At 26.3% G+C, this 121,341-nt stretch overlaps 21 protein-coding genes across 21 annotated transcripts in view; 11 read left to right on the forward strand and 10 right to left on the reverse strand.

The window, feature by feature from the left end:
* Positions 1-1,325: 1,325 nt before the first annotated feature.
* On the reverse strand, positions 1,326-2,968 carry MKS88_004139 (aspartate carbamoyltransferase; the record flags this gene model as incomplete). Its single annotated transcript, XM_067217290.1, has 3 exons — positions 1,326-1,457; positions 1,670-2,167; positions 2,480-2,968. 3 exons carry the CDS (start codon positions 2,966-2,968, stop codon positions 1,326-1,328), a joined length of 1,119 nt encoding a protein of 372 aa, XP_067071733.1.
* A 1,619-nt stretch (positions 2,969-4,587) lies between these two features.
* Positions 4,588-8,001, forward strand: MKS88_004140 (uncharacterized protein; the record flags this gene model as incomplete). Its single annotated transcript, XM_067217291.1, has 1 exon — positions 4,588-8,001. One exon carries the CDS (start codon positions 4,588-4,590, stop codon positions 7,999-8,001), a length of 3,414 nt encoding a protein of 1,137 aa, XP_067071734.1.
* Positions 8,002-8,458: 457 nt separating this feature from the next.
* MKS88_004141 (lipoyl synthase) lies at positions 8,459-10,321 on the reverse strand (the record flags this gene model as incomplete). The annotated part of the gene is made up of 2 exons (XM_067217292.1): positions 8,459-10,046; positions 10,230-10,321. The coding sequence occupies 2 exons, from the start codon at positions 10,319-10,321 to the stop codon at positions 8,459-8,461; spliced, it is 1,680 nt and encodes a 559-aa protein (XP_067071735.1).
* A 537-nt stretch (positions 10,322-10,858) lies between these two features.
* Positions 10,859-12,141, forward strand: MKS88_004142 (U6 snRNA phosphodiesterase; the record flags this gene model as incomplete). Its single annotated transcript, XM_067217293.1, has 3 exons — positions 10,859-10,901; positions 11,050-11,383; positions 11,652-12,141. 3 exons carry the CDS (start codon positions 10,859-10,861, stop codon positions 12,139-12,141), a joined length of 867 nt encoding a protein of 288 aa, XP_067071736.1.
* Positions 12,142-14,143: 2,002 nt separating this feature from the next.
* On the forward strand, positions 14,144-15,583 carry MKS88_004143 (uncharacterized protein; the record flags this gene model as incomplete). The annotated part of the gene is made up of 1 exon (XM_067217294.1): positions 14,144-15,583. One exon carries the CDS (start codon positions 14,144-14,146, stop codon positions 15,581-15,583), a length of 1,440 nt encoding a protein of 479 aa, XP_067071737.1.
* A 5,246-nt stretch (positions 15,584-20,829) lies between these two features.
* MKS88_004144 (zinc finger protein) lies at positions 20,830-27,601 on the forward strand (the record flags this gene model as incomplete). The annotated part of the gene is made up of 3 exons (XM_067217295.1): positions 20,830-20,840; positions 21,829-22,034; positions 22,617-27,601. 3 exons carry the CDS (start codon positions 20,830-20,832, stop codon positions 27,599-27,601), a joined length of 5,202 nt encoding a protein of 1,733 aa, XP_067071738.1.
* Positions 27,602-30,121: 2,520 nt separating this feature from the next.
* MKS88_004145 (endoplasmic reticulum chaperone GRP170) lies at positions 30,122-32,989 on the reverse strand (the record flags this gene model as incomplete). The annotated part of the gene is made up of 1 exon (XM_067217297.1): positions 30,122-32,989. One exon carries the CDS (start codon positions 32,987-32,989, stop codon positions 30,122-30,124), a length of 2,868 nt encoding a protein of 955 aa, XP_067071739.1.
* Positions 32,990-35,275: 2,286 nt separating this feature from the next.
* Positions 35,276-37,843, reverse strand: MKS88_004146 (TLD domain-containing protein; the record flags this gene model as incomplete). Its single annotated transcript, XM_067217298.1, has 1 exon — positions 35,276-37,843. One exon carries the CDS (start codon positions 37,841-37,843, stop codon positions 35,276-35,278), a length of 2,568 nt encoding a protein of 855 aa, XP_067071740.1.
* Positions 37,844-39,543: 1,700 nt separating this feature from the next.
* MKS88_004147 (aminomethyltransferase) lies at positions 39,544-42,129 on the reverse strand (the record flags this gene model as incomplete). The annotated part of the gene is made up of 1 exon (XM_067217299.1): positions 39,544-42,129. One exon carries the CDS (start codon positions 42,127-42,129, stop codon positions 39,544-39,546), a length of 2,586 nt encoding a protein of 861 aa, XP_067071741.1.
* Positions 42,130-43,943: 1,814 nt separating this feature from the next.
* Positions 43,944-45,860, reverse strand: MKS88_004148 (U4/U6 small nuclear ribonucleoprotein PRP4; the record flags this gene model as incomplete). The annotated part of the gene is made up of 1 exon (XM_067217300.1): positions 43,944-45,860. One exon carries the CDS (start codon positions 45,858-45,860, stop codon positions 43,944-43,946), a length of 1,917 nt encoding a protein of 638 aa, XP_067071742.1.
* Positions 45,861-49,102: 3,242 nt separating this feature from the next.
* MKS88_004149 (uncharacterized protein) lies at positions 49,103-49,921 on the forward strand (the record flags this gene model as incomplete). Its single annotated transcript, XM_067217301.1, has 1 exon — positions 49,103-49,921. The coding sequence occupies one exon, from the start codon at positions 49,103-49,105 to the stop codon at positions 49,919-49,921; it is 819 nt and encodes a 272-aa protein (XP_067071743.1).
* Positions 49,922-50,037: 116 nt separating this feature from the next.
* Positions 50,038-70,835, forward strand: MKS88_004150 (uncharacterized protein; the record flags this gene model as incomplete). Its single annotated transcript, XM_067217302.1, has 2 exons — positions 50,038-60,886; positions 60,967-70,835. The coding sequence occupies 2 exons, from the start codon at positions 50,038-50,040 to the stop codon at positions 70,833-70,835; spliced, it is 20,718 nt and encodes a 6,905-aa protein (XP_067071744.1).
* A 3,569-nt stretch (positions 70,836-74,404) lies between these two features.
* MKS88_004151 (kelch protein K13) lies at positions 74,405-76,549 on the forward strand (the record flags this gene model as incomplete). The annotated part of the gene is made up of 1 exon (XM_067217303.1): positions 74,405-76,549. One exon carries the CDS (start codon positions 74,405-74,407, stop codon positions 76,547-76,549), a length of 2,145 nt encoding a protein of 714 aa, XP_067071745.1.
* A 1,239-nt stretch (positions 76,550-77,788) lies between these two features.
* On the forward strand, positions 77,789-79,603 carry MKS88_004152 (UDP-N-acetylglucosamine pyrophosphorylase; the record flags this gene model as incomplete). Its single annotated transcript, XM_067217304.1, has 1 exon — positions 77,789-79,603. One exon carries the CDS (start codon positions 77,789-77,791, stop codon positions 79,601-79,603), a length of 1,815 nt encoding a protein of 604 aa, XP_067071746.1.
* A 333-nt stretch (positions 79,604-79,936) lies between these two features.
* On the reverse strand, positions 79,937-81,553 carry MKS88_004153 (uncharacterized protein; the record flags this gene model as incomplete). The annotated part of the gene is made up of 4 exons (XM_067217305.1): positions 79,937-80,059; positions 80,294-80,323; positions 80,504-80,581; positions 80,858-81,553. 4 exons carry the CDS (start codon positions 81,551-81,553, stop codon positions 79,937-79,939), a joined length of 927 nt encoding a protein of 308 aa, XP_067071747.1.
* Positions 81,554-82,684: 1,131 nt separating this feature from the next.
* MKS88_004154 (DNA repair protein RAD5) lies at positions 82,685-88,005 on the reverse strand (the record flags this gene model as incomplete). The annotated part of the gene is made up of 3 exons (XM_067217306.1): positions 82,685-86,160; positions 86,389-87,399; positions 87,795-88,005. 3 exons carry the CDS (start codon positions 88,003-88,005, stop codon positions 82,685-82,687), a joined length of 4,698 nt encoding a protein of 1,565 aa, XP_067071748.1.
* A 3,385-nt stretch (positions 88,006-91,390) lies between these two features.
* MKS88_004155 (CDT1-like protein) lies at positions 91,391-94,117 on the forward strand (the record flags this gene model as incomplete). The annotated part of the gene is made up of 1 exon (XM_067217308.1): positions 91,391-94,117. One exon carries the CDS (start codon positions 91,391-91,393, stop codon positions 94,115-94,117), a length of 2,727 nt encoding a protein of 908 aa, XP_067071749.1.
* Positions 94,118-96,480: 2,363 nt separating this feature from the next.
* Positions 96,481-98,166, reverse strand: MKS88_004156 (tRNA guanosine-2'-O-methyltransferase; the record flags this gene model as incomplete). Its single annotated transcript, XM_067217309.1, has 1 exon — positions 96,481-98,166. One exon carries the CDS (start codon positions 98,164-98,166, stop codon positions 96,481-96,483), a length of 1,686 nt encoding a protein of 561 aa, XP_067071750.1.
* A 4,479-nt stretch (positions 98,167-102,645) lies between these two features.
* MKS88_004157 (uncharacterized protein) lies at positions 102,646-103,746 on the forward strand (the record flags this gene model as incomplete). The annotated part of the gene is made up of 1 exon (XM_067217310.1): positions 102,646-103,746. One exon carries the CDS (start codon positions 102,646-102,648, stop codon positions 103,744-103,746), a length of 1,101 nt encoding a protein of 366 aa, XP_067071751.1.
* A 2,055-nt stretch (positions 103,747-105,801) lies between these two features.
* Positions 105,802-107,305, reverse strand: MKS88_004158 (uncharacterized protein; the record flags this gene model as incomplete). The annotated part of the gene is made up of 4 exons (XM_067217311.1): positions 105,802-106,421; positions 106,806-106,888; positions 107,062-107,092; positions 107,248-107,305. The coding sequence occupies 4 exons, from the start codon at positions 107,303-107,305 to the stop codon at positions 105,802-105,804; spliced, it is 792 nt and encodes a 263-aa protein (XP_067071752.1).
* A 2,936-nt stretch (positions 107,306-110,241) lies between these two features.
* The window catches only part of MKS88_004159 (AP2 domain transcription factor), a gene marked incomplete at both ends in the record, with an annotated part of 13,578 nt that continues 2,478 nt past the window's right edge, over positions 110,242-121,341 (forward strand). The window contains one exon of the mRNA XM_067217312.1: positions 110,242-121,341. This exon is cut by the window's right edge and continues 2,478 nt beyond it. Within this exon, the coding sequence (XP_067071753.1) occupies positions 110,242-121,341 (11,100 nt within the window).

Here is a 121,341-nt window from a genome sequence, read left to right on the forward strand (position 1 = left end):
TAATATATATTATATATATATATATACATATGAGTAACAAACATCTAAAGTGTTCTCAAATTTGTAGTACCTTTTTTCATAATTTTATTATGGAACAAAGTGTTCTGGTAATATACGACCCCTAAATACTTTTTCTCTCAAATTTACAACGTAGCTCTAAATGAAAAATTTTACAGTCATAAATAAAATATCAATTGGCGTTGTTTATTCTTATGAATAATTTATTCGTACGAGGAAAGTATATGTATGTATATATGTATATAAAAAAAAGGGATTGTTTTGATTTTTCATATATTTCAACTTTTTCTTTATTTTTTGAGTGTATTTCACACAATAATGTGAGTATATTTTGTCAGTGTATCAACATTTTTTCAAAATTACTACATATTAATTTGCAAAAATTTTTTTTACACAACAATGTAACGATAGAAAAATAAATAGATAAATAAGGAAAATTCTTTAAAATAATATGTTTATCCGTTCAATCATGTTGCTAGACAAAGGATATAAATTATGAAGAAATCTTCAGGGTTTTCTATATATTAGCGTCCTTTTTTAGAAATGAAAATTAAATATAGAATTACAATTAACATTAAAATGTAGCAGGAAGTACATTTTTTAATATCATTATAATAGCATTATCATACATGCTTACTTTTTAGTATAACTGTTACAACGAAATTAATTTTCAAAATATGTTTCTATTTTTCTCCATTTTTCCGAATAAAATGAAAACCAAATATCGTGTCACTGATGGAATTAAGCAAAGCACAAATTTAAAATTTAATAATATAAATGGTAAATTATTTTTCACATGCACATACACATACGCATATGTATATATATATATATGTACAAACTGAGACATATTAAAAAAAATAACAATGCGTAAAATGAAAAGAATTTTCCTTTTTTTCAAACAACTTTTGTCATCTGTAATAAAATATTTGCTCCAAAAAATTATAAAAATATTTTTATGCTGTTAACAATAATTGCAGTATTTACAATAATAGGAATTTTTCTTTTTAAAAGCAAGTCTTAATCGTAAATAAAATATAGCCAATTAATTCAAAACACGTCTAAACAGACATAAGTTCAGTTACATATATAAAATCACAAGAAGCGATTCGTGAAATAAAAAAAAAGTCACATTAATAGAAATTAAAATAGTTCATATGAATTTTATAAAAAATTATTACTTTTAATAATAAAAAAAATAATATCAAAACTCCAACTAGCCAGTTAGCTAGCTTTTTTTTTTTTTTTTTTTTTCATGTATGTGTGTGTGTGTGTGTGTTTTTTTTTTTATATTTTATACAGCCATTTCATGAAAAGATAAGGTACAACAGAGCCATTCGTACATATAAACCATTCTCTGCCTGTAAAAAATACACACTTTTGGGATTTTCATCAACTTCTACTTTTATTTCGTTAACTCTTGGAAGCGGATGAAGTATCTATAAAAAGAATTAAATAAGAATATAAAACCAATAAGTATATTACAAAAAATTTAAAGTTTCGCAAATATAAAACTTAACAAAATATGCCCAAAATTTCGGGTGCGAGTGTGTAGAAAATATTAAATAAAAATCATGTAAATTATTTTTACTGTTGTTGAAAAATTATTTTAAAATAAGGAAATGAATATACACACTTATATGTTACCCACCTTTGCATCTTCTCTTATGTTCTTCAGAACATTATTGTCTAAAATGAAAGCATCTTTATAATTGTTATATTCTTGTAAATCAGAAAACCTTTCTTTTTGTATTCTTGTCATATATATGACGTGTGCATCTTTTAAACCATTTTCCAAATTATCATATTTTTTTATAGAATTTTCATTATAAAAATTGTTTCTTTTTAAATTATTGATTATAATATGCGTTATATATTCAGGAATATCTAAAGATTTACATGATACAAAATTAAAGTTAACATTATATCTACTAAGTAATTTACTAAGTGAATGAACAGTTCTTCCATTTTTTAAATCACCCACAAACGCAATATTAATTTTTTGGTTTTTATCTCTTTCCAAAATAAATGGAAAAAAATTATATATTGTATAAAAGTCTAAAAGTGACTGAGTTGGATGTTCCCCTGTTCCATTCCCTGCATTAATTATTGGTTTCTTTGATGATGCAACAGCAAGATCTACATTATTCTGTTAAAAAAAAATTGTTTTGCGAAAGATGAATCAATGTGTGTAACATTAAAGCGCCAATAATAAGTAGCAGTAGGGTAATATTAAAGTAACAGTAGGACGTCAATAATAAAATGATAACAGATATTATAAAATAATAATAATTTCAAAATAAGATATAAAAGAATGGAATAAGAAAGTGCGAACAGTTGTATACAAACACTATATATCTAAGTGTTCCTTAATTTTTTTGGAAATACATATAAACATATACACATATATATATATATATATATATATATAGACACATGTACATTTTTTTATTATTTTTACATTTGATGGATCCCTATAGATTATACCGTCCACATATTTTGACAAAATCGTAAAAGCATCTTGCACAGTTTCCCCTTTATAAAAAGATGTAGAATTCATATCAGTTATATTTATTACTTTCGAACCCAATCTTAAAATTGCAGAATCGAAGGAGCATCTAGTTCTTGTACTAGGTTCAAGAAATATACTACAAAAAACTTTATTATCTAAATATCTAGAATTTTCATTATTCTTTAGTATGGATTCAAACTTCTTAGCTGTGAATAAAATTGCTAGCAATTCCTCATCATTTATATCATCTATATTTATGACATTCTTATTTTTCATTTTTTCTATTATCATATCTAAATTTATTTTATATTTGTTGTTCAGGTAATTTTTTTCACCAATGATTAACTTGGCTTTTCTTTTGCCTGAAATCACATGTGCTAGTATTGCTGCCATTAAAAATGTAAATACTACAAATATAGAACTCAGTATTTCTATCATTTTTCGTGTATGCAATATAAATAAGAATGTGCTACTATAAATTTGTTAATAAAATACATTAAAATAAATAAATAAAAAAAAAAAAAATATATATATATATATAATAGATATATAGGAAAATAAAATAAATTATTTGCTTAATTCTTTAATTAAATTTTCAAAATTTAGACATATTTTCTTAAAAATTATATAAAACAAAATATACCAAATAATTTTATGTGTTATAAAAAAGATAAAATAAAATAACATATCTGTTATTTCGGCAAAATATGTTTTATTTTCTGCACAAATAAGTCGTCTATTAATAATTCACATTTAGAGCTTATTAACTACAAATAGAAATGTATAAAATTTAAAATTAAATGACAAAAAATAAAAATAAAAATTAAAAATAAAAATGAAAAATAAAAAATAAAAAATAAAATAAATAAATAAAATCATTATAATATAATAATACAATAAATCAATAATAATGTAATAATGCAATAATGCAATAATAATACGACAATAATGTAATATTAATATATAATAATAATAATAATGAATAAATTTGAAAGACCTGCTAAAACTTTATTTTCATATTACAAAATGAAACACAAATGCTTGTGTAAATGTGTATTAACAAGTAATGAATAGTGATATATAAACAACACAACTCCCAAACAACGTAGAAATACATTAACCATATAATTCATATTTTGCAGTACAAAAATGCGAAATGCGTGAAATGTGCCATCACATTTATTTCATTTATTTATTATAAGATAACAAATCAATTTTCTGATTTAAAGGAATCGTACATATTAATTTGGATTTTTCAATTTTCTTAGAAATAAAAAGAAAAGAGGATGAATGATGAAAGAGAAGAAATTTGTAGATACAAACAAAAATAACACATAAGTATATATACAAATACAATTACAAATACAAATACATATACATATACATATATATATATATAATATAATGTCCTCGTTTAACTAAGTTTTGATTGCCATTTATTTCACCAAGCATAATTTAAGTTAAAAATTAAAAGCCCTACTTTAAATATATAACATAATTAAGAGCCTTATTTTAAATATACTAACAAAAAGTAAAAGCCGTACTTTAAATATTCTAATAACGTACATAAGCTTGATATATAAAACGTAAAAGTTACTATCATATAGGAAAAACATATAAAATGTAAGCCATAAAAAGAAATCAAAATAATAGCTTGTATGCAACGAAGCATATATAAATTAAAATGTTTAACGTGTAGCTTTAAAAAAAAAAAAAAAAGTACACGTTTTTTTTTTTTTTTTCAAGTAGAGTTCAACAGGGAAAAATATGAATATGGATGTATAATTACATAATATATATGCATATAATAACTTATATAACATGTTTGCATTGTAATATAAGATCGTGAAACAGAAAAATACTTTGCAATGTAGCTTTAACTTCGTTCGCATATATAGAATGTAACGGACACCGCACATATATAAAGTTCCGGTTTTTTTTTTTAAAAAAGAAGGAAAAAGTTGTACATATAAAATATGAATAAATTAGTACATTTTCTCCGGAAAATGTCCATATAACGGATAGCATAAAAATTGTGAAGCGAAAAAATTGGTGAAATGTTTATAACCAGCTACTTTGATCGTAAATATAAATTAAGTGAAAAGAGAGAACAAAAAATTGAAAATGATGGATGCAAGAAAACAAATATAGAACAGGTTTTAAAAAATGCTTTAATTTCATATAAGGAGAAATTAAGTGTAGTAGATGAGGAAAATAAAAAAGAGAAAATAAAGGAAATTTTATCGCAATTGTTAAAAAAAAGGTTGAAAAGAAATGATAATGTAACTACTGGTATAAACCTTACTTACGATGATACTAATAATGACCGAACAACAAATGATGAAAATGAACCTTTCCATAATGATTTTTATTTAGATAATAGTGGTATACATATAAATAATAAAGAGGGCGGAATAGGGAGCATTTTAAAAGAGAACAAAAGTTTAAAATATTGTGCACAAAATATATTGTTACTAGGCACATATCTAGAACATGATAAATTAAAAAATATGAACATACAGGATATATATAATATTATTGATACATATATATCAAAAAATAAACACGAAATTGATGAAATTAAGGAGAAGTTAAAAGTAGAATCGGAAAAGGAATTAACAAGGGTAAAAAATGATTTATGTACAATTCATGCTATAAAGAAGGAATTAGCTAGTATTAAAATTATAGAAGAAGAGAACGGTTGTATAAATGCAGCGGAATATATGATAAGAGAAATGAAAAATATACAAAAACTAAAAAAACAAAAAGAATATATTATATGTTTAAAAAATTCGTTAATAAAACTAGAACAAGCCAAGAAATGTGCTGTTAGTGGGAAATATGATGAAACTCTTATCATCATATTAGATATTGTAAAAGTATTGCATGTATTTAAAAAAAATATGAAAGAACAAATTATAAAAGGAATTAAATTCTTTATTCCTCTGTTGTCAGAATATTATTTAAATAGAACAGAGTTATTATTGTCTAGTATTTATTGGGGAAATAATATAACCCATGTATCAACAAACGCGTTGGAAGAATTAACAAATAATATAGATCACAGTAGTGATGATGAATATTCCGCGTATTTAGATTACGAAGACTTTGGATTAAAAGATGTAAATAGTATTGGATACGGAGTTAATCTACATAGTAACAGGAAAGATAGTTTATCTAGGGATAGAGGTACAAATATGCTTAACTGTAGTATGTCCTATAAAGAAAAAGCATTCAAGGAAAAAATAAAAAATACTACTATTTTTGATAACACATACATTTCGCTGATAAAGAAAGAAAGTCCTGAGTTCATCAGCATTTTGATAAGCTGGAATATAATTGAAAAAATTGACAATCATATACGTGATGAAAAAAAACATTCGAAGAAATTCTTTCTTCATAAAAAGAATTCTCCAGTGGTGTATATTGATGAGCTTGCTAGTAGTATAATTAAATTTTTTAGATCCTTTTTTCAAGATGATAAGAGTCCGTTATTAAAATTTGATAAGCCTGAATGGGGGCTTAAATATTTATTCTACCAATCCATTATAAGTGGTTCAATTATAAAAATGCTTATGAGGTGTGTTAACAAGGAAGATCTACAAGACAATATGATATTGCATCGCGCACTGCAGGATATGATTTTATATAATAACAAGTACAAAAACGTTAAGGCGAAGGATAGCGATCAGACGGGTTACAACAGTAGTAGAATTGGTAGTAGTAGTAATATATATATGCCACATAACAGTCAGGCGAACATTAGTTTACCCAGTTCGGATAGTATGCCATGGGGAGGAAAAGACAGGATCGGAGAGAGCAGCATGGAAAAGAAATTAGAAAATATGATATTGGGAAATGAAGAAGATGATTTATATGGTATAGAGAAGGAAGAAGAGTTTAAGTTAGATTATAAGACATATTATGAAACATATAATAACATGAATAATGAAGAGAAGGAAGAGTACTTTTACTTAATAACGAATTGTGAGCAATTATTGGATAGACTTAATTACTGCATTATATCTGAATGCAGATTGTACATTTTGAGTAGGATTTCATATTTTGTTCATATGTATTATTCAGAAGAGGACAAAGAGGATGTAAAAAAATTATTTTTAAATTTCATGCATCATATTATTATGATATACGATAAATGGTCTTTATATGATAGTATTAATTGTAAATATTTACTGAACGACTTTTTTAACAACACATTTATTCATTTGACCTATGAGGAGAAGTCTTCACATCAGGAGGAAAACAAGGAGTATAATGACTACAATGAGCATAATGACCACAAGGACAGCAACGACATAGAGGATAATACAAATAATGAACAACGAATAAGAGACCTTCTTACATCAAAAACGTGTAACACAGATGAAATAAAAAGTGGTGTATATGTAAGGGATTTCTTCATATCACTAGAAAACGAATTTCTCACAGACATTCTTAAAGATATGTCGACTAACAACTGCTGTGTACAATTAAAGAACAGTATAATTTTAGAGGATGGTGATTGCATAAATGAGTACTGCCATATATTTATTGAACTTTTGAAAAAAATAGAAAAGAGGATAATATACTTTCAACAGAGTAAAGAATTTATAGAAGATTATATTAACAACGTTGTAAAGAAATTATTAATAATTGTAAAAGACGAATTTCGTAATCACTGGAACAGTATAAATGATTTGATAGGAAATTCTGAAATGACATGTTTATTATATGTATCTTTTTTTTCTATAAATAAATTTCTTACCAATTTTCAATTTAGAGATTATATGAAAGATATGATTTCTAGTTTTGATACCTTAGAAAAAAAAATGTTACACAACTTTTTAGATGCCTTTTATCATTTCATATCTATACGTATATATAATTTATTTTCTGTCAATAATGCATTTCATGAGTATATACTAAATAATGTATATAAGATTAAAAAATGTCTACCTTATTACATTTTCATAAATATGTGTAATAAAATTTTGCGCAAGTTGGATTACACTATTTTGAATTTCCTCATGAATCAGAATACTTCCTTTTTACATGATGAAAGTTTGTTCAACACATTTATTAGTAATTCTTTGTTAATTTTACAATACGTTCAAGACCTAAATGCTAGGAACGACATCTATATAATGCCCTCGTTACAAGAAATTGTAAAGTTACTGACTGATGATATAGATAACCTTAAAACAAAAATTAACGAAATTAAAAACAATTATATACTGTTGAATAATAAGAACAATTGGTTAGGTCTTGTTACTAAATTTACCAGTGCTTTGTTGAAGGAAGACTCTAGTGATGACATGAATTCTACTAATGAAAACCTTGAAGAGGAAAAAGACGAGACCAAAAATTCAAAAATTTCGTTAAAAAAAATTAAGCTTATTTTGTTGAGGAGACCGGATATAAAACATGTTGCAGAGAAATCCATTGTTATTCAGGAATTTGTTGAGTGGTGAACTTTTTTTTGTGTCACTACATGATATGTTGAGTCGTGTGTTAAATGTGTCAGATACTTTTTTTTTTTTTTTTTTCGTCTTTTCGAAAAGCTGCAAACGACAAATGGGCGCCATTATATATCCAAAATGTGCGAAAGTTATTTTCCAAACCGCGTGCAAGTTCTCGTTAGGCAAAGTTCAGGCTTAAAAAGTGGTAACCCCCCTTAGGGATGAACATAAACGACCATTAACAAATGTTGGAAAGTACAAATGAATATAAATAAATGTGCTTACCTTTGCATGCATGTGCATATACGTGTGTATATAAGTATGCATATACGTATGCATATACCTTTATATATATTTTTGCACAATACCCACGTTCATATTTGTGCCCATTTTTCTTTTTTGTCATAATATAACTTCAACTTTTACGTAAATAAATTTTAAAATTTCCTTTTTTTTTTACTATCTTGATTCATTTAGCACCTTGCAATTTCAAAGTGTTACTCTCTAAATTGTTCTTACTTTGCTCAACGAGATTTTTCATGAAATACTCGCCTGCTTTGTAGGAAGACCTGACTAGCGGTCCGCTAGCAATATATTTGAAGCCCATTTTTAGCCCCTCTTCTTTGTAATAATCAAATGATTGAGGAGAAATATATTCTACAACATTTAAATGATTTTTGGTTGGTCTTAAGTATTGACCGAATGTTATAACATCAATGTCGTTATCTCTTACATGATGCATAGCTTCGAGTACTTCTTCTTTTGTTTCTCCTAAGCCTAACATTATGCTTGTTTTTGTATACAATTTAGGGTTTATTTCTTTAGCTTTTTTCAAAACGAATAAGGATTGTTCATAATTTGCTCTCCTGTCTCGCACATATTTCTGCAATCGCTTAACCGTTTCAATGTTATGTGCATATACATCCATTCCACTTAAAGCTAGTCTCTTAACTGAATCAATGTTTCCTTGAAAGTCAGATACTAAGCATTCAATCAAAATATCTGGTCTTGAAAATTTAATTAATTCAACAGTTTTTGCAAAATGGTTTGCCCCTCCATCTGCTAAATCATCTCTGTCAACTGAGGTTAAAACAATATAGTTCATATTCCATTCGCATACAGCCTTAGCTGTGTTAAAAGGTTCATTAACATCTGGGGGTAAAGGTTTTGATGATGTCTTCACTGAACAAAATTTACATCCTCTTGTACATGTATCACCTAACAGCATAATGGTAGCTGTTCCTATATTCCAACATTCACCTATGTTGGGACATTGAGCTTCTTCACAAACCGTATGCAATTTTAATTTCTTTAAATCATTTTTTAATTTGTTATATTTTGTACCTGTTGGTGCAGGAACGTGAAACCAGTCGGGTTTTTTTTCTGGCATCTTGTTTCCCACCTTAGGTCTTTGTAATTCCATAGCTGGCCTTCTGCCATCGCTGCGGCTACTGTTATCACTACTGCTATTGTTACTGCCACTGCTATCACTACTGCTATTGTTACTGCTACTGTTATCACTACTGCTATTGTTACTGCCACTGCTATCACTACTGCTATTGTTACTGCTACTGTTATCACTACTGCTATTGTTACTGCCACTGCTATCACTACTGCTATTGTTACTGCTACTGTTATCACTACTGCTATTGTTACTGCCACTGCTATCACTACTGCTATTGTTACTGCTACTGTTATCACTACCGCTATTGCTACCGCTAGCAGTGCTATAGTCTTTATTACAAAATTTGATGCTCTCTGGATTGTCTTCCCAACTCCTGTTATCGTTTACACCATCTCTATTATCGACCACATTATCTTCCCCATTATCACTATCTCCTGACCACTCGTCCTCGGGGATTCCAGATGCTACATAACATTTACTAACAGTATTCCTCCGCATGTACTTCTTATCATTATCCATTCGTTTACTTAGATCTAAATTTCGACCCAATTTCAACCTCCACACGTGACATTTTTTACATTCTATCTTGTTATTTTTATATTTAAGATATTTTTTTTTTTTTAAAAAGTCCTTTATATATAGTATTTTATATCTAGTGTAATAAGAACGACGTTCAGATTTTGCATAAACTATTATGTTACCACTTTTTAATATTGCAGAAATGGAAAAAAGTACATGTGTGAAAAATAATAAAACGCAAAAATACATACTTATGAAATATAACGGGATATATATTTTACCAAAAGAACATATACTGGAGGGATGAAAAACATACAAAGCGGGACAGATATTGTAATTAACCTTAACAACTATTTTAAAAAGAAACAATATATTTTGGAACATTAAATTTTTTACCGATCTACTCATCGGTTAAGCGTTCATATTTGCACTTTTTAGGCAGTTCTCCAGGATACGTATTTTAATTTTTGAATATCTGAATATTTGTACATTGTCACATCTAAATATCTGCTTATTTGCTTATTTGCATATTTGTATATTTGCATATTTGCATATTTGCATACATGTATAAGTGTATGTATTCACTTAAGTATGTATGCTGTACGTGTGTATGCATGAATACAAGCACATATACATGCATATAGGCATGGGTACATTGGCAAAAACAAAGGAATACATGTATTATACCCCAGTGAAACTCACATATATATATATAATACATACATGCTGATACATGCAGAACAAATATTTGTGGAGAGGTCACCATATTTATTTTTTTGCCATTTTTTTCTAATTGGCTTTTTATATTTCGTGCATTTTTTCTTAACTTTCCCACAGTTTTTCTTATCATTTACGAGGCCTTGCTTTTTTCTGGTAAACATAAAGGAGTACAAAATTTATGCGTGACTTAAAACATATGTTAGGCCAAAAAAAAAGAAAAAAAAAATGCTGAATAAGGGCAACTTCAGTTCTTATATATACATCCCAGGTAGGTTAAATGAAATTAGGGAAATGAGTTTGTAAGAACTGGTTTTTACGCGGGCTTATATATACATGCATACATATATATATATATATATATATATATATATATATATATATATATATATTTTTATACACGCTTCTCCCACCTGCAGTGAAATGTAACAAAAGTGTCAAAAAAAAATGCGAGCTCTGTTATGAGGTTTTGTGCAAACTAGTAGAAAAGCAATTTAGCTTATGTAATGATAAGAGGAAGAATGCAAATTTTTATAACGGTAAAAATAATAGCTTAAATAAAGAAGAAATATCAAAGCATGTTTTTTACCAGCTAGATAATTTAAATCTAGGAAAAAACAAACAGAATGGACTGGAGGAAACAGATTTTAACGAACCTTTACATATAACTATAGCAGGTTCTGTGCATATAAAAAAACATATGATTGTGCCGTTTATAGAGAAAATAAAGGAAGAGTTGCAAAATCAGAGCTGGTAATAATTGGAATATAAGCAATCGAACAAGCGTCAATTTAATATTTCTGTTATTGTATTATTGTGTGAGTGTATGGGTGTATGCCTGTGTACATATATGTGCAATTGTGCACGACTGTGCTTTTTTTTTCCCCATTTGTCAGCACCGTTATTGGGAACGTTTGAATGATTATTCATGTGTATGCATTACATATATACATGTATTTACATGCTTATGTTTGTATACCCACATCTATGCATTAATATGCCCTCTACATTTTACCTAAAGTTTTCACCTATTTTTTAAGGATAGCGTTGACTTATATAAAAGCCAAAAACACACGAAATATTTTTGCTGCTATTCTGTGAAGTGGGATCAACAAGAACTGCACTTAAACTCTTTAATAAATAAAATAAATGGAGTATTAGAGAAATTCGGATTATCTAACAATTATGCAAAAAGGATGTGTCATATATCATTAGCATATACTGATGTTAACTTGGAATTTATCTTAGAAAAAAACAAATTAAATACAAAAGGAAGCTTCTGGCCAGATATAAGCGAAATAATAGAAGAATATAACTCCGAGAAGCATACCAAGTCTGAGGTGCGTACCTCTACTGATGTGCATTCAGCAAGTAATAACGATGTTTTTTACATTTACGTTAGTCGTATTTGTGTTCGGGTTGGCAACAAATTATATGAAATTCCGTTTAAGAGTTTTCATGATGATTTAAACTTTCTCCCGTCTGACAGCTCCTACGCTAGTAGCACATAGGGGCAATGCATTAATATATATATATATATATATAATTAGAACAAGGGAATTTATAACCTTCCTATTACTATTCCATATTTAAATACAGCAAAAACTGTAATGTTTTTTTTTTATATACTACGACCTGTATTATGGTTAAACTTTGTTATGTACAATCATACATATCGAAAATGTACGTCTTCCATTGAAGCAAAATAGATAACCCATGTAAGGACTTTTTTTTTTTTTATCATAAATAACAAGAAATGTTATGAGTAAGTTTAAATGCCTAAATAAACATTTATATTCAGCCAAATATTTTTTTCTTAATCTTTTAGAAATAGAATGTACATTGTGTTGCGTACCTTAATATTTATTTTTTTTGTATTCATTACAGCAAAGTGCAGTTAAACTCTAATATTTTGCTGTTATGAAAAAATAAAATATACTATATTGTAATACCCCGTACACAGATATATAAATATTTAGTAAACCCAAAGGACGGCCAGCCGATAATTTTTACGTGTTCCCCTTCATAATGAGAATTATTATCATGCGATAGGGACAAAGTCAAGATACGCAAAAACTTTTTCGCAATCAACAGTTCCGTTCTTCCATAATGAAGTTATTTCATATATTATTTACTCCTGATATATATATATATATATATATGCATGTTATGCTCCTTTTTCGTAAGTACGATTTTTATGAACAGTGAAAAACAACGAAACCATAACGTCAATGACTATAATATCAGTGACCAGAATAAAGTGCATATAACCCAGAAAAATAAGGCCACTGTTTTGGCGTATTTTCTGATAAAAAAAAAAATATTATATATATATATATATGCTTTTGCGTTAAATCTCATGAAAATATTAACATGAAAAATTGGTTTTAAAATGCATAAATGTATATATTATTATGTTTTTTAATTTTTTTTTTTGGTGTAAATTAATAGGTATTAAATAGATTTTACGTTAAAGTAAAAATTTTACTTTTATTTTACTTTATTTTTTCATTTATTTTAGAATATTTTTACATTTATTTTACTTTAATTTTACATTTATTTTACTTTAATTTTACATTTATTTTACTTTAATTTTACATTTATTTTACTTTAATTTTACATTTATTTTACTTTAATTTTACATTTATTTTACTTTAATTTTACATTTATTTTACTTTAATTTTACATTTATTTTACTTTATTTTTACATTTATTTTACTTTATTTTTATAATTAATTTATTTTTACATTTATATTATTTATTTTTATTTGATTTTTATCTGTATATTTACTTTGTTTTATTTAATTTTTTCTTCGTCTGAGCTAAATGAAAACAAAACAAATTTTCAACAATGCATGCATTGCAGATATTGTTGCTAAGGAAAAAAGCGTCCATATTTAATGATATGCACATGTATATATAGTTATATGTATACATTTAAATATATACATACAAAAAAATTAATATGAATATATAAATACTTATGTAGTATATATGCAAATATATGCATGCAAATTTTATACATACAAATATATACATACAAATATATGCATACAAATATATACATACAAATATATACATACAAATATATACAAACAAATATATACAAACAAATATATACAAGCAAATATATACAAACAAATATACATTTCTATATATATAATATGTACATATATATATATATATATATATATTTGCATATAAATGCTTAATGCGCATGCTATGCATTTATAATACCCATTCGTAATTGCATATAGAGTCAAAACTCTCTTGCAGAACTTTTTTAACATTAAAAAAACATAATGACGTAGAACATAGTCAAAAAATTGAAAATTTATGCTTTTAAATTTATACTTGTATATGGAACACATGATCGTATGTGGTATATATTCACGTTAAACCATATGCAAGTATTATATATGTACATGAATGGGCATATGTATGTGCATACATGTATATACATTCATGCTAATGCAAACTTTAACTGAAGAAAAAAAAAAAATTAGGAAAATAATGAATATAAAAGATGACGAAAGTGAAAATGTAGTTAATAGCAAAAATTTGAAAAGAAATACAAAAAGAAATTTTGAAAATTTTAGAACATTCAATGATGTTGAATCGTTAAGCAGTGTTTGTGGACTGTCTTCGAATAAGAGAAGCAACGTTACCACATCGAAAGATAAGAAGTTACCTATATATGATAACAAACAATTTATAAATGACTTATGTCCGCAAAGAAACAAAAGAAAATTAGAAATAAATTTTGATGATATAACAAGAAAACAACAAAAAAAAAAATTAAGCGAAACTCCAAAAAATTATTCCTTGCCACATATTTTATTAAATAGTGGAAATGTCTTTGCCTCACATGAAATTAATGAACAAATCGTGAACAATTCCATCAATACGAATGGGGAAAGTCTGAATAACAATGCATTCACATCAGAAGAATTATTGTTAAAAAATGAATCAGAAGTAGGTAAAAATTATTCCAATGAGTTGTCAATTATTCCTTTTGAAGGAAATAATAATAATTATTATTATTACACTGCTAATAGTTTTCCCTATTATAAATGTGAAAATAATTCAGTTCTTAGCAGTAATATTAATAATAATAATACTGTGAAAAATATTTTAAGTATATTATCAAAAAAAGATATTTTTTATAAAAATGTGTTGAAGAATCAATTAAAAAACAATAAACCGTTAATGATAAAATGTGACCAATTAAATTTGTTACTAGGAAAATATAAGTGTGAAAATGAAAATTCAAACAATAACTTTTTTATGAATAAAAAAAATTCTGTAAGTGTTCAGGATGATAGTTACGAATTATGGAATGATATCTTAAATAATTCTGATGTGACATTTGCTGATAATAGTACATTAAATTTAAACCCCACAAATAATAAACAGAATATTCCCTTTTTCCTAAACAACAATGATAAATTGGGTAACAGCATTAATGATTCATATTTATATAGTATATCAAATGAAAGTTTAGCTAAAGATATGTTAGGTAGCACTATTACTAACCTGAACAGTAGTAGCACAAATGCAGAAAATAACTCCAGTTTGTATTTTGGAAAAATGAATAATTGCCACATTTCCTTCAACCAAGATATGAAAGAAATGAAAACATGTGAAATGTTGAACTTTTGTCCAGGTGAAAGTAGTAATGTAAACGATCCAAACACTGGTGTATACTATCCTAACACTATTTCTAGTTTTAATATAAGTGATCATGATAACACATTTAATAATGTAAGCAATGCTATTTTTGGTGTTTCAAATTTCGAGAATAATGGACACAATTTTTGCAGTAGTAATGGCCTTAGTAATTTAAATAGTATTCACTATTTCGGAAACAGTAGCAATACAGACAATTTAAATAATTCTAGTAACATAAATCGTCAAAAGGAAATAAACAACTGCAATAGCAAAAATAAATAAAACATTGATAAAAAATTATATATGACCCCAAAAAAAAAAAAAAAAAAAATGAGGTTCAGATTAAAAGGTAAATTAAGTATTAGAAGACATATCCTTGATAATGCTCTAAAGGGTTAGTGCTTCATTTTCTTTTAATCTACAGAAACGTAATTAATACCTCTCCCTGCGCACATATCTGATTAGCATTTGGTACACATCTGATAGTTATTTGATACATATCTGATATCATTTGGTACACATCTGATAGTTATTTGATACATATCTGATATCATTTGGTACACATCTGATAGTTATTTGATACATATCTGATATCGTTTGATACATATCTGATATCGTTTGATACATATCTAATACTTATTTGTTACACATTCGAAACTATTTACACGATTGGTGAGATTAATTTTATTACATGTGTAAGCTCATGAATTGCAAGTGCTAGTTGCTCCAACTAATTAAAAATAATTATAATACAAATTCAGTTACACCCGAAAGTTCGGAATTCATTATTTCAAACAAATAAAATGTATTTGAAGGGATGTAATGCGAAAATTATTTTTGTGTAAGTTGTTTTGAGCTGCTTTTAGCTGTTTTCCAATTTTTTAGTTATCATGTGGTTATGATGCAAATATTTAAAAATTTGTTAATTCGAAATTTTGAAAATATGAAAATTTGCAAATTTGTAAATTAGAAAATATGAAAATTTGCAAATTAAGTTACTAATGTCTTGGGAACATGTTTAACCTGCTCCAGTTTAATATAAAACAAATTTCATAACATCAGCGGAAACACAAATATTACCATGTCAAAGAGTAATATTTTTAATTAGCTGAAAATTTATAAGATGAAAAAAAATATAAATTATTATTATTTTTTTTTTTTTTTTATAAATGTAAAATATGTACGTGTTTATGTATGTATGTGTACATGAACCCATTCTGTGAATGGCTACTGTGTGAAAAACACGATTTGATTCTTTTTACAGGAATCCATGTATGAATAAGATTAATGCATTTGTGCCTTAAACAGTTAATGGTGAATTAAATTCACACCATATATCGTTATCAATTTTTTTTTTTTTTAAATAAAGTTGAAGTTACATTTAAATGATGAGCATTGATCATGCTGATTAATTAGAGAAAAAGTATTAAAAAATTTGCACCATCTTTAATTTTTTTGATTTGTTTTTTTAATTATTTAATTGTATATGTAAAAATATGTGTACTTCTATATATATTCGGACACTTGTGCATGTATTGCTATTTACTCATCCTTATTTTAATAAATTGATTCATTGTTGCGCATTCATTGTTAAGTTCATATATAATTCGTAGCAAGCTTTTTATATATTTATCTACGTTTTTGTCTTTTAATTTATTCTAAGCGCATTTTCTGATTCTCAATGTAAAAGACTTTCTTCTATTTATAATTAAAAGCTTTAATAAAATAAAAATCTTATATAAATCAGTTAATTCAAAAGAAAAAAAAAAAAAAAGAGATTGCTGCTTGTGTATATATTTTTAAACAAAAGAATTATTACAATTTTTTATTAAAAAAATCTTTTTTACGACATGTCTTCAATAATAAATTGTAAAAACATATCAATTTCGTTTATATTAATAAAACGATTAACTTTTTGTCTCCTTTTAAGTATACATAAAAAAAAAAAAAATTAAAAATTAAAACAAGGAACGTTATTGAACAAAAATAGAAAACGGTGTTTCACTTACTAGAAATAGCATATATGCATAATTATTCATATGAAGAGTAATTTTAAAAAAAGAAAAGCAGTTTTTTTATTTTTGGAAACTTATGCATATAGACGAATTTGGGAAAATGTAAAAATACGTGCACAATATATATATGTACACTATATGATATATATTATTGTAACGAATTAGCCCGTTTTCCATTATTGTGCTACCACATTTTTAGAAATTATTGTAGTGCAAATTAATAAGAATTTTCAAATATGAGACATATTTATTCTTATTTTTGTAATATTATAGCTACTTTTTCAATCTATTGTATACAATTTAAATTCACATGAAATCATTTTTTGAGGATTGAAGCTGACAAACGGTGCGAGCAATACAAATAGCCGTAAACATAGTTGTAGATGATCTTGGATATAATAGGGCATATAAAGCAAGCCACTATCTACATAAACGTATTAATACCTGGGAACAATCTTTACACTCTTTTCTATTTCTTTTTACCCTTTAGTAGTAAGCTCAATAAATATAAAATGTCACCAGTATAATTTCTTTGTCACACATACTTACATATTTACAATACAGAGCAGAAAAGCATATCATTTATTTTTAGCTGCTAGTTATATGGTAATTTATTATTTTTTTTTTTTTCCATCCTTTTTAATTTTTATATGAAAACATAATTCTGTAAAAGAGAAAGTGGATTTACTTTATAATAACGAAAGCTAAAAAATTGGTGTGTTAAACTTACTATATTTTACAGCTTCTAATTATATAAATTACAAAAAATATAAAAATTTACTTTTTCTGTGAAACTTATATTTTTATGGAATTTTTCGTAACTTTTTTGTATAAAGTTAAATTTATGCAAAATTTTCACTTAAGGAAAAGTAGTAGTAAAAGGTGGTAATTAACATTTATACTTTATTAAAGTGTGTTATAAATAAATAAATAAATATATATATATATTATATATATATAATAAAACAAAAAAAAAAAGAAAAGAAAAAAGAAAAAAAAATCACAAAAAAACACAATGCAACAATGAAAAAATTTCTTATAAGTGAAACTTTCTTCAAAATTCATTTAATAGAAGACGCTGAAAAATAGTTATAAAGCAAAAATAGAAAAAACATAAAGTACTATGTACTAGGTTAATACTAGTGGAGAACTGTGTAGAAATATTTTAAAAATAGTTATTTTTGTATTAATTTTACAATTTTTTTTAACATTTTAACTTTGTAAATAATTTGGACAATTTTTGCAATAATAAAAATTGACACAATTTTTACTTATAATGTGTATATATATGGTACATGTATATATTTACACAAATATATACACATTTTCCTTTTAACATACCTTTTCCCATATTTCTATAACAAAAAACGAGGGAAAAAAACGATTTCGTAAATAATATTTTCTGTTTATAAATTGCTGCATTTGCTAAATGTATGCATCTTGGACGTCTAATAAAAATTATTAGAAGGCAATAAAGAAAATAAAAAAAATAAAAAAAACAAAATCTACAAGTGATTTCTACAAAAAATATGAAAAATTATTCTATTCCATTTTTTATTTTAAATTTTAAACATAAGACTTCTGCACCTTCATATTCTGTTTATTTATTTTTTTTTTTAAATTATATTTATGTTAATAAATAAAATGTGTTAAAAAAACACGCATTTGCCATTTGCAAATAAGCAATAACGTGTGTATTAATTTAATTCTTTTTTTTTTCTAAAAAAATATTACATATTTATTTTCTATATATTAAATTATTTACAAAAAAAAAAAAAAAAAATTACGAAAATTTTCACTTTTGCAATTTAATTACACACATATATTTTTCTTTTTAACTATATAGAGAGTAATTGCAATAAACAAAATTTTTATGAAATTACACAAGTGCGTGCATAAAGATGGCGTAAAACAAAAGAAATAATATAATTAATTTAAAAAAAAAAACAAAAACTTTAATAATTAAAATAGTGGGGAAAAGAAAAACAAAAACTAAAATAAAAACAAAAACAATAAAAAAAATAAAATAATAAATAAAAATCTAAAGTGTTAGGTAGGCAAAAATATTAACATTTATATAGGAAAGAAAAAATATGAAGATGTCCTTTATGTATATATACATATACTCCTATTTACATATAATTGATGGATTATATAAAATTGAAAATATTAATGCATATATACATTATAACATTTGCATACACCTTAATTTGTTATATGAAACGTAACTTTGAAAATTTATATTTTTTAGATATTAATAGTTATAAACACACTGAAAAAATTTATAACACTAGTACGTTAATTTAGAGTTGCATATTAGGTAAATTAGCGAATCATTCATGTTGCGTTAAGAGCGTAAAATAATAAAATACTGTAAAGTTTTATACATAATTATATAAATACACATGTACGTATGTATTTACGTACATATATGTTTTTAAACTGAGTATATATATATATATATATATATATATAATATTTTTTTTTTTTCTTTTAAAAATAGAAGTTAATTGCGTAAAAGGAAAAATATGTACCAAATTGTTAAATTACCTGTCTGTAATTATACAAAGATATACATTTTAACACTATGTAGAAAGTAAAAAGTTTATTTCGTACTGTTTAGTTCCACGTAGTAAAATGTAATTCAGAATAATTCAGTACATTTTTAATTGTTTATTTTAAATTTTGCATCGTACATTTATATATATATATATATATAATATATACATATATATGTATATGGATGTATATATTATTTTTTCTTTCTTTTTTTCTTTTATGCACTTTCATTTAAAACATCTATAATTACTATTAATTATAATTAGAAACTAGTGTGAAGGCACATTTAATAGGGTGTACCCGTAAATAAGTACTTAAATATTTATATATATATATAATATTACTATTATTCTGTTCGCCTTTTTTTTTTTTATCTTTGTTTTCCACAATTTAGAGGGGTGCGTCTTATTTATATATATTATTTTTGTTAATTTTGGTACGTTTACATATTATGCAAAACTTCTATTATTTTTTCATATTTTTTTATTTTATTTATATATAGTTAAGTAATTTACATACATTTTTGTATTATTTGTATGCTATTTTTAGTAACATGATATATATATATATAAGAATACATACATACATATACATATAAGTATGTACATTTTATTTCAATCATAATTGCATGTTTAAGTAGAGAAAATAAGAAGCATATTTGTAAAAACGTGAAAAGTTATTATAGTGACAATCGTAATACTTTAAGTTGAAGTAACAAATACTTTTTATGTAAATTTAAAAATAGTATATTCTTTTTTTTAACATGACATATGCAATAAGATAAATGCAATATTTTCACAGAATTATTATAAGAATTATTTATTTATTTTATTTTTTATTTTTATGCTTTCTGTTTTTTCGTATTTCGTTCTTGATTATGTGTTTATGCATTTATTTTTTTTTTCAATTTTTTTTCTTTTCTTAAGATTTTTTCCTTTATTCACATAACACGTGATGCATAATATGTATATTCCATTTGCATAATGCTTTGTGTTCACAGAATATAATACAAATTTTTATTTTTATATATATATATATATATATATATACATACATATAATATTTGTAGAAATACGTACACTTTCATTTATTCTTTATATACCTTTTTTATTTCATTTAACATTTTTTTTTTTTTTTTTTGTTTATATTACTATGCGTCTAAGTATGATTTTACTTAAACAAATATTATTTTTTTTATTTTTTAATTGATGAATTTATATTAACGTGTAAAGGAAAATAGCATTTGCACATAAAGATATATACTGTACTAAGTAGTTATTTTTTCTTTTTTTTTTCAATATTTAAAATATAAAATCAGGGGGAAGAGAAGGAGTATTTAATTAAGTGATACTTTTATCGCATCATTTTTTATTGAATGAGGAATGAAAGTTTCTTAAATTAGAAGAAGTTGTAATTATTATTCTAACATACCGAGCAAAAAAGAAATAGAAATAAGAGTATATTTTTTGAAATAGTTATTTTCTATATATGGAACTTTAGGAAATTTTTTTTTTTTTTTTTTTTTTGGTCATCTTGATAATTCAAAACTAATCATTAAAATATACGGGAAAATGTAATATATTTATATACGTATTATAATACACACACAGTTTATTGTAATTAATGTTTAAAACTCTCAGCTATATATATAACCAAAAAGCATCCATATTTGATATTTAAATGTGCACATATATACATATATATATATGTATACACGTACATATGTATGCATAAAAAATGAGCGTTTATTTCTTATCATTTTACACTTCTTTCGTCTTATAGAACAAAATAAAAAAAAAAAAAGACGAATAAAATGGAATATGAATTGAATGCTTTAATGACAACAATTTGATTTTTACCTGAGCATGCAATATGTGCATATATAAATATATATATATACATATAAATAAATAGATAAAAGTAAACAATAATGTAAATTTTTTTTTTTTTTAGGTTAAGAGTTGAGACCAAAACATGGACGCGTGATAGCCATGATCTATTTGATTATGAAGCTCAACAAGTAAATAAAAAAAGTTTTTTAATTTCTACTCCTATAAAGCTTTTTCGCTCAAAAGCACAAGTTTCGTGTGTAGCTGATAATCCACAGTGCTTGCCTAATACAGCACAAGATTATCTTTTATCAGTACGACCAGAAGAAGGTAACAAGAAGAAGTTACGAACAAATTGTACATTTTAATTAATTATATTTTTTATGTATTTCACATGTACAAATCATAATAATTACATGTGAATGCAAATTTTTGCTGACGTGAAAGGGAACAACAACAGCAAAATAATAATAATAATATAATAAACAACGTACGCAGTGATTTATTTATCATCCTATATATATATATATATATATGCGCTTATGTATATCCATATATACAAGTCCGTGTCCATGTGACCTCTAATTAAATGAGGGGCGTTTATTGCAAAGAAAAAAATTAAACGAAACAAGTATATATATATTTTTTATATCTACATAAATTGCTTTTTTGTGTTATTTTAAAATACAAAATTTTCACGCAATGACATTTTGTATTTAATGGCGCATATTTTTTTTTTATGAATTTTTAATTTCATTTTACTATATTTCATTTTAACATATTTCATTTTACTATATTTCATTTTACTATATTTCATTTTACTATATTTCATTTTAACATATTTCATTTTAACATATTTCATTTTATTATATTTCATTTTATTATATTTTTTACTTCTTTTCATTATTAAAGATAAATATGTGATATCACCGGCTGAACATTCCCTAAGTAATCAGTACAACGTAAAAAAGCTTTGGATCATTGTGAAGGATTTACCTGAGAAATTTTATGCGTTACACGAAAATGATATTATAAAATTAGGAAGATTTCGTCTAAAAGTAAGGCAATTCATTGAATCAGTTGATACGTTAAATTCATTAAAATTAGATGATTGTCCATCCAAAAAATGTGAAGCAATATTAGACTCTTCGAATATACAATGTAGAATATGTTTAATAGAAGGTAATCAAGAAAATGATCCATTAATATGTCCATGTGATTGTAAAGGATCTATTAAATATGCTCATTTGATGTGTTTAAGAAAATGGATAAATGGACGATTGAATTTAAATGATCAACTGTTTTCAGGTTCAGTTTTTATAAAGGATATATGCTGTGAGTTATGTAAATCGAAATATCCGAAAAGTATAAAACAAAATGATGAATTAGTACAACTAGTAAAAATTCCAAATTTGAAAACCCCTTTAATAGTGTTAGATAATATTATAGGACAAACAAGTAAAGGAGTGCACTTAATTAGTTTTGCTGATAAAAAATATCTTAAATTAGGAAGAGGACATGAATCCGATGTTCGAATTCCAGATGTTTCTATTTCAAGATATCATGCTACTATAAAATATGAAAAAGGATTATTCAAATTAGAAGATCATAATTCAAAATTTGGTACATTAGTTGCTTTGAGAAAAGCTAGAGAAATATGTCCTAAAGATACCATGTCTCTACAAGTAGGTAGAAGTGTCGTAAATTTCAGAGTAGATGAAGAAATTCCATTCAAGAGTGGAACAATTGATATTATTGAAAATAAAGAGGTTATAGATTCATCTGAAATAGCTAATAACGAAAAGAGCAATACGAATATTACTCAAATAAATAATACCAATTTAGAAGAAAATAATAGAAATGCTTATGAAGGGAATCAGTTTGTTGATCTAACAAATACCACTAATACTATGCAGAATTCTTATGTTTCTTACAGAGTTGACAATTTTGTGTCCTTATTAAATTATCAAAATGAATATAGAATATTTGGTTTAAGAAATTGCTACAACCTTATGGAAAATGGTAATAACAATAACAATGAGCAAAATTTGGTCCAACTGAACTGCTCAGGAAACAATATGAACATTGAAGGTATTCAGGATGACCTTGATATGAATAGCAATGAAAATTGTAATGGAAATTGTAATGGAAACAGTAATAGCAATAACAATAATGTTAATAATGACATTAAGATTAATGATTCCATGAATGCACAAATAGTTGTACGAAATAATAATCAGAACATTCAAGAAAATAATGAGGAAGATGAAAACAACAACAACAATGACAATAATGATGAAAACAACAACGATGAAGAGGGAGATGACGATGACGAAAATAATGCCAGCGGAAATAATAACAATAATAATAATAATAATAGTAGCAATAATAATGGAAATAACGAAAGCAATGACAGTTGTAATAATGGTCATAATAACAACAGCGATCGTAATGATAATGATAATAATAGCAATGACAGCAGCAACCAGAACAACAGTACCTATAACAGCAATGGTAATAATGACACGTACAGCAATAGTAACGGTAATAAAAAGAATAACAGTAGTAGCTACAACAATAGTAGCAATAGCAGTAACGGAAGCAGTAGTTCTAATAATAGTTATAATAACAAAATATGCAGTAGTAATTATGACAGTCCTATTGAAAATAATAAATTTTTAAAGCATACGAACGAAAATTGTAGTAATATGTATCATAATGAGAATATAAGTAGATACAATAGAAATGATTCTGGAAATTATTGCAAGAACAATGATAAAGATACATCTTATAACGGTAGAAAGAATGAATATATACGCAACAGCTGTAATACTTTTTGTGACAAAGCTTTAAGTGCACTGAATAGTCATGATAACTTAAATTTTATTAATAGAAATAATTATATAAATTATGAAAAAATGAATATTGAAGACAATTTTTTTTTTCGTAATGAATGGAAAACTCCTCAATTAACAGATTTTTGCACAAATAATGATATTCTAAATAATAATTTTATATTTAATTGTAATACTAGTTTAGAAAAAATGTATGATTCTGTTAATAATAGTAGTTATCAAAAGGAATTTAATGAAAATGTCTTTCCATATTCTTATTATCATTTTAATAAAAATGAAGGAGAAACGATTAATGGTATTTTATATAACCAAGCAAATTATAATGACACTTATTACACTGGTGACATGAACTTAACTAACAATAAACATACCGCTTATAATGATCCTAGCAAAATGCGTAAGAAAATTGTAGGAATAGAATCTAATAGTCTAAAAGATATAAGCGATATAAATAACGAGGAAAATTTGAATGACTCCCTAACAAAAATTCAAAATTCTAGCAGTATGAATGGCTATTCATTAAACTATGAAAATTGCATGGTAAATAAATACAAATATAGTAAGTCGTTTATGTACTCTACAAAGGACAGCTTACACAATGCTGATGAAGTAAATGGGACCAAGCTGGACGGGTGTGACAGCAACGACCATAACAATAGTAGTAGTAGTAGTAGTAATAGCAGTAGTAACGAAAGAGAAAGTAATAGTAATAGAAGTAGGGAAAAAATGAGCGTCACTAAAAAATTGTCGATATCATGTGGTAACAACAATGCGCCATTAATAAACAATTATACTGTTGATGCATGCGAACTAAAAGAACAACATATGTTGAAAAACAAAACAAAAATGATTAATTCGAATAATAAGAATATTATGTTAGATTTATATGATAAAAAAAATGTACGTCATAAAAAATTAAAAAAATGTATGAATAATGACAATGCAGAAAGACCATTCATTGTAGAAAATATGTACCAGAATAATAATACTTTGAGTCTTTGTAAAGATGGAAATATGATGCCTAGTAGTATCATTAGTAAAGATCAGAATTATGTTTACAAAAATCAGCACAACGTATCGAAATATATAAAGGGAAATTTAATGAGAAATAAAGTATCATGTACAAATTTTTTTAACGTGCCTTTTCATAGGAATAATTTGAACGATGAATATTTGAATTATTATTTAAAAAAAAAATACTATAGTGAGGAGTCATTTTATAAAGAAAAGTTGTATTATGAAAGTCCACAGGAGTATAAATGCGATAGAGGTAGAAATAGTTATAGTAGGATGAAAAATATTAATGATAGTAGTGGTGGTGATAATAATAACGGTAGCAGTAATAGCAGCGATAAAATTAGTGCAAAGATTAGCGGTAACATCAACAGTAGCAGTAGCAGTAGCAGATATAAGTTTAACCATAAGTATTACTCACAAAGTGTAGAAACGCACAAACCATACAATGTCTTCAATTTTAATGATAAACTTAGTGTGAACCGAAACAATCCATACGTTCTTATTAACTCGGTTAGTTGTGTTGATAAAAAATTCAACTATAATTACAGGGGTGGTATTCCTAATTTTAATGTAGGTTCTGATTTTGTTTTAAATAGTTATTGCTCGAATGGTAATCTTGCTTATTTTGATGTGCCATGTTTGTTACATAACTCAAACTATGCGAATAAAAAGAACCAATCTTTTTTAAACCTACAAAAAGACAAAGATAATTACAATAACAATAGTAATACTGGTGGTAGCAGTAATTACAACCCAAAGTATAACGACAAATGTGGAAGCAGTAGTAATAATAACACTATTAGTAATAGTACTACCAATAACACGAGTACTTCCAATCATAATAATAGTAATAATGATATTAATAGTAATAGCTCTAATTATAGTAACAATAATAATGGTTACAGTAACAGTAACAGTAACACTAACAGTAACACTAACAGCAATATCGACAGTTGTAGTAGAAATTATGGTGAGTACATAACTGAGAGCAGTAAAAACGAAATTAATATATATGATTTCAAAGAACATAACGATATCGTAAAACAATATCATTGTGCAAATGATAACAACATGAAAGAATATAATTTACCTTTTGAAAAAAAACACAAAGATTATTTTCTTAGAAATAATAGAAGAAATAAATCATATTATGATGCATATACAAGTTACGCTACTAATGATATTAATGCGTTTATACACAATTACAGTTATTCAGATGAAAATTGCAATAATAATAATACCATAATAAATATCAAAAATATGGAATTAACAACAAAAAATAAGAAAAAATATTGTAACAATAATATTAATTTGGCAGATTTATGCAACTGTTCTGAATTAAATAAATCGTTTTATGATACTCAATTTTATAAAAAATTTACGTCAAGGATCAAAAAAAATGAGGACAATAGAAGTGGTAAAATCAATAAAGGGTATTGTGAAAGCATGAACATGAGTAATGATAGTAGTGACTATAATAGAAGGAAAAGAAATAGCACAAATAAGAAAAATAGTATAATCAATAGGGGCAGTGGGAATAGTAGAAGAAGCAGTAGGAATATTCATAAGATTAAAAATGACAAAATGTTAATAATTAAAAACGACAGGAGTTATAGGAGTGATGGAAGCATCAACTGCGATGATGGTAATAAAAGAGACAGTTGTGAAAACATTCTTAATATTAAACACAGTACATCGGGAAATGTAAACAGTGTTAGAAATAATAACAGTGAAGAAGAAATAAGCTTAAATGCAAATGGTACGTATGACGATTTAGGAAATATTTATGAAACTACTGGTAACAGCAACGATAGTGAAAGGGATGAGATCACGTTTGATAGTGTATTAGAGCATGCAGAAATACCTATTACACATAGAAATAAAGAAACACCAAATGGAATCATGTATTTTCATAAGTGTAATGGAAGTAATTTGTCGAGTCATTCGAATACCTCATTGAACGTTATGGGTAATAAAAAAAGCAATGCAAAATCGCACAAAATAAAACGAAACACAATAAGATGAATATTAATAGATTATGTCTTGCAATGTGGATGTCAGTAACAGCGAACGAATGTGTATTTGTATATATGTACGCATGTACGTATATATATATATATATATATATATATATATATATGTTTGTATGCTCCTGCACATTCATGCATCTACTTTTGCTCCCGATACACTTCTTCATAATTAACCTTTTTTCTTGTTAGGTAGTAAGTCTCTGAATGAGGAAAATATTTACCTTAAGGAGGGTAAGGTAATTTAAAAAAGGGTTATTAAATTCCTTGTCTTTTGAAGAAGCTAAAGGATGAAATTGTATGTATTAATGAATATATAATTAAGATGAGAGTAGGGATTACATTTTTTTTTTTTTTTTTTCTCCTTTCTTTTTTTTTAATGGTGCATTATATTTTTTTCCTTTCTTTTCTCAGCTTAGTATTTTTTATGTTTTTTTATATTTCACATATATTTTATATTTAATTGTTAAAATATTTTTCTTGTTAAATTAGAATAGTAGTTATAAATATGTTTCAAAAATTTAAGACAATTTTTTTAATAAATATTAAAAAATTCTTCAAGAAAAAAAAAACAAAAATTATTATTGGAATATATGAAGTGCCATTTCTTTTTTTTTTTTTTTTTTTTTTTTTTTATAAAATTAATGTAAAGCGTAATTATGAAAAGAGAGAAATGTTTATTTTATAGCTTAAATATAAAGAGATGACAAAATTTTTTTTTTTATAAATTGCATTTAGCTTTTATTTCATTTTAACAAATAGGTAGAATTATGTGAAAATATATATATTTTTATATGTACGTATGCATTTATGCATAAGTGTAATAACAGTAATTCATTGTTCTATCGATTGTACCTTTTATTTTTGCATTTTTCAACAGTTATTACGTCTTCTAAGACATCTTCTGAAGTGACAGCAGTTTTTCCCCCTTCATGATATGCATATAGTATATTTATTTTAAAAAAAGAAACAGAAAAATATATAAATACATTTATATATATATATATAGTTTGATATTTATTATAAATGTGTTTTAATTAATTTTTTTCCCTTGATATTTCCTTTTTGTTTTTTTTTTTTTTGTTTAAATAATTTTCGCATAAATATATATACATAAACAAATAATTATAAGGGTGTGTGCTTACACATTTTATTATATTGTATTATATTATTTCATGATATATATATATAATATATATTTATATATATATTTATATATTTATTTATTTATTTATATTTATGTTTAACATATATTTGTTAAAATTGAGCACATTTTTAAGTGTGATAAATACAAATTTAGAATTTTTTTTTTTTTTATCCTTTTCTACAAAACTGTTGTGCTATTTTTGAAATAGTAGTATAAATTGTAAAGTGATTATTAGGAATTCTTTAAATTTATTAGAACAAACCCTAAAATATAAATATGTAAATATATATATATATATATAACAATGAGTTAAGAGTTTATTCCTACTAATTTTATAATTTATAGTACGGACGTAGACTTATTCTTAGCATGAAACAATTGCTAGTTTCATTTTTCTTTTATAAGGATAAAAAAGAAACATGATCAGAAGTACATAAGTAAAGAATATGCATTTTCTTTAGTTATTACATAATGAGTAGTGAAAGGAGTTAAAAGGAAAGGACAAAAAGGATTTAGTACTGAAAGTCTTAATTTTGTATTGCCTAAATGTAAAAACTAATTTTATATGAAATACTCTAACTACAGAATTTGAGTGTTGTATTCGCCCAAATCACTTAGTTAAATGTTCATAGTAGCTTGTTCTATTCCATTCTATATTGTCTTATCTATTTATTTATTAATTTATTTTATTTATTATATTATTTTTTTGTTTTTTTTTTTTTGGTTGTGTTTTATTGTATATTAGCCTATTCAGCTAACTGTCAAATTATACGACACTCTAGCGTTTCTTATTGAGTTCTACTGACAGTGCTCATCATTTCAGCATTTTAAAAATTGAACATTGATGATTTCTCAAATTGCATATATATCCTCTTTCACTTTTGTGCGTACGTACATATATATGTATATATATACATATGCGTGCGTGTGCTTATGTAAGTATATTTATATGCTTCCGCTCATGTGCACATTAAAAGAATAAAATTTACGACATTTAAAATATAAGTCTTTCTTGGTTTAAGATTTAACTGGGGAATCGTGAAAAAGTGTATTTATTAATGCGAAAATATTCACATATATATGTATTATAAATATTGAGTAAAACAAATATACAATAAAAAAAAAATAATAAATTAATAAATGAAATGGAAAAAATTAAAATTGCTTTTGCATAATATTAAACAGTTTTGCTAAATCGTGGATAGCATGAAAACATGCGGCAAAAATGCGACACAAAAAAAAAAGAAGGGAAAAGAAAAAGTAAAGGGAATGGAAAAGGGGAACACAGAAAGAATAGAAAACGAGAACGCAAAAGGAATGGGAAAAAAAAATATATAAACGTACAAATCTAATTATTTGCTTCATTCCCTTTCAAAGCTCATCCTTCTTCTCCTGTGCATCATTTGTATTTTCCTGAGAATTATTTTGCTCCTCTGCCTCACTTCCTTTTTGCGTATTTGTGTCTGTTTTATTCACGTTGTCATTAACTGCATCTTCTTTATCTTTTTTCTCATTTAGAATTTCATTGTTATTTTCATTATTCTTATCGTTTTCTTTATTTTCTTGTGATGAATTTTGTGTCTTCGTTTCATCCGTATTTTTATTTTCCTCTTTTTTTTCCTTCTTTACTACAGGTTTTTTAATTTTTTCAAGGCTCTTCACTAATGAGTTAATTGATTTAAATTTTAGTTCTACTTCCTTAGCTTTATAATAAGGCGGAGAATAGTTATCTAATTTTTTTTGTTCTTCTTGAGCCTGAATCCACCACGTTATTTCTTTTTCTAATGAATCCCTTACCACATTAATTGTTTGTTCAGCCCATGGTTTTTTTTCATAATATTCCTTAATTTTTTCTTTCATTTCTTTTATTTTTGAATTCGTTTCTTCGATAAGTTTATCTCTTATCTGTAGTTCTTCTGCCCTTTCTTTAACGGGAATATAAATATCTTCTAACTCTCTAATTTTGTTACTTACATTTTCTAATGGTTCATCATTTTCTATATACAACCACTCTTCATATTCTTCCAATTTTTTTAAATATTCATTTCTGATTTCTTCCTTACAAACTTGTTTATACATGTCTTGTTTCATTTTACTTCTACTTTCATATATAAAGGATTCTAGATTATTTTTTTTTTCCGATTTCAAAAAAATATTGATATCATTCTGATCTAGTTTTTTTAAGAATTCCTTCTTTGTCTTTATTTCTTCATATGTTAGAGTCATTGGCTTTATATGCTTAATTTCGTATGTTAATGATACATTATGTTTTACTACTTGTGTTTTGTTCTTTTCTGTTTTATCTGTATCCTTATTTTCTTCACCACCTTGCCGCTGCTGCGACCCTTGCTCCTCGTTCTTTTCGAGGTTTTCTTCGATAATTTCTTCACTGCTGTCCTTATCGTCCTTCCTATCTTCATTTTTATCCTCCTTATCGTCCTTCTTATCTTCATTTTTATCCTCCTTGTCATCCTTCTTACCTTCTTTATTTTCTTTTCCCTCTTCGCTTCCTTCCATTTGCTTCTTCTCCTCGTACATAAGGTGCATGCTTTCCATATTCAGAACACCGAATTTATCAAGATGAAATTTTAGCTTTATTTTTGGAGGATCTAAATTTTCATATTTCTTCTTTGTCCCGTCGTCTAAAGGATTTACAGAATACTGCGTAATCATTTTCCCATTCTCAAAAACCGAAATCTTTAAATTATCTCTATATTTTAATATAACACTTTTTGTAACAGGGTACTTGGAATTGTAGCTAATTAATTCTTTCTGTATATTTTTCTCATCACTAGATTCATTATCCTTAGTTTTAGTACTGTCCTCAAATAATACATGATATTCATTCGAAATAATATCTGTATAGTCTAAATCTTTTAGTCGAAAATTTGCACTATTATAAGCAGCAATGTAAAGAGTACCCATAGTAACAGCTTCATCACTATTCAGATGCATACCTACTTTTAAAGGGTTAAAGAAATTGGTAATTTCATTTAGCACTTTAGGTACTCTCCATCCTGATCCTATTAATTCTAATGCTTCAATGTCTTTTAATTCAAAAGACGCTTTTTTAAGAGCATTATTAATAGGTAGTTTAAAATTCATAATTATGTCATGAATTAAATCTTCAAATTCTTGCCTACTAACACTATCTGTTAAACTTTTATTATTATATAAACTTTCAATAAATATATCAGCTGACTTCTTAGCACTCAATAATAATTTTGCCTTATTTGCAGATATTATTAATTTCCTCATTGCCTTTCTATCATTAATCATAGAAATATTATGTTTCTCTTCAAATCTTTTCCTTAAAAATTCTGCTAATAATACATCTATTTTATTTCCTGAACTATTTTCCAATACCTCACATGCATATACCTTAACACTTCTTGAACGAACTTTGTCCTTCTCCACATTACTAATCGTTGCGATACCTACATTTATATTCTTACTCCCAACATCTAAATACATAGTCAGCTTCGTCGTATTTAATGGCAAATCATGCACATTATGAATAGCTGCAGCTGTTATCCCATTAACTATACTCAACAATTCTAAACCAGCTATTTTTGATGCATTTACTATGGCTTCCTTTTTTCTTTGAGAAAAATTACAAGGTACTGATATAACACAACCAATATTTACATTTAAAGTTCTCTTTGTTTTATAATCTATATTTAAATGAGTGTATGCTAATTTTTTAATATAACCTAATATGTTTGCACTGACCTCTTCAGACGATAAAACCATGTCATTCTTTAATTTTAAGTTAATAGTTCCTCTTTTACTATCAACCACATAATCATATGCAAAATATTTTGAAGCAGGATCCCCATGTTCAAAATCGTAGTTGTTTATGTCACTATAAAACGCTTCATTATTTTCGTCGTAATTTTCAATATTCAAATTTTCTTTATTGTTTTTTAACCAATCAAATATATTATACCCCAAAAAGTTATTACTATTTATTAAGGTTAAATGAGGCTGTTTCGAGCTATAAACTTTTGCCTCTTCATCAAATGTTCTTACCTTGGTAGCAAAAGATATAGCATTTGATATTTTTCTCTTACTCTGATTATTTAATAATATATTAAACCCCTTACCTGGTGATACAATTGATACCTTAATATATTCATTACCAAAATCTATTCCTAATAATGAGGAACTTTTTACAATTATTACATTATTCAGAAATGTTATAACAGATAAACATAAAATAAGTGTACGTTTTATCATCTTTAACTCTTGTTTATAATTGAATTGCTCTCGCTATGCTGTCATATATTGGTCTTGCAAATTTTGTGTTTATTTCATGTAATGTGCATAAATCAAAATGGGAAAGCAAAAAGCATAGTGCTACCGTGTGAACATGTGTACAAAATGGAATAAATAGGCGCCCGCCTGCAGTATTTCGTTTTGACGTGTATACGTTGATTAGTATTCGTTGATGTGTAAACGTAAATGTGTGCGGACGATCTTTTATATGAGAACGAATGTTTATACTTTAAATTAAATTACGTTACAATTTTCTCATTTTTTCCCTCGTAATTTGTCAGCTGACTTTATGCATAATAAAGCTTACGTGTACGTATGTATATATATTTATATATATATATATTTATATATCACTTCAATATTCGGACTGCGCGAACTTGTTATCACAATCTGAAATGAAAAAAATCGTTGCTGTGAGATATTGTTATTCGTTAGAATTATTTGTACATAAATATATTTTTAATATTCTCTCCATTCAAAATTGCTGATTTGTTTATGCATTTTTCTCTCTAATTTTTTTATGAATTTTACTATATTATTTTTTTTTTTATTTTTATGGTTAATTTGGGGCTGTACTAGTTTGGCACTATCACTATATATATATGTACAAAAATACGTTTAGTGCTATATCTTTTTTTTTTTATGGTTAACTTTTAATTTTCTGGTCAAAATTTCTTTTTTTTCGAGGGGAATTTTTTTCAAAAAAACCCTATCTAATGACATTGACTAATTAAAAATTTTTAAATATTTTTTATACTACATATTATATACCCATGTAAACATATGAATATATAAACTCATATTTTTGTATGTATTTATATATGTATATATACTATCATATATAGTGGTTTATAAGTTCAGTAAAATCATGTAAAAAAGATTTTCAGAATAAAAATGAGAATTTATATTACTCCTCACAAAGGGCAATTGGAACACGTTTTAAGAACTTATTATTAGGGTGTTATATTAGAACGTTTTTAAGTTGCTAATCCAGAAATTACAGTTTTAGAGTAATTTTGCTACATTAAACGTCCATATATACATATATGTATATATATACACATTCATCCATGTACAAATTATATATACACACTTGCTAAATTTAGCGCACTTTTAACTGATTCACTGAACGTTATCGTGTTGGGTAAATTTTGAAAATTAAAAATAATAATACGATCAAAAAAAAAAAAAATTAAAATTAAAGCTAAAACTGACCTTATAATTAAAGCTATAAATAATGTTAAAATTAAAATTATAATTGACGTTAAAATTAAAACTAAATGAAGTTAAAATTAAAACTAAAATTGAAGTTTAAATTAAAGCTTAAATTAGAAGAATGAAGATGTACATAAAACAATAATAAAAATTAGATCAAATAAACATACGATGGTACAATTAAAAAAGACACAAGGATGTAAGAACATTCATTTTGTTGTTCAAATGAAAAAAGCTACAATAAAAAAAAAATATATTAAAAAGAGAATAGCATGTATGCCACAAAAAGGGGATTTTCGCCAATCATGTATTTTCCATACCGAAGTTACTGTTTACACGTTTATGCATTTAAGAATGAAATATATTATATATACACAGACACATATCTATTCATATATTCGTATATTCAACAAACACATGGACAAAACTCATACATACCCATACTCATATTCGTGTGAACAATATATACTAAGCAGCAAGGAACAAAAAAAAATGGTACGAAAAGTTACACAAAATGAGGGCCACTCTCAAAAGCGAAAAGGCACATTTTTCAACTGCAGAATAATTATAAAAACTAATTAATTAAGCAAAAACGAAATTTCTTACTATGTATTAATATAACTTGAATGGCAAATGGCACTATAAAATTTTATTCGAATTGCGCTACACAAATGCAAAACAAAAAAATAAAATAATATAAATAAATAATAATAAATGAATAGAAATATACTAATAAATAAATAAATAAATAAATAAATAATAATAAATGAATAGAAATATACTAATAAATAAATAAATAAATAAATAAATAATAATAAATGAACAGAAATATACTAATAAATAAATAATAATAAATGAATAGAAATATACTAATAAATAAATAAATAATAATAAATAAATATAAAAATAAAAAATTATAAAATAATTAAAAAAGAAAAAAAAAAAAAAAAAAGGGGCTTTATTTTACTTTTCCACGAATTATCGTTTAATGGCTCTAAAACAGCTTGGCACTCATATATGCACGTCGAGGCGCTATTTATCCTGAGTAAGTTTTTCATACTTACCTCCTACGAAAACCTTGGGCAACAAAAATTCCTTATCAAAACTATTTTGAACAATCTTGGATTTGTCTGTTGATCTTCTTTCTTGCTTACAAGCTTCTTCATTCTGCTGCATCAACCTTTGCTGCTCTAATGCTTTTTCATCACCACAACCCCATGCCTCCACTTCGTTTATGGAAAGTTTGTACAAAAAGGTGTCTTCATCGCCTTCATCATCATCATTTTCCTCATAATGGATATACTGATTATCATTCGAATTATTTTTGTTCTTGTGTTCTTTTACTTTATTATTATCCCTTTCATAATGTGGGAAATATAAGTGCCCGCTTTTATAAGTATAATCAGATTGAGTACAATAAGAGTCTTTAAATTCATCACTCAAAAATAGTCTGAAGCATTCAGTTCTTCCTCCAAAACCTAACCCCTTAGGGTAAAAGGAATTTTTACTATTCAAATAAACATAATTTGTTCCGAATTGATTTGTTCTTATTATTCTAAAAACTGGTGAAGCTGAAAATAAAAAGTCATTTGAGGATCCATGAAATAAATGAGAATCCTTTAGAGCAGTGGTACAAACTGCACCTAATATTTGATTGTCACTTGTTTTTATTACAATTATTATAGGGGCTTCATAATAAAAAAGGCAGCTCATAAATCTATTAAAACTTGTACCTTCTTTCCAAGAAGCATATAATCTATACCATTCATTATTCATAAAACATGGCGAACATTGTCTTAGGGTAAAAACTACTTCATCTGTTAATATTTTACTTGTTTTATTTAAAAATAATCCTCTCCATCCACTGGATGAATTCTGAATTTCGACAATTGAAGATGATTTTTCATATTTCTCTTCTATCTTTTTAGGGTTGTTCTTATTTTCTTGTTTTTTTATTTCATTCATTTTCATGTTAGTATATATCGTATGTATTAGATCTATACTGTTCATGCATAAGTCATTAATATTTTCCAAGCCGTTCTCTTCCTCCGACCTGTTTTCTTCACCAGTGTTAATGTAACTCTTACCATTACTGCTATTATTATTGTTATTACTATTACTAATACCACTGTTACTTTTTTTCTTTTTCTTTTTTTTTTCCTCTGTTATTATATTTTCGCAATTCATGAAATGCTTCAGTGTTGCGTTAGAATAATTACTACACAAACTTATAAATGTGGTATTAATATATTCAACCACTAGTGAATATATAGTATTTTTATTATTATCTATGGAATTTACAAATAATCTAAAACCCATAATTATATTTCTAAAATCTAAATTTGTTTCTAATGAACAAAAAAGTTCATTAAAAAAGTAGGCTAAGTCCCAACTATTTTTTCTATTATTTAAATTCGTAACATCATATGGACTAGTTGAGTATTTTTTTAATGGTATATTATTCTTTTCAGGTATTTGACTTTTATTAGCTAGTTTGAATAATATATTATTTGGATATAATAAATATAATTGTTCAATATACATATATGTAAAAAGATGATGTAAGGCTTCTTCTACTGATATTAAATCTTTCATAATATAATTTTTTGGATACTGATTTTTCAAAATATTTTTTTCTAAAAAGAAAATATTATCCTTTATAAATTTATAATTTCTTTCCTTTTTTTTATTTTTATTTATTACATTCACATTTGAATCGGAAAACACAAATTTAAAAGAATTGCGGTTTCTTCCTAATTCATCCTCATCTTCACTTGTAGTATTAATATTGTTATTATATTTATTACCCCTATCATTATCACCATTATTGCCATAATTATTATTACTGTAAATATTGTTAACATTATTGTCATTACTGTTATTATCATTGCAGTTGAGGAAGGAAGCATGTATGTCCTCTTTTTTATCACTCCCCTTTGTACGTTCCATGGTGCTTAAGTTTTCCGTGTTGCCCTCATTTTCCTCCTCCAATTTAAATTTGGTTAATGTGTTATTCGGGCAATCATCATTTGGATTACCATCATTTAGATTGGCATAATTCGGATTAGAATCACTCGGATTAGAATCACTCAGATTACCATCATTCGGGTTTCCATCATTAAGGTTACAATATATCTCTCTACCACCATTCATGTTACCACTATTCACGTTAGCATTATTCGGGTTACTACCATGTGATATACTATATCTTAAAAAGCTCATAAACAAAATTTTTATAAGTATCCGACTTTTTACACTGTTAATATATGACAATATATTAATTATGTCTTGAAGGGATATTTCATTATTCACTTTTTTACTACTTTTATTAAACAGAACATTTAAAGCATAATTAAACCCATAATGATTACTCTTTGTTTCCTTATGTCGACACTTTTTTCTTAGTACTTCATGAAATGAAGGCAATACTAGGGCAATATATGGTCTCAATATATAAGGATATACATATATAAAATCTAACGTGCTAATTTTTTCATTTGCTTCTTTTTTATTTAAATTAAATTTTTTTCTTATCATTTCTACATCCTCTTCCCTCAAATTTCCATAATTTAATGTATGTTTTGAGTGTCCTTCCCCCATCCTTTCAATGCTTTTTTTTTTTCAAAATAAAAAAATAATATTAATAAATTTCTTACATGTCAATATAAGTATGAAATAAATATGTACAGCATACGTACATACAGCCTAAATGTACAAGAAATATATCAATAAAAATGAAAACGTATAATTATACCTAAGTACATGTATATAAATACGTACAAATAAATAAATAAATATAAATATAAATATAAATATAAATATAAATATAAATATAAATATAAATATAAATATAAATATAAATATAAATATATAAATATATATAATATATAATATATATAATATATATATATATATATATATATATATATATATATATATATATATATATATATATATATATATATATATATATGTATGTAAATGTATATATTAATGAATATAAAAAAATATATATAAATATAAATGTATATATAGATATATACGTATATATAGATACATGTATATATATAAAAGTATATATAAATAATGTATATATATAAAAGTACATATAAATAATGTATATATATAAAAGTACATATAAATAATGTATATATATAAAAGTACATATAAATAATATATATATATATATATAAGTATATATAAATATTGTATATATAAAAGTATATATAAATATTGTATAAATATAAAAGTACATATAAATAATGCATACATACATTAACTTATTGTTCGTTAAGCCAATTTAATTCCTCTTTAAATATGTAGATGGAAAATTTTAATTGAAAATATAAGTCCTTTCGTTTAATAAAAAATATATACAGGGTTTTCCCTTCTGCATTTCATTAAAAACCCATATAACATTTTGTTTATTTGGATTTGTTTACATAATGTTAAAATTTTCTTCTTTTCTTCTTTAATGTTGCGGGTGCTGGCACGTATAAATTAATACATACTTGTTTGCATTTATATATATATATAATGCAATATTATGCTTCCCATCCATTTTTTTTTAATTTTGGAAAATAATATTACGAAAAAAATTTAACAATAACATAAGCATCGTAAGTTTTTGAAGAAAGTGTTTTCCTGTAGTAAACTGCAAAAAAGCACATATACCAGTATTAATGTATATATATATATTTTTCCGCCGTATTTTTTTTTTTTTTTTTTTTTTTGGTTAAAGGAAAGAAATAAATAGTTATGTGTTAATATTTGTATAATTTCAGCCCTTTTTTTTTTTTTTTTTTGCTTTTTTGTGAAAAAATGGAAAAATGATTCACGTTTTAAAAAAAATAAATGTACTTGGCACAACTGCGCGTGAAGCATCACTGTTAATTTTTCCCCTTTGAATTATATGGCAGTAAAAACATGTAAATTTAATATACACCTAAACATATATGTATATATATACGGGCATGTATTTTCTATAATTTAAAGATCTTTTACGTGTAGCATGGCATCACATTGTACGGGATTATAAGAGTTAAAAGAAGAGACGTACATATTGGTGGAAGTGTATATATATTAATATGTACGTATTCATATGTACATATTCATGCTTACGTATTCGTGCATACGTATTCTTTTGTACAAATTCATGCTTACATATTCGTGCGTACGTATTCATATGTACATATTCGTGCGTACATATTGATGTATAAATATACACCCATATACCGTACAAGTGTAACGCATGCTCCTTATGTACTGTAAAAAAAGGCTTAATACTCGCCGTTTACAGGTCAATATTTGTGGTCAACAAATGGAAGTGCGCAAACTTGGGCAAGTGCAAATTTATGCGCAGATCTACTTCTTAGTATTTTATATTTTTTCTTTTTCGAAAATTCTTGAGGAATGTCAGTAGGTATAGAAATAAGAATTTTTTCGTTGTTTTTTGCAAACTCTCTTTTAATATATCCCTGAGCTATTCGTTTTTTATATACTGGGCTCCAAGTGCAAGAGGTAATATGACCAATCGGTTCTTTATATGGATAAGAAAATATTTTGCATGTTTTAAAAATTAATTCGTTCGATATAATACCAACTCGTAAAAATTTTGATTTCCTACTGTACTCTTTCAATAAATTTTGAAACCCAAAAATGTTTCGTTCTTTTAATTTTTTATATTTTAATGTCCATGCTAAGGAGGCAGTAATAGGAGTAGTATTTTTAAAAATATCGATTCCATATAAGGGAAAACCGGATTCCATCCTTAATATATCTAAAGCATATGCACCAGCTAATTTTACCTTTGTATGATTTAAAAACAACTGTACATAGATATCACTTATATTATTATCTACAATAAATTCATATCCGTCTTCTCCTGTATCGCCTGTTCTAATACAAATAATTTCGTAGTTGTTAATAAGACCATCATCATTTGGATTGCATGTAGCATTATTCACTATAAGATTATTATTTTTCCTTACTTTAAATTTTTTAAAACTCATATATGGAATTTTAAAAAATTCAGTTTCATTCTGTTCCCTATTAAAGTAAAGGATATTATTATATTTGTTACTTCTATTCATTATAATAACATTTTTTAGGTATGCCAAAATTTTGTCTCTATTATTCCAATCATAATATTCTAAAACGTCATTGAAAACTAGAGTAGCTAAGGGACCTTGCAAAGATAATACTCTTTTATTATTATATACTTCTATATGTATATCCAAGCCACTATCTTTACAAAATAAAATATAATCACTTAAAAATTCGTATACCCCTTTTTTATAATACCCAGATGTAATTAATGTTATTTCATTTTCCCCTTTTAGTACATAGCCTATATCTATAATATACGCTTTATTGTCTAATATACATGTGTAACAAACATCGTCTTTTTTCATATCTTTTATTATATCGCAAGAAATGAAATGATTGCATATGTAAAAACAGTCATTACCTGTTAACTTTATTATAAGTTGATATGATTTATCAAATAAGCTACAATTATATCTAGTATGAAAATATTCGCTTATTGTTCCGTCACCAAATTTTGAAGGCACAATACAATTATTATATAAAATGAAACATGCATTCTTATTACAAAAAAATGAACCCAGTCTTCTATTCCTGTCTACAGTGTTTAATGTGCTGAACACGTCTAAACAACTAATGTCCAAATCATCTTCATCATTTGCATAGTTAAAAATGTCTTCAATGTGTACTTTTTTCATATCACATTCCATTGTGTTCTCTTCCATATTTTCCTTCACATGATTGAAGTCATTGTGTTTTACAATTGTGTCAAATGTGGGCATCGTTTTGTTCTCGCGTGCCTCTTTTTTTGCTCTATTGTTTTCAATACATTCATTGTATCTTTTCTCCGTAGCACTTGAAGTATTCCTCGTTTTGTTTGAACTACTTTGTATGTTATTGTTCGTCTTTTCATCCAGTGCATCGGAGGTTACATCTCTATATGCAGAATTGTTAATACACACCCCTGGAAATTGACTATTCCAAAAAAGTTCGTCTTCTTCATTTATTCCTTCCATCTGACTCAATTGACTCATTTTCCCCATTCTGCTGTCATTATTAAAGGTGGCACCTTTTTCGGCTTTTTTCTTCCTTTTATGCTGACCTTTTAAATAAGCAGGAGCCTTCGGGTAGCTATTCAAGTTATCGTTTTCATGCACGCTGTTTATGTTATTATACTCATTTGCCAAATAATTTATATGCGTATTGACAAAATGTTCTGGGTGTTCAATCTTATGAATTATTTCTTTTTTTTTATCAATGAAACCTTCACATATTGAAAAGAGGTTAAAACTGGGTGATATGTTTTCACTGAAAGAGTCGTCGTTACTTCTGACATTTCGAGGTATCCCCTCCACATCCGTTACACCACAGTAATCATTACTACTACTGCCGCTACTTCTATCACTACTCCTACTGTTGTTATCACTATAATTCCCTATGCGCAAATTTCCGCCACTAGTAAACTCTTTTCTTATTTTTATAAGTTGATTTATACAATCCCTTTCTTCTGCGCTCACTTCTTCTTTTATCTTTTCTTCATACATAAAATTACTTCCACTATTTTTTGTTACCTCCTTTAAGGGGTTATTGATCCACCCACCCCTACTTCCTCTTTTAATCTTCGAATATTTTGGTATAATATTCGGGTTGTGTTTATATCTTTCTTCATAAAACTTATCCCGCTGCTTTTGCCTTTTTCTTGTTACTGCTCCATATGTTCCGAACTTTTTTTTACTGTCCCAAGTTAATATTTTATTACATTGGATGACAAAAAAGCTCGAAAAACCTTTTATTTTGCAGTAGCATATTTCATTCGAAAAAAAAGATAAACCTTTTTGCATCTCAAAAAAAGTTCACAAAAATGGTATGAGAGGAGTATCAATGAGACTTATATCCGCGAAGGCATATTGAGTTAGAGTGGGCAAGCGTATGGGAATGTGTATACCTATATTTATATGCCTATGTATTCACCCGTTTATGTATGTACATAAATATGTATATGTATGTATGCATGAGACTATACATGTGCAGCTGAAGCTCACTAAGACTTCTCTATATATCTCTAGAGTTTATTCACACCTACATTGCACCTCTATCGCTTTACCACGTATTGATAAGAATTCTCATTTTTTTACTTTATAAAAACGTCGTATAATAATTCTTAATAAATTTTCTTGAATTGCTAATAATATCCCCCATTATAAAAGCCCATCTACCCAATTTTATGAAAAAGAAATATTTAAAGGTCCCCACTTAATCATTAAATCAGGGAAAAAAAAAAAATAATAAATAAATAAATAACTCTACAATGACGAAAAATTTTTTAAATGGTTATATAAAAAAACAGGCCTAATTTCTTATAACACAAGATGTTCATTTAATTGTAATTGTATCCATCCATTTGTCATATATATCTCATTATTACATATCCTTTTCTTTTCATAAGTAGAAAAACTATTTGACAAAGAGATGGGTTACATTTATCTATGAAAAAAATATAAGCGTATAAAAATTGTAGCAGGCGATATAGAATCTCGAAATTTCGCCAGTTACAATTTTGAATTATTTCTTTTCGTTTTAGCCTCTTCAATTTTTAAATTATAAAATCTGTTAAAAATATATTCATCCTATGAAGTAGTTGAATTTGTTAAAATGTTTTTAAATATATAAATTATTTCATACATATGGGAACAAAAAAAAAAAAAAAAAAAAAAAAAAAAAAAAAAAATACGCGCTTACATACATGCATATACACATACATGTGTACATATACACATACATACGTACATATACACATACATACGTACATATACACATACATACGTACATATACACATACATACGTACATATACACATACATATACACATACATACGTACATATACATACGTACATACACACATACATACGTACATATACACATACATACGTACATATACACATACATACGTACATATACACATACATACGTACATATACACATACATACGTACATATACACATACATACGTACATATACACATACATACGTACATATACACATACATACGTACATATACACATACATACGTACATATACACATACATACGTACATATACACATACATACGTACATATACACATACATACGTACATATACACATACATACGTACATATACACATACATACGTACATATACACATCTGTATATATATATATATATCTATATATGTGCGCACATTTTACAACCGTACACATGTGTCAAAATAATAAAGCGAAATGTAAAATTTAAAATAAATTTTCGCATGAATTATATTTTTCAGGGTTGTCTTATTGAAAAATTTTATCACTTATAATGGAAGCAAACAAACAAAAAAAAAAAAAAAAATATTAAGGAACAAAATGTAATAAGTTTATCTATGTATGTACATATGTGTTTTTATGTATGCGCACGCAAATGTGACACACAAAAGTAAAGGATACTCCCCGTTATGGGAGTTACTAAACGTTAAAGGGAAAACAAGTTGACTGAAAATATGCCCCCTGAATATCGATAAATCTTCAGGAGTAACCCACTTCGTAATCTTTGATGTTTCACATTAGACCTCTTTTATTCTGCAATTTCGCACCTTTTAACAGTGTTAAAAATATATGGTCATTTTTTTTTTTTTTTTTTCAAAATAAATGAGAAAGAATATTGTCCTGAACAAATTCTGTGTTTTTGTACAATTTCCATGTTCTGTCAAAAGAAGTGGAGGATATAAATTTACCATCAGGGGATATGTCAACATTTCTTACTTTATTTTCATTATTATATAAAATTTTAGTGCAATAAAAATTTACAGAGTCCCATATTTTAATAAAAGTGTCAAAAGAACATGATGTTATGTATCTACCATATGTTGGTTCAAAAATTGCATCTGTGACAATTTTGTTGTGCGCTAGTATATTACAAGAAATTTTAAAATTTCTCAAGTCAAATATTTTAATAGTGTTATCCGAAGAACACGTACAAAACATATTTGGCATAAATGGATTAAAATTAATATTCATAATACAGTTATTATGAACTGCTTGTTTTTTATCTATATTTCTTCCTGTTCTAATATCCCATAACATTAATCCGCCTTTTGAATCTCCTGATAAATATAAATTTCCATAAGGATTAAATGTAGCAGTATATACTATAGCATTGTGCCCTTCTTGATAAAATAATTCCTTTTGAGTTTCTATATCAAAAAATTTTATTGTTTCATCTTCTGAACATGTTAATACATATTTGTTCAAAGGATGAAAACATATCTTATTTATTCTGTCTTCATGAGCTTTTACTTTACATAGCAAATATTTGTTGCCTTTGGCATTTTTGTCATCCACCTCCTGTTCATTTTCATCTTCTATATTATATTCATCCTTATTCCCATTCTGTTTACTAGCCTGCTTCTTAAGCTCTCCACAATTCGTCTTCACTTCATGACCATTTTTTTCAAAAATTTTGGTGTGATCTCCTTTCCTTTCATCTGTATCATCTATTTCAGTGTTATTTTTTCTAATTCTTTTTTTATTTCCTTCAAAATAGCTTTTATGTGTAATATTATAATCGTTTATGTCTTCACCTGGAAAAGGCCTCCATATACAAAAGGTTTTATCTGATGAGCAGGAAGCTAGCAATAAATCTTTTTTCCTTATATCTGTATAATTTAATGTATTATAGTAAGAATAATTATTGGGGTAGTTCCACTCTATGCAGTTTATCTTATCATCATGACCTTTTTTAAGAGTTTTTACAATATTATAATTATCATTTTTGTAATTAAATATATTAATATATGTGTTATAACTACTTACTGCAAAAACGCTGTTATCAGGGGAAAATTTTCCCATGGTTAATGGTCTGTCATCACCTAACTGTGAAATATATAAATCGAATTCATTTTTCATATGTTCATTATAAGAAATAATATAATTTTCATAATCTTCTTTTTGATATTTGTTTTGAAAATTATTTATCATTTCTTTGTATAAAAATATTCTAGGTAATGTTTTTAGCGTTATATCTAGACGTGAGAATTTGAGCTCTTCTGAACTTTCTGTATAAAACTTCTCCTTTAATTTATCCCTAGAATCAATTCCCTTTCCTTCTATACTTTGTTCTTTTAATCTTTTTTTTACTAATTCATCTTCTAGTTGTTTTATTTTTATATATTCAGGAGAATCTACATCACATAAACTACTAAAATCAATATAATATTTTTTTAAGATATTCTTGAATTCTTCAACTTCTTCTTCATTTTCATTATTTTTTTTTATTATCAGTTTATCATATTTTGTGACTAAAACAGTTTTTAATCTTTTCCTCTTATCATAACTGTCCTCACCAAATAAACAAATAGGTTCCTTTAATAACCTTAAAACATTTTTTACATCTATATCTTTTGTTGGAATACCTAAGCTAACTTTTCTTATCTTATTTTTTATATCAAATTCTTCCAATATATTGTCCTTACTAATTTGACTGCTGTTCAACTCACTCTTTCTTAATTTTAGGCTTTCATGTAATTTTGAATCACTAAGGACATCGCTGATTTTCATTTTGTCGACTCCTCAGACGGGTAAACATGCGTTCGCCCAAGCGTACATGTACTTTTGCATATATATATGAATACTACGCATATAGATATGTGTACTACGAATATGGATATGTGTACTACGAATATGGATATGTGTACTACGAATATGGATATGTGTACTACGAATACGGATATGTGTACTACGAATATGGATATGTGTACTACGAATACAGTTACGTGTACTACGAATACAGTTACGTGTACTACGAATACAGTTACGTGTACTACGAATACAGTTACGTGTACTACGAATACAGTTACGTGTACTACGAATACAGTTACGTGTACTACGAATACAGTTACGTGTACTACGAATACAGTTACGTGTACTACGAATACAGTTACGTGTACTACAAATACAGTTACGTGTACTACAAATACAGTTACGTGTACTACGAATACAGTTACGTGTACTACGAATATAGATACGTATACTACGAATATGTATATATATATATATATGGAAAGTGCGTAAGTGTCAAAGTATATATATGCTCTGATACACAATATGCGTATGTACTTATTCATGTTCAAACATACTTGCGCACATATACATTCCAGGTAACAACAAAATTATGAAGAATTATGATTTGTCATGAGCTATCAAAAAGTATTATTAGGAATTCTAAATTTTCGTTTAAGTTAACATCTTTCTTCCTTTTTTTTATTCTTCTTGAGTTCATATTATAATATTATGAAATATATGTAATTCATAAGGAACTTCAGAACATTAATAAAACCAAAAAAAAAAAAAAAAAAATGATTCAAACAAATATGGGTAGTATTTCATTTAAAAAAAAAAATTTTTGTAGGTGGCGGGAAATAATTATTGCAAACAGTAAAATGAGTATTTTTCAAAATATATTACATTATTACTACATATACGTACATATACATATATACATAGGTATATGTATATATATGCCCGCTTAAACGTAAAATATCTAGCCCATATTTAAAAAAAAAAGAAAAAAGAGAAAAAAATAAATGAAAAACAAATATGATGAAGGTAAATTTTAAGTTAAATTGAAATTTTAAGTTGAAGTTGAAAAATGAAGTTGAAAATTGAAGTTGAAAATTGAAGTTGAAAAATGAAGTTGAAAATTGAAGTTGAAAATTGAAGTTGAAAATTGAAGTTGAAAATCGAAGTTGAAAATTGAAGTTGAAAATTGAAAGTGAGGGTAATGATGTAAATTTGTATAAATTGACACACAGCGTGAGGAAATAATATTTCGAAAGTTGACATAGTTTTAAAAAGTCATATTATACCGGCACAAGGATGTATTATTTATACTTCTGAAAAAGATCGTATTATGAATTCCATTTGTAATATATATATATAAGCTATATCTCCTAGTATAATTATTCAAAAAAAAGGAAAAATAGCTACTTTCCTTTTTTTTTTTTTTGTTTATGCTGTTTTTTAAATGTTTGTAATATATATTATTTTGTGGAATACTTATGTACATAATACATACATACATACAATTATAAGACATTATACAGGTATGATTTTAGAAAATGTTTTGGAGTTATTGTATTTATTGCAAAAATGCATACATATATACCTATTATCATGTATATGTATATATATATATATATGCAGAGGTGTCTATGATGCTCTTTTAAGTGTTATATATATTCCTACTAATTTCTTCGGCCATGTGTATACAAGTTACTTTAATTTTAAAATAATAAAATTTTAAGATTTTTTTTTTTTTATTTAAATTTCTGTATTAGGAATTTTTTTTTTTTTTTCCCTTTTAATAATATATCTTCTACAATATTGACGTAAAGGAAAAAAAAAAAAAAATGGAAAAGTGTCTGGAAAGATTATTAAAAAATAATTACTATAAAAAAGAGGAAGAAAACATTATGATAACAAAGCAGGTAAGATATTAACATTTCCTAAATGAATGATAACTATTTTTTCGCTATTTTAATCTTGTTTTTAATTGTTAGACGGGTTTTACGAATATTCATCTTAGTTATTATTATAACCCTTATTAATAGTAGTATTTTTTTTTTTTTTCTTTTTTTTTGTTGTTATACCAACAGTTATGTATTAATTTCACGAATACATTATGTATGAAATGATAAACAACATTTTTTTCAAAATACAAATGCTTGTTACAGTAACATTTGCATAATAAAAGGCGATCATCTATATGTGTTTATATATGCACACTCGTTTCCATTTATGTATGTATGTATGTTTCCATTTAAGTATGTGTGAATATACGTATAAGTGTAGCAAAGGAATACATTTCAACGAATATTTGTGCAGATGATTGATGTTTAAAAATGTATTGTGTGTTTATAATATCATTAATGTAAAAAACAAAAATACGCACTTGTACACACACCATTTCGTTAGTTTGACATTAAAAGTTGGTCATATTAGAACGACTAGCAAGTTTAAAACGTGTTGTAATTGTATGTTTTTTCCTCTTGTTTCATCATTTTATTTTTTTTTATTTTATTATTATTTTAATTTTATTTTATTTGTTTTTTTTATTTATTTATTTTTTTTTTTATTTTTTTATTTTATTCTTTTTTTTATTTTAATTTTTTATTTTTTTTTTTTTTTCCGTTTTTACAACTTTTTTCCCCTTTTTTTTCGTGGTTTAAAAAAAAAAAAAGAATACTTGAAAATTATTTATTTCGAAAAATTCAGTGCAAACATAATAAATTATAAATTTGTCACAACTTCATAGAAGTGAAAATAAACCAACTTACATTTTGAAGGCAGTTGAATGTACAATTTGATGCCTTGAGAAAAAAGCACAGAATAAAAAAAAAAAAAAAAAAAAAAAAAAGAATACGCATTATATACTTAAATAAAACTTTTAATTCTTTATTATCGAAACGGCTAATCGTGCTATTAATGAAAGCATATATTTATCATTACAAGTGTAAGAGAAAATGTAAATTTGTCTGCATACATTTTCTGTAAGAAAGAGCAAATTATATAGAAGGAAATTGGCAGATTTGTACGCAGAAGTGTAGTATACACATATGCACGCATAGATGCATAAACGCATTCCCGTAAACACTCATATAAGGCCAAAGAAAGACAGTTTTTTTCCCGGAAAAAAATATATTTACAAAATTGACATTCTTCCCCTTAAGGCGCATTAAATGGGTACAAATAAAAACAAAAACAAAAACTACAAGTAATTATAAGGAAGGGTATTTGGAAGAATGTTTCAAAAATTTGTATCCGACATACTAAATAAAATTTTGGGTAATTTTATTTATGGGTTAGATGAAGAGAAAATCGGTTTAAGTGATTTATTAAGTGGAAAACTAGAATTAACGAACATACATTTTAAACAGTCTATTATTGATTTAATTGATATACCATGTAGATTAAATTTTGGATGTGTAGGATATTTTAAAATTAATTTACCCATATTTTATTTTATGAAAAATCCTATAAATGTATATATAGAAGATGTTATAATAGTCCTTTCTACTATTCCTTCTAAATATTTCGATGACAAGTTATATAAAGAAAAATATATAGAAAACAAAAAGAATTATTTGTTATCCTCTGAATATAGAGCTATTGTTTGTTCTATAGAAGGGGGAGTAATATGGCAAATGATTTTATCCTTAATAAATAATATAAATATATCAATAAAAAATGTTCATATAAGAATAGAAGATTTTTCAAGTAACCCATCGAACTGCTTCGCATTCGGCATAAATATAGAAGAGGTTTTTTTAAGTCTCCCCAAAGAAGGTCTACCGTTTAAAAGAGATGGGTACTATACAAAAAAAAATGAACTTGTTAATAATACTATGATAAATATGATTACAGTTAAAAAATTAGGATTTTATATGGATTACTTAGATATGAAAAAGCTGATAAATAGAAAATATTTTGCACAAAGAAATAATCCATTTGTTAAAAACTTGCACCAATATAATAATACAGACCATGAAGAAAGAAATAATGTTACAAAAAAGAAGGGGAAAAAAAAGAAAAAAAAAAACATATCCATAAATTATTTCTAAAAAAGGGAAAAAATGTAAAATCCAATGAAGAAAATTTAAATGAATTTCAAAATATTATAAAAGATATAAAGCATAATTTTTCCACTGCTCGAAGAAATGAGTTGGATATTAAAAACATGAGCAAAATTAACAAGAAAATTCAAGAATTAAACGAAAGAATTCTAGGAATTAAGCGCAACAATGATGGTAGTTATAATGACAATGTAGACTCCAAAAAGGACCTGAATACGCAAGGAAGTTTTATGGGAAACAACAGCAGCAGTGGTATCCACAGAAACAGTGACAACAATAAGAACAACAGTAATAATAATAATAACATTAGCAATTGCCTTTCTACTAGTGATAGTTGCAATAAGTATGGGAAAAAATGCTCTCTATCCATCAGCAATTTTTACAATTTTAACTTTTTTTCGAAAAAGGAAGAAAAGGTACACACGTTAATCCACGATCTACATATTGATAATGATGTTAGTTGGATTCCATGTATTACACAATTTGCCAACTCGTTGGAAAATAAAATAATCAAGGGAAAAAAAGAAGAACTCATAAAAAAGAAAAAGAAAAAAAGAAAGATAAATGTCTATAGTGAGTGTAAAAAAATGAATAAATCAAAGGTCTTTAATAGTGCTTACAATGAAAGTAAAAGATATAATAATTACCAAAAGGATTATGCTTATGGTGTAAATCCGAGTAATAACTTCATATATGATTTGAAAAAGATAAATCCAAAAAATGATAGCACTAGTTATATAAAGAAAGCGGTCTCGTTTCTCTCTATGAATTCCTTTACAAACACAGTTAATAGAAAAATGCTAAACAGATATGACAATGGTGTTGTAAGCAAAACAAAAGATCACCATTTAAGTGATGGTTATTTTACAACGAAGGAGAAGGTATCCGATTCTGATCCTTCTTATGGTAGCTATGTAAATAAATGTAGAAAAGTAAAAAATGATAAAAAAAGAAGAAAATATACACATTTAGGAAATAAAGAGGATGAAGGTGGTGACGTTTTTTATGATGTTGTTGATGATTGTAAGAAATTTTCTGACAATGTGCAAAACTCCTTTTTTAAAAATGATGAAAAAATACATTTGAATTTTATAAGCGATATAGAAGATAAAAGAAGGAAAAAATGGAGAAAGGGCCATAAGGGGACTAACCACCATAGTATAGTTAATACTTATGAACAGTTCGTTGATTTCAAAGATACAAAAGAGGAAAAAAATGTAGAAGAAGATAGATTAAGTAAATATATAAAAATGAATGAAATAAAAGAAAAAGTAAGAAAAAAAAAAAGGAAAAAAATTCATTCAGTTTATTTAATGTATGAAAAAACGTATAAAATAAACAAAGCAAAATTAAATACATTTTTCTTATTTTTACAACTTGTAAAAAATATAAAACATGATTATATTATAAACCCAAATATCTTTGAGGGTTATGGAGAAATCTACTTAAGCTTAATCCCAACTGATCATGGGCATCTTCCATTTTCTCGATGTTTTTCAAGTTGGGGTATACAAAAAAGAAGCGAAAAGGAGTTTGATGAATGTTTGCCAAAATTAAGTGTCTTTGTTACTTTAAAAAATATCAAAATAATTATTTCTGATAAGCAAATATTAAATATTGTTAAGTGGGTAAATTTTAATTTTTTCACCTTCTACTTTTGGAAGGCGGGAATAGTATCTCAGTTTGAAAAATCTAAGGCAAGCAATGAAGAAGAAATTGCATATATAAACAACTGGGTTCTAAAACTTTTAGGTACTCATGGTTCCAAGGAAGAAAAATTAGATGCAGAAAAATACTGCGAAGAATTTGAAAACAATCATTCTATAAATATAATTAATTTGTTAAGAAGTAGAGCTTTTTGCAAACTGCAGGAATTCAAGAAAGAAGTCGAACTAAACAAGAAGAACAAGGTGAACAACCAGATGAACAGCAAGAAGAACCATAGTTCTACATCCGATAATGCAAGTAGTGCAAATGCAATTAATGCTGATCCCATGGAGAATAATAATATTGTTATGTTCCCAGATGATGAAGATGATAATAATGATAAGGGCAATGCACTTAAACAAGTGGCAAACGAAAGTATACATGTGTTAAAATACTTAATGAAAAATCAAAAGGTATATGATAAAATTAAAAACTCTTTTAGAGAAAAAATTTTTACAATAGATATATGCATAGATATATGTATTATTAACAGTACGTTTCTATTAACTGTAGAAACGTCGAATGAAATCAATGCTCGAACGGTTCATTTTGTTAAAACCTATGCTGTGTTAATGCAATGTATACATTATCACAATCAAATATCAAACACCCATGAATTGAAAAACTCAATAGACATAGAACTGTATCCCCTAACTTTACTTCTTATAATAAACAATCTAGACAACAAATATATCAAACCAGAGATAAATGTATTATTTATATTAACAAGTGCAAACAGAAAGGAGAGTTATGAAAATTATCATAAAAAATTTCTTTTTAATGTAGAAAATTTTGAATTTTTAAAAAAATATAACATATTAAAAAAAAGGAAAAATAATCTTGTTCATATAAAATCAAGAGAACAAAGTGATACACTTAATTTTGGTAACATTAAACAGAAGCTAAAATTCTTAGTAGAAGATAATTTCTTTTATCCTAAGAGAGAAAATAATATTTACTGCAATGAATTAAATGATATAGTGTCATCAGATCCGTCTATATACTTAAGATATGACAACCAGTTATATACTATATTAGAAAAACCTGATCATAGACTTTTCCTACACAATTGTGCATACTCAATATTTAATATAAACGGGAAAATTATAAATTCCTTTGTGGATGATTATTATCATTTTACAGATAAGAGAGCAGTGCTAGGGAAAAAGAAGAAAAGCACATTCTCATTTAAAAGAAAAGAATACTTTTTAGAGTTAGGAGCAAAATACTGTAATGATATTCTTGATAATTATACTACACATACAAATGTTTTTTTAGATATTCAATTGGAAAAAACATTATCATTTGTTATTACAAAATCAGGTAAATCTTCAGAAATTCAAGGATATAGTTTAGTTCTAAATCCAATGAAAATCGTTAGTGAACTAACACCAAGATTAGTATCTTATGAAGAAACATTAGATGCAAAGAAAAAAAATATTTATGATTCTTTTTTCGTACAATTTGATGGTATTAAAATAAAAAGAATTCTTAACTGGCAACACGCTGCAAGGAATTATAAAACATACCTCGATGATCATTTTATAAAACCATATCGTAATCTTTTTCATTCGAAAAATAAAGCATTTTCTTTAACTAAAAAGGATGCACCAGATAAATTCTCATTCATATTAAATCGCACAAAAAACAGGGATCACTGGGGTAATCAAAAGGAGAAAGCTGAAGGGAGCAAAGCAGAGGGAATAACAAATGATGGACACGATCGCAATTACTATAATAAGTTAAGGAGCGGTAATAAAGCTGATGTGTACAGTGATGCCCATAAGGGCATTTACAACGACGACTGTAATGATGTCCATAAGGACTTTTACAACGATGGCTACAGCGACGGCTGCAATGAAATTCGTAGCACGTTCTACTTGAGCAGTGATGGGAATATGTCCGAAATATTTAACCTCAAAATAAGGAAAAAAAGTTCCTTCAGTGATTGTTCATCTTATGAATACAATGGTAATGAAGGAATGGAATTACTTCGAAGAGCTTCGAGCTGCCCAGCTACCAAAATTGGGAAGGCTAGTATTATGTCTCAAATAGATATAGATGATATTAATAGAAAAAAAGGGTTATCTTATAATGTAAAAGAATATAAGAAGAAAAAGAATTATAAAGAAGAAAATAATAATTTTTTTTTTTTTAATACATGTGCAAACGAATGTGAAGAAAGGGAAGGACAAGAAATTGTAATTAATACAGATATTTACAAAAAGCATAAAAAATCATGGAATAAAAGAATTACAAACGCAAATAGTGCGAACTATTTTACTCATAATCATAATGATAAAATTTATAATAACAACTCCAATTATGTTTTATCAATGAGTGACAAAACGTCATGCACTATTCATTTGTGTCATATCAAATTTAATCCAACATACCCTATGTTCATTGTTAAATTAAATGAAGAAAATTTATATGTTAATGTTTGTGATTACGATGTCGAATTTTTCTTTTTAATTTTTTCGGATGTATATGAACATTACAATATGCAAGAGTTAATGTATAAAAAAAATAATATTTTATTCTTAAAAAAAAAAATTAAGTCTATATCTAAGCTGAATAAGAAGTATTACAATAATACCCTCATAGGTAGTAGTGGAAATAGGACCCTCTTCAAAAAAGGGTTTTACAGGAATAGAAGCACAAAGAAAAAGTCTACCAGCGAAATGAAAGGAAATTATGCGGAAGATGCAAACTCAAAGATAAAGAAGCAAAAAGACAGTTCCAGGAATGAAAAATGTAGTATTGTAGAAGATCATGGAGTTATGAAACAAAAAAAGGGTATAAAAACTGAAGGGAAAAATAAAAAAATATATATAAAAAAAGAACAGCTATTAGAGACCCATTCACAAGAAAAATATAGCATTTTTTGTTTAAAAGAAGATGAAAAGGACCAAGTAATAGACTTTAACAAAAACACAAAAAAAGAAGAGTTGTTAAAAAATAAACATGAAAGACATAAGAGGAAAACATATGTTGGGTATATGAGTGATGCTAACCTGAGAAGAACTAAAGAATTGTCCATAAGGGAAGTTAAAAATGCCTTAGTTCAAAAGAATGACAAAGAGGATATATTTCCGAAATGTAGGAAATGCAACAGTAATACAATTTTCGGTTCCCATGCAAAAGATAACCTCAACTTAAATGCAATAAAAGATAAAAATTATGTTAATAATTTGAGGAAAAATGAGAAGAAAGGAAACGAAAGAGAACATTGTGATAACGTGGATGCTTCCTTATATGATGATGAAAAGAGTAACATATCAAATGAGAATGACGAATATATCATTAAATTAAATGATAATCCCGATGTACTTGTTTTAAGCAGTAGAAAAATGACAGCGCTGAGGGGGAGCTATCATTCTAATGCAACATCAGCTGTAAGTGATCTTGTGCGTGATCATTCGCACGAGAGAAGTAGCAAAGTAGCAAAAGTTAAGAAGAAGAAAAGAAGAAAAAATAATAAACAAATAGGTCGAAAAGCGGATAGACAAAAGGTTGGACGAACGGATGGACAATTAAATAGAGAAAATCCACATTTTGATGAGGATGCTGCAAAATCACGTACACTTATCTCTTCAGATGACGACTCATGGGTGGATCTTCTGGAAAATTACGATAGCAATGAATCATTGGATGATAATGAGAAGAAGAAAGTTCAGAATATGCTAGTTGATGTAGAAAGTATTAAAAAGAGGTTATCAGCTAACAACAATTTTATGATTACGTGCAGTTTATCCCTTAGTATTAAGAAAATATTTGTTAGATTATGGAAAAGGAAAAGCCCTTTAAAAAAGCAAAATAAAGCTAGTAACTTAGATGACCTCAACATCTCTAATAGCTTCCAATTTATAGATAAATATACCTACTCAGGGAGGGAAAATAGAAAAAATACAACAAAAAAGCATAATAGTAGTACACACCTTAATATTAATAACCAACAGGATGACTATAAAATAGGGGAAGAACAGGATGGTTATAATTTTACCAGCTTATTAAGAGAGGATGATATGAATTTATTCCAAAATAAAGAGAGAAATAATATTACACAAGAAGAGAATGAGGATGAGTTTTTATTAAATAAAAATTTTATAACATTAAATGAAAACTTACAGAAGAATATGTTTAATAATATGCAATATGCTGTTCCTTTATATACGATTATATTTTCCGATATATGTTTTGTAGCAAAAGTTGAGAAGAATAATTGTGCTTATGTCTTGTATTCTATGAATAATGTAGACATAAGGGACGAAACGAATATTACGCTGTTAAGTATGAGTTCAATTTATCACGGAGATCCAAAGTGCAGCGATAAATCGGTATACTTTACTTGTAAAAAATTGATGGATGTAGAAAAAGAACAAGTAATAAATTATGAAGAGAGAAAAACAAAAGACTCTACTATAATAAAAAACGAATATAATAATAATACGCTTGAAACAGATGATACCTATTTAGATTACTCTATAAGTAATATTGATTTACCTGACCTTAACAAGACACATTTTGTGCTATTATACTTCGGGTATCTATTCAAAAATAATCATACTTTTAAGTTTATATTAAATAGAACTAAGGTTAAAATATTTTGGGAAATTATAGATGAGCTGATGTCTTGGATAGTAAACATAAATGAGTTGTTACCAAAAATACACACAGTTGAATTAGATACAATTACTAAATTAAATAATAGTGAAAATAAGCATTTAGATTATTATTTACAAAAAATTCAGTATATAAATTATGATAACGTATATTTTAAGCAAAACGATTTGTTATCTGCTCTATCCTTAAAGAGGGTTTACAAGATACCCATAACCAGTTTTATGAATTATTATGCCTTAGAATTTCAAAAGGAAATCGCCGATAATCAAATTGAATCTAATGAATGTAACACGAGAGAATGTGTGAAGATTGAAAATAGTGGAATATACAACAAATATATTATAGACTACACTGATATGTATGATGATTCGAGTGATGATGTATGCATCATTACAGATGATACCTTAGTATGTAATAATCTCAAAAATGTTATTCTTGTCGATACTAATATAAATGTGAATAGAACCATTAAGGAAATACTATTTTATGAAAATTATTTTTTCAATTATAGTTTTAATAAAATAAACAAAAAAATAGATATTGAAAAAATTATAACTGGAGATAACACAAAAGATACTATTTATTATAAGGATAAGAAAACTATACATAAAAAAGAAAAGAAGTACTTAAACAATTCTGCTAAATCATTTCCTGCTTCACTACATAGTGCTACAACTTCACATGTGACAAATAACGAATTAATTAAAAAGAAAAATCATCTCGAGCATTTTCTTGTAGATACAGAACGACAAGTATCATTTGATCACTTAACTGATGACTTGAATTGCCAGTATTGTTGTCATTTAAAAAACCTACATTATACAGCATACACAAAGGAAATATGCAGAGCATATGCATACCCGTATATACACGTAGATGTAGAGATTAATTATTTTGAATTTTGGATATCTCTAGACCCTATTAGAATACCACAAAAGAGAAACACCTACCTTATGAGTGATGCTAGAAGTAATAATATGTATTATTCTAGAGGAAAGAGAAGCAAAAGGATAAGGAGAAACAGGAAAAATTTAGAGCAAAAATGGAAGAAGAAATCTAATTCGATTAGCAGCAGGAGTCTTAGAAGCACTAAGGGAAGACACATGAAGGAAAGTGCTTCGTTTAGTTATTATGAAAAGGTGCAAGACGGTGCAGGTATTGAAAATTGGGAACATGTTAAGAACGTTGAACATAGAGAAGGCGGTATGGATTCCAAAGATGGTGGAGAAGCATCAAGTAGAAAGAAAACAAAATTTCATGAAAAAATAAGGCATTACAAGAATATGAATATAGAGAAACCATACGTTTTAGCAACGAAAGGATGCATAAAATCTGTAATATTTTTCTTATTATATAATGACCAAAAAAGCGATAAAAGGGAAGAATTAAGTGATGAGGACTGCAGAAAGGAGGATGAACATAACATTAACACATCGAAATTGAAAAGACATGTAGTTAGCACTAAATTGATCAATTTGAATAAAAAAAATGAGCATGTAGAAGAACTAAAAAATAAGGTAACAGAAATGATGAATTATTCTAATTTAAGTAACGTGTTAAATGCACAAGATTTTTTTAAGAGTAAATTTATACAATGGCTTAATTCGATATCGTGTTTTCTCCCATGTGTAGTAAATATTAGTATATTTTTATCTCAAATTACTAGCGCGATTGCTAAACCTGTAGCAACAAACCCTTTTTTGAAAGCATATATTGATTGGAATAATGTGCCTTATAATAATATTCTTCTTCAACCGTGCAGAGGAAAACTGAATTTCGAGATGAAAATTCCATCATCAGAAATATTGGTAGAAAGGTTTTTAGGAATTAACAAAATTACAAGTTTAAAATTTTTCAAGAAAAATAATTTACTTTATAAAAATGTAGTTGAAGGTATAGATTTAAATTTTTACTTCGAACCAGTAGTAGTCAATATTGATTCAAGCACTTTGACGTTGCTATATCAGTTGTATAATATTATCCTTGATTTTTGTAACTATTCTATGAAATTTTATTCTACTAAATCGAAAGAGGACGAAGAGGAGCGTATGTATAGGGTTAATGTGCATGACGACACGTATTACGACAACTGGGCTGAATTTATTATCAACGATAGTTTTTATCTTAATGTGTATGACACAAACTCATGTATAGATTCGTGTGAATATTCTGCATATATAAATGACGAATTAATATCTGATAATACCGATTTGGATAGGGAACTAAATTCATATAAGTATAATGAGAAAAACAAATTATTTGCTAACTTCTTTTTAAAACCACCTAATAACATGCACTCAAAAGGATTAAATGAGGAAAAATTATCACATGGTGAGTTCAATAAGGACATTTTAAATACTGAGCAAAATGAGAAAAAAGAGATAGAAATGAGAGAGGAAAACATAGTACAAAATGGAGGCGAAATCAACACAGTAGTGCACAGCGAGGAGCAACCTATGTTTACATACGAATCAGAAAAATCTGTGGAGGGACAAAATGAGAGATACGTAAGTAGTGATTCGCATGAGAAGAATAAATATCATAATAATTATGTACTTGATTCGAACATACTTAACATTCTAATGATGAATTTTGTAGAAAATGTAAAAATCAATTGTACTGTGAATTTTGATGTATTGACATTTCAAATATGGGATTCAAACACAGCATACAATAGGTGCTCTCTTAATTTTGTTATAGAATATATCTACATTAATTTTTACACCTTAAGTATTTATGAGAAAAATGTAAATTGCAAAAATAACGAACTGTTTAATGTCAATGATAATTCTTCTGCTTTCCAAAAAAGCATAAGTTTTAATAGAAAGAATAATGGGGTCAGTAAATTTAGTAATGTCCCAATGGGTTCTAACGGCGAAGATGCACCTCATGAAAATAACAAATCGTTTTTTCTAAAAAGAAAATATCCGAGTTATTTACCGAATGAGAGTTCTAAAATGTATTCGTTTAATAATAATGTAGATGAAATGCTTAACTCTTCTGTGTCTAATGTTGTTTACTATGATGACACGACTACTAAAAAGGATGGAAAAAAGAGTATCAATAAATACATATATAGTAAGAGTGCAGTTGAATTTATTAGAAATACGGACGCGGAAAATTTGAGCAAGAAATGCAACATGTCAATGATGGGTGATACAATGACAGATCATATGAATAATGTAAATAATAATATGGATGGGATTCAAGAAATATGTAATGATATGTACGATGGGAGATTACCTATTTTTAACAGTAGCAATAATAATAATTGCCCGGACACGAATATGTTCAAATACGAAACTTTAAACATGTTGAAGAAGGAAAGACTAAAAGAAAAAGAGGATAATAAAGGATTAAGGAAATTGTTTAATTGGAAAAATTTTTTTAAAAATATAGAGCAGTTCAAAATAGAAATAGTGAATATTTTGAAAAGGATTTTTTTCAGAAAGAAGGTAAAAGAAGAGTTAGAAGTCAAAGAAGGTGAAGCAAAAGAGAAGGGCAAGAAAATTACAAAAAAGAAATACGAAAATTGCAATGATATTTTTATGAAAAATAATTTTATGTTTAATGATATAAAAAATTATAATGAAAACAAAGTAAATAAAAATATAGAATGTAAAGTAGAATTTCTAATATACTGTGAAAATTTTAATAAAAAGGAAAATTCGTACCAAACATTTATAGAACCCATGTGTACTGAAATTATTGCAGTTAAAAAGGATTTAAATTCACCAATTCATATATATTATTATTTCTCCTGGTTAAATATTAATTTTAATTTTAATTTTTTGGACAATATTTTATCTCTATGTTGTAGTGTAATTTTTTCTATGATAACTCAAAGAACGCGATTATTACTAGGTCGACATATGTATGATGTAGACAGAAGAAAGAATCATAAAATAATAATGCAGTCAGGAAGGAATGAAAAATTAGATGATGTTTCATCGAGATATCCACATACTCACCACACAAACAATAATACAATATATCATACAGAATATGATGATAACAACACGGAAAGAAAGAATGTTAGCGAAATGGATGATACACATACATCCATGTACTTTCCAAATTATTACGCATCAATGAATGAAGAACAGTATAGAGATCTGGCTATAATAACAAATGAAAATGTACTTTTTAGATACAATAAATTTGATGTTCTAAATTCTGTAAATAGATCTCTAGATACGTACATTTTTGGTGAGTTCATATTAGAAAAGTTGCTTAGGAATTATCAATATTCTTGTCAATATCCAGGAGATTATTTAGCAAAATCTGAAAATGAATATAACCTGGACAAATCACAATCCCCATCAGAACAATTATTGCACATAAAATTATTCAATTTTATCAAAAAAAATAAAAGACTAGAAATGAATAATATATGTAAGATAAATAATTTACTGGGACAACCAGTAGCTATATGCACGGTACATGAAAAAAATCCTACACCTAATGTTGATATTTTTACTATGTGTTTACAGTATAATTCGAAAGCGTCCAAACATGCTTATGATAAAAAAAAACAAAGTGTCTCTCCATCTCCTACAAAAAGATTTTCCAAAGGGGATGTGTTGGGCAATGACTCAGATGCAGGTGACAATAGTGCACGTAATTCTAGGAATTCCGAAGGAGAAAAAAAGAAAAAAGAAAGAGAAAAAGAAAAAAAAAAATACCTCAAAGCGAAATAGAATACCATGATTTTTATGATCTGTCGGATAATGAAAATGACAAAAGGAAAAGTACAAGACAAAGCAGAGTTATACAGAATGAAAAAAATGCCAAAAACTGTTACTATAATAGCTCATATTATACAGATTCTTCTGAAAATAAGAAGAAGCAGCCTTTTAAATATCAATGGAAAATAATCAGCAATAATGAATCTCTTGACTTACCAACATATGAAAATGGAAAAGTAAAATTTTTCCTAATTCGGTTCAGGTTACTTAATTATATATATGATATTCCATCTAGTATTCTTAATACAGAAAGTGATAACGAGGATGTTATAAGAATAGTAATTCCGGAAAGAAGATTACCACCTAACATAAACAAGCAAGTAGAACAAGATTTATACAACGATGAGTTATTAGAAATAGAAAATAAAGCTTCATCACATAATACTTATCATACAATATATCCTACTAATTATACTTCCAGAAGATATAATACAAGTAAAGACGATACATGGAAAGCCTCTAACATTCCTCAACCAAGAAATCATTTATTTATTTTCTTTCGTACAAGTAGTAGGATCAGTCATGAAGAAAAACAAGAATATGACTTTTTTATCTCATCTATAGTAGCTGTTAAAAATAATACAGATTTCCCTCTTTACATTTTCAAATCAGTCCCGGGTAATTCAAATAAAAGAAGTATCTTTCGAGAATATTATCATAAATATAATATGATGCCTTCTCCTCCTCCTACTTATACATTAAAAATTGATAAGAAATTAGAAAAATTTATTGAACGTAAGATAAATACGAATAATCCACTTAAACATAAAGGGAGGAAAATGAACAAAGATCAGGATGAATTGAACGCAGGAATCGCGGGCGGTAAAAAAAAAAGGCTTCACAAGTACGCGCATGTAGGTAATAACAACAGTAATATTTATGCGGACAATTATGGCGATAATTATGTCAACAATAATGGCAATAACGATGGAAGTAACTACGGCACTAATAACAACAATTATAATAGTAGCCATGTTAATTGTGATGCATATACAAAAGCGAACTACACGCAGAGTAAGTCCTACGTGTATGGGAGAAAATTTATTAACAATATATTTCCTTTAATGAAAATGTCGTCCATAGAACATTACATATCGGGAGATATCAAATTTAGTTCCTTAGCTACTGTAAAATATAAAAAGAAGAGAAAGGGGAAAAAAAGATTAAAACATGAACTTCAAAAAAAACTAATTAAAAAGAAGATTAAGGAAATATATATAAAAAGTATATGGAAAAAAACAAAACGCAAAAAAATTAGTAAATATGAAAATACAGTTCCATATGATGATAAATGCAGAAAAATTCTTACTAGTCGTAACGCATACAGAAACATTATGTCTATAAATGATTCCTTTTTTAGTTTTGCAAAGAAGTCTTCATCATCTTCTAAGAAACTATCTAGTGAATTTGCACATATTATTTCAGATTTATCAAATATTACCCTATCGTCTTTATCTAGTTCCCTTTTTTCATTGGACACATCTCAAAGTAATAGTTCAGTGTATGATAATTCTTTATATGATTATGACATGGACAATTGCGAAGAACAGGCATTACTGAATGAATATTTTAATAAACATAGCGAAAATAAGGGAAATCTAGATATTATTGAGATATCTAACAATAGCAATAAATTGATTCCTATTCCTTTATACTGGTTAGTAGCTGAGAATTCTTTTATATGGTTATCTATACAGAATGAAAAAATATATAATTGTGATTTATATGATTTTCTATGTAGAGAAAAAAACGCAGATTATATATGCACTAAAAGTACCTTAGATAATATACTAAATTATCAGTCTCCATTTGTAGCAGATTCTTTAAAACTGTTTAAACCATATTTAATCAGGCTAAAAAATTTGCTACTAAAGGAGAATAAAATGGCACAAAAAAGAAATAATAACAAAAATAATCAAAACAGCCAAAATAGTCAAAATAGCCAAATTAGTAAAAATGGCCAAAATAGCCAAAATGGTCAAAATAACAAAAATGGTCAACATGGCCAAAATAGGAAAAACGAGCAAAGTAACCGAAATAGACAAAATTTATTGAACAGTTACAATATGAATTATATGAATTTAAAAGAAGTTTATTTTACCTCTACAATTATTAGTGTATACAATCCCAATTATGTCTTACATAAAAAAGATGCTCATAATTTCTATCAAATTAACATTGAGCACGCATTAATGATTAATAATGCGTTGCCGAAAACTATGTATTTGAATTATGAAATATTTAAAGATAAATCGAAGAAGGATTCACATAGAAGTGTAAGTACTTATGGAAGTTTTCATTTTACGGACAAATCCAACACATACGAAACGACACTTAATACTGGCCAGTCCTATTCGTTAGAGAGCTCATGCAGTTGTTCCAGCTATGATGAAGATGAGTCCACCTATCGTAGATACGATACTACATCTAAAGATAAAGAAGAAAATAATAAGTCCAATTATCAGGGTGGTCGAAAGGAGCAGCATAAAATGCAATCGTACGATAGAACAGACAAACTTCGTAAAATGCAAAGCGAACAAGAGGACATAAGGTTAAAAGGATCAACTAACATGGAGGAAAATGCAGGAAATGAGTTTGATAAGAAAGAGCATGTCCCAATTGAACAGAGCAATAAAGTGAATAGAAAAAATGAAAAAAGAATTACCATGTTAGTAGATAAATTAAGTACAAATACTTGGAAAGGTATGAACAAATTTAACAGAATGAGTGGCACCACAATAGGAAAAGACTATAATAAGAGTGAGAGCAAAATGATGGCAAGTAATATGACAAGTGATAAACAATTACTAATTAGAGAACTAAACACTAACAGAAATGTATTTATATATAAAAATATAAAAAAAAATGAGAAAGACACAAATAAAGAAAATATGAAAAGTAAAACATATGTAGAAGAAGTCAATTTTACAGTTATGATAAAAAAAGAAACGAATAAAAATATTTATGTGATAAGAATTAATCCTGGACAAAGTATAAAACTGCCATTTGTGCCAAGTAATGTGAATATTTCTTTTGATGGCTATTATTCTAAAAATATATCAATTAATTATCCGCATAAAAAAGGTAGAGAAAAAATTATACTAGAAAAGGAAGTAAAGGAGGAAATGAGTTCCTTTTTTACTCTTGACTATAACGAAAGGGATGATAGGACCAGTAAAAATAATGAACATACGAACAGTACGTATGGTAAAAATTGTAGTGATTATACAGATGCTGATAGAATAAACAACACAGTGGAAGGTGCGGATAGAAAGGAACAGAGAGATTATAGAAATAATGAATATTCTAAACCAATAACACTGGTAAATAGAATAATAAAAGATAAAGGGAATTATGAAAACGTAAAAAATGTACCTTGGAAAAATGAAGATAAGGTTGTACGCAAATATGCAAAATATAAATCTTCCAATTATGAACAGTTCCAAAATCAATTAACCATATGGGCTATATTTAATGAATTTTATGAAACGGGGAAAAATAGATACCAAGATATATCATTAGAGAAAGTTCACCATGGATCTTACGCCGTTTCATGTACTTTCTTCGTTTCTGCTTGCGTCATTAATAGACTTAATTACCCTATTAAAATAAAAAGATTAAATAATGACAATACAGTTGTTGTTGAGCCATATGTTAGGAAATTACTACCCTGTGAATTTGCTCAACGAAGGAACAAGCTCATTATTTCATACGAAACGCTAAAAGAAATAAAAAATTGGGTTAACTATCCATTAAAAAATTGTATGATTAAAAGAAAAAAATTAAGCAAAACTCGAAATAAGATTAACAAGAAAAATAATAAAATGGGATTAAGAAATCGCAAAAATTTTGACAAGGCACCAAATTCTCAAAATGAATTAAAAACCAGTAAGGAAGAAGGTCAAGGAATGGGCAAAATGAAGCAAATTAAACCGAATAGTAAAAACGAGAAAAATGGCCATAATAGTGAAACTTTGGAGGGTAAGGATAAAATACTGGATAGTAATGACAAAGCGCAGGATGCTAGTAACGAAATTCTGGAAGGTAATGACAAAAAAGTTTCACGTAAATTTAACCTTTTAAGTCGACTAAGAAACGGAAAAAAGACAAGGTGCTTCTTTTACAGAAATAATATAAATAAACCTCTAGAATCGGAAGATTTCAGAATAACTGATTTATCAACTACAAGATTAGTATGTTCTAATAAAAATAAAAACATTCCTCAACTAAAATATAGCATATATATGTCTATTGCACCTATGCCATTTTTTAGAACAACGGTTATGGAAATTTTACCCTATATAGTAATTATAAATAACACAAAAATGAATATAGTTTTTCAAGAGTTCATAAAGAATTATACGTACTTTAAATATAATTCATTGGAACCTGGTGCATATGTCGAATTTCATCCTCAATCAAAAAAGAAAGTTATGTTAAAAATATGTGGGATTTTCCAAAATAGTTTTAACTTCTTAATTGATGATTATTTAGAAAAGGAATTATATTTAGAAAATTTAGAGAGAGAAAATGAAAAAGTCCTAGATGGTCTAAAACAGCATGACCCGGCAAGCAAGAACTGCACCTCTATGAAAGCAGACAACGCGAATAAAGGTAATAATGTAAATAGTGACAATAACTCGAATAACGATAATAATACTAGTAATAATAATGTTAGTAACAATAATGTTAGTAACAATAATGATAACAGTGCCAGAGTTGAGAATAATGACTTTCTGAATATATCACAGAAGTTAAGCGCCTTAATTGGTATGGGGAAATCGAATCATATAAATAGCTCAAAAAATGTGCATATGGCAGAAGGCCAAAATAATGCGCATAATTCAAATATTTCACATGATACACTTAACGTGCATAGTAGTAGTAATAATAATTCAAAAGAACGACGCGGCACATCGATAAATTCGTCAAATAGTGTTAAACATTCTTTGGACATACAAGGGTCAATAATAAATGGTAACTCCTTCGTAGCTAGTAATAACAATGTGAAAAAGTACAAATACATTGATGAATTCAGATTTCTTTACTGGTCTGAAGTGTTAGACTTAACTAGGGTTAGCATGGTTTATTTTCGTCATCCAGTTATATCAGATGAAAATTTTAAAAAAGAAGAGAAAAAATTAAGAAAATTTAATTTGCTTTTAAAAAAACATAGAGGAAACGACGATATATATTTAGATATGTCTAAAGAATTAATTAAAGGAAACAATATACCATATGAATATACTTGTTGTTCAATGGAAATATCTACATTTAAAGGTTGTAAATTTGTACGTTTCCAAGATATTGATGTTGTTCCATATTATTTAATAAATTTAACTAAATACAATATAAAATTAAGACAAGTAGGCATTTATGAACATTCAGAAGTATTACATAAAATTCCTAAAAAGAAAAAAAAAACTTTTGATGAGATTTTCAAAAATTATGCTTTCAATTTTTCTTTTTATAATCCGTATAAAGATCCCAAGTTGAAAGTTAGTATATTAATATCAAATAAAAAAAATGAAAAAAATAAAAAACAAAAAAAATTAATCAGACGGAAAAAAAACTTAAAATTTAGATATTCAAATTCATTAATAGAGAATCTAAAAAATGAATTAAATTATCTAACATTCCTTGCAACAAATTATTTGACAGCTAATGAAGATGTAAAAGTTATTAACGACAAAATTTTCCGTCTAAAAAAATTCTCAGAACAAGTAGAAAATTTAAATGATGGAAATGTAAATATAATGGATTTAGGAAATTCAAATAATGTTACTTTATTAAAATTAAAAGATGGAGATACATTTGTTTTTATATTATGTACAAAAAAGACATACAATGGAAAAACAATTTTTTCTTTTGAGACTTATGATGATTTAATAAGTAATGTTTTAAATTTTAGTAATAGTTCTTATCATCATAAACAGAGCTACAAGTTACGCAAATCATTTCATCATCTTCTGAGTACCCAAATGAACCGTGTTTACGTTAAAAATAGGTCAAAAAGAAAGAAAAACAGCAACAAAAGTAAAAATATGAAGGATTTGAAAAAAAAAAAGGAAAGCCAGAATTTTTGGTACTTAATTAATTTATTTAAAAAAAAAAGTACAGCACGTCCTATGGAAAAAGATCCACGAATTAGCAATATAATTGCAGATCTATATGAAAAAAAAATTATTAACAGACAAGAAAAAAAAAAAAAATTTACATTAAATCTAAACATTTTTGCACATTTTATTTTTAAAGGACTCGGACTAAGTATAAACAATTATAATTTAGAAGAAATTTTATACTTTTCCATGGAATATATTTTAATTATTTATAAACAAATAAATGATAAGGAATTATTTCATATAAATGTTGGATGGCTTCAAATAGACAATCATACCAAAAATACAGATTATAAAAATGTTCTACTACCAATTGTTGATTTAAAAAAAAAAAATGAAACATATAATTCTTTTAACACACATGAAAAGATGTGTGAATCTACAAATGAAACGTTTGAAAAATTCAATAAAAATAGTACGTTTTTTAAACAGATGAAGTATAACTCAAATGATACCTTTTCCTATTTTATGAAAGATAAAAGCAATAACTTTTCCAAAAATAATTCTGATAATATGTTAAATTCATTACATTCTTATAAGAAGAAATCTTTTGATTCATATTTTGAAAATGATAACCTTCTAATTAGTACTAATATAAATAATCCTCTCTGTAATTCGTATAAAATATTTATTCCATCCTTTTTTTACTCAGAATATAATTCCATATTAAATATTGTAATAATAAAACAAAAAAGAGGGAATATGAAAAATTTCTTAGAATTGTCAGATGTTAGTATAAAAATTTCACCAATGAGCATAAACATTGACTCTTACTTTATTATTGAAATATTAAAAATATTTGATGAATTGTTGAAAATTATGGAATTTGATTTGAGTGACTACAATTCTCTTAACTTGGAAAAAAATATAGAATTAAGAGATAACGATTTTGATAGTTTAGAATATAAAAAAAATATAGGTCCATTAGAAGAGTTAATAAAACATTATATATTAAAAGACTATTATTTATATGAACAAATTGCCAATTTTAAATTTAGTTCAATAAAAGATGTAGGAAAAATGAATGATAATAATTTATTTCATTCAAGCATTCTGTACAACAGAAATAGTACTGATGTTTTAGACTTAAAAGCTTACATAACCATGATAAAGGAATACAAAACAGTAGAACAGAGAAGTACGAAAAATACTGATCAACTCATGAAAGATGGAAACCATTTAGATACAATAATGCTAAGTCCTCTGTGTATAGAAAATGCAGGAAAAAATAAACATTTAAATTTTGGCATAAGTAACAATAGTCTTATTAGTAAACAGTCCACTAAGAGGAGCCCTAGTAACGATGTTTTAGTAGAACGAAATGACACCTTTTTCTCAGCACACAATGGATCCTCATTATGTAGTAGTAAAATTAATGATGAAAGAACTCCTCAAAAAGATCAAATATACAAATTGTTGACAAGGAACAAGACAGAGGAAGACAATATAATGAATAGCATTTACAACTCTGATGTGTTTAATGAAGATAAAATGAGTTACTTACAAAATTGTGAAAAATATTACAAACATTTATTAAATAATAGAAAAAGGATTTTAAAAAAAATACAAAATATTAATTTAAAAAATAGTTTAATAAGCTTTGATAAATTATTTATTTCTAAATTAGAAATTAATGAAATAAAATTAATAATTAATATAAAAAATAGAAGTTTGAGTTATGACAAAAAAAGCGAAATAATGGGATCTAATGTAATGAATGCATTAGTTGTTCTAATTATGAATATACCAAATATAAGTGATGCACATTTACATTTTGAAAAAGAAGTCAAGAAAAATATGTGTGGTTCTTTACATGCATTAATATTTAATGAAGTAATGAATGATTACATAAATCCAGGGATGAATCAAATGTTTAATGTCTTAGGTGCAATTGATTTTATTGGGAATCCCTTAATAATTTATAAGCGATGGAAGAAAGGTTATCATGCTTTTATAAAGGATTTAAAAAAGAGTGTTGATTCTTGCTCTTTCCCCTTATTATTTTGTATATTATTATTAAATATAATAGGAAAATTTGGAAAAAGTTTATTATCAGGTGTACTTGAAGGGGTGAGTAGATTATGTGGTAGTTGGAGTACATGTTTTGAAAGGTTCTCAAGAAATGCAGATAATTATAGTATTGTTACAAATACATATATTTTACAAAGTGAAATATTAGACCAACCATCTAATTGTGCGGAGGGCATATGTTACGGATGTCATTCCTTTTTAAATATTCTCACCATTAGCTGTGTCAATACATTATACAAACCTTTTGTAGCTTTAAAAAAAAGTAAAGGTTTTCGAAAAAATGAAAAGGACAAATGTAAAATATTCCTTTCTGCACTAAAAGTTTTATCATATGGTCTCTTTAGTGGTTTAAGTAGTTTATTCTTCGGATTTTTCAACAGTATCCTTTCCTTTTTTACCTTTTTATTTATTGGCACATTAAATCAAATACAAACATTAACTATGAAATCTGTTGTTAGACCAAAAAAAATGAGCGTAATTAAAGAATATGCAAAATTTGTTAATTATGAATATCCTTTATCTTTTTCTAATCATGTCATAAATGAAAAAAAAAAGAAAAAAGAACTTTTAAAAAAAAATATTGTAGCTATTATTCTTTTATATACTATTAGAGACAACAACCCAAGTAACATAAAAAGTTTCTTATGGGTTAGTAATAAAGAAGTAGGATATTGTCAAAAAGATAAATTACTATGGTCATTATATATTAATTGTATTATAAAAGTTGATATTTTATTAATTCAGGTGGACAGTGGGGGGCAGGTCAAAAAACATACCATTTTTAATCGTAGTAAAAATGATTCAAAGAGGAATAAATCTAACTTCAATAGTAAAAGTAATTGTAATAATAATAATAGTGGTAATAATAATGTAAATGAAAAGAAAAAACATCAACATGTTAAAACTAAATGGAAATTCCCATTTTTACTCAATCCACAAAAATACAGACAGTTTGGGGATTTCAAACCATCCTACTATATAAGGATACTTTATCGATCTTTATATAAAGTAAAAAAGAGACACGGAGGCACTAGAATTAAATATTTTTCATTAAATAAAAAAGGTGATTATAATTATAGATTGAAGAAAATTTTAAGAAAAAATACGTACGAGAAATATTTTGAAAAAGAATTCAAAAAAGAGCACTTGACTTATCATGATAGTGATAGCAATTCTAGTGCAGGTAAAGAGCAAAATGAATCCAACAAAATAGAGCAAAATATGAAATGTACTTCTGAAAAGTTAAAAAGAATACACACGGACAATAGAAATGACAAGGAAAAGGATACTCAACATTATAGAAATATTTATGACGAAACACTGCGATATTATTCAAACCATCAAAGAGGAAAACATCTGGAAAAAATGCAAAATGCCAATGATCGTATGTTTGAGAATAATGATGAAAATAAAAGGAAGGAATTGAAAAAAAAACATATTTATCAATACAAAACAAGGAATCTCAAAGTTAACGACAAATCTAGGCGTGTAAATAAATTAGAACATGAAAAAAAGAACACTAAAAAAAATCATGTACATAAAAAAAAAAAATATTTATATATTTCTAAATTAGTTAAATGTGAATCAAAAGAAGTTGCTCTTCAAGCTTTCTCGTTACTTCTATCATTCCTTCTACATAAATCTCCTTATTACTTAAAAACCACATATTAGACAAGGGAGCGAAAACATATACATGCACATATATATACATAATTCATAACCATATGTTACAGCTGTTATATTGATAATTATAAAAGAATAACATAATTGAAATAGAATAATATTTAAAAAAGTAAAGCAAGTGTGCTTAAAATATTATAGTACCATTTGAAAAATATCGCATAAACATAATTTTATAATGGATATAACATAAAATTTAATAATGTAGTTGAAGAGCACAAATAATAGTATTACACTATTTTGCAAGAATTGCTACATTTTTTATGTTCACATAGTATGTTTATTTTATTTTAATTACTTATTTTTAAGTATTCTTTTACTTGTAATATATGTGAAATAAAGTCAAAAGAAAAAATTATTTTTTTCGTTCTTTTCTTTTTTTCCCAAAGATGTTTTTTTTTTTTTTTTTTTTTTGTGTAAGTCTTTTTTAGACAAGTTTTGTTATATTTATTAATTTAATTTAATAATTTCAGTATATTTTATTTAATTATATGTTATGCGTTTATATAGTTTGTTATATTTTAATTTAAAATCCATATTTTTAAAACTTTTTTATAATTTTTTTTTTTGATTAATACGTTAGATTTTTTATTTTCTAAGTACCATACTTTCTGTATCATCGTTATTTATTTTTTTTATATAGTTATTTTGTACTTTATTTTTTTAAGTGAAACATTACCTATTTTGCTATTTTAAAGGTTCTAATTATTTAATTTTGAATAGTGTCTCTTTACAATTTAATAAAGTTAAATTAAAATTCTCTGTATATACTTTAAATATTTTCGCTCTTTTATTTTTGTGTAATTGGTGAGTTTGTACGATAACTTTTGTTCCTTTTTTTTATTGCGTATGTATAATATAATTTTTTTTGAAGATATTTAACTTGGAGAAACAAATAAAAAGAAAAAGAAATAATACGCAATAAACCCTTGTGTATACAACTATTTCTCCTGTATAGCGTATAATATTGTTATCACAGTAACAATAAATTCGTAATTTAAAGGGAACCAATTTATAAACGCGTTTTTATATATTTGAATATGCAGGTTCTTTATAAAATATATGTATGTATGTACATGTGTGTATAGGTATATATATATATATGCGAATACGTCATTTTATATATGCTTATTATATGTTAACATTTAAAATATTTATAATAAAAAATTACACATCTGTGGGATAATACCAGCTGTACTTTAAAATAATTTCTTCATTTTCTCTATATTATTTATTATTCATATTATAAAGTGGAGAACGCAAAAGGTTTCATTATAAATATATATATATGTTTATCCGTTTTGCATATAATAAAAAACGCATTATTAGTTTTTTTTATTTTGCATTTTAAGCCGGACTATTCATACTTTTTGTGTACAACCAAACACAATTTCTTATTATACAAAATAGTCTTTTTCTTTTATAAAAATAGCACTTCAAAAATAATATTTTCCGTAAATATTTTACAGTTATATCTACACAAATAAATAAATATTTATATGTATATATATATATATATATATATAATATATATATATATATTTAAGGTCCTTTAAAATGTTATGATTTTTAAAAGGTAATTTTCATATATAAATTCTGCGAGCAAATTTGTTTTTTTTTATTCATTCCTTGTATAATATTTGTGCATAATTTTCTGAACATGTAATATTGTTTAAGTAAATTAACTTCATAGTTATCTGAACAATTTAGTAACTACGACAAAAAAGATACGTAAACACTACTAAATAAAGAACAGTAATTATTTCGTTAATTCGAACTTAACCATTATACTAATATATTTAAATGCTTGTTTCTTTTTACGTGTAATATATTTCCTTTTTTATTTTTATTTAAGGCATATATTAATAATAAATTGGAAAGAAGATTTAGTATTATGACATATCCCACTTAAAATGTGTATATATATATATATATATATATATACGTACATATACGTGTTTATGTTATTATGTATTTCCATTTGCGTTTGCTGACCTTTTTTATTGCTATCCATATATTTGTATATGAACTGTTCATATTTTTACCCATTAAAACAATTTAAAATTAGCAAAATAGTGAATTAATATGTAACAAAATAATTGTATGGTAATACAAAAAACAAAAATTTACGAATTTATAAATAATACAAATGAAATATGAAAAAACCGTTGTCATAAAACACTTAAAAAATATTATTTTCAAGAGTACATATTTATTTCCCTCTATACATATATTTGTCTCGTTTATTTTCAAAAATTTGTGTGATAATTTTTTTAATATACTAGCACTAAGGTAAAAATCGGCATGGAACAAGTATGACAAAATTTGTTCGTGCATAATATAATTTCATTACTTTTTTGAATAAAATTTTAGAATTTTATTTTTTTTTTAATTTTATATTAATTAATAACATATTTTTACTATGTATATATAATATTAATTTTTTTATAAAGGAAAAAATAAAACAAAAAATCCTTTTTTCCTACAGAATAATGCATATTATATATATATATATAATATATGTTGAATATACATAATAATATTCTAAATATACATTTTGTCTATATATGTAATATATAATAATATATATATATAATGATATATGAAAATGAAACAATAAGAAAATATGATCATAATAAAACATTCCTGAAGCCATATATTTCTGTTTTTTTTTTGCAAGTTTTTTTTTCTTTTAATAATTCTATTTACATACATTATATAAATAATATATATATTTATATTTTATATGATTAATTAGTATAATAATAGATATAATAAATATAAAAATAAAAAAATGAATAATTAATATTATATAAACTATTGTTTTTTAATTTTCTATTTTTAATTTTTTTTTTCATTTAAAAAAAATTATTAAATGTATGAATTCTATTGTTTTAAATATTTTTACCTTTTTTTATTTCATAATTTTTTATAATATGCATAAATTTTTTTTGTGTTAATTATTTTATATGGATATATGCTATCTATAAACAAATGTATGTATATGTATAATATTTATATGCATATATGATTGAATAGGGAAGAATGAGAAAACTTCTTTGTTTTATTACTTTGCACGTACTTTATTTTGTTAAAATGTAATTTTAAAATACTTGTTTTAACAGTTTTGTTGTATTTATATAATAACCAATATGATATTGTAGATTTTATTTTTTTAGTTTTACATAAAAAAAATATGTTTTATTTTTTACTCTTCCTTGTCTTATGTTATATATATATTTTTAAACATTCAGAAGAGAAAGAATTATAACATATTTTAAACATACATATATGTACTTGTATATATATATATATATATATATATATAACATATTAGAAATAAATATGTACAGGTTTTATGCTTATTTTTTGCTTTTCTATCTTTATGTAGTATAGTATATTTCTGTTTCTTTGGCAAACACCATTTTTGTTAATTTTTTAGTAAATAAAACAAATAGAACAAAATATAAAACAGAGCGACAAAATAATAAAACGAAGTATAAAACAGAGTAACCGATGAAATCACACTTACGAAATGTACATCATTAGAGTCATAAAAAATGGAAGGAGAAAAAATAAAATCCAACAGTATTTCAAATTTTTCTGTCACGTATGATAGAGAATCCGGTGTTAACAGCAACAGCGATGACAGAAGTGAAAGTAGTAGTGAAAATGAGTCTAATTCATTTATGAATATGACAAGCGATAAAAATGAAAAAACAGAAAATAATAGTTTTGCATTAAATAATAGCAGTTTTGTAAACATGAAAGATAGTTTATTAGAGTCGATAGATTTGAGTGTATTAGATTCAAACTTTGATACGAAAAAAGATTTTTTACCAAGTAATTTTTCAAAAAATTTTAATAATTTATCAAAAGAAAATATTAGTAATAAATATTTAAATAAATTTTTAAATAAAAGTGATTCGATGTTTATGTCGAAGAGTAAAGACATGAACTTAACGGACGCAAGTAATAATAATGTGAACATATCCGTAAAAAATAACACGAAAAAAGAAATTTTTATGGATGCCGCAACAGCATCTTTAAATGCGAACGAGGAAAATGCAATGAATAATTTAAAAAAGTTTACGAATACAAATAATAATATTAATGATACATATGAAAAGAAAATAATCGAAACCGAGTTAAGTGATTCCAGTGATTTTGAAAACATGGTAGGTGATTTAAGAATCACTTTTATAAATTGGTTAAAGAAGACACAGATGAATTTTATACGAGAAAAAGATAAATTGTTTAAAGACAAAAAGGAATTAGAAATGGAAAGAATACGGTTATACAAAGAAATTGAAAATAGGAAAATTATAGAAGAGCAGAAAATACATGATGAAAGAAAGAAGTTGGACATTGATATATCTAATGGCTATAAACAAATTAAAAAAGAAAAAGAAGAACATAGAAAAAGATTTGATGAAGAAAGATTGAGATTCCTTCAAGAAATAGATAAAATAAAATTAGTTCTCTATTTGGAAAAAGAGAAGTATTTTCAAGAATATAAAAATTTTGAAAATGATAAAAAAAAAATTGTTGATGCAAATATTGCAACTGAAACTATGATAGATATTAACGTTGGGGGAGCTATTTTTGAAACATCCAGACATACGTTAACTCAACAGAAAGATTCTTTTATAGAAAAACTATTAAGTGGTAGATATCATGTAACAAGAGATAAACAGGGTAGAATATTTTTAGATCGTGATAGTGAATTATTTAGAATTATATTAAACTTCTTAAGAAATCCTTTAACTGTTCCAATACCAAAAGATTTGAGTGAAAGTGAAGCATTATTAAAAGAGGCAGAATTTTATGGTATTAAATTTTTACCCTTCCCATTAGTATTCTGTATAGGTGGTTTTGATGGAGTTGAATATTTAAATTCAATGGAATTGTTAGATATTAGTCAGCAATGTTGGCGTATGTGTACACCAATGTCCACTAAAAAAGCATATTTCGGTAGTGCAGTTTTAAACAATTTCTTGTATGTATTCGGAGGAAATAATTATGATTATAAAGCATTATTTGAAACAGAAGTGTATGATCGTTTGAGAGATACATGGTTTGTTTCAAGTAATTTAAATATACCAAGAAGAAATAATTGTGGTGTTACATCCAATGGTAGAATTTATTGTATTGGTGGTTATGATGGTTCCTCCATTATACCAAATGTTGAAGCTTATGATCATCGGATGAAAGCATGGGTAGAAATTGCACCTTTAAATACTCCAAGATCTTCATCCATGTGTGTAGCTTTTGACAATAAAATATATGTTATAGGTGGAACAAATGGAGAGAGATTAAATTCAATTGAAGTATATGAAGAAAAAATGAATAAATGGGAACAATTTCCATATGCATTATTAGAAGCTAGAAGCTCAGGTGCAGCTTTTAATTACTTAAATCAAATATATGTCGTTGGAGGTATTGATAATGAACATAATATTTTAGATTCAGTAGAGCAATATCAACCTTTTAATAAAAGATGGCAATTTTTAAATGGTGTTCCAGAAAAAAAAATGAATTTTGGAGCATCTACTTTGTCAGATTCCTATATAATTACAGGAGGAGAAAATGGAGAAGTATTAAATTCGTGTCACTTTTTTTCTCCAGACACAAATGAATGGCAAATTGGGCCTTCTCTGCTTGTTCCAAGATTTGGGCATTCTGTGCTGATAGCCAACATATAAGATTGCTCACATATAACAGGTGCAATTTTTTCGTATATCCACACGCGCACGTATGACCTGCGCATATGTTATACGCGTTATTAGGTAAGTAGTGCATAACGCGAAGGAGTTATACGTTCTTATATGTATATATATATATATGCGTCGATTCGCACAAAAAAGTGATTGTGTTGTTTGGAAAAAAAAAAGGTTATTACACTTACCTATTAAGCTATGATTCTATATGTATGGGTGTGTACACCCATGCGGATCCATTTAAAAAGTTGAACGAGATGCCCATGTGAGAAAATGATATCATTCATTTGTACATTTATATAGTGATTTACACTCTTCTTATAAAATATTATTTATGCAGGAGAGTTATTATTATTTTTTTTTTAATTCTATATCCAACCCTTTTATTCGTTATTTAATACATAATTTTTAATATTAAATTACTGAACTTATAAATTCAGTTTATTCGTTTTTAAGCATTAAAATGGGCTTATTCGTGTATGTTCTGTTATTTTATTTTATTTTATTGTATGTTTTCTGTTTTATTGTATTTTTCTTTTTTTTTATTAACTTTTAACATCTCCCCAATTTTATCCTATTTTCATGATACATTTTTTTTTTTTTACAAAACATTTTTGCTTAATTTTTTAACCTCTTTCATTCCTTATGTTTTAACGAAAACGCTTCCAAGCGGGGAAGACAATTGAAATGTATATATACCCATACATATATATATATGTACAATTACAAAAAGAACAAAATGAGCAATTTGGTAAATAGTTAAACCGTAGTTAGTTATAACTGTTCATGAGATGCCATAGATTCCTCAAGTGAAAATAGAAAAAAAGAAAATATGGTTTTATTTCTATAATTTTTTATTTTATTTTTTATTTTATTTTATTTTTTTTTTTTTTTGTTTTGGTCAACTATTGGTATATTTTTAAATCATAAATGACTTTTTGCAGTGCACACTCCACTTTTTCCTGTAGTATAAGTAAAAAGAAGCGGGCTTATTTTGATTCACCCTTAATTAAAATTATTCACATCCATCATTTTTATTTTTTTTTGTTATACATAACTAAAATTTGTAGTAACCGTGTGCTCAGGTTAATCTTAGGAGATAAGCCACTTCCACTAACCAGTACAGCGCATATACATATACATATATGTATACATACGCATTTGTGTGTATATATATTCATGTGCGGGCAGGGGGAGTTCTTTTTCTTTCGTATTTTTTTTAGAATGGTAACTGATTTAACAGTATTAAAGGAATATGGTCAATTCCGTTTGTGGGATTTTTTGCAATATTCACCGCTTGGCAGTCTTAAGAATCTACATATAGACGATATGAAATTTTTTTTAAAAAAATTAAATGAAATAAAAAATATAGAAAACGAACAAAAACAAAAAAAAGAAGAATGTATGATGATACATGCCCCGAAATTTGTTGATATAGACAATATCTATGAATGCAAAAATGTAGAAAATGGATGCATATTTATTAATATGTATAAAAAAGAAAATATCATTAGTGAGTTGAAACATGAAGGTATAGAATCTATTAAAAGAAATGAAGTTGCTGTTTTATTTTTAGCAGGTGGTTTAGGTTCAAGGCTTGGATTGAATAAGGTAAAAGGGTTGATAGAAGTTACTCCTTTATTAAATAAAACATTTTTTCAATTTTATTTTGAGAAGATTAAATTTTTAGAGGAATATTGTTCTTTATCTGATTCGTTGGTGGCATCTAATAATTTACAACATGCGTATAAGTACTGCCAGTGTAAAATTCATAGCAATGCGCACAGTAACAAAAATAATAGCAATCATGATGCCATTTATGCCAGTTACAATGGTATCACCAAGTGTGTACCTTGCTTGAAAGCTTTTTTTTTAGAAGATAAAAAAGGGGAAACAAAAATAATGAATTCAAATGAAGTAAAAGCACAAAAAAAGAATGTTACAATTTATACATACATTATGACATCTAACTATACGCACGATATAACAGTTAAATACTTAGAAGAGAATAACTTCTTTAATTTAAAAAAAGAAAATATAAAATTCTTTAAACAGTGTGATAATTATAGTACAGATATAAATTTTAATATACTTTTAGCAAACCCCAATGAGCTATTAACAGTCCCAAGTGGCAATGGATCTATATTTAAAGCACTGGATAAAAATTGCATAATAGACGATATGATAAAAAATAATATAAAGTATGTTCAAATTGTAAGTATTGATAATGTGTTAAATAAAATAGCGGATCCTGTATTAGTTGGTTTCTGCTCGTTTTTTAAATGTGATATTGCTAATAAAGCGGTTAAAAAAAAAGAGCATGAATCAATGGGTATATTTTGCACAAAGGAGAAAATAAAAAAAAAAAAAAAAAAAAAATCATGTGATACATATAATAACACATTTTCTGTATGTGAATATACAGAATTAAGTGATTATTTGTTAAATAATTCAGAATTATTTCAATATGGAAATATGTGTCATCATATATTTTCACTCGACTTCTTACAACACATTGTTCAGAATAAAATATACGAAAAAATGAAATTACATAAAATATTGAGGAAGAAACAATTTTACGATTTTACTGTAAACAATAAAGAAAAAAGCGCATTTATTACGTCCAATGTGTACTGCTATGAGTATTTTATTTTCGATGTTTTTAAATATGCCAGGAAAATTTTATCATTTGAAATTTCTCGCCAAGACGAATTTAGTCCAATAAAAAAAAAGATAAATAAGAGTAATAACAACAGTGATGGTAATAATAGTGGTACTAATGATGGCACTAATATAGAAAGTAATAATGGTAGTAATAATGATTGTGGAGACGATATAATGAGCGCACAAAAAAATTTAAGTAATTTACACAAATCTTGGCTTTTAAATAAAAATTACAATATAATTGACAACTCCGAAAACGCACTTAACTTTTGTGAAATATCTCCTCTTGTGTCTTATGATGGAACATTTTTTTTTAATTTACCTGAACAAAAAAATATATATTTGCCATATACTCTTAATAGGCATCCTACCTGATATTCCATACCCCCTTTTTACATTCTACCATTAGCGGCCTCTTGTTCGTAACGGAGTTTTTCCCATAGGAACGTGCTCACCGCAGCTTTGATTTTTTCGAAAAAAATAAGCAAGTATGTTTGCACAAAAATGTAAAGTAGTAATCGAATGGCAATAATTGCTAAGTGGGAAAATTGCCAAGTAGCAAAAGAGTAGATGCAAATCCGTTTCTTTAAACAGTTAAAAATATCGATATATCGATTAAACAAATACATATTTTTACAGTGTGTATAGTTTTACTTACATCCAAGCTACTTCTTTATTTCCTTTTTGTATACGATAGAGAAAATTTTTTTACGGGATTTTTCTTCCATCAGGTAGGACCAACGGGTCTCTTATTTTCTTAGGCATGGCAAAATGATTATCGAACACCTTTTTCTTCTCCTCTTCATTAATAGCAGGGAATTTATCACCAACCTGAAAAGAAAAGTGTAAAATTAAATAATGCAAACAGTAATGAGCTGAAAAAGCATTAAGCATGTTAGGTGATCCAAATTTGTTTGTTTATTATGCGGACGTATACTTACATACACATAAATACATACACTTATATAAATACACACATGTACATATACATATAAACATACACATATATACATGTATTTGCACATGTATATATGTGTATATACGTATGTATGTGTCCGCTTATACCTTCAGGTTCAGTTTTTTGGCATGTCCTGGCTGTGCAAAATTTTTTTAGAAAAAGGAGAATAAATATATAGAAGTATAATAAAATGATGCGGCAATTTTATTACATATTATGAACACAAATTTGAAACATAAGTGACTTAAAGAAAATAAGAAAATATATAAATATGGATATACATTTGTGAGTAATAGTAATTCCTATTTTTCGTTTACCGCTGCCATTACAACAAATCGTGGCTCCTTGTTCTTTTCGCTTTCCTCCAGTTTTTTGTCACATGGGGGCCTGTTCTCCTATATGGTTAAGATAAACATAAATAAGGAGTCATGGAAAAGGTAAAAAATATCACTATGCGAAACAGACGGAAATGTTATATTCCCTCAATAAAACATACACGAATATGTACGCATATGTACAAATATATATACATACATTTGCACACGTATGAGCACATGCGTGTACTTCCTGCACTATATTATTTCCCCATTTGCTGCTTTTATGGTTCACATGCATTACTTTATTTTATTTTAATTTTTTTTTTTTTTTTTTTTTTTTCAACAAGCGCTTACCTCAATATTCATTATAGTTCCATCAGAGTGCACATAAAAAATATCGCACTTGAACATATCGTAATTAATTTGTTTATCTGGTGGAGCTCTCTTATTATATTTTTCGACTATTTTTTTTGCCTTAACAAACCTAAATGGGTCTCTATATAATATACTTTTTAATTTTTTTCTTCTGTAGAAATGCCTGTTTGTTGATGGATCCCCATCTTTTATAATATCATCTAGGGATGGGAAAATATTAGAATCACTTTTTTCATTTTGAAACTGAAAACCATCTTCTCTTAATTTTTTTTTTATATTATAGTTGACTGGTTCAAAACTACTTATAATATTCTTAAAAGGCGAAAAATAAAATAAATTTGACATTGGATTTACTGGTTTTTTTGCATACTTGGGAAATTTTTTATCATTTCTTATGTTTAATTCATAGCATTCAAATTTCCTCTCTGGTCTATCATTGTTCGACTCGAATAATTTATCGACACATATTTTTTTTTTTTTTTTTTCCTTGGTATACTTTTTATATTTAAGAATGTACAAAGGCTGTCTATGTGTTTCCTTTCCGTTTGGTTTGAATAAAGTAGCATCGTTAATATACATGTAATTCTTTTTTTTTTTATTTAAAACATGTTTTAAATTTATGTATACTAAAATGATTGCACTAATGAAGGCTTTCCCTCTTAGTAGCCCGCACATTTATCAAAGACCAGGGATGCACATGTATGCCTATTGTGAGTACAAATTTACGTGTGTATATAAATATGTGTGTATATTCATATGCAAATATATGTACATGTAAGGATATACAGTAAAAAGATAGCGAAAACGGGAAAGGTTAACTATTTTTATAAATTGAAACTGTGTCAGCCTAGAAGACTTTGAAGCACAACGAAAAACACAAAAACTAGTTTCTTTAACATTCGCCAAAAGAAAAAATAGTCGTGTGATCTTTGCAGCATAATAATATTTTCACGACATGTGAGAAATAGTCATTACTTGTTGCTTATTATTTCTTATTTTTAATTTATTTATCGTTCATTATTTATAGTTCACAATTTATCGTTATGATTTATTTATCCTCTTCCCATTTTTTATAACTTAAAAAAACATAAATTAAAAAAAATTAAATATATACATGTTTCACCTTCCCCAATTTTGTAGATATACAAATAACCGAACGTACATAAAAACATATGTGTTAATGAACACTTAAAATGTATGTATAAGTTTAACGTAAAATTATTTAAAAATAAGAAAAGCAAAAAGAAAGTGTATGAAAGTGTAAAAAAAAATGAAAAAATATAAAAAATGTGAAGAAATATAAAAATTATAAAAATATGAAAAAGAAAAAAAAGAAACGGAAAAAAAATTCACAATTCACAAAGTTTTCACATTTTTTTTCTAAAATAAAAATAATAATATTTTTTTAAACCAAAATAAGCATATTGATAAATTGCGCTCACTGTAATAGAAGCAGTATTAGCAGCAGTATTAACAGTCACAATGGATAATATTATTTTATTTTATTTTATTTTTTTTTTACAAAAAGTATCACATGAATGCTATACTAAATTTATATAGTATAAATATATATATATTTATTCTTTCTTTTTATGTGTAACGAGTCAATATCCACCCCTCCCCCCAATTCCACTGGTAAAGAATGTTTTCCATTTTTTTACCTCATGTAAGCGTATATAAATATATATATATATAAGCATATCTATTCGTAGATACACACATACATATCTAGTGACGTATATATGTATGTATATGCACGTTCATTTAAGCAATTTGACCGATTTGCAAATGAAAACGATTCGTTTACTACTCCTCGGAATTCCAGTCCTTGAACATGAGTATGAAGTCATCCATTCCCAGTTTTTGTGGGGGAAGATTCATCTCCGAGTTAATTTTGTTGCCTTCTTGTGCTAAGATTTGATTGGCTGTATACTGTTTACTTTGATGAATTTGTAAAATTCTTTCTTCTACTGTTTTTTCAACAACAAACTTGTAAATGTTTACGTCTTTTAACTGCCCAATTCTGTGTATTCGCTCAAATGCTTGGTCTTCTATGGCTGGATTCCACCATAAGTCCATGAGATATACTTTTGATGAAACGGTTAAATTTAAGCCTACTCCTCCTGCTTTTAGAGAGCATAATAAAACTTTACCAGCAATATTTTCCATAGGTATATAATAAGAAGGTTTTACAAAACCTACTCCTGGTTGATATATTTTTCCCTTTTGAACATTAAACCAATGGAGAGTAAACTTACGTTGTTCATAAGTTAAAGATCCATCATAAATTTTGTTTGGAATATTATGAAGGGTTAATAATTTTTCAATAATTTTAAGGAGACCTATCCATTGAGAAAAAACGACAATATGTAACTCATTTTTCATATCATTTTGTACATGATCGAATAGTTTTTTTAATTTAGTTGAATAAACAAAATTCTCCTTTTTCATTTTTTTTAGCAGCTCATCAAGGGGCGATTTATTTTCTTGTAATGCCTTTAAAGATTTTAAACTAATATAATTATTACATTCCGGACATTTTTTTTCTGCTATTTGAGTTAAATGAAAATAATCATCTGCACATTTTTTACACATTATATGTAAACATTTACTTATTAACGGGAAAATAGCATCTTCTAAACATATAACACATTGCATGATGCTTCCATTTTTTAATATTTCTAATTCTTGTAAATAGTCATCCACCTTCTTTGAGTTAGTTGCACTTAGTATAAAGTTGTATATTAAATTATCTCCTATTTGTTTATCAATAAATTCATGTGTTTCACTAGTATTCATTTGTTTACTGAGAGATTTACTATTTTTTTCATCTTTTTCTTGTGATACTAAAGAATTATCATTTTTTTTTTGTAAAGCATCATTTATATCTTCTTTATTCCATTCTTCAAAAAAAGGTTTTGAAAATAATAATAGCGGATGAGAACAACATTGTCTCAGTCTCAGAAGTAGTTGTAACACATGAGAATAATGACTTAATACATTTCCATCATGCATATATGTATCAAATTTTGTTTTACTTCTATAAAAAATTGCTCGATAAAAATCTTCCTCTTCTAAAGAAAATTCTAATTTTAATAAATGAATATTTTTTTTTGGTAAAGATATTAGCGCATCCCCATTTTTCGTTTTTGATTTTTTTGTTCTTCTTAACAAAATAGGAGATGATATTTTCCTAACTACATCAAAGGCTAAATGTAATTTATTCTTATTTACATATTCCACAATTTCTTTATTCCACCATTCAATGGTTCCATATGGTTTTATTCCAAGGAATCGAAATAACGGGAATATATCAAATAATGAATTCTGTATAGGTGTACCTGTTAAGCACCATTTTCTTTCTCCTCGTAGTTTCCATACTGCAACAGATTGAAAAGAATTCTTATTCTTTATAACATGTGCTTCATCTATTATTATCCTTCTCCATGTTATTTCGTATAATGGATACATCTTTACATTATTACCTATTTTGTTTGTCTTTTTTTCTTCACTCCCTTTTAACACGTTGCTACCACTAGTTGTGCCAAGTACTTTACTTAAAACAGTTTTCATAAAAAAATTATTTAATTTTTTTTCCTTAACTGTATTTTCCCCTTCTTTTGGCGTGCACTCCTCTTCCTCATTCTCCTGCTTATACCCATAGCGATGGTTCCTATAATTACTTTTTCCACCTTTATCACCACTACTGTTACTACTATTATTATTATTATTGTTACTACTGCCATTATTGTTTCCATTTTTCTTGTTGTTACCACTACGGACGCCACTCCCAACACCTTTGTCATTTTCTTCCCAATGCATGCTTTTCTTATTTAACGTATTCTTATATTCGGATACTAATGTCGAGTAGGTGGTCAGAACAACAGAATATTTTGCCAATTCTTCACTACTTATATCTTTTGAGCTACCGTAATATATGTAGAAACTTAAGAACCCTTCCTTTGTGTGTCTCTCCATTTCTTGTTTCCACTGATATATCAGTGCCAATGGTGCGACAATTAACGTTCCTCCTTTCTTAAAATTAGATCCCTTTATCGTATTTTCAATTAAATATATAAAATTATTCTTGTTTTCTATATCATTGTTTTTTATATGTATCTTATTATGATATGTATCATATGTAATCAAACCTATACTTTGAATAGTTTTACCTAATCCCATTTCGTCTGCTAATATACCACCTCGAAAAGGAGGTACATACTGAGGATATGTCAGAGAAAAGCAGCCTGTTAGTTTGTTAACATAGAAATATTTTAATACACACACTATGTTTTCCTTTTCATATATTTTTATGTTTGGAATAAATGCATGTTCTTCCCACAGCGGGTTAAGCGGTACTGTGTTTCTAATATCATCGCCGTCGTCATTGTTTCGGATGCCACATCCATCTTCGTTTATACGGTCATCGACACCTTCCCCTTTTATATTCCCATCTGGTTTAGCACTATTTCTACTGTCAACTGGGTCATCCCTATTTCTACTGTCACTGAAGTCGTCCCCTTTTAAGTTGTCACGTCCGTCTTCACAGGATCTAATGTCATCGACATCTTCACCCCTTATAATACCACCTTGGTAGTCATTATTTCCACTGTTATATTCTTGGTCCCCTTTTCTAATATGAACAAGTTTATTCTCTTCTTCATCGTTTTTATCTTTCCTATGAACAGGTTCATAGCAAATATCGTGCTTACATTGGTCTCCTTTGTTGATACTTTGCCCCTGAGAAACTACATAATTTCTGATATTTTCGCCTGACTTTATAGAAAAATTCTCCTTAATTATGGCATGCACCTGCATTTCCTTTTTCACACTATGTTCAGGAAATTTATTATTTTTGTTCATGTCGCTCATTTTGTTCATGTCGCTAATTTTGTTCATGTCGCTAATTTTGTTCATGTCGTTCATTTTGTTCATGCCCCTAATTTTTCTAATATCTCTAATTTTGCTCATGTTACTAATTTCGTCAATTACAATTTCCTTTATGTTATCGCTTTTTACATTATTTGTCTTCAAATATTCCGGAGGGTTTTCTCTGATATACATCCACCATATCCCCTCCGCTTGATATGTCTTCAACTTAGGCTTAAAGTAATAATCATCTGGGTAAATTTCTTCAAAGTCTTCAAGTAAGTACCCACCTCTATACTTTTCCTCCAAAAAAACTAAATTTGTAGCGTCCTCGTTCTTTTCCTCCATCTCATTTTCACTTAATGTGTCTAACGTTTCTTCTTCCTCCTTCGTTCTACTTAATGATGATGAATCTGAGCAAAGCCATTTGAAAAGTAATAGGCATTTATCATGAAAAAATGGCACATATGTACGTATTCTTGTGCATATGTGTGTTGTTACTACTGCGCATAAGCTCACTGTTACTACTGCATATATGCTTGTTTTCACTATTTCATATACGCACATGGCTAATTCATATAAACAACACGCATAAATGCGTTCATGCACTTACACACATTTCAACACGTTTATAAATTTACCTAGAATTGATTTTTTTGAAGTACTGCTAAAGCCTAAGGCCTTGTGTGGTGTGCTAAACCCACTGAAGTTATCCCCGCTATTTTTACCACTCCTATCTCTTTTGTTATAACTGGAATTATCAATTTGAAGTAGGCTGTTTGAAGATAATAATAAACTTTCTTTGTTTATTTTAATATTTGTACTTTCAAAAGAATCCATATCCACATTTTTGGCTAGTCGCAAGGGAGTAATTTTTAACTCTTTAAATAAATGATCAACACTACTTTTAATTAGAGAATTATATTCATGATATTTATGAGTGTCTATTTTAAAAGAATCAGGATATAATATCACATGAATGAATGTTTTTAAACTTCCACCAAACTTCAAATCACTTAAAGAAACTTTTTCTAATTTTATTTCTATTCTTATAGCATTTAGAACTAAAAGAACACTCAACGTTTTGGATAACTGACTTTTTAATTTTGAAATATCCCTATTATTATGTTTTATTCTTATACATGAATACCCTTCATTAATATCTTTTAATACCTCATTTTTACCCTTTTCAAATTCCACATATTTTTTATCTGCTGATATAATTTTACTAGAGTCATAATGTAACTCCGAATAATTTTCATTACCTGCACTTGCAATACTTTTTTTTGTTAAAACTTTTTTTTTTTTTATTTTATTTGTATTTGTTGGAATATTTCTACCCATTATTTTGATATAATCATTTGATATAACATAATTATTGTTTATTTGTAACGTATACATGGGTGAATAAGATCTTTTGGTTGACTTCGGGATTATTTCATAGCTTATTATTATATCTTTGTCATTTTTAACTTCACATATTTCGCTAGACAGAATTATTGAGTCGGTATCTATGCAACCTAAGTAATACTCAAAAAAGACTCCTTTATCCCTTACGAATTGAGCCTTTTTATTTGATTTTTCAAACTCTTTTATCTTTGCTAATTTTATTTTATTATAATTGTAGTCGTTTATATCTTCAATGATTTCAACTGAGAAAACAAAAATTTAGATAAATTAAGCAGGATGGAATACGCATATACATATACACACAGCTAACCAAGGGTCACATCACGTGGAGATTGGCAAGGATTCAACGAAAACTGAACTTATTCTTACACTCCATCTTTCTTTTTATTTACAATTTTTTTTTTTTTATTTTGTTATTCTATTTTGCTATTTATTTTTCTACTTATTTTGCTATTTATTTTGCTATTTATTTTGCTATTTATTTTGCTATTTATTTTGCTATTTATTTTGCTATTTATTTTGCAATTTATTTTGCTATTTATTTTGCTATTTATTTTGCAATTTATTTTATTTATTTATTTACTTATTTATTTTATCATTATTATTTTTTTTTTTTCTTGCTATTTGTTTGGCTTACTGTCGCTACTTGCCTCCCTCAGCTTGTTGCAACTTATTTTTGTTTCTGGGCTTTTTTCAAAACCACTTGAATCTGTTGCAGTACCGAGCTTTGGCTCGTTGTCATTTAAACTTATAATTTCAATGACATCACTATCATAATAATAGTTAGGTGTGTTAACTGAATCTTTATAAAGTTTCGTTTCATTTTTTAAATAATTTGAAGTAGTCATTTAAAATAAAAATACTCATTTAATATATATAATAAAAAGGATAATACACACAAAAAAAAATTACCAAAAATTTGCAATTTTAAACTTAATTATATATCAAAACTGGAGATTAATAAGACAAATACATGTACATATGTGTATAAGTATACATATACATATATATATTCCTGAAGGTACAAAATTTTACTTAAAAGAAAAGGTGTCTAATGCAAAATTTTATAGCATAAAAAAGAAGTAGGATTAATTCCTTTTTCTTCTTTTTTTTACATCCTATACTTTCACTTATATATCACCTATATGAAAGTGTACATATTTATACGCACATGTCTCAAGACATGAAATGAGAGATGCCGTTATTCCTATAGAGGGGTTTAATTTTAACTTTGCATGTGTATATATGTATGTTAAAGTATATATATACATATGTACTTATGTGTATATATATATATATATATATATATATATATATATATATATATATATATATATATATACACAAATGGAGCTTAAAGCTAAGACCTCAAATCAATAGAAAACACAAAACTCAAGTATATTATATACGCTATTTTACTACTCCTTATTTAAAATTAAGACCTAATTATTATTATAATTCATTTGTATTTAAAAATTCTCAAATTATTTTTATTGACACTAAAAAAAAAAAAAAAAAAAAAGACATATTTTAAACATTTTCAAAACGAAAAAACTAAAAGAAAAAGAAGAAATTGTATAAGAAAAAATAGAATACTCAAAATAAAGGATAATAAAGGATAATCAACCAAAAAGAAAAACAAAATTAAAAAAAATAAATATATTAATGAAATAATTGAAACATAAGTATTTGTACTTTTGTACATATTCATACAATAACGAAAGATTTTTTTTCTTTGTGATAAAAGAAATACAAAAAAAAAAAAAAAAAATACACAAATACGTATATTTATACAAATAACCATATATATATTCATATATACATATGAATAAATTTATAATATTTATATATTATATAAATATGAATAAATGACAAAAAAGTTTTTATTATATGGCCTTTTTAAAGCTCCGTATTGCTTAAAAATAAGGAGAATAAATTTACCCCAATTGAACAGGCAATTATTTTAATTTATTGTTAATTTATTGTTAATTTATTGTTAATTTATACAAGTTACTGTATTTATAAGAATTATAAATACAACTGTAAATTTGTTTAAATCTTTTTTTTCTTTTTTTTACATTTCTTGTGTAATTATTTTATATCAAATTATTTTTATTACAAAGCTTAACTCTTTAAAAAAAAAAAAAAAAAAAAGTAAAATTTAACAGTATGCTTATGCGATTGTGTCATTTATAATGAAAGACTAATTTTTAAATTTAAAAAACCATTTAATATAAACAAAAATTATAATAATGAAATAGAATTATTGTTAAAAATTACGATATATTATAACCCCCTCTTTCGTATTATGTACTTTTATTCAATGTAACTCTCAAAAATGCGCTGTAAAATTTCTAACTCTTGTACTATTATTTGGAATTTTTACAAAATATGAAAAACTATTTTTTTTAATTTTGCGTTAACGGAAAATATATATATATATATATATATATGTATTCCCGCAAAATAGGTATATATTAAAATAAAAAAATATATTATTTTACTATTATATTATTTTAATTTTCATTTTCTAACAAATAATATAATGATAAGATCCGTACACATAATTTATGTATATAATACCAAATTTCATATTAAGTGGGAAACATTTTTTTGGAGCTGCTCGAAAGCAAAAGCATTGAAGGGACAATATAAAAGAATAATAATTAAAATACTATTAAAAGCGTAATAATGAAATTACACAAATCATAGTAAATAATAATATGAAATAATATAATATGATAACACTATTATAATAAAAAATGCATTACTGAGGTGGGAAAGAAAAATAAATAAAAATAATTGTACTTAAAAATTTCACACAATAAGAAATATAAAAGGGGTGTTAAATATTTTATTTTTTTAAGCCTTTTTGCACTAACTGCAAATTTTTTTACGTTAATTAAAAAAATTATTCCGTCCTATTTTCGGTATTGTTTTTATAATGAAAAAATATATGTATTGTGTTCTGACATTTTTAAAAAAGGCACAAACTTATTTTGTTATTATATGTAATAAATTTTTAATATAATTAAAGAGTGTACTACTAGGGCTTCGTTTATTTTTTGTCCATTGATTTATATAATACATGTTACACATATAAATGTACTTATATACGTACACGTATTCATAGGTATGCCATATATTATGTATACATAGGCATTGCGCATATACGTATACTTAGGCAGTGCACATATATGAATATACAAGTATCATATATTAATATATATATTTTTTTTTTTTTTTTGGAATACATTTTACACTCGTAACTAGAAATATCTGTCCGACTATAAAAATAATACTTATTTTTTTTTTTATTCTTGTTGGAAATAAGTACATATTACAAGCACAATTATAGTACATAAATAAATGTACACAATAATAGTAATAATAAAATACATAAATAATATATACGAAAAAAAAAAAAAAGCGATTTAAGCTTATACAAAAAAAAAAAAAAAAGATATAAGTTTATACAAAAAAAAAAAAAAAGATATAAGTTTATACGGAAAAAAAAAAAAAAGAGATACAGGATTATACACGAATTTCTAAAATTAAAACATGGAATGTAATTATTGTTCGTTTATTAGTGATATTATATTATTATCTATAAGATACGAAAAAAAAAAAAAAAAAAAAAAGAAAAAAAAAAATTATGGTTATAATTTTACTGGGCTTTAGTTCATTTAGATAAGTATATACGTAAGAAAAAATATTTCTTTTATTTGATTTAATTATTACTTTTTTAAAATAATTAAAAATAGTGTACATGTCGAATAATAAAAAAAAAAAAATATATATATATATATATACGTACATGTATGTATTTGTATTTTTTTTTTCCTGCCTTATTTGCTATATATGCATGTACATACGCACATTTTATATAATATGATAGTAATACACAGTGATATTGCATAAATATTATGCGTAGCAGTTATGCGCAATAATATGCGCAATTATTATGCATAATTTTATATATATATATATATATATATATGTATATATAAATACATATACGCATACAAACGTGTATGTAAAATAAATTATTTATAAGATATTAAGGAGGAAATTTTTTTTTTTAGAGATAAGTATTTTGTTCTTAAGTGTAAAGAGGGAACATATACAAGTGTACCATATATATGCACATACAAGCGCAAATTTACATTTTTGCGCACGCACACACACATATATACAAACATAAGCGTACCGCACAACATAAGGGGAAAAAGGATGAGTAACTTACTAGAGAAAATAAAAAAGCACATACAGATAGGGACGAAGCTTTATAATAAATCCCCGGAAATAGGCACATCATTATCGTCCCGTAATTTGAAAAATATTGAGGTGGTACTGGGAGATGATATTATTGATGAGGACCTATTGACCCCCAGGGCTTTTGATAGAACAAAAAAAAGCATGGGCATGAAAAGTTTTGTTATGAATAAATCAGGAAATGGAATAGATAAAAATCAGATAAATGAATGCGGAGAGGATGATATCAAATCGAATGGAAATATTGAAGGAACAAATAGTGATGGTATTCATACGGACAGAAATTACATCAGTGTAAATGATGTTGACAATTTTGGAAATTCGAACAATCTTCTCGATGAAGATGATGATGAAGAGGAGGATGAGAGTGATAACAATCGTCGTCTTCATCGTGATAATCATGTTCATCTTGATTATTCTGATCAACCTGATGATAAAAATGGAGGGATAAATGGCAATGACAAGACACAAAACGACATTTATAATCTTGCAAAGAATACCAGTAATCATGTAATGGAAAAAAGTCAATCAACCTTCATGAATAACGGATGGCAAACACCCAAAAAAAGTAATGTAGGTTCATATTACTCAGGAATAGATAACCCGTCAACCTTAAAGAAATACAAAACACCATGTGAAATGGATATGCTTCATCCTGATGAAAGCTTAATAGGTAATAAATGTATAACAATTAATAATTATGTAAATCCACCAAAATATGTAGCTCCAGTAGTTACACCGAGCAAGTTTCCCTTATCAGGGGAAAATAATCCACATATGACATATGAAGATTTTAAGGGTCTTTTTAAACATAAAGCTTGTATTATAAGTGAACACGAATTTAATAGTAATAAATCATCAAATAATATTGATAATGGTGATAGGAAATATTTAGAATATTTTAATACAAGTTATGAAAATAACTCTTGGCCAAATAAAAAAGAAGTCTGTCAGTCTATAAAAAAAATAAGTAGCAAATTTTATAATAATGAGAGGGATTCACCTAAATCTAGAAAGAGAAAAGTAGATAGTAATTCTAAACTAAGTACTAAAAAAATTTTAGACGTACTAGTAGGTAATGATAAAAATAAAAGTGAAAATAATAGTAACAACACTACTAGCAGTAGCTGCTCTATTAATAAATACATGAAAAAGGGTAAAAATCAAAATAACGAAAAAGATGATGACATGAAGAAAAACAAAAATGATGTAGAATTAATTGATTATGAAATAAATCCAATAATTAAAACAGAAAAAAATAAAGCACAAAATGAAAATATACCAATGCAGGATATGGCAAAACAGAAGCAAAATCCATTAACTCCATTATATGAGCCATATTCAAAAGAATTAGATATCATTTTTAATAAAAATATTATTAAAACACCAATCATATTGTTAAACATATATCAATACTTATTGGTTGTTATATCAAGGAGAAATCAGAAAAATCAACCAATTTTTTATCAACTAATAAAACAAGAAGTTATTAATTTAAATCCTTGTAGGTGTTTTAGTGAAGAATCACTTAAACAACTTGCTTGGCTAGCTCCAAATTTAATTCAATTAAATAAAGTTGTAATTACAAAAGAAATTTTTGAGACTAACCAACAAATATACGCTGATTATGTAACAGGGAAAAAGATAGAAGATATACAAATAAGAGAACATACTGAAAATTGTGAAAATATATATAAATACACATCAGCAGATAAATTAGAAATGTTAAAAAGAATAATTATTAATTGGGCAAATGTAAAACATAATGAATTACTAAAAAAAATTAACCCTGATTTTTATTGTGCAAAATATTCAGAACTAAAAAAATGGCATTCAACATTCAATTTCAATGATATTATATTTCCATCTGTTACACTAGAAGAAAATAAAATGCTAGCTCAATTAGCTCAAACACCTCAAGAAAGTAATGCAGATGATTTTATAGTAATTCAAGATAGCCCTATAAAATGTGCAACTATTGATTTAAGAAAAAATGGTACTTTCATTAAAGAAATGGAAAAGGAAAAGACTAGAACACCTTTAGGAAAAAATAGAAAAAAAGCCAACTACATGATGAATTCATTTATTAACACACATAATAATAAAGAAGATACACCAAAAAAAAAAGAAACAAATAATATGAAATTAATCCGTGAGGAAGCTAATAAAAAAAATATATTAAAAGAAATTAAAGTAGAATTTGATAAAGAACATGAAACATTATTAATTGAAAAAAAAAAGTTTGAAAATGCAAAATGGATAGCTGAAATCATACATGAAGCTTTTGTCGTTGAAGGAACATATACAGTAATAGAATTAAATACCTTTTCTAAAAAGATTGCTGAAAAATATAAAAGTAATAAAAATTTCCAAATGGATCAATCAAAAATTAGTCAAATTATAGAAATTCTACCAAATTATATAACAGATATTAGTATAAAACCAAGTATGATGAATAAAAGTAATATGAACTTGTCAGTTAAATCAAAAAAAAATCTTTACAATTTCTTAGAACCTTTAACTATCAAAATTAACGATATTACCAAAAAGTATCAGGAATTAAAGAATAATAAAGATTCAAGATTAAACGAATTGTGGAAAAAATTTAACGTTAATTTTGATCTCACTGAAAAAATTAAAAAGTACTTTTTGACCCCTGGTTCTATAGGTTTGTCTGAATTGTAACACGGAGGAGTGGACGCTCAAGAAAAAAATAAAAAAAAAAGGGGAGAGGGCTATATCACCATGATGGGTTTACCTTCTTTTTTTTTTTTTTTTTTTTTTTTTTTGATGGGATTAATTTATTGATGGATTGATGTGTATATTTCCTGTGCACGTAACATTTTTTGTACAATTATACATGCACAGAAAACTGCTGAGGGCTCATTTTATGCACGCACCATAATTTATATGGAATTTTTCAGAATTGTATTCATATACAAATATATGCAAGTGTGTATACGCTCGAAAGGCGTGATATTACATAGACCTTTCTCCTATTTATTATTATTCATAAACGAAAAGGTAGTAATATATTGATAAAATTTTTAATTATAATTATTTGTTTTGCATAAGCTTATTATATGTCTTTGTTTACATATATATAATTTAATGCATTCAGATACTTATATTTTTACAAAGTAAAGGTTTTTCATGCTGTTTATTTTATATTAGGATTTGTACATCTTTCCACCTACTTACACAAATTTCTCTTTTGCAATTATTGCATTTGAAAATTGTTTTTTTTTTTTTTTTTTTTTTTTTTTTTTGCACACATATGTTGCCTAACCGAATGTTATTATTCATTTCATATTTCTTCGTTTATTTTAAATGTTTAATTATGTTTTATCCCGTTAATATACAAAATTACTATGTTTTAAGAAGAGATAATTAAAAAGCCTTTTGATCTGTATATGTACATACAATAGATATGCATACGTACATACACTCAGTGGACATGAATATGTATATCACATACATCTGCATACATTTATAATTTATATGCATGTTAATTCTTTCCATTTTATTATAATATGTACATATAAAAATTATCCTTTATTCATAATATATGTGGAAACTTATGAATTTATCTCGTTTAACATGTCTGTGCAATTATGTATTATGCTTCTTAACAAAAATGGATATGGAAATGTGTATACATATCCACGTACGAATACATAAATATATATATATATATAATTTTTCAATCGTACGTGTCGCTACTTTATTTAGCACAACTGCATGTTTTTATGCTCCTGAGTATCCGCATATATTTTCATGGATAATAAAGCGCTAAATATTATTATTTTTATATTTTTATTTTTCTCTAAAATGCAATTCAAGAAAATTTTTTTTTTTTATGTTTGTAAGCATATTAAAAATAATAAAAGAGCACATAAACAATAAGCAAACAAATAAACACTTTATTTATAAAGTAGCAATTTTGTTTATGTTTGTTCTTTCCTTCTCCATTTTTCAAAAAGTATATATATATATACATATACATATATATATATATATATATATATTTCTTTTGGGCTTCCTTTTATTATATACCTTCTATCTGTCCACAATGTTCACCGTATTTATTTTATAGTCTCCTTTTAATTATTGTATCTTAAAAAAATTTTTTTTTTTTTTTTTTCTTTCACAGCTATTTTTAATTAACTAATCTTCATAATAAATTTTAAATGTTAAAAAGGCGCAGAAAATAAAATGTTATACCTAAAGGTTGTATGCACACATTTTTTTTGCTTTTTTTCCTTTTCATAACTTGAAATGGTGGCATATTAAAAAGCGTCTTGATAAGGAGGCAATTAAGAGTGAAAAGCAGTTGCATATGTATATAAATAAATAAATATATATATATATATATATATACTTATTTTTAATTTTTTTTTTTAAATTACAAAGAATACAACATTTTGTACACTAAAAGCTTGGTCATCCTTAACCAAAAGAAACGTATACAAATTGTAAGGTGCAAGAATTAAATCAAAACAAAAAAAGTATTTTCATTTAATTTTTTTTAAGAAATGAATTGAAAATTCTTCAAAATGATGATAGTGCAAACGTGAATTACATTAGTGCATTCATCTTGTTAATTCTACTGTGTGTAAAACTTAACAATTTGCAAAAATTAAAAGAACAAAGAAAACAAACAGGTAAATGCATATACATAAGTAGATTTACAAATACGCAGCGTATTACGTATGCAATTTTTTATAAAATTTAAAGCACAAGGAAATGCAAAAAAAAAAAATGTAACAGAGAATATCATTACACGTGTGCGACGCACACATGCAACTTTTTAATTAATTTTAATTTGCTACATGCATATGAAAAAATAAAAAAAATAAATAAAACGTAAACATGAACGCAAACATAAACGTGAACGTAAACGGATTCGATATTATTTTGTGCACATTTTTTAGAAAAAAAAAAAAAAAAATTTTCCCTTTCCCGTTTATGCACCTTGCATAAAAGGATACGTAAATAAAACATAATATTGATCATTTTCCTACATTTTGTAACCAGAATAAACGGCACTAGTTCGAACTATTTCTACACTTTCTCCTCATCGAAACTATAAGTCTTCCTGAGTAATTAGTAAAGGTCTGAAAGTCGTATGACATTAAGTAAAAATCATCATGCTTTAATAGTGCTATATCTTCTTCTATCGTATTCTTTTGTACAGGTAGTAAAAAAACTAACATTCCATCATCAACAAGTGTGGAGGAAGCAATATTTAATAAATCTTTGACAGCTGACTTACAGCTATAAGAAACCATTTTTGTATTCATTATGTTCTTAACTTTTTTAGGCTCCCCGGTGTCATACATACTTGTAAGCCCATTCTTCTGAGTGCATTTGATGTTATCATTGTTCAGACTCTCATCATTATTATTACCATCGTCATCAGCATAAGCATTAGTATCGTCATTAACACCATCATCAATATCCTTACCAGTACCCTTAGCAGCAATGTCAACATCACTACGAATGCATCCATTTACACTATTACTATTATCACTAGATACAACTTTTCTTTTATTTTCCATCCTTCCTGAGGTATTCATACATATTCGTACAGGTGCTCTAACTCCATATGGAGGGTCAGAAACAATTGCGTCTACCCATGCCTTGTGAAATGTATTCCAAATAGGTTTCGAATTGTCTGATACTAAAATATCAGGAAGATTCAAATTATAATGATGAAAATTTTCAAATATACTTTTATTCTTTTTTTTATGTTGAACATGAGGATTTAAATATGCCAATTTATAACCTTTTAATAATCTTATATCAATATCATTACCTATACATATAGCATTAAAGGTAGACGACGTGACTAATAGCCCCCCGGAACCTACAAATGGGTCTAATACAATATCACCTTTTTTAATTTTTGCTATATTACACATTATAAAAGCTAGTTCATTGTCTGTAGTTGTCGGTCCTAACACGGGTCTTCTATTTAATGCGTAATGCACCCACCATACCATTCTTGGACGAACAGTAGTATTATTACTATTGCTAGCGTCCTTACTGGTACTACTGAAATTTTTAACACTGATATTGGCATCGTCCTTACTATTACAGTTACTACTACCGTTGCTTCCACCGGTACTGCTATTATTACCATCAGTATTACTACTTACATTATTAACATCTCCTTTGTTATAATTTAACGAATAGTTGTATTTCCTTGTAGCTATAAATTTTCCAAAATATACTTTTTTCAATGTTCCTGAATTACAGTCATTATAATCTTCAATGAGACCAAGTTGAATATCAGGATTTATCAAATCGACATTTGGAAAATTGTCAAGAATACTTTTAAAGTAATTCATCTTTTTTACTTTTTCTTCTTGATTTATAATTCTTCTAAAAGAATTAAAATAAAAACACCATTTTTTATTATTATATAAATTCTTTTCAAATAAATGTTTTTTGTTTGTTAAGTCATTTAACAACTCATCATAGGAGCACCCTTCACTCCATATATGCAGGACCCCCTTTATTAAAATACTTCTTGAGAGTATATTTTTCCATAACTGTTCCTCTGCTATATCTACCTTTATATATACTTCACCCTTAAACTTACTTTTATTTTCATTAAATAATGGCTCGTTTTCTTCATTATATCCATATATCTGTAATAGGGATTTTAATTCCGCTATCTTACATTCATCATATTTCTTATGTCTGCTGAACCAAATAAGATATGACATACTTGCAAATACATATGTATGCATATATATATATATATATATATATATATATATGTATGTATGTATGTATGTATGTATGTATGTATGTATGTATGTATGTATGTATGTATGTATGTATGTATGTATGTATGTATGTATGTATGTATGTATGTATGTATGTATGTATGTATGTATGTAATATCCTTTAGTAAAATTATAAACTACTGGCTAAGATCGTATTCTTCCCTTCACTCAGTTTAGTGTAAGAACTAGCATAAAAAAGGAAGAACACATAAATAAGAAGATGAAACAATCTTACAATAAGTTAGGTAGTAAACCAATAAGATGGTATGCTAATTGGATGGTGTACTAATGCGCAAGTATGCTAATAATCGAATATGCTATAATAACCCAAGTAAAAAGCTGCATACTAGGCAAATAATGAAACAAAATTTAATAAACTAAAAAATTAGTTAATGTAAATAAAATAAATGTACATATGGCAATGAGTTGAAAAAATTCATTTTTTTTTTTTTTTTTAATTTTATCTTTAGAAAAAAAAAAAAAAAAAAGCACAGTAAGCCACTATTAAAGTAAAGAATTAAAATTCAAAGAGAAAACAGTGAATGATTAATTAAAAAGGAAAAAGTTAATACGAATTTAAAAATTAAAAAATGAATTTTCAGTTAAGAGGGGGAAAACGAATGCTTAAATAAATTACAACGTATACCCACTTATTAAGTTTTTAAAATTTATAAATGTCAAAAAAATGAAATTTTAATTTTTTTTTTTAAATAAAATATTTTAAATAAAAAAAAAATATATATATATACATTTTTCCTAAAGGTCACAAACTTAGCTATTATCTGTCACCCAAATAGTGGAAAGTGGATGCGACCTCAAAATATTAAGAATTATTACAAAAGTGTTTACATATGAAACACTTGTTTACTATATTAATATTATACATACATATTTATTTGTTTAAATATATATGTTTTGTTTTATATATATTATTATATATATTTAATTATATAAATTTGATATATATATATACATATATATTATATATATATATATATATTAAATTATATATATATATATTTATACATATACATGCTTAATGACACATATGAAGCAGAAGAATATCGTTTAGCATATGTCTATGAAAACCCATACATATGCATGTGCATGTGATATTCCTTCTGTTATGTTTACAATTTTTGAATTATTTGATTTCGTGAGTTATCAGCACTTGGGATTGTTTCTAGTTTTTTTTTTTTTTTTTTTTTTTTTTGTTATTATTGTTATTCCATTTTGCTATTTCCTCTTTCTTTTTTTTTTTGTTGTTAACCAAAACAATGAAATAAAACGAATGCACACATGCATTTTGAAAAAAAAAAGAAAAACAAAAAAAATTACAAAGAAAAAAAAGAATTTCTTAATAAACTTAAAAATAAAAATACAAAAGGGTAAGATGAAAAAATATCAAATTTTGTTTTCGTACTTCTGTATGTCAAAAAAAAAAAAAAAAGATATATTATTTTTTTTTTCTTTTTTTACATAATTATATTTTTAAGCACATTTGAACTCGATAAAAAAGCAAAATACACATAAGTATATTTATGCATAAGCACGATTTTATGCGACTTTTAGAGAAATGCAAATATTTATAATATCGAGAAACTGCTTAGTGATGATAAAAATACAAATATGTTAGTACAAAACTTTCAGATTGTTATTATTTTGTATAAGCATGTACGTGAGTACACCTTTTTGCATATGTACACATAAATACACACACAATACGAATATACACATATATATATATATATATGTATGTACACGTACATATAAAGTAAGATATGATGTAAAGGAAAAGGAAATTAATAACATGATAAAAAAATGAAAATTTATAGTTGTATGTATACAGTTGGTTAGAGACTAAGCAAAAAGAACTTGTCAATTATCGTTATGTAAGATTAATGGAATAACTAAATGCTACAAAGGATGCTTGACTTAAAGCACTTAGCATACAAATGTTAGATATATTATATATATATATATATATGCATATACTTACATATGTACACATATATGAATATATATATATGTATATGAAATACTTGACACATACGTAATGTTACATATGTAAATACTGAAACACATTCATACGTTTGTGTAGTTTTTATTACTATTTTCGTATAAACGTGATATTTGGGTTGATATTTTTTCATAGCCCTATTTTTGTTTGTCCAATGATGCTATCATGAAATTTATGCATCAGTTATACACATGTACATAATTAATTTTTTTTTTAATTTTTAAAAAATTACATTTAGCACCCATGTTATATAAAATAATTTAAAACTGTTTTTAATTATTTTATCACATTTATACGAACATTTTTTTTTTTTTTTTTTTTTTTGTTTAATTGTAATATGAATATGATTTTCCAAATTTTGAAATGGCAATTGTTTTTTTAAAGTTAAACATTTGAATATAATTACGTGAATACTGATTGAAGTAATTATATGTGTATGTACATAATGTGTAAACATCTGTATGCACTTTCATGAGAATACGTATCAACACGCAAGAGTATGCATATTATCTTTTTATCAAATGATAAAAAGATATACGATTAAACAGTATTAAACATATGTACGTATATACATACTTTAATGTACAAATATATATTATATACATACTTATGTGAATATATGTGCATACGTAAATGTGTATGCATACTTAAATTATACATGTATGCATACATAAAATCGTATGTGTATACATAAGTAAATTCGTATGTGTATGCATACGTCAATTCGTATGTGTATGCATACGTCAATTCGTATGTGTATGCATACGTCAATTCGTATGTGTATGCATACGTCAATTCGTATGTGTATGCATACGTCAATTCGTATGTGTATGCATACGTCAATTCGTATGTGTATGCATACGTCAATTCGTATGTGTATGCATACGTAAATTCATATGTGTATGCGTATGTACAGGCATATGTGGATGTGAATGCATACGAATATGTATTATACACATATGTATGTTTATGCAAATGTACATGTTTGCAATAAATTAAGTGATAAAAATGTTTGCACCATATTAAAAAATAGGTATGCATTTCTAAATATTATTGCCATTAAATGCAAATGCAAAAAACGATAAACGAAAAAAAAAAAAATAGAAAAATCGAAGAGGACAAAAAATCCAAACGATTTAACAAAACTATAAGAGTTCATTGTTCCTTTTTTTTTTTTTTTTGAAATATAAAAATTAATATCATACTATTTATTTAAATTTGCACCCCTTTAAAATATATATATATATATATAATAAACTTTATGTTTTTTTTTTTTTTTTTTTTCTTTTTTAAAGATATAATTTTTAAAAGTAAGAAATGTGTACTCTTAAAAATTGATAACCTTATACCATTTGTTGTTTTAAATTGTGATTTTACCTTTGTCCAAATTGTTAGATGTTGCTCCATTCCTTGGTTTATCTTTTTTTTTCATTTTTTAAATTTGACGTTGAGATGAATTTTATTTTATTATATATATTTTTTTAATTTATCGAAGAAAGAAAAGAAATATACATATATGTATATGTATATATATATATATATATTTATATCTTATATAATATTTTAAAAAATTGCTCTTCCCTTTCGTTTTCATCTTTTTTTTTTTTTTTTTTTTTTTTTTTGATTTCAAAATTAAAACATACTTTTTGTTGTAAAATATTATTTTGGGGTAGTATGTACTTTAAAAAAAAAAAAAAATACTTAAAAAAGAATATACGCATACACACATAAGTACATACAATATATATGTAATATGAACAGTAGATTATATATATCCCCCCATGCTCACAACAGTTTATACGCGTTAGTGTTTACGATTTGCCTGTATGTACAATTTTTAATTTAAGTATAAAACAATTAAAAGAAATATAATAAAATACATGAAAACCCAATGTATATACATAATCTTTATGTGCATATATGTATGAGTATGCATTTGTACAAGGCATACGATACGTGCATATTGAGTTTTTTTTTTCTTATAATATTGCTTATGTATATATGTGCATATACTTGTATATATATCCCTGTTGAAAGCAAATATTTACGTAAACATACACGATCGTAAATGTATGGTTGTACTCAAGCGTAAGTATTACGCATATATATATATATATATATATATATATATAAAGAGAGAGAGAGAGAAATATAGATAGAGAGATATGTGCATATATCGATATATATACATACTTATACACGTAAAAATAGGTATATATATTGGTATATCTCATTTTTGTCAACATTTATTATTCTTGTTCATCTCATTCTCATTTATCACCTTCATATTCCTCTTCACCCTCCCGCCCCCTCGTCCAATTTTTTTTTTCTTTTTTTTTTTTTTTGTGTGTGTGTGTATAAACGCCAATTAATAAATAAGGAATAAATAAAAAAAAATGAATAATAATGTCCAAAATGAGAATTTTAAAGAAGACAATTATATTAAAGCGTGGATTAAGCAATCGGAAAATCCGGAGTTGTACAAAAGTTGGAATGATATAGAAGACCAGTCATATCCCAATGAACTTATAAAAGTTGTTGATTTTAATAACTTTAATAGTAATCTTATAAACACAATAATGTCTGAACATTCATCAGATATGTTAAACAAAAAAAAGAAAAGAAAAGCGTATAGTTTATTTTATAGTAACGAGTTACAGTCGGAATATAATTATAACTATTATAATGATGAAAATGGTAACTACAATAGTAACAATAATAATGATAATAATAATAATAACAACAGTTACAACAACATTTATAACAGCAGCTACAACAACAGTTACAACAGCAGTAATAACGATAATAATAGCAGTTATAATAGAAACCGTAATAAGAATCATTATAGAAACTATAATAACAATACGTATTCCTCTTGTGATGATAGCGATGTTAAATATTTTAATAAACTAGATAAGACACCAGTATGTAATATGACTGATAGACCTAAAATGCATTCTAAAGAAAAAAAATTATCAATTAAAAAAATGAAAAGAGAAAATGTATGTACAGAACATAACAATGATTTATTATGTCAGAATTTTATAAATTCATCTCCTATTTTAAAATTAAAACAATTTAATAAGCCAAATTATGGAAGTGAGAGTACGAATGAATTTTTTAATAATTATGATTTTGAAACACCAATTAAACTTTTAAGTTCAAAAAAAAAAAAATGTTATGAAGATAAAAATAAAAAGGATAATTATTCCAATGTAACAAAAGAAAATTCATCACAAGAAAATGTTTCCTCAAATAACAGTGAAACTAAACGCACAATTAATTTTTCAAATAAAACAGATGATTTCAACGATTTACATTATAATTCGGAAAATGAATACTTAACATCTTCAGATTATCTGGATGATGAAGACTCATCAAGATGTTCAAACAAAAAACAAAGCGAAGTTAATTTTTTAGGTCAAAAATTTGATTATAAGGTCGTAGGGGATGTCATAAATTATTCCAAGGATCATCCACATTTTACTATGTTGTGATGAAAAATGGATAGAGAAAAAAATAAATAAATGAAATAAAATAAAAATAAATTGAAATGAATCAAAATAAAACAAAACAAAACAAAATAAATAAGAATAATCAGAATGTATTAGAATATATCAGTATAAATCAGATTAAGTCAAAATACATCAGAATACATCAGAATACATCAGAATAAATTAGAATACATCAGAATACATCAGAATAAATTAGAATAAATCAGAATAAATCAGAATACATCAGAATACATCAGAATAAATCAGAATACATCAGAATACATCAGAATTAATCAAAATAAACCAATATATGTTAGAATAATGTATCGTAGGTTATATTAAAGTACACCATTACACAAATGAAAAAAGAGAAGACTACACATACACCTTATAGCGTGATACATCACTGTAGCCATATATCATTAACTGTTTACGAAATAATTGTTTAAAAAGTTGAAAGGTGCTATATGTTAATATATGCATTTTACAGGATGGATTTTTTTTTTTTCTTTTTTTTCATCACGTTTGAAATATATATATATATACATGTACATACGTGCATACACATGTGTATATGTAAATGTTAAAAAAATTAAATTACAATTATACATCTTAATTTATAAGGGATAATATATTTTTTTTATTCCCCCTTGTAATTTAGGATAATAATCATTTGTTACTTTCGTTCCTTTGCTACTCCACTGCTCCACTTCTCGATATCTGTATTTTTCTTTCTTTTCTCTTTTCTCTTTTTTTTTTTTTTTTTTATATATATATATATGAATTATCTTCATTTTGGTAAGAACAAACAATTTTATAAAGCATTTTTTTTCATTTTTATGTTTTCTCAAAACTGACATAACTTTATTTAATTTTATACTCTTTTTATGTGTACATTTAAACATGAAACAACCTTAAATTATTTATAATATATATATAGATAGATGGAAATATATATATATTTATATATATGTGTAAGTTATAACCATAAGGAAAGAACAATTTGCTTAACCTTCATCCTTTTCCATTTTGCGTTTTATTTTTCACAATTTGTTAGTATTTTTTCTTTTTTTCTTTTTTTTTTTTTATTTACATATAAATATTTTCTGTTTTACTTTACGCATGTGCATAGAGTGTGTGTATAAGCAACATTTGCTTTTTTGAACTCCTCTTTTGTGTACTTTTCTTTTTGCCGCATAAACTTTACGTGCGATGTAAATATGATTTTACTGTAATATTATATAACATTATAATTAGTATTATGATTAACTTTAAAACTTTTTTTTTTTTGTTTTTTCGAGTTTTAAAAATTTCACTAGTGATCTACTTTTTGAAAAAAAATATACACGAAAAAAAAAAAGATTAACATCAGATTTAATTATGTAGTTTAATTGACAATCCGCAGCTAAGCACAGTTTGCCAGCAGCTAATGGATATTAATAAACTTTTGCAAACACTGCTTATCAACTCTTACGGAAACAAAACAAATTACATAATTAAATACATTTTTCGTGCCATAATAAATTAGTTATATGGGACCTGCCATTTCAATTATACCCCATATATAACTATAACAGAATTATGAGCCCAAAATGCAATTAATAACGATTTATAAGGAAACATACACATATAAATGGACAAACGTATGTACATATTATATACATACATGCATGCATATAACTGGCTTATATGCGCATATACAAGTTGCACATATATAAATGGTCATCTATATATGTATGTGCACACATAAATACAAAAACATTTTAAGCTCTTTTAAACAATAAAATAATAAAAGTATTCTGAACAATGAAATTATATTTTTTTTTTTTTTTTTTTTTTTTTTTTTTTTTTTTTTTTTTTTTTTTTTTTTTTTTTTTTTTTTTTTTTTTTTTTTTTTTTTTTTTTTTTTTTTCTTTTTTTTCTTTTTTTTCTTTTTTTTTTTTTTTAGAAACTTGAAGTCGAGAAAGCACTTTTCCCTTTTCAAAAGGGTTATAATGTAACAAAAAAGAGCTCCCTCTCTTCTTGATGCTTAATTTTTCATTGTTATTATTATAATTATTAAATCTTGTATGCTTTAAAATATCCCCACACTTGTAGGTTCCTTTTCGTGTCCCTAATTTTTCTATTCCATCCATTTATTAAAGACTCATATTCTTTTGTTGAATATTTACTTGTGAATTCTTCTTTTTTTTGTTCCAACCTGTTAACTTCCATTTCGAGTAACTGCAACCAATAGTCACTAATATTTTTGGCTTCAACATTTTTAAAATTGCAAAATGATAATAGTTGACCATACTCCTCAGTAGTAATTAATGCATACTTTCTTTTTTTAACATATTCTTTAAATTCTTCATCCCAATTTTCTTCTTTGTCAGCACAGTAATCAGTTATTAAAAGTACCCCATTTGGTTTTAACCATAAATAGCATTTTTCAAATAACTTCTTTTTATCTTCTACAGATAAATGCAAAATAGAATCTCTGCTATATATCATATCGAAGTGGTTTAAAGGAAATTCTTTCTTTAATATATCAATAGCTTCAAATTCGATTTTAGGCTTTTCTTTGTTCCTTGTCCTAGCTATTGAAACCAAATTTTCACAAATGTCCACTCCATAAACATATGACCCGTATTTGTTATTTATGTATTTACATCCTCCTCCCAATCCCGATCCGATGTCTAAAAAACAAATGAGAAAAAAAAAATTGCTCAAAGAGATAGAAAAAACGAAGAGCAAAAAATATACATGTGCGCATTCATACATACGTACATACATACATGCGTACATACATACATACGTACATACATATATACATGCGTACATACATATATACATGCGTACATACATATATACATGCGTACATACATATATACATACGTACATACATACATACGTACATACATACATACGTACATACATACATACGTACATACATACATACGTACATACATACATACGTACATACATACATACGTACATACATACATACGTACATACATACATACGTACATACATACATACGTACATACATATATGGTGAAATATTTCCATTGCGTTCGTACCCAAAACTTTCGAATTTTCATCTAAGTGTATGTCGCTCAAAATTTTGGTTGTTGCAGATATACCCCCCGAGGAAATATAATCTCTATAATGACCAGAAAGCAGTGAAATTATAAAAGAATGTTAATACGTTAAATTATAAATATAAACATGGTGCGTAACAAAAAAAACAAAGGGGGGAAAAGTAAAAACAAAATATATTGTATTTATTTTTTCTTATTTTTTCTTATTTTTTCTTTTTTTTTTTTTTTTTGCTACTCTCCAAATATAAATTCGTAGGATTTTATTCCTATAAAAAAGAAAAAAAAGAACAATTTATGTTGTACATTAAATTAAACTCTTTCTTCTTATGTTTACGCGTATACACAAATGGATAAGTATACATATGTGTTCATATATCTATGTATACCCATATACATGTGCGTATATACGCGATTTATTTACCTTCATCCGAGTACTGATTATTCTCGAGGTATTTTTTATCTACAGGTTGGTTATTCATTTTAATAAGAAAAAAGTAAATTGAAAAAAAAAAAAAAAAAAAAAAAAATTATTTACGTAATACGTTGACAGAATAAAAATACGAAATAGATTATAAGGCAAAATGTATTACAAAATGATAGATTTAAAAGGATAACTGTGACTACATAAAAAAAATAAAATAAAATATTGTTATATTCCTGTAAATATGGGAAAACATATGTTTGTTTGTTAGTTTGTATATGTTTATTTATTTATTCTTTTTTTCTATGAACCTAAAACAGTTATTTAAAATCCGATGTAGTTACAATTATATTTTAAAATGTGCATATGATAACTTTTCATTTAATATATACTTTTTACTCTTGCAGAATTATTTTTCTAAATATATATAATTTTTTTGGAAAAGAAAATAAAAAAACGAAAACGCTTTTATAGTACTAGAAGTAGTAGTATTAATACATAAACATTTTTTTTTTATTATTACTTTTTTTTTTCTGATGAGCAGAATAACACATTTTGATCAGATTAAATTAATATGTTCGTTAAATGCAAAGTGTAATATATAAAAAAAGCCTTACATATTATTAGATAGGTGAGCTATTTTAAATAATACAATATTAAAATTAATTTATAGAAGTTCCTTACTCCCAAACATGTGTGAATGCATACAAACATAAAAGTATAAACTTGCATATAGAGTGAAATACTTATTAATTTGTATTATTTGCACACCCAAGTTTTTGCGTTAAAACGTGGCATACACATTTGTATACATATATATATATATATATATATATATATATATATATATATAAACTTACATGATCACATAGCACATAGCATCTTGTACATAGTGACAGTCATTTCATCATTACTAGGCTCATATAATACACCAGGTTTCTAATCGCTCTAACTCTGTTTTTTAGCCTATACCTTGCATTAACAGGAAGCTACACAAAATTTTATAGAATAAGAAGGGGGTAAAAAAGAGATTGAGAGTTTTTAAAAAGATCTAAATTTTTACTTCAAATCATATTATGGCGCACTTATATCTATATATATATAATATGAGTAGATATAAAAAAAAAAAAAAAAAAAAAAAAAAAAAAAAATTCTTATTTTATATTCATTCCTCCCAGAGAAGGATGCTTTTTTTTTTTTTTTTTTTTACAAAATAGCTCTTCTTAAATATGGCAATAATAAAAAGGAAAAGAATTAGTTTTTTTTATAAGTGTGAAACCTTTTATCTGTTAAGGTCAATTCCGTTTTGATATATAACACTGTTTCAATATATTTAAACGTTTTAGGACTACTGTAATATATCCCAAATTTTTTTTTTGTACGTCTTTTAAAATTTAAGAAGTGTAAACATGTTAAAATAAGTTGAAAGGGGAGAAGCTATATATTAGCGACTTAAGCATATTCCATACATAACATACGTAAACAGTGTATGTGGTGCATGTATATTTATATATATGTGGTATGTACTTTTGTGTGTTATTTATTTACATATACAAAATTCCGTATATATATACATACTTCATAATATATATATAATCGCATGCTTTATTTTTGTTGCTAATAATATACTGAAAAAAAGGGAAGGGTGTCTTTACACAAAGCAAAATAATTATTTTATGTAAAATAAATATATATGAAAGACTTCTCCCATATTTTTTTATTTTTTATATTTTTAATAGCGATCATCTTTTAAAAACAAGCAAACTTGGTTAATTTTATGGAAAGGAAAAAAAATTAAATAATTTTCAAAAAAGTCTTTCACTCGTATGCATATAAACATAATATTATGTACATACAAAAATGTACAATATTTGATCGTTGAATATTAAGCATTTCATGAAGATGTAAAATCATCTTAGCAACCTTAACTCATTTTTTATTTTCTGTACCATATTACTGAAGCTTATCGAGTCTTATTGATTCTGCTTATGCTTTTGTTTTTTATTTTATTTTTTTAATTCTTTATTGTTTTTTTTTTTTATTTATAATTTTTTTTTTTAATTCTTTATTTTTTTTTTTTTCTGTTTTTTCCTTTTGCATATTTTTTTTTTTTTTTCAATGTTATATACCTCACGTTTTATGTAACATATATTCTCCTTTTTCAAAAACAAAACAAAACAAAATAAAATAATTTTTGTCATAAAAAGGAGAATTCATTTTTTTACGTAAAAAATTCATAAATATATAGAAGCCAAATGTAACATATTTATATCCCCTTTTTATTTTACTAAATATTAACGACATTTTTAAAATTCTATTAAAATAGAATCAACTACTTATTGTTTTAATCAAAATTGACAAGGGGAAAAGAAGTATACCATCATATACATTTTTCTATGAATATTCAAAAAAAAAAAATTGGTAATTATTTTTTCATTCGAACAAGTAAAAAATATCAAAAAAAAAAAAAAAAAATTTCATATAGAAAATACAAAATAATTAAAAATAAAAAGAGTTCAGTTCAATACTGACAAAAGAATTGCCAATAGAAAGAAAAATCCACAAAAAAAGCATTAAAGAAGGAAAAAAAAAATACTTAAGAAAAAAAAAAAAAAAAAGTATCATAGGGAATACGCGATTAATCAGTATATTTATATATAAATCCATTTAATGCTTAAAAGAGGATATATAACCGAATTATAACTATTCTTAGCATCTCAATATTTTTGCTTAGTAAACAATTTATTGTATATGAGAAGGAAAACATATTAATATATAAATATGAGAAAAGAAACAGCAAGGGTACTTATATTTGTTTACATGTACGGAAGGAATGTAATATTATAATGATTCCTTCATGAGTGCATTTTTATTCTTTTTTCTAAAAAGGCAAAAAATACAAAAAAGAAAAAAGGTACATATGTATGTATATATATATATATATATATGCGTATATGTATGTATATGTACATATGGAACATATGCATATAAAAAATGCAAGGAAAATTAAACAAAAGCCTTTTTTGTAAAGAAGCAAGTAATACTCAAGAACAAGGAAATGAAAATGTATATGTACATACAAGCATAAGTGGAGGAGGAAATAATGTACTATTTCATCGTGCCGCTGATGAAAAGTGCGTAAATTTTGAGAATCATTTTAAACAAACACAATACAATTTTTCATCCCTTTCAAATAATAGAAAAAATTTAAATGAAGCTTTTTTAAAAACTGTATATTCCAATAGCTTCTGCGATTTAAACAAAGTCCGTGGTTACGGAAAAAATAATTTGAACCAACTTAATATAGAATACTATAACGACACGAACTATAACAGTAGTAATAATAACAGTAGTAATAATAACAGTAGTAATAATAAAAGCAGTAATAATAAAAGCAGTAATAATAAAAGCAGTAATAATAAAAGCAGTAATAATAAAAGCAGTAATAATAAAAGCAGTAATAATAACAGTAGTTATAATAACAGTAGTTATAATGGTAGTACATATGCGGAGGAAACAAATTTTCCGTTTAAAAATTCGTGTGTCTTTAATTCAAATAGTAACAAGTGCTATGACACACATTGTGATATGATATTTCCTGAAAATAAGGAGATAGCGAAAAATTATTTAATTAACGAGAGTAATAATATAAATAATAAGCTTCTACAAAATGGAAGTAAAAGTTGTGACCATGTTATTCTTTTTAATAATGACATTTTTGATGTTAATATAAAAAATGATTGTACAAAAGAAAGAAGATATATAAAGCAAAGCAGTGTAATTCGTAATGAACCTAATAATAACTTCACTTCACGCAATGATAATATTATACCCCGTGGTGTTGATATAATACCATATAATAGTAGTATTACGTCATATGATAGTACCATAATACCGTATAATGATAATACTATTCCATATGATGGTAATATAAAACCGTATAATGATAATACTGTTCCATATGATGGTAATATAACACCGTATAATAATAATACTATTCCATATGATGGTAATATAACACCGTATAATGATAATACTGTTCCATATGATGGTAATATAACACCGTATAATAATAATACTATTCCATATGATGGTAATATAACACCGTATAATAATAATACAACTTCATTTTATGGTGATATAATACCGTATAATAATAATATTATGATCAATTGTGGTAATATTATACCTTATAGTAATAATTTTATGGCTACTGGTAGCAATGTAATACCGTATAATTATAATATTACTTCATATAATAGTAATATTATGCCATATAGTTATAATATAATGGCCAGTGATGGTAATGTTATACACAGTAAAGATAATATTGTACCCCGCAATAACGACCCTGTTAATGCCAGTGAAATATGTCATATAGACGAAAAAAACGTAATAAATGATCTCACGAACATGTTTAATGTTCATGATGTGAATAATGATTATGATAATGATTATGATAATGATTACAATAATGATTACAATAATGATTACAATAATGATGGCAATAATGATGGCAATAATGATGACAATAATGATGGCAATAATGATGGCAATAATGATGGTGATAACAATGACGATAACAATGGCGATAACAATGGCGATAACAATGGCGATAACAATGGCGATAATGATAACAGAAGTAGTTACAACGTTTACGAGAAAGGCAGTAACGAATTTAACAAAAACAGTTTAATAGATAACATCCAAAATAAATTAGAAAAAGCTAACCTACTTAATTATGTGGATAATACAAATGTTAATGACAGTATACAGTGTACTGATGTAAATAATTATAATGATTTAACAAAATACAACAATATGTACAGTTATAACAGTGCTGCTACTTGTTCAAGTTATGATACGTACATATACCCCAATTATAGTATCAATAGAAGTGAAAAAAATGGCATGAATAATTTCAATAGTGGAAATAATATTAATATGAACAAAGTACATTTTAATAATAGTTCCAATCATAATCATAGCTACAACAATCTCTTTGATGTGAAGGGTACTTGTGATTATGAGTTTTATATGAACACAAACCCGTCTTCTATTCTTCAACAGAATTATATCCATATGGATAAAAGTTATACAAATGATAATGATTACAATCTTCATAGCAATTATTTCGAAAATAATGAAAATAATAATTCTCTTGACAAATATGAACAGGTAGACGGAAAGGGGTTTAACCTAAATAATGGTGATATCACAAATTGTAGTAATGATTTAAATTATTTAATTAATAAAAAACAAGTAATATCAGAATATAGCGAATTATGTAAAAAGAACAATGAAAGTTTACAGAATGAACAACACCATCCTGCCTTTATAGAAAAAAATTTATTAAATAATAATGTTTTTCCAGAAAAGAATAGGATGTATAATAATGAAACCTTTGTACAAAATAATTATATGAACGGAACTGGTAGTAATACGTATGAAAATTTTAACATAATGAATTATAATATATCAAATTATAACACCCATATCAACATTAATCCTATTAGCAGTAATAGCACTTCTTGTTGTAGCAACGTTGATGATAACCAAGTAGTATTACCAAATAAAACAAAAATAGATGTTTCCAAATTCGAAAGAAAAAATCAGCAAGTGCATAATTTTTCAGATATTCTATTGAACCAAGAGGAGACAAGCATAATAAATAATCCACAATTCATAAATATGCATGCGCATGTAAGTGATCCACTTCTGACAAATGACAATACAAAAAATGGATCATTTGAAAATTTGGTTGATGATGAAAAGGGCAATTATAAATACATGGTGAACTTAAATTATTTACCAAACGATAGTAACTGCATGGGCGATTTAGGAAATCACGGGAGCGTAAAATATATGAACAATTCAGAATTCTTGCACCCTAGTGGCATGAACTCCTGTGGTGTAGCACCTAGCTCGATAAGTAGTAACAGTTGTGAAGGTAGTGGTAGCAGTGGTGATAATTACGATGTTGGTTGTAATAGCGGTAGTAGTGGTAGTAGTGGTAGCGGTAATAGCAAGAGTAGCAGTAGTAGTGATAATTTCCCTAATTGCGGTACGGATGCGCAAGGGGAAAATGGACAGAGCGCAAAAGTGCTAACGAAAAATGAAAGGGGAAAGGGAATGAGGAGGTGTAATATAATGGGTGCGCCTTATAGAGGATATGCGACGAATAATGAGAATGTAGTAAATTTTTATAGTTCTGATAAGTTGTATAATAATATCCAGAATGGAAAGTATAGTAGTAACTCTTTTGAACTTAGTTTATTAGAAAATTGCAATGATATTAATAATAAATTTGATGATAATATTTATGAGAAAAAAATAATGTATAGTTTTTACTTGCAATCATTGTTATCTAACCTAAAGAAGTGTTATAATAATGATATTTCCATTTTAAAAAATAATGAAAAAAATATAAGTGCAAAGGGTGAGAGAAGTGATCAATTAATATTATACAACCTAGAAAATAAGCAAAAGACAATTTTAAATAAATTTCCAAAAATAAATAATTATTTTTCGTATTTAAATTATTATATAGGTTCCTTGCGTATATTATATAAAAAGTTATTATGTAATAGAAACTTGATATTAATATTAGTTAATGAAATATTTTCTAGGCAAAATGTTAAGGATGAAAAAAGAGGTATATACAATTCTTCATCTGTTCATCAAAGACATACATATGTAAGGGAATTGTTATCTGTTCTTTTACCACAACCACCTGCATATCCACCATTAGAAATATGGTTATTCATGAGTAGAAAAAATGCAGCTCAATTACATAAAATTCATTTAACTATATATATTATGTATCAGAAAATTATTTACAATTTTTCTAATATTTTGTTACAAATAAATAATGATATGTTGAAAAATTCCAATAAGAGCAAGTTCTACAAAAGAAGTGGGACAGATTCTTTAAATGACTATGTTTATGATAATAAAGAGGAACACTTAAACCATTTTGCAAGGAACTATAAAACTGGCACCATGTTTAGTAAAAATAATGAATACATTTCCGAAAAAATTTTGCTCAAAAAAAAGAAGCATGATGATTCTCCGTTTGTTTATGATAACGCACTACTCCTGTCATCAGCAAGGAGTAGGAGGGGGGGTGTACGGGATTACCATCATTACAGCAGTGATGGTGGTGGTAATAGTAGTAACTTTAACAACATCAATTATAGCAGCAATAGTAGTAACGGTAGTAGTAGCATGATACGGAAGAGGTGCTTATTTGAAATCAACAGAAAAATAGAAAATATAATGAAGTCAATTAATGATATAACTGATATGATAAATATGTCAAAAGGGGTAATAAATTCCTCTGACTATTATCAGGGAAGTGGTAATAATACAACAGCTAAAAGTAGTTCATTTGAGTCAGTGGATCGTCATGATGGTACTAATGATAGCAATAATTGGGCTGAGTCAACAAACGGAGAATTTCGTGAAAATGAGAATGATGTTTCTAAGAGGGGGGAAAATATCGAGCATGGTGAGATGTATATGCGTAATGGGGTGTGCAGTTTTAAGGACACGAATAAACTAGCGAGTGTCCAAACAATGGATCCATTAAAAAATGTAGTAATAACGAAACACACTTGTCGTCTGAACGAAAAACAGTGGGATGAGGATATAATCAATAATCAAATTGTTGCTTATGATGATATAAAAAATAGTTATAAATCATGTGTTGAAAATATGTCTTGTTATAAGTTGGATATAAATAATAACCCACTTTGTGAAGAGAATCCGCAAAAGTTGTTGGAAAAAATAAAATACGAATTGAGAGAAGTGTATAACGAAATATGCAATTTAAATAAATATGATCAATTCATATTAACAGAAAATAATAAAAAATTAAATAATTTTTTAGGGTTAGTAAAATCAAAAAATGATGAAAATACTACTATATCTGATATTGAGGTAAAACTTGACAATACATCTTATATTAATGATTTGGCATTCAGCGGAACGATCAATTATAATAACCCAGCTATAGATACATACAGCAGTGATTACTACTACCAAGTTTTAAATAACAAGACTAAAAAAAGGGGTAATAATAATAAACAAAATAAATTGATAAATGAGATGAAAAAGGGAAGCATTTTCTCAAACGACCCCTCGAAAGATCAGGGCGATAACGATGAAATAGACCATATAGACCATATAGGTCATATAGACCGTATAGACCATATCGATCGTAGGTATCATAACTATGATCCAAGTGATATAGACCACATCGATCAAAACAATCATAGTAGTGATCATTACTATGATGATGATATGGGATACAATTTAAATTACACGGATGACGTTTTTAAAAAACTTATCTATATGTCCAAAAATTTCTACTGTAACTTAACCGAGTATGAAAATTATGCCCTTCATTCGTATAATAAAAATACTACTAGGTTTGGAAATTTAAATAAGCTTAAAAATGCTATATGTTTGAATGAAGAGTTATATTACGATAATCAGTTATTAATACCAAAAACTAATGCACTTGATGAGGAAGGGGAGATTGTTAACAATTATATAAATATTAATAACAAAGAAGAGTCAGGTAAGGAAGAAGCATGTTATTCGAATGGTCATCTGGACATCATCTACAGTAATAGAGACCTTGAAAATGGTAATAATAATACTATAGATAAATGCAATGAGAATTTGTTAACTTATCCCCCTACCAGTACCCCTAATCAACAGCAAAGATTCGCCAGTAATTTTGTCAATAATTTTGCCAACAATTCGGTCAGTAATTTTGCCAATAATTTTGCCAACAATTCGGTCAGTAATTTAGATAATAATTTTTCCAACAATTCGTCCAATAATTTAGATAATAATTTTTCCAACAATTCGTCCAATAATTTAGATAATAATTTTTCCAACAATTCGTCCAATAATTTAGATAATAATTTTTCCAACAATTTCGCTGACAGTTTAAGAAGCAAAAATGATTACACTGATTTAAGTTTAAATAACGCAAGTTTTAACAACTCGCATAAACAGTTCATTTCAGAGCAGCGAAACATTTTAAAGGTACATAATGAATCTTTGTTACCACAGGCAGCAAATGAAAAAAATTGTTACATTTTAAATGAGAATGTTGTTCTTTCCCGTGATAATAAAGACATGCAGAAAAATGAGAATTTGGAACATAGGAAAGATGATAATTCTTTCGATTTTAGCACAAATGGTGTGGGTGTGGATTTGTGTAGAAGCGACAACCATAGTAGTAGGGGAAACTATAGCATCAGTGGTAACTACCTCATCAATGATACAAATAGTACTAATCTGAACGGCAATATTGGCGATTACCATATTATGCAGAGAAGGAATGTTGTCAACTTAAATGACAGTGGAAGATATGTTGTAGATAGCAATTTAAGTAATAGCAATAATTATTATTTTAATCCTAGCAATGAGCCTACGAATTGTTATATAGGAAAAGCATATAATGAATCAGCAGGAATGGTTGTACATCACAAGCATGCAACTCCTTATCGTGGAAAGGATGATAAAAGTCTAAGTTATGACAACCTCTTTTTAAATTCTAATAATGCTGATTGTACAGGAATAGGTGATAGTAGCAACATTGGAATTAACATTAACAGTACTGTAAACAGTAGTAGTAGTAGTAGTAGTAGTAGTGGTGGAAAAGATAACTGCATTCCTCTGTACAAAATGAGGGAAAATATGAGCAGTGAAAGTGGAGCATGTGATGTAAGTAATCAGTCTATTGCAAACAATTTTGCAAATAAGGAAAACACATATAACTATAACAGAATGATAATGCATAAGATGTTACATAATACTCATGGAGAACTGGGGACAGATATAGACAGGAATAACTACCATGGTGCATTAAATATACAAAGGAATGATAATTCATATGTAGATACAAGACATGAAGAAGTTGATGGAGATATACATTTTAACAACAGTAACAACTATTTACTGAAAGAAATTGATACAACTGATAATATTGAACTTAATTTGGAGAATCAATATAATATTTATATGCCTGATCCAAATGATAATTCAACTACAGCATATGTGAATCATAGCAATATGTTAAATAATGATGAAATAAAATGCGAAATAAATGAATCGTCATCACATCATCAGTACAATTTAAATTTAAATGGTCATTTACCAAATTGCGGTTTGAACAGATATAACATGACCAACAGTGCTTTGTTAAATCAAGAAAACTTTATGAATAACTCCTTTATGAATGATGTCTTAACAGTTAATGATCAGCATAAAAACTGTTTAATGGAGAGTGAAAACTTGTGTAGTATCAATAATGAGATGCTAAATGATGTCCATATTAACAGTGGTTTAAGAGGGAATAACACTATATATGAAGACTCGCAAAGGTATGATACCATCAGTTGCGCAAAAATAAGTGGAAATATAGGTGGTAATATAAGTAGCAATATATGCGGCAATATAAGCGGCAATATAAGCGGCAATATAAGCGGCAATATAAGTGGCAATAAAGGGGGCAATATAAGTGGCAATATAAGTGGCAATATAAGTGGCAATATAGGGGGCAATATAAGTGGCAATATAAGTGGCAATATAGGGGGCAAGATAACCGGAAATATAAGTGGCAATATAGGGGGCAAGATAACCGGAAATATAAATGACAATAAGGATAGTAATGGTAATAGTGGCAAAAGTAGCCAAAGTGGCAATAGTTATGACCGTGGTAATGATGATAATGGAATCATTAAGAACAAGATTACGAATAGTGCTACAAATAGCATCACGAATGACATATCGTTAAGAAGCCACGACGACATTATAAAATCAAATGTAAACTGTTACAGCACGACAAATACTCCGCCGAATCTGCTATATTACAGAAGCGCAAAGAATGACCTTCAGAACGACTTGTTCAGCAATGAAATAATAACGAAAAATACATCAATTATTAGTGATGATGTACTTGATAATAATATAATAATTAATAGTTCCAATTTCAATGGTAATGATGAATCACAAATGAACAGGCTAAATGATGGTGCACTATATATTTGTACAAATACGAGTAGAGGGCCCATGGAGAAGAGTCGCAAGTATGAATTGTTCGAGGAAGAAAATAACCCCTTACTCACGATTAGCAGTAGAACTGATGGTAGAGGTAACGGTAGAAGTAGCGGTAGCGGTAGCAATAGAAGTAGAAATATAGGTATCCATAACAATAATGCTAATGTTGATGTGAATCATATTGGTAGTGATGGAAGTGGTAACAGCAAATGCAATAACAAGGGGGACGATATTCCCGGAAGGGGTATCAAAAAAGGAAAGGACAACTGCAACTTAGGGGAAGACGAAGATGATAATAATAGTAGTAAGGAATATCACCTTTCAAAAAATTGTACTCTAAACAGTTTAGAAAATAATTCTGTGTATACTCATGAAAATACACCCTCCCCTAAATTGAGGGTAAGGGGTGATAAAAAATCAAGGTGCTTAAAAAACGTGTCAGGGAGTAAAAATATAGGAAATGAAAAAAAGAATATATCTAACGATATGAATAAAGCAAAATTAAAAAAAATGTTAGAAATTACTGATAAATTAATTAAGAAAAAATATAGAGGAATATCTTATGACCCTACAAGAAATGGATGGTCTACATTTGTATATAAAAATGGGGTTAGGTATAAAAAATTTTTCTCATCATTTAAATATGGAAACTTGTTAGCTAAAAAGAAATCAATTGAATGGAGATTAAAGAATTTAAGCCCAGATTCACATGCATATATTTTTTCCTTAAAAGCAAAAGAAGAATTTAATGCTATTTTAAATGACGATTATGATAATTTGAATAATAACAGTAAAATAAAGTTAGAAAGAGGAGCAGTATCAGCATCATCAGCAAGTGATACAGATGGTAATACTAATAGAGATATTTTTTATGTCAATGCATTTTTAAATCTTTTTAATAATGGTGAGCAAGAAAATAAAAATAAGAAAAAAATTAAAAATAAAAATACATTAGATGTTTGCTGTAAAATGAAAAAACAGAAAAGTAGTAGTAATAATCAAACAGATGTTAATGTAGCGAAAAAAAATAAAAACAAAACGAATAATAAAAGCAAGAAAGCCATTTTTACAAATGATAAAAATGTTGAACATAATCAAATTAATGAAAGTGATGGCTACCCTGTTATAAACGATGTTGGTTATCTAAACGTTGACAGGGATTTAGGAAGTGTTAGTTCTACGGAAAACTATTGCAAGGACCAATTGAACTACGAGAAGGGTAGCATTACAAGGGAGAACATTAGTATTAACATTCCTGTTTTAAAGGATACTAATTTGAATATTTCAGACAAACAAAGAAGGAAAACAAAAAATGGAAGCAGATTAAAATGTAGGAAAAAATATACGAAAGAAAGTAGTAATATATCTTCTTCCCCAAATAATAATTGCAATAATGAATTTTATGATGTTAATACAGTTCAGGTAGAAAAACCGCTGAACGATGATATTAGTCCTAGAAAGGACAAGTGTGTAGTGGGAAATGTAGACGAAAGTGGCTCAGTTAATCTTATGAGTAGCAGTTATTTGAACGAAGGAAAAAAGAACAGTCAAGAGGATGACATACTTATGAATAAAACTTATTGCTCAGCGATGTTGAACGGGGAAGAGGAAAATTCTAAAGGAGCTAGTTGGACTGAGAGTAATGTAAGTAAAAGCGAGGAAAGTAGAAGTAGAAGCACTGGTTGTGATAAGTGCAGTAGCGGTGTTAGGAGAAACAGCCACAGTAATAACCAGGTGTGTAAAAATGCTTATAAGAAAAAAAAAAAGAATGATGAGGAAAATTGCGAAAAATGCGATAAAGTGAAAGTGGACAACACCAATACGAATATGATACCAACATCATCTTCATCATCGTTGTTATGTGATCCTCGATGTAATATCAATTTAAATGAATTAAGTGTAAATGAAACTTACAGCACCATTTCTGAGGGTAGTAATAGTAGAAAGAGAAAGAGGAAAGTTACAAAGAAGGAAAAAGATGTAGTGAAGGTGAATGAACTGTTCAACAAACTACATGAATTGTATGATTGGGAAGAAACAAATGACAACGTTAATGCCAACGATTTATGTATACAGGAGTTGGGAGAGAAACTTAACTTAAGAGATTCTTTTAAGGAAACCTACCCACTTGATAATGACGAGCGTACAAAATTGAAATGTATCCTCAGCAATAACGAAAATGTAAATGCAAATAACAACATTACTGACAATTGCATAATGGAAATTGTTCACTCAACTGAACAAAGTAAGCAGAGAAGCAATGAGGAATATCAATGCTATGGCAGAATGCCAGATGAATACATTACCTTGAATTATAATGAGAAGGAAGCTATATGCTTAAAGGGAAATAACTTAACGAGTGAACATGTCATATGGAATGATGACGAAAAAGTTGGTAGATGTGAAGAAGAAGAAGAAGAAGAAGAGGAGGAAATTGAAGGAAAGGAGGATATAGATATGCAGGAAGTAGAAGATGGTGAGCACAATCCTTCCTTCTCGCTTCATAATAACAGTGATATCAGGAGCCCACGACATGGAAGAAGTGTTCATCTCTCAGATAGATTGAATCATGAGAAAAAAAATGTATTTACAAAAAATAAACACATTAATGACGAAAATTATTTTCATTACAGAGATACCATATTAAAATACATGAACGAATGCACATGTACTAAGGAAGAGGAGAAGAGCCTGTTCATGCAGTTTCTGAAATTTAACACAGAATGGGTTCTGCTCGATTTGGAAGGTCTAGAGGAGGTGTATCACGATTACTTCAGAAACAAAATTGAAGCGTTTTATAAAGCGTACCTATTGAAAGTGAAAGCTAGTAGCAGTAGTTGGAGTGGTGGTGACAATGGAAGTAATAGTAGTGGAAGTAGTAGTAGAAGCAGTAGTAGAAGCAGTAGTAGAAGCAGTAGTAGAAGAAGTAGTAGAAGAAGTAGCAGAAGTAGAAGTAGAAGCAGCAATGGAAGCCGCTTAAGTCGCGTAAGAAGAAGGAAAAACGAAAATGTCAAA

The sequence above is a fragment of the Plasmodium brasilianum genome, chromosome 12 (genome assembly GCF_023973825.1).
Source record: "Plasmodium brasilianum strain Bolivian I chromosome 12, whole genome shotgun sequence".
Taxonomy (NCBI): domain Eukaryota; phylum Apicomplexa; class Aconoidasida; order Haemosporida; family Plasmodiidae; genus Plasmodium; species Plasmodium brasilianum.